General features: G+C 42.4%; 9 protein-coding genes across 15 annotated transcripts in view; 6 read left to right on the top strand and 3 right to left on the bottom strand.

Annotated features, from left to right (window-relative positions):
* The window catches only part of ikbkb (inhibitor of nuclear factor kappa B kinase subunit beta), a 15924-nt gene extending 6916 nt beyond the window's left edge, over nt 1–9008 (bottom strand). The window contains exons 1-8 of the mRNA XM_062381581.1: nt 8871–9008; nt 7376–7494; nt 5839–5933; nt 3313–3433; nt 2549–2618; nt 1092–1180; nt 453–542; nt 237–361 (exon numbers count right to left, since the gene is read on the bottom strand). Of these exons, the coding sequence (XP_062237565.1) occupies nt 237–361; nt 453–542; nt 1092–1180; nt 2549–2618; nt 3313–3433; nt 5839–5933; nt 7376–7477 (692 nt within the window). The 5' untranslated portion in view covers nt 7478–7494; nt 8871–9008. The remainder of the gene's footprint in view (nt 1–236; nt 362–452; nt 543–1091; nt 1181–2548; nt 2619–3312; nt 3434–5838; nt 5934–7375; nt 7495–8870) is intronic.
* A 3442-nt stretch (nt 9009–12450) lies between these two features.
* On the top strand, nt 12451–24500 carry plat (plasminogen activator, tissue). Of its 2 annotated transcripts, none has more exons than XM_062384907.1 (15): nt 12451–12524; nt 17852–17939; nt 18391–18433; nt 18745–18879; nt 19630–19740; nt 20580–20754; nt 21177–21268; nt 21371–21545; nt 21663–21748; nt 22063–22122; nt 22214–22418; nt 22496–22632; nt 22758–22898; nt 23051–23199; nt 23289–24500. In XM_062384907.1, exons 2-15 carry the CDS (start codon nt 17877–17879, stop codon nt 23454–23456), a joined length of 1740 nt encoding a protein of 579 aa, XP_062240891.1. In that variant the 5' UTR covers nt 12451–12524; nt 17852–17876; the 3' UTR covers nt 23457–24500. The 2 variants fall into 2 exon arrangements, with proteins under 2 accessions (XP_062240891.1, XP_062240890.1); XM_062384906.1 differs by having other exon boundaries at nt 18391–18514.
* A 650-nt stretch (nt 24501–25150) lies between these two features.
* On the top strand, nt 25151–33259 carry si:dkeyp-117b11.1 (B-cell linker protein). Of its 3 annotated transcripts, XM_062382206.1 has the most exons (20): nt 25151–25207; nt 25535–25583; nt 28040–28065; nt 28163–28197; nt 28290–28328; nt 28889–28984; nt 29069–29136; nt 29216–29258; nt 29392–29493; nt 29870–29898; nt 30352–30388; nt 30565–30646; nt 30726–30756; nt 30899–30935; nt 31095–31200; nt 31342–31379; nt 31469–31512; nt 31824–31892; nt 32060–32218; nt 32363–33259. In XM_062382206.1, exons 2-20 carry the CDS (start codon nt 25581–25583, stop codon nt 32477–32479), a joined length of 1161 nt encoding a protein of 386 aa, XP_062238190.1. In that variant the 5' UTR covers nt 25151–25207; nt 25535–25580; the 3' UTR covers nt 32480–33259. The 3 variants fall into 3 exon arrangements, with proteins under 3 accessions (XP_062238190.1, XP_062238192.1, XP_062238191.1); XM_062382208.1 differs by lacking the exon at nt 25535–25583 and having other exon boundaries at nt 25191–25207; XM_062382207.1 differs by lacking the exon at nt 25151–25207 and having other exon boundaries at nt 25424–25583; nt 28290–28327; nt 28891–28984.
* A 2137-nt stretch (nt 33260–35396) lies between these two features.
* cltcl1 (clathrin, heavy chain-like 1) lies at nt 35397–59504 on the top strand. 2 transcript variants are annotated; one of them, XM_062381584.1, is made up of 32 exons: nt 35397–36007; nt 41866–42073; nt 43606–43874; nt 44483–44644; nt 44815–44928; nt 45019–45192; nt 45739–45936; nt 46245–46445; nt 46571–46723; nt 47025–47147; nt 47647–47784; nt 47880–48044; nt 48229–48409; nt 48547–48710; nt 48840–48965; nt 49067–49209; nt 49695–49929; nt 50017–50139; nt 50243–50388; nt 50475–50658; nt 50997–51189; nt 51582–51739; nt 51829–51993; nt 52157–52432; nt 53142–53291; nt 53378–53509; nt 53622–53732; nt 54195–54365; nt 54646–54867; nt 55270–55296; nt 57053–57128; nt 57684–59504. In XM_062381584.1, exons 1-32 carry the CDS (start codon nt 35966–35968, stop codon nt 57854–57856), a joined length of 5103 nt encoding a protein of 1700 aa, XP_062237568.1. In that variant the 5' UTR covers nt 35397–35965; the 3' UTR covers nt 57857–59504. The 2 variants fall into 2 exon arrangements, with proteins under 2 accessions (XP_062237568.1, XP_062237569.1); XM_062381585.1 differs by lacking the exon at nt 55270–55296 and having other exon boundaries at nt 35398–36007.
* An 840-nt stretch (nt 59505–60344) lies between these two features.
* Nucleotides 60345–77848, top strand: si:dkey-178e17.1 (tricarboxylate transport protein, mitochondrial). Its single transcript, XM_062381740.1, has 9 exons — nt 60345–60675; nt 69675–69782; nt 70369–70468; nt 73582–73720; nt 74261–74345; nt 74486–74590; nt 75223–75338; nt 75436–75509; nt 76005–77848. Exons 1-9 carry the CDS (start codon nt 60561–60563, stop codon nt 76117–76119), a joined length of 957 nt encoding a protein of 318 aa, XP_062237724.1. The 5' UTR covers nt 60345–60560; the 3' UTR covers nt 76120–77848.
* Nucleotides 77849–80254: 2406 nt separating this feature from the next.
* On the top strand, nt 80255–92888 carry si:dkey-178e17.3 (somatomedin-B and thrombospondin type-1 domain-containing protein). Its single transcript, XM_062381580.1, has 5 exons — nt 80255–80704; nt 87988–88173; nt 88614–88704; nt 90671–90829; nt 91494–92888. Exons 1-5 carry the CDS (start codon nt 80455–80457, stop codon nt 91597–91599), a joined length of 792 nt encoding a protein of 263 aa, XP_062237564.1. The 5' UTR covers nt 80255–80454; the 3' UTR covers nt 91600–92888.
* A 2439-nt stretch (nt 92889–95327) lies between these two features.
* On the bottom strand, nt 95328–98528 carry snap29 (synaptosome associated protein 29). 2 transcript variants are annotated; one of them, XM_062382180.1, is made up of 6 exons: nt 98432–98528; nt 97411–97647; nt 97063–97256; nt 96874–96953; nt 96682–96786; nt 95328–96424 (listed from the first exon to the last, which is right to left on the bottom strand). In XM_062382180.1, exons 2-6 carry the CDS (start codon nt 97645–97647, stop codon nt 96264–96266), a joined length of 777 nt encoding a protein of 258 aa, XP_062238164.1. In that variant the 5' UTR covers nt 98432–98528; the 3' UTR covers nt 95328–96263. The 2 variants fall into 2 exon arrangements, with proteins under 2 accessions (XP_062238164.1, XP_062238163.1); XM_062382179.1 differs by lacking the exon at nt 98432–98528 and adding an exon at nt 98191–98397.
* Nucleotides 98529–99978: 1450 nt separating this feature from the next.
* On the top strand, nt 99979–124644 carry pi4kab (phosphatidylinositol 4-kinase, catalytic, alpha b). 2 transcript variants are annotated; one of them, XM_062381575.1, is made up of 55 exons: nt 99979–100108; nt 101024–101140; nt 101674–101767; nt 102046–102134; nt 102221–102293; nt 102366–102616; nt 102767–102833; nt 103740–103888; nt 103988–104053; nt 104150–104246; nt 104351–104542; nt 104667–104767; nt 104931–105060; nt 105755–105884; nt 105974–106069; nt 106201–106384; nt 106907–107007; nt 107257–107425; nt 107510–107560; nt 111088–111196; nt 111732–111868; nt 111953–112086; nt 112587–112669; nt 112766–112836; nt 112925–113049; nt 113145–113226; nt 113449–113532; nt 113830–113919; nt 114264–114383; nt 115195–115209; nt 115358–115450; nt 115547–115703; nt 115787–115914; nt 116027–116185; nt 116462–116613; nt 116687–116794; nt 116902–117029; nt 117406–117564; nt 117654–117733; nt 118030–118229; nt 118669–118759; nt 119394–119561; nt 119779–119832; nt 119942–120062; nt 120152–120281; nt 121693–121836; nt 121934–122004; nt 122088–122194; nt 122310–122414; nt 122536–122661; nt 122765–122885; nt 123060–123219; nt 123303–123392; nt 123499–123582; nt 123670–124644. In XM_062381575.1, the coding sequence occupies exons 1-55, from the start codon at nt 100010–100012 to the stop codon at nt 123719–123721; spliced, it is 6294 nt and encodes a 2097-aa protein (XP_062237559.1). In that variant the 5' UTR covers nt 99979–100009; the 3' UTR covers nt 123722–124644. The 2 variants fall into 2 exon arrangements, with proteins under 2 accessions (XP_062237559.1, XP_062237562.1); XM_062381578.1 differs by lacking the exon at nt 115195–115209.
* Nucleotides 107892–110786, bottom strand: serpind1 (serpin peptidase inhibitor, clade D (heparin cofactor), member 1). Its single transcript, XM_062381579.1, has 7 exons — nt 110678–110786; nt 110227–110497; nt 109426–110069; nt 109147–109295; nt 108935–109059; nt 108642–108786; nt 107892–108488 (listed from the first exon to the last, which is right to left on the bottom strand). Exons 2-7 carry the CDS (start codon nt 110487–110489, stop codon nt 108297–108299), a joined length of 1518 nt encoding a protein of 505 aa, XP_062237563.1. The 5' UTR covers nt 110490–110497; nt 110678–110786; the 3' UTR covers nt 107892–108296.
* Nucleotides 124645–141214: the final 16570 nt, after the last annotated feature.

Raw genomic sequence — 141214 nt, 5'->3', positions numbered from 1 at the left:
ATAACAATAACACTCCTTTGGAATTAAGCTTATCATTACTTGACATTGAAAAATGTCATTGTTCTGCTTCTTCTTACAAAACATAGACTATAATGACAGCGGTGCAAAAGCAAAAAAGGGAATACGAAATTTGAGATGTGTCAAATGGTGGAACTTTTGAAATGAGTCTCTTTGAAACTAGTTTTGGAAAACATTACTTAATTTCCTTTCTGATTTTTTGAAAAAGGTGGTACTACCAGGGGAAGGGCTGCCAGGTCGGTAAGAAAGGACGATATCCAGTAATGCACTCAAACACCAAGGTCCCAAAGCTCCAGTAGTCCACAGTGACTGTGTACTGCTGCCTATCAATGAGCTCTGGAGCCTGAGACATGGGAAAGAAAAGCTCCAGGTAAAAGGTATTTCTGTGGAGAACACAGTCGGAGAATTAAGTGTAAAACATGTCCGACACTTACCAAGTACTGCAGAGTTCCCACAAATGATGTGCACAGGCTGCTCTGGTCCAGCTCTTTGGCATAGCCAAGATCTATAATCTTGTGGATCAACTGAAATTAGGGGGAAAGTGTAAAGACAAAACAGAATCAACGTCTGTGTGTTGGATTTGCTGTTGCTCTTGTATGCCAGACAAAAAGAAGTCTTCAGGCAAAACAATAAACTTAGTGCAGATAAAGTTTGATTGGTTACATTTCTATAAACAATAAACACAGCACCGTGCATAAACATGGATATATGACCTTTTTAATACGTCTAGCCTCAGTTCTAGAACATTTTTAATTTTCCTGTGTCCTGTTACAGGCTGGAGGCTGACATGATTTATTACATAACAAAATAGAAGGGGGCCCCAAGGAGGAAGGTAGGGACAATGCAGCCTCGTAACTGCAAGCATAAGTTAAGAGATTCAGTTTTCCACAGTAAATATTCAGCGAGGCAACAATCTGCTCAACTGGTGAGTGTTAACATGTGGAAGTGAGAGAGCCAAATCCCCTGCACTTATTCCACATAAGCCACATAGAAGCAAAGCCTTTATATGACCTCTTTGTTGTGGTTTGGGTGTAGTTGTCATAAGAAGATGGTTCACAGGGTCTTTAACTCACTCTCTTCTCTCCCTGCTGCAGCACAATGTTTTCTGGCTTCAGATCTCTGTGGATGATCCGTTTATTGTGGAGGTAGGTCAGAGCCGAAGCTGCGGGAGAGCAGGGGGAAGAGACGAGAGTGGAAAGGAAAAGACGAAGGCAGAGTTAGTGTTACCTGCATTCCACTTACATTCACTTCAATTAATAGAAGAAGTTAACTGAAATATGGACTGAAAAACTGGCAGAAATATAACATTAAGCAAAATATATATAAAGGACATAAATTGTAGTACAGCAATGCCAAAGATATGTTTGAGGTTATTTATAAACAGCATCGCAAATACATAGTTACCTAATTTAGTAGGAAATAGGTAATAGTTATGTGGATGCATAAGTCTGTGCAGTAGTGATTGTGCATGGTGTGGAGCTGCCATATCATGGTCCTGCCTAAACATATGCAAAAATGATCACAAGAAGTCTCAGCTCGTCTCGGCTGTCAGTCACAATGTTTCACCCCATTTTTCTAGCATTGAAATATTAATACTTGAACAAACATGGTTGTGATAAGAACCACCTAAACTGACAGGAACTGTCTTTGAGAAAATGCTTTTTAACATGTACCTTGACATTTACTTTGTTCTTGTCCCATCTACTAACACGGAGGAGGCTAGGTTTATAACCTATACTGCAGCTAGCCACCAGAGGGCGATCCAGATGTTATCTCTTCTTGGAATTTTGCCCATCTTTATATAACGTCTATGGTCTAACTTCTCACTGTACTGCGGTGATGTAAATAGGTATTCCACTCATGAGAGGATACGACTTGTGTGTATACACATACCTAAGTCTTTACTCCAGTGAAACCTAAGTTAAGGGCTAATGGGTTTTGTCTGAATTCATGCAGTAGTGCCACCTCACTTGCGTCAAAGAGTGACTCGTGTGTGTGCTGGCAATGACAGATCAATGAAGCGGAACTCGTCACCTTAGGGCAGCTAAATGTATGGGCGTGTAACTGTGTGTATGAGTGTGTGAGCTTGTGGGTGTGGACGGGCAGTTAATGGGGATCACTCATTATCAGGAAACGTCCACTAGTGGGTAACAGGAAAAGGTGGTTCTGTGTGTGTGTTTGTGTGTGTGTGTCTGTGCACATCTCACTGTACTCTCCACTATAAACATGTGTGAACCCTACCACATGTGTCCTCTCTGCAACCTGTTTATACAGCATGTAATATACAATGTGTTGTTGATGCGAGCGCTTGTACTTGAGTGTCCGATCGTTGACGCAAACCTGAGAGCGCCTGAGCAGATGCGGCGGCGTGACTAAGCGGCTGGTGGTTAATGTTCATTGGTGACATCATAGTAGTGTGACGACCATGATGACCATACTACAGGAAACTAAATCACACTGCCAGCTTATTAAATCAATCTCTCACTCTAACACATGCACAACGTTAAAGATCTAATAAGCTGATACTCACAGATGTCGCGTAACAGAATCAGAACAGAGCCCTCCCTCATTCCACAGCAGTTCTCCGGGAGGTTCAGATACTGCAGGGAACACAACACAGACACTTGATTCTTGTATAATATAAATCCCGGGAGGAAAACGATAAAAGCAGACGATGGCTTAGCAAAGGTTGCATTGATCTGTCTTTTTTTTTTAAGAGTGTTTGAAAAATGTTTGACCTTTTATTTGGCGATAAAACAAACTATTTTCTTGATTTATAAGAGTTGTCAGGAAAACAGCTTTTTTTCCTCCATACAATCATTTTCTTACGATATTCTATATTTAAAAACATATTTCCGCTGCTGGAAACTTGTGACAGTCCTGACAAAAACGGATGGTGCTGTTTTCCAATCTGCCCCCAAATTGTCCGCTTACGTTTTGACCATCCGGGATGCTTTGAAATTTTTATGACACTGTGGTTTGTAATGGTTGGCTTTTTCCTCTTCTGCTGGCAGCTTGTCCCCAACAACGCCTCAGGCTGCACACTCACACAGTTTGTTTAAACCTGCTCTAGATTTCTTTCACCAGAATGAACATCAAGCAATCGCCCGAGTATCTTAAATTCAGTAAAATACAAAACATTATAAGCAGTAGTGACATTTATGTTTTTTAGTTGTGATGTGGCTGAATTTATTTCTTCTCAGAAAAAACAAGTTTTTTTTAATTACATTTTAACTTTTCCAATTGAAGATTGTAGTGATGCGTTTGGTGATGTGGTTTGTTCCAGATTTTTACCTTTCTCAGATCTCCTCCCTGGCAGTACTCCATGGCCAGCAGGGGCAGGTCATTGCCGGACACCAGCTCCTGCATTCCCTCAGGAACCTCTCTGGCTGCAACAACGTTAACATTATCCAACCTGAGAGAGACGAGACGAGCGGACCTCCGTCAACCAGGCTGAACAATGTCTCATCTTGTTAGTCACATGAAAAGAGAAGACATGAAAGAAGACGTAGACAGTATGTTGCTCTTCATTTGACAGTTTTGGAATCGACTTCTATAAATCAACAAAATCCATCAAATTTCATGGTGAATAACTCCCAGATGCACACCTCAGACCCCCCCCCCCCCATCTGACCTGCTGTATTACTTTGTGTGTTTCCAATTTCGTGCTTTTATATAACTGATTGAGACAATGTTTTTCTGATCATCTCTCAGCAACACCCATGTTTAAGCAAAACAGAGACAGTCAAACTGATTCCAGATCCAACGGGGAAAACTGTTTTCAGTGCATTGCAACAACTTCAACCTTCACTAGAATAATGAGTCATCAGTCATTAAAACATTTAGCTATATGGCCATCCACCAAGTCCACATAAGATTAGAAGTGGAACAGTCAGTTTGTGATAGGATCCTTTCTGAGTGCTGTACATTTGATCTCATGAGAAAAATATTCCTCTTATCTTAGTTCTGTTTCTCTGAAGATTCATAAAAACATTTTGGAGAGTGGATAGAGTCACAGTTCAGGAGAGTGGGATTAACTGTGAACCTGCTTGAGGTCGTGGGATAAATAAATTGTTTTTCTTTCTTGGTTTTAGGCTTAAACATTTAGCAGACGCAATTCACTCTCTATAAACACGTCACAACTCCAAAACACTGCGAGAGGGATGTGTTTTTAAGTGTATGTGCATGTTACCATCTTTTCTTAAGTAGCTGTAATAATATAATGGTGGGTTGTCATGTATGTGTCCCCTGCCCTGTGGTTCCTCCACGAGTCGAGCGTGGGTGCACGTGAAAGTTGCGGTTGTGTCAGTCTGAAAACAACACACTTGTTAAATTGGGATTAGAAAAGAAGTGGGTTTAACCTCATTGTTGCACCAACAAATTATACAAAAACAAATATTACATTTCACAGACAATAAAAAACCCAGCATGAGCAACAATTCAACTCCAGTGACCCAACAACAAAAATGAAAGTGCTAATGGACGTCACAGACGTGTGTGGAAATAAAACATACACCAAACCAGAACAAAATGAGGAGGCGGCTCATTAGCCGGTTAGAAATAACCACCAAATGACCAGAATAACCCAGACTCCACGCTGTTCTAACTATTTTATGTCTTGTGTGATTTTTCTTTTCTATTTTGGTGAATAGAAAAAAAATAGTGGTTTCTACTAAAGCGGTGTCACAGACGGGTACAAAAACGACAAATGTCAAACTCAAAAGCACCCAGCTTGTCATGGAATACACAAAAGTGAGTCACAACAAGTCAAACCAAAACTCCTCTTCGTCTCACATGCCAAAACAAGCTTTAAGGCAAAGTATGAAGAAGTTCAGACGGTAAATGGTAACGGGGAAATCACCAATTTCTTCAGGCAAGCTGAAGAAACAAATGTGTCACACATTAAGGTGCATCACTACGGAAAGAGAGACCGGAACCTTCCGTAAACAGAGACCTGCTTGAGTGAAACGCCGTCATCAAATCAAACAATTGGTAAATCTGGTATTTTTTACTCTCTGCAGGTCACAGAACAAATATCTGAAGATTGATGTGAAAGATGTCAACACATACGGCCACTGCCTATAAGTCTCTGTAAGCTTAAAACTGTGACTGACAGAATTAGGCCAACATATTCAGTATAAAACATAACATTCAAGTGTGTTATTGATAATGACATTTTTGTTTTAGGACCCTGCTTGGTTTTCTCCTCCTGGTCGTGTGTGCTGCTGGCTGGGTTTGACCCCCACTGCTGGCTGGGTTTGACCCCCACTTCCTGTTTCCTCCCACCAATCTGCCTTCATAGCAGCTGCTCATCAGGACATTTAACTCCGCTCCTGAAGGCTGCGTAGGACCGGCTGTCCTACCTCTTTGCTAAAATAGTCTCTTAGTCACTCTTTGTCCAAAAGGTTACCAGTCTGACAACTTTGTACGCTTTAACTTTTTGCGGCTAACCAGCTTGTCAACCTGTCTACTCCACCTTCAAGCAGGTCCACACTAATCCCCTAGACTCCACCTGAACCCTCCCCAGATTCACTCTTCCCTCAGCCTGGCTTCTGATCAGCTCGGCTCATTACACACCTCTTGTGAAGCACATGCACATTTTTGTTTTAGATCAATTCATCATTTAAACCGCCTCGTCTTTGTGATCTGTTCTGAGATTTGGGTCTGACCTGTTCCACATGATATCAGTCTGACTCTATAAGAACTACAGTGTTGCTCTAATTATATGGTTCATGTCTGTTCACAGCAAAGGAATATTGGTTCATGTCATGTTTCTAATGTGGTGGATTCTGGATTGATGCAACTTAAAGTGCAACTCACCTCTTCATGATCTGGATCTCCAGACACCATCTCTCTTTGTTTCTCTCGCTCAGCTCCTGGCGGCATTGCTTTAAAGCGATTTGCTCCTCCGTGTCCTGAAATTACACATGTACGCAACGTAAATACAAAATAAATTATATCATTTTGCATGTCCAATTTGGCTGAAAACCCTTGTTTTCTTTTTGATTATAAACAGATAATCGATAAAAGGGTAAGAAGGGAGTACACATGCATCTTGACACCGTAGTTCACAGAGCACCAAACACACTTTGGGCATTTGAAGGCATGTATTCCCGAAAAAGATGAGTAACACAGGTACATCTCATTACCTGGTTCTCATGACATCATTAAGGAAAAGGCATAAAAAACCCACTTCCTATAATGTGACCTATAAACTAATAATAACCCACGATATTGTTTGAAATGTCCTATACAGGAAGTTTAGTCATCACAGCAGTGCCCTCTTCATTTCCCGGATTTTCTTCCTGTGTTTTCCCATTTCCTCCACTACCCAGTCTGGAGTGGCCCCGATGATTAGCACAGTGATAACTTTTGAAATACTGTTAATAGCAGTAGAACAAAATTATATGACAATGTAAACTAAGTGATTTACTAATTGAGTGACTCAATATCAGTTTATGAGCTCAAACACACATTTCAGAAGGACAGGCTGATTCAGCTAAAAGTTATAATGTTGCAAAAAAAGAGCGATCGTCACCAGAGATAGTTTTTATAAAAACCAAACTGGGGATGAGAAATTCTGTTTTTATTTTTGCATATTTTCTAGCTGCCTGGATCAATGAAAGTTCTAAGTTGGCTGTGAGTGTGAGTAACGCCATCAATGATGATTCTTAGAGAGAGGAAGAGGAAGCTCCACTAAGCGGGCGTGTTCATGTTCCCATGGTTCCCCCTGACTCTCATCCTGTGAGTTACAGTCAAATCCTAACAATAGAAACTACTTCTACTGTAGTAATAACAGAACTTCCTGGACTGATGACAAACTGCTTAAAAAAAATATGCAGGTGAAAACCCATTCTTGAATTGAAGCAAATTCTCGAGAACAGAGATTTCAATTGAATATTATGTCATTGTGGTATGTGTATGTTTATGACAGTTTGTCATTTAGAAATTTCTATCGAACCCATACAACACAAACAAGTGATTTGAGTTCTCACCAGAGTTTACACAGTGGAAACTGTTCTCAAGGTTTAGCAATCTGAACTCAATGTAGGGAACATCTGAGCGAGGATTTTCAAGATGCCATTTTAAAGTTACAAGAACTATATGGAAGACAATAAAGACTTTCACTTGTAACGTGCTTTTTATTGCTTGTACTAGTTTTATATAAATAGGTTTACCTGACAAAATGTCTATTTCAACATGGCAAAGATGTTGTTGGCGTCTGCTGGGGAATGCTAAGGCGACTTAATTTATCATTTATCTGAGCACAGTCAATCTATGTTCATTAAACATCGGCTTCTCAGAGGATTTTCCAGTCATCGGTCCACTATCCCTGTACAGCGTGCAGATTGAGTACCTTATTCTGCCATCTTGTGACATTCCCAAAGCCTCCAGTTCCCAGCCGCCCCTTCAGCTCCCAGGACCCACAGCTCTGCTGCTGCAGGGGAACTCGATTCATGGCCTCCTCAGCTGGTCCTACTCCAGCACAGCAGATAAAAATAATACAACTCAGTACACAATCATACTAGTGGCTCTGTGAGGCTCGCACCAGCAATAAATAAATTCAAATACAGTGGATACATGAAAAAATGGGGATGCAACTTTGCCACAGTCCTGAGGATTTATTCTGTGAAATCTGCTGATATTAGCCAATCAGAGAATAGACTATAGGACTGCAGGATGTCGCTATATATGTCATTTAGGCTCTTCACAGTTGGAAGATCACAGGAATAAATAAATCATTAGGAACTAAATTTATATTTGATCCACCTTTGTGCCTCATTTTCAGGGTCTTGGTCTTCGCATCCTGACACGACTTTGACACTTAAAATAATGGAGTCAGCTTTAATGTTGTTTTTAATACTTGTGTTTTTCTCTAAGTTTCTGCTGTATTAAAATAAACTGTTACAGTGGAGTTTTTTTATCTCCACAGTCACCAACGTGCTTCTCATGTGGGGACTGTTGGGTTCCTCTATACATTTTAAGGTCTTGATATTCTATGTTATGATTGGCTCTTAGAATTTAATTGAATACCATTTTTGCTATGGATTTCTGTGAAGTACGTAGTAACCGTGTGTGCCATACAAATACAGTTATAAGTGTTATTGTTATTATTATTAAAGTGCAGAAAATGCCACAAAAGTGTTGCTATAACATTATGTGTTCATCATCACGGACATGGTGGTTTTGTTTTAAAGTCTTATAGACACATGCATACATGGATATATTTCCTCAATTCTACTTCTACAAGATGTTTGTGTGAGTGTGAAATGATCTCTAACGTAAACAAGATGCTATAGACTTAATAAACAATCACTTAAATCAGTTCTCTGTTGCTGCTGTCTGAGTTAAATGGGCTGAAAAGGATTAAAGCAACTTATTAAAAACTGTTTACCATGTGTGTTTAATAGGAATTCTAATATTGCTAACAATATTAGTAGCAATGGTAACAATAGGATGTAATGACTTAATGAATATTAATAATAGCTGATTTATTACAAATAGTTTGTATAGAGCTGATTTAACACCTCATCTTCTATTTAAAAGTTTACAAACAGGATAGTGGTTGTTTATAAAGTGAAGCTAAGCTAAATGTTGTGTGTTGCATCAATCGCCTCTGAACTAAATACAGTTCACACGATGTAAAGAACGAGCATCAATCACACCGCTTCCTCTTCACCTCCGTTACATATTGATCTCGCCGCTGTGAACACAAACCTCCAGTCAATCACTAGAACAGTCGCTTTTCTTTCTGTTGTTGTTTCCTGAGGTTTAACTTCTTGTTTCCCCCCGTTTGTGTTTGAAAGCAGATAAACGCGTCAACAAGGTAAACACCACAAACTAAATCCTACCTTAGACCCCGAAGGTGACGTGTACACCTGAGTTTCTTTAACACGGTGTTTATCCGGCCTCTAAACCGAAAGTTACACTTTGAACATTTGAAAGTTTGGCGACACAAACAGACCCTTCACAAACTTTCCACTTCCTGGTTCTCGTGTTTCCTGTAAACCTGCAGCGAACCGCCCACAGGAGGCAGAGTCCTCCGCGTCACGTCCAGGAGGGGACTACTTTGTGCAGCGGATTAATACAGAGTCCGAAAGATGAGCGTGTGACCGATTCAGATTTATTTATAAAACATGAATCATGTTGTTTTCATTGTTGATTTATGAGCCACCACATAAAAGTACGCACATACATATTGTGCAATTGAAGTCTTAGCAGATACATCCAGCTCCGTGATATATCTGCATATTTGCACTTTTGTTGTTTTATTTTCTCCTCTGCTGTTTATATATATTTATAAATATAAATATACATTATTTCCTATTTTGAAATATATTTCCTATTAATCTATTTTATACTGTTTCTATCTTATTTTATTGTAAAGGTTGTAATTACTGGAGTATTGTTAGAAGAGAGCCTAACCTAACCTAACCTAACCTAACCTAACCTAACCTAACCTAACCTAACCTAACCTAACCTAACTTAACTTAGCTTAGCTTAACTAACTTAACTAAACTAATCTTTACTTTAAGTGTTTGAGTCCACAGAACACTTTTGAATTTACACCCCCCCATAGTCCTTCAGTGTACTTCAGCAGGTCCTGTAGCAAAGTAATTATCAATTTTAATCTCTTGATTTGAAAGTGGAAACATGAGTTTATTGTAATTCTTAAAAATACATTTCAAGTCAGTAACTAAAGTGCTGTAATGGATTAGATGAATTAGTATCTCATGCTATTATTAAGGAGACCTGCAGGTGCCACTATCTTGGGAAAGAATGTACAACATTAATACAGGAAGTTCAGTTTTACAACTTGATTTCTGCTTTCATGACCTCATCTTCATTATTTCCTCACGTAACGTTTTGAAATTGCATCAATTGACTTGAGAAAGCATTCTTGTAATTCTTGCTTAATCATTACCATATTAACGTTTTTCTGTGTTATTCAGATAGTGTACCTCAGATGTTTGCTAACACTTTTCTGTAATCGTAGATCCAGTGGATGTAATGTTTGGAGAGGACTCCTCCCAAAATACCAGAGTGAACCAATGTTGTTTTTTCATTTCATCTGCTTTTCTTGAATCAGGTATAAACAGAACTCATTGTTTATACAACCAGAACCTTGATCTATTTGCTGATGCACATCTGATGATGCTGACGTGAAGTTTCACTGCGTAATAACCTACTCTATCGTATCTGAAGGGTTTCTAAGAAGAAAAAAACCCATTCCTGTTTATTCTAGCAGATGGTCCTGCTTCCTAATCTTTTCCAGTGAGGCTTCGGTACAACAGAAAGAGGGAATCATGGAAGTCATAATGATAGACGTTTGTTGTTCTATTTAGCTTCGTTTAGTCATGTAAACCTAACCTGTGGAACTGGTTTGAATGTTGTCCTTGATTACATATTATTATACAGGAGTTTATGCTCCACTACATTTATCTGTCTCACTTTCGTTTTTTTTAATTCAGATTTTATTCAATCAAACACACTGGTGCTAGTAGCAACAGCTACTAAGGCAATGGATTAACTGACACCATGTTGTTGGTTCCAGATGGTAGTGATCTTTTATCATAGTTATATTATATATCTTCCTAAAATATTCCTTTGTGGCGCATTATCTGCTTGTACTTTTTTGGCGATTGTTAATTTGGGACTTGTTCATTCATTTTTCTTCTAGACTGATGACTATGCTGACCTTTTGGGACTAGTGGGTTGCTAATACAGAATTCTAGTCCCAATAAACATGGCCTACAGTTAACAGCTGGTTACAAAACAATTCTTTGTTTAATTATATATTTCCTTTCCAACTCAACCCTAATCGTTTTTTGAGTGCTGTAAGATAGGGATCTCTGAGTTGTGTCCCTGCCACACAGAATTTCTTGTGTATTCAATATAGTTGTTGATACTTTGTTTATATATCTGGAGCATCTGAGGGCAAAGAACTGAGGAAGTATTCATTCCCACATTAAGACAGCAAACAACAACAGTTTCTGTAATCTTCCACAGAGTTTACAGCTGATTGTCATTCAAAGTGTAAATAATGGGTAAAAGGAGGATAAGTGAAATACTTTCTGCATCATTCAAAACCAAAACAAGGGAGGAAGTGTTCCTTAAATGGTCAGTTGTGTTTAATGAAGTTGTTTGTAAGTGAAAATGGAGAATAAAATCAAGATACTCTGTCAGAGGAGTTGTTTGTGTGTCTGTATATGTGTGTATGTGTGTGTGCGTGCTCTAATCAAAAACAAATGGAAACACAGAGGACAGACGCCAAGTTAACAACCTCCATCTATTACGTACTAAAGTGTTGCATTCTCTGCTGTTTAATGTGGATTTAACAAACAGTAAAAACAATGAACATTAATTATCCAGGGTGTAAAAAAAGACACTTCAGCTCTAACAAAAGCTTGAATGAATCTTGAGGTTGATTAAATGACTGATTTCCTGAGGAAGGGATGGGTTCAATAAAGAGGATAGTGGTTGTGTGACAAATGGTTCCAGGTGCCAAACGGTTAACCACTCAGATATTGAGACTGCCAAAAAGCACAGAGAGTGAAAAACACATAGTAAGTCAGTGTTAATGTCAAAAAACACAAATTAGAGTCACTTTAAAAGCACTAGTAACCCGACTAGAATTATATCACATCAAAATAACTGAAAATAAAGTGCATAATACCATTATGATGTTACTTCACTTAATCTTCCATACATATTTTGGTTAATATGACTTGGTGTGGGGTTATAAATTGTCTAAACCGCCATAAACCCAAACATGCTTTCCTCTGAAGTTTATTAAAGTAGAAACCCAACCAAATATTAATGCAAAGTATAAGAAATAATATTTCATGTGATGTTTCTCCTTCAAAGCAAGACTTAAATGATTAGTCAACTATTAAACCTGTTGTAATAAATGTTCTGTCTGTACTAGTAGTTGGTTTCTGTGTGAAAAGATAAAACTACAAGACTATGTATGGTGGGAGTCAATGGGGGCAAACAACATGTTGCCCTTGGGTCCAGTAAGAGGTTATTCCGGCCCTGGAAACTGCAATAGTTAACTTATATTCAAATAATAACACTGAATTGTACCTTTAGTTATATATTTTTTTACAGGTGCTGACAAAAATATAAATTCAGGTGATGTTGAGTCTGAAATTTGCAACAAGACTTTGAAATCCATACTTGTCATTGATGGAGAATTTTTGCTTTAAGAAAATACGTATTTCCAGTTTCTAGTTAAAAACGTGATTTGCTCGCCCAGCCTCCAGGGAGGTGTTGCGACGGCCTGGCTCCGTATCGGCACCACCCAGCAGGCTGCATCATCATCCGGCCGGTCAGCCACGCTTCCCCCGCTGAGGTCACAGCTGCAGCCCTCCCCCCTGGAGCCCTGCGATAAAAAGTGGAAGCGGAGAGATACCCGGCACAGTCTGAGAGCCTCATCCCAGCGACACCGAGCCGTCTCCCGCAAACACACTGAGAAATAACCGCTCCAGAAGACTTCACCCTCGGTAAGAGCATTTTCCTTTTTGTTTTAAATCGCATGCTGTTGCGTTTAAGATCCATTTAGACGGAGCAACGTGCGGTTTTCTCGAAGAATGACGACTTGAAAAGTGTCATCAGAGCATCATCACTATCTGAGGCTGAAGAGCTTAAAGTTAACACACTTTAACATTTTGCAAAGCTGCAATTTGATGCGTGAAGGAATCTTATACATAAAGTTGTAATGAAATAGAAACAGTAGGAATTGCAATCCTTAGTATGAATAAACCTAATAAATAAAATACCTAGAGTTATAATAGTCGAATCAATGTAAAGGGTAACTTTAACAATATTTTCTCTGATTTAGAAATTTAAATGTTTTATATAATGATAATAAGCCAAATGTGACATAACATGAGAAATACTTCTGCCATTATGAGTAATCTGCATGTGTGACATTTGAGCAGACTTGGTGGATTGAAGCTTGTGAAGTGTGGTGTTATTATAGTATTAATTTCCCCTCATTGCACAGAGATGCGGTTCTCACACACCACACAGCGGATGTGTTGTTGGATTACTTGGTGCTTTCTAATTCGATTATTTGCCGTCTCAACTTTTACTCAGTGTGACTCCAGCGGCTATTTATTTACCTCCCTGCATCCACCTGTTAAATCTATGGTGAGAATATACCAATTCACCTACAGTCCACATTTAATCCCCAAACACTGGACACAGTAAATCAGGTACTTGTTGTTATCAATGTTGCTTACAACACGCGATCATACAGTGCTCTGTGGCTGCTTTTCTGAATGTTACAAGAAAGAACATATTGTGCTGGAACGTCCCTATAAGATACTATGATTCTCAGCATGCGTTTGTGTGTGTGGTATAACTTGTGTTGTGGGGACCTAAATATGTTAACACAACACATCTGCATAGTGAAGGCATTCTTTAAGGTTTAGTTTAGGTTGGGTTTATGTTAAGGGTTAGACAATTAGTCATTATGGTTACGGTAAGAGTCAATGTCCTAGGCATTGTGTGTGTGTGTGTGTGTGTGTGTTTGTGTGTGTGTGTGTGTGTGTGTGTGTGTGTGTGTGTGTACTTGCACCACTCAAGCAAAACTCTGTAGGATCACTGGCAGGCTCTTATCGAGTTAATGAGGTGGATTTACGCACAAGCTTGCATTTCAGGAATTTCTTCTCGCCAGCGTCGGTCAGCAGCGCAGACATTCTCCGTCACTCTGGAGCTCTGTTGCGTTGCATGTTGAGAGATTGTTGAGTGTGTATGCATTCCCTGCAGTGTGGTCACCTGTGTTTGGTGCCTCACACTGATGTTTGTGACTCAGGGGGATCAGTGGTTTTGGTCCTAAAGCCGTAAGTGGAGAGCAGGTCAGACGGGATAGAGCTGGATCAGACTGTGGGAGCGATGGGATGACACTGAATCCTTAATGATTGTGGAGGTTGTGTCTTCTTCTTCTAGTGTTCTCAATTCTTGTTTCAAATCCCCTCAATGCCTCCATCTGTGTCTCTTTATACAGCTGTGTCTCTGCAGCCCTGGAAGCCTGGGTGACTCAGGACGACTCACCCTCTTTCTGCTGATCTCCGGGATTTGATTTCATTTTCCCTCCTCTCCCTCTTTTCATCCTTCTCCTTTTACCTCCTCTCTCGCCCTCTCCATCCTTTCATCTCCTCCCACTTGGTATTTTCAGCTCCATTATCTCCCACTGTTTATTCCCATTTCTAATGTCAGCACCTGCTTCTTTTGGCTTTATGGGTTTCTCCTGATAAGGACAAGGCCTCATATTGTGCAGAGTCGGAAGCTGGAAGGCAACAATGCTTCTCTTTGTTCTGCGGGACTTTACAAAGCCAGATCACAGCTGGTTCACTGCATCGCCCTGAAAACCCCCCCTGTTGAGAGTGTATAAAGTCCTCTAAGTAGCTTACTTATCAACAGGACATCACATGCCAGAACACATCATCAGCAAACATGATGCACACATGAAGGAATAACACCTAAACTGAAGCAACAAAGAAAGAAATACAGGTTTATGGATCCCAGCAGGTCGAACCAGTTCAAAATATGATGTTTAAACTTGCTGCCTGGAAAATGACACTGCAAGAATGATGTGGCAAGAGAAGGGAAACTCTATATCCCACAGTTGGTGAGTTCTCTAAGAAATATTGTTGAGAAACTGACCACAGGTGTTTGCCAGTTACTCACCTGGGTCCCAGTGTGTGAGCAGTCCAGCCTCTTTAGGAACTTTATCAAGAACCAGTTCTGACATTTGCACATGAGACAGGAAGCGAAAGCCCAGCGACGCTTTCAAGTGCAAACAGTGAACCAGAATTTGAACTTCACAGTCAGATGAAACTATGCTCTCTGTTTTAAGACTTTGACATTTTGGCGTTGCGGTTGGAGGACGAGAATGTCTCACCCCAAAACTTTACCGACCCAGCTCGCCATCATCATTACACATCCTCGCTAATGGTCCCCTGAACTCACAGCCAATAAGTCAAAGTGTTTGTCAGCACTTAAACCAGTTCCCAGTTTACACTAATGGGAAACTAACGGCCCTGTCGGAAAGCGCTTTTGTGTTAGGTCTCGACATGTGTTTTTTTGTCTATGTGTCTGCCTTTTTACGTCGGCAGGATCTAAACTGGAATCACTTAATTGGAGCATCTGAAAACCAGCGGCTGACTCACAGTCTGGCTGCTGCTGCTACTCGGCTGAGATTTCCATTTCTTCCATTCATATTTGACCTACTAACTGAAGGAACCACACTCTCCGCATGCTGCAGACTTGGTTACACATGTTTCAACAAATAACAGATTGGGTGTAGCTGATGAATGCTTTAACCCCGGCAGTGCCAGTGGGACAGCGTTGTCCCGATTTCAAGAGAGGCTTGATCATGAACCTCACATCTTCTGTCAGTCAGAATATCAATAGCTCTGGTTCTTCTTCTTGGTCGTGACCCCCTCATGCACATAAAGTTGTATCTCCTTGTCCTTTGTGGACCGAGAAGAGTTCACTGATTAGTATGAGTCTTCCTAACTTTTCTGACCAGAAAAGTTAGGAAGACTTGAGAAAACGTGAATAAAAAAATAGTTTTGCTGTTTGACCTGATCAGTTTTACCGTAACCTTGTTGCTGTTGCCAGTGTCTTAAAAAATCTCTGTTTTGTGATTGGTCGTAATCCAGTTTGACGACTTCATAATCCCAATTTAATGCATGTTTATAGAAAGTCTCCATAATTTTAAGTGAAAACATCTTTACTCAAGCCAATTGTGATAAAAACTCTTTATGGTCATAGATTCTGAGTTGATCAGCTCTAGAAAGTTTGTCCCTCTGTATATAAAATTAAGAGTTTTCCTTTGTTGCATGCTTATGAGATTTTGTTAAATACTAAAGACAGCCCTCAAAAACAGCTTAAGATCAGGCCCATTGCATTGTGGGATTGTTTATGGAGCAGGGATCATTGCACCCCAAAGGGGCCCCTGCGTGTCAGATACCACTGACTGTAAAAAGGGTGGGATGCACATATATTCGTGTCTGATGTGTGTTTGTATGGACGGGGTTCTGTGTGTGCGTGTGTTGATAATTGCACACATTTCTGCCATGCAATGCACGGGCCACTCACTGGCAGTGTCGTAGCAGGAAACACATGTTTTCAGCTGACAGGGCCTCAGAGAGGGGCGACTGAACAGCTGCACAAAGGAAACAAAAAAGAAAACTGGTTGCTCGGTTGTCACCCTGCCAGTGGGGCTCTGTTGGGGGGGGGGGGGGGGGGGGGGGTGAAAGCCGAGCAGACAACAGGGTTCCTATTTGGTTGAGGCAAGGATCGCTATCAAGGGAGCTGCCCTCTTAATGGTGAGTGTGTGAACTCATGTATTTGTCCGTGTTTTCAAGGTGAAGCCCTGAGTGGGAGTCTTTGTTCTAAGGAACAATGAGCAGAATGTACAGTAAAGCTTTGTACAGGGCTGTCCATTAGCTCCACGTCCCTGAGTGTTTTGTGTTAGTGGTCACCAGCCTTGAGGGATTACATCGCTGATATATCAAAACCCCCTTCTGCTTTCTATCAGTCACCACAGAAGGTGAGTCAGTGGAGAACCATCCGGCCTCTAAAAACCTCCCCTAGAATAGAAGTGTTAGTGCAGGCATGTATGCAGACGGCTGTAAGTCATGTTGTTTGCATGCATGTGTCTGTAGACGTTTCCTAGCATTCTTTTTAAACCCGCTTCCTCATTCTGAAGCCATTTTTACATTTCTGCTAAAATCTTCTTTTTTTAATTATCCTCTCTATACTCCTTTTCTCCCTCTCCTTCTTTTGTGACTCACACTAACTCACACTTGACTGAAGACCAACAATAACCTTCATCTACACCTCCTCCTCTCATATAGTGAATCCCATAAAATCGAGAAAAGGAAGGAGTCCGATAGCCACAGCATTTTCTAGAGGTACAAAAGGAAATATGAGTTTAGTGACTTTTTCTTTCGCTCGAGGCTTTTCCTTCTGTTTTATCCGCTTTCCCTTTTAAGTCCTGAGTCACTTTATCCTCCTCCAGCTGCTGCTTTGCTCTGTCGGAGCAGGAGCTTTCTGCTGTTTGTTGCTGCCTTTCATTGCTGCAGGGTTAGTCCAGATTGGGCTGTTTGATGGTGATGGTCAGTGTCTCATTTTTTTGCCATGAAGATAATCTGGTTCCTGTTTACTCCCAGTGGGGAAGACAGAGGTATTTGTGGATTACTGTTATGACATGAATATAAATAAGTTGAAGTAGTGGGCTGGTAGGAGGAATGGGACAAGATGGGAAATCCGGTAAATAATATGTATACAGCACAAACTTGAACTCGGCCATGAGACTGACAAACTTTAAGACACTAGAAATTACCTCCGCTTTCCCCGAAGCACCTCGCCGTGTCCACCCTTTCCTCCCGAATGGGCTTCCTCACTCCAAAGGGATAATTTAGGAGGCAGACATCGGGATGGAGGAAGGAAGTCAAACACAGAAACAGAAGTCGACCGGTCGATCGCGTTCCTGCAATTGTTGGCTCAGTCTTGATGACAAATTCATGACTACGATTTTATTGCACGGAGAGTCAATCAACATTTAAATTCTTTTGCAAATGAATTTCCCAATGTTTTCAACGTGTTTGCATCATTGTCAAGAGATTCCTGGAAATAAATGACCTCATTATTCACAGCAGGATTATTTTACCTTCATATTATTTTATATTGGACATTGCGTGGCTAAGATCTGATTTTAATCAACTTCTTATTTAAATTTTTAAAAAAGTCTTTGCTTATCATGGTATCAGCGCTTTCATTTGTATTTATTATTTTTTTTATTTTCTACTTCCAGTAAAGTGAAGATCACTTGAGGAGGCATGACCAGATCTCTTGGACTACTCATTCTCCTATCTGCTCTCTGCTGCGGCCTGGCGGACAATGTAAGTACAACATATTCATAAAGAGGGTTTCAGCCCATCTACCGCAAGCATTAGTGATTTATTGCAATGCAGTTTTGAGCATTGATATATTGGTGTTGTCTTCCCAAAATGTTAACTTGCAAGACTGAACAGCGATTTTTTAAATGGATCTACATAGTAATGATTAATTATTAAAATATTAATGAAAAAAATTGCTTGTTTAATTGGTTAGACACTCATTACTGTCCTGCAGCCGACTTTCAAATCTTGCATGTGATGTTTTGCTAAACCGTAGAGGCAGCTTAATGTTGGTCCAGATGGATTCATACCAACTCTGTGTGCAGAAAGTTTCCTCTGCAGGTTTATTTACACATTATCCTGAAGAGAAGATCCCTGGCAGCCCTGGATGGAAACCACCTCCATGAAACCATCCTGGGCCGCTCTGAGTTTAACTTTATCTTCTGTGTTGCAGGTGCGGCCGCTCCGCTCTAAGAGAGGGACCCGTTTTTACAGAGGTGAGCCCAACAGGCAGCCGGCCAGACGGACGCTTTTGATTATTCATGTCCAGAAGTCTCCATCTTCCATTGACACCTCCCGTGAGCACCAATCACACGCTCTTTCTTCTCCCATCACACCATCACCACCCTCCCCATCTGCATGTTCCCCTTTTAATTCTCTGTCCTCATCCACGTGTTTGTGCTCCTCTTCTCTGTTTTTTGTATCTTCATGTTTTTAACTTCTATATGTGACAATGATTCAGATTTTCTCTGTGTTTGATTGGCTGTATACTCACTGTTTGTGTTTGTGTATGTGTGTGTGTTCTCAGTGCGTTGTGTGGATAGTGAGACATCAGCAGTGCGTAGTTATGGCGACGCTTGGCTGCAATGGAGGGGACAGCGTGTGGAGTATTGCCGTTGTGCATTGAGAGGACGAGAGCGGTGTCATATTGTGCCCGTCATCAGTGAGTGTGAAATGAACGCACAGATACACAAACACCCGTGGACGGACTGACCCCCCTCGTCACGATCCTCGGTTTTTCGGTTTGTCTGTGGATCTGCTGGCCTGCCCTCACCGACCTCTGTCTTCCATTACAACTTCACTTTACCCTCTAACTTACCGTGAAAAACCTCGGATGATTATTTTTTTGTTGGCCTTCCTCGCTCGTGTTTCCAAATCGCTGTTATTTCAGTGCATCCCAATGAAGATCCGCTTGGTTTCTGAGTGGGTGTAGTTTAGTCTCAAACACTCCTGCCAGACCAGCCCGCATACGCACTTTACCCCTCATTGACGAACTCTATGAAGCACGGTTGCCCCTCCCTCAGACAAATTGCAACCACATTTTCGGTCTGTGAGCTCATACGACGGGGGGGGGGGCTGGGGGGGGATGAGTGGGGTGCGGTTAGTCGGAACGCGAACCTTTAGGAAATGTTGAAATACTAAATGACGAACCGGACCGGTGATAGCATAAAACCAGTTCTGCTCTAGAAAGAAACCCTCTACTGGGTATTATGTCAGGATGAGCACAGATTTACATGGAACTCAAAGTTTCAACATCGCATGTAACACATGAGACCAAACCCACTAATCGAATTCTCTAGAATAAGATGTCATGGCCAATCAATCATATTCTGATAATTCAAATTGTTCATGTACCAAAGAAGTTGTTGATGTAGGACTGACTAACAGGATCCCTGTCTGCTCCCCTTTCCAGACTGCTACGTGTCTCAGTGTTACAATGGAGGAACGTGTAAGGAGGCCGTGTACACGTCCGATTACATTTGCCAGTGTCCTGCAGGCTTCAGTGGGGCTCAGTGTGAGATCAGTAAGTACACAACACGCCACAGGCCACAGAGATTTTTTGTCACTGACTCCACTCAAGGTTTTTCTTAATTGATTAAAAACACTTTAATTGTTAAATATGAATATCATAGATTTTGTTTGCCAAATAGTCTAAAACCCCCAAATTCAGTTTAATATTTAGTTTAATAGTTAAAGTGGGAAATCAACAGAAAAACTGTTGCTAAAAACCTTTAAATAATTTAGTACACATTCACATGTTATTCTTTAAACCAAACAATAAACTCATCCACGTCCATAACAGTGGGTCTGACACTGATTCAAATACTCCATGAACTTGTCAGTGACTCTCGATCAGGTCACAGTTTGACTGCGTGGCTCATACTGAGGTGTCATTGGCCTGCGGCTTGGAGAGAAGAGGGAAAAGAGTATAAACACTGGAAAGACATTCTGGGATATGAATGTTTGTGTTTCTGCGGGCGACTCTTCGAGGCTTCAGGGACACCCCACCCTCCCAGTGGGATAATTACCTGAACCCCAGTGGTCACAGTCAAGTGATTCCAGCGGAAGAGTAATGAGTTGGGATGGTCAGACTCACTAAATATGACGACATTTACAATCATAGTTTAAGTTTGGTCCGTGTTTTCAACCACTAATTGGAAAACTCCACTATAAAGACACAAGTTGTGAATTTAGTGTTATTTAAGAGATAACAATGTTTTTCTTAATTCCCCCAAATATTTTGAACAACCGGCTCCAGATCCAATAAATGTACTTTATTGTGTCGGGTCAGTTGCTAAAATCAGTCTCACATATAAACAAGTGTCTCTATATTCAGTTTAACTTTGTCTCTCCCTCCTACAGACAACAGTGAGAAGTGTGTGGTGGGCCAGGGCGAAGGGTATCGTGGGACATGGAGCATCAGCCACTCGGGAGCAGAGTGCATCAACTGGAACGCCACGTCTCTGAGGGGGAAAAAGTTCACGGCGAGAAAAGTGGACGCCAGCAGTCTTGGACTGGGCAACCACAACTTCTGCAGGTAGGGGACCGGAGGGATCTGTTCAGAGCTGCAGCGTCTTTGGGAATAAACTGCTAATGTCCATTGTGTCCATGCAATTAAATAAAGGAGGGGTTCTGGTAGTTGACCCCACATTTTGAATTGTATTCTGGCATTTAAGTAAATTCTCTTATAATAACTAAATGCTTCTTACATGACTCATAGACTCATCATAGACCAGGCAAAGGTCCAGTGGGTATAAACTATAAAGAGGCAGAAAATCCCAAATCTGGCAAAGAGCAGAACTGGATGATTGGTTATTCTGTCTAATTTTGCAAAAACGTGTTTGAATAATGCATTTTTAAAACTGTAAGGATGTGAGGATGACTTTTTAAACATTTAAGAGGTGAGCCATGAACGTGCAGCATTTCCTCATCGTCCTGGTCTTTGTTTTCCCTTCTCAGGAACCCAGACAACGACAGCAGCCCTTGGTGTTATATCTACAAAGGCACTCAGGTCGTCTGGGAGCTCTGTTCTGTTCCCAAATGTCCAGAAGGTAAAGCTTTACCAGAATCAAAACTAATTAAACACTCAATTATCTGTGTGCCAGCTCGGTTAAACCATTGTTTTCTGTGTGTGTGTGTGTGTTTCGGAGCAGATAAGTACCAGGAATGTACTCTGGGCTCAGGTCAGTCGTACAGAGGCACAGTGTCTGTCACTAAGAGCGGCTCTAGCTGTCTCCCATGGGACTCTCCTGCTGTCAAGCGTAAGCACAACAACGCCTGGCGGTCGGATGCGCTGAAGCTCGGGCTCGGCAGCCACAGCTTCTGCAGGTAGAGATCCAAGCGCGCACAATATCCTAAAACATACATGAGAGTTCCCCCCCACCCCCCTGGCATCTCCACTGCACTCAGGATTTGGTTTCATTTTCCTCTTCCTTTACCCGACAGGAATCCAGACGCTGATGACGGCCCATGGTGTCACACCTACAAGAACATGAGGCTGACCTGGGAGCTGTGCGACATCCCGAAATGCTGTGAGTTTGCATACTTTCATTGTACTTTCATAGCAAGAAGGTTTGCGGCTCAAATCCTGGTTTGGCCTGTTTTCTCTGGGTACTTCCTCCCACAGTCCAACCTCATGCAGATTGGAGTTAGGGTTGATGGGACACTCTAAAGTGACCGTGGGTGTGAATGTGAGAATGAATGGTTATTTGTTTCTGTATCCCTGTGATACCCTGGTGACCTGTCCAGGGTCAACCCTACATATTATACATATCTAATACATTTTAAAAGTGCAGAATGTGTGTTGATGCTAATCGTCTGCCCTTTCTTGTCGCCTCTATTTTAGCAATATCTACCATCACTACTCTCGGCCCGCGGGCCCCGACCAGAAACAACAACAACAGAGGTAAAACATCCTCATCCTCCATCAGTAGGAGTCCATTTCTCCTGATGTGTTTTCAGTTGGTTATTTAACCGTCATCCTGTCCTCCCTGCAGCCACATGTGGCCAGCGTTTAGATAACTCCCTGAACCGCCCGGCGTTCCGCATATTCGGGGGCAGAGAGACCGACATCACGGATCAGCCGTGGCAGGCGGCCATCAACGTCTTCCAGGCCCGCAGCAAACTTCACCTGCACCGATGCGGAGGAGTCCTCATCAACTCGTGTTGGGTCCTGTCTGCTGCGCACTGCTTCGAGGAAAGGTAAGACACATCCTTCACCGTGCACGATTTAAAATGTGTGTCGTGCAACATAAAAACACCTTCCTTGTCTTTTTCAGGGATAAAGCAGAAAAGCTGGAGGTGATTTTGGGGAGAACGTTTCGGAAACAGAACTCGAGCAGTGAGCAGATTTTCCAGGTGGAGAAGTACTGGAGCCATGAGAAGTTTGACAGCGAAACATATGATAATGACATTGGTGAGTGACAATTTTAACTAACCCCCCCCCCCCGGTTAAAACCTAAAACAGTCCCCCAGTCATCATCCCACATTTCCCCCCTCGTGCATTACCCTGACTTTCCTGTGGTCACTCTCCACTTGCAGCTCTCTTGAAGCTGAAGACAGACATCGGCATCTGTGCTATAAACTCCCCGGAGGTTCTTCCCGTGTGTCTGCCCGAGCCGGGGCTGTCGCTGCCCAGCTGGACCGAGTGCGAGATCTCAGGCTACGGGAGAGACCAAGAATGTGAGCAAACCTCTTTTATAATTCACGGGCTCTCACTAAGGTTGCATGTTGACTGACCAGTGGAGGGCAGTGTGAGCCAGCTCTTCCACAGAGCTCAGTTTTCCCGTTTTGAATAGCAGCTGCTGGAGTATTAACTCAAACCCTCTCCACAGTTGCTGCAGAGTACTCCGAGCGTGTGAAGAGAGGTTATGTCCGCCTGTGGCCCAACGAGCGCTGCGTCCCAGATGTGCTGTCTGGACGCCCTGTTACCCCCAACATGTTGTGTGCAGGTGACACCCGAGGCCTGGACGATGCCTGCAAGGTGAGAACGCCCCCGTTTCTCCTCATCACCTTCACATTAGATCAGTGCTGATGACATCACTCACTCTCATCCCCACTCTTATCCCACAGGGAGACTCCGGCGGGCCGCTCGTCTGTCGGAACAACGCCAGGATGACTCTGATGGGTGTGATCAGCTGGGGCGATGGATGCGGCCACAGGGAAAAACCCGGGGTCTACACCCGGGTCACCAATTACATCAGCTGGATCAACGGAATAATGAAAGCCAACCCGGTCTAAAGGAAGAGAGGCTGCAAAGAGGAGGACGTTGGATAACTGTTACCCATGAGCACATGTGGGTAAAGCAGCAGATTTGTTTATCAGTGGGACGATGGACAGGGATGTCCACACGACTCTCTGGACTCTGTGGATCTGAACTCATGGAGATTTTGAAAGCCGCAGGGTCACTCGGACAGAGGTTCCATGCACCGTGTAGCTCCATGTTCTCTGTTCATTGCTGTGATAATATGACAGAATATGTGGAGAGAACAAACTTTTCCTCCTTCGGGGTCCATCTTGTTTTAATCTGTTCATGAGTACAACGTTTTCCTGTGTTTTGAAAGTTCTGCCTCCACCTCACTGGAGGTTTAGATAATGAATGTAACAGGAACGATTGAAAAGTCCTCCCATCTCTGCCTTTCTCTAAGCTGGTTTATACAAAGAAGTCACAGGGACAGACTTCAGATCAGTAGCACTTATAACCCGGAAGAATTCTCCGTCAACAGAGGATGTTTACTTTGCACAGCTCAGTAAGTCACATACGAATGTTTTTGCTTATCTTCTCAAGGTTTTTTGCAAAGATTGTGTCACAGACTTTTTGATAAGAGTTAATGTCACATGTTACTTCGGGGCTCGACTGGTTCCATTCAAACCACAAACATATCTGCTGGTTCAGATTCAGCTTGTTTTGTCTCTTAACACTCTTACGTGGAGGCAGTTCAGATTTGTATCAGATTCTCAGAAAACTATTTCCACCAGATACTTGGGTTGATCCCAGTGTACATATAACATGCATATTGTCTGATTATTGATTTTATATTGAAAAAGACTGGGGACTGTTTGGTTCTGCATTAAACTACTTATTGACTGCAAAGCCTAACGCACACACACACACTTTGTCCTATGATAGATTCTCAAGGGATTTTAGATGTTTTCTTAATATTTATGTTTTTTTTTATATTGCTTTGAAGAAAATTTCATATTTTATGTACTGTCGACTAATAATTTATTGTTATTATAACCACTTTTGTCAACATATTCGTTTTTTCAATAAATAATATTTGGAATAAACCTCGTTGGAGCTTTTTTATTGTTTCCAGTAAAGTGCAGATCATTTGTTTGCTCCTGACAGCTCATATATTTGTTGAGATAAAGCCGATACTAGCAGTTCTTTCAGCACATTCCTGCTTCACCACTGATGAAACTCTTACCTGGAAATTCTGTCAGCACGTTGTTGGTGGAGTTAATCTTTTCTTTATCATAACATTTTTGTTTCAGTAGTCACACATATTCCTCATACTGGAACGTAAGCTTCTTTATATTCCTCCCACATCCCTAAACCAGGAAAAAAGACTGTTAGGCTGCATTGTGTGTTTGCTTTATGCAATATGCATAATGAGTTCACAGTTTAATTCATATCTAATATTAACATTTTGAAAATAAAAATAAACAGAATAGCATAGCTACACTTCAAACTTCAATTAAAGTTTATTTCCTCTGTAAAAACATGTCTAGTTTGTAATATTTTCCATCTAAAGGCAAATAGACTCACTAATAATTAACCATGGGGACAGAAGAGGTTTTCATTCATTGTTGATCTGTAATACATTTAAGGAAACAGATTGGGTTAGTGTCACAGGAACAACAAACCCTCCCTTCATGAGTTTTTATCAAGTTGAATTTTTATTCTAGGCGATGATCCAAATGTGGGGTATGCCTTGGAGGCTGCACTTTGTGGTTCTAAACACATAAAAGAATACACTGGTGACTGAGTGAGTGTAGAATTTAATTCTTAAAATTGTAGAATTTAATTATCTTTATAAACGTCAATGTTGTCTGCAGTAGGTGTTGATGTTGGATTGTTAACAGCGTTGGTTCACGTGGAGCCATGTCTGAGCTGTGCACTGGCTGCAGCTCACTTAAAGGCACAGAGCAGCAGGTGGAGGGTTTTTTTCTGACACAGGTATAGGAAATGCAAATGAGATCAGTCATAGCTGCACTTCACACTCTGTCTCTGTCTCTCTGTCTCTCTTTCTCTCTCTCTCTCTTTCTCTCTCTCTATCACTCGCTTTCAATCTTTAAAACCATTTGCATTAAAGAACGGGCGACAATCTTCATGAGAGCTGTGTCCACAAACTCACGACGATGGTAAGGTGCCATTTCATGTTTGTCTTTGTTGGTTTGACAGTTTTGTAACTCTGTGGTGGAGTGGGATGGAAGTAAGCGCAAGTCAGAGGTTAGTGTTATTATTTCAGAGTTCTGAGTGAGGCGGGGGGGGGGGGGGGGGGGGGAGAGATATTTTAGAAGACACATTGTGAAAGTGGTGATTGTGGGGGAGTTTGAAGGTGAAACTGTGAAAATGACCCCTAGACAAATACATGATAACCTGAGAGTCAACACGCTGACATGCATCAGTCGAGATAAAGTTCTCTGAGAGGTCCAACAACTTTGTTAAGCTTCCTCTTCTGTGCTCATTGTTCAGCAGTTCTCCATTAACCAACTTTATTAGCATTTATTCAAACATGTTCCAGTGTAATTTAAGAGGATTTAGATTTGAATCTGTAGAAAAACCTGATACAGGCGTATTATTCATTTTCTAGTTTTGTGTGAGATTAAGAGTCAAGATGTTTGCAGCCTCCACAAGTTACTTTACTTCTAGTGTAACTTTCTCATTAAGTATCTTCCATCCAGACTCTTTCAGTAAACATGAAAACACTGTTTATGGTTTGGTTCACTCACAGATGGAGCTGTGTTCATTTGTAAATGTATATTTTGGTGATGACCCCTCTGGTGCCAATATTCCCAGCAGTGCATCAGTGTTATATTTCACAGTGAGATCTGAACATAACATTATTTTCACCATTGGGTAACATTCAACCTGCACTTTCTGGTTCCGCCTGATGATTTCTAACTACAGGGGTATTATCACATGGGTTTAGCTGGGTCAAAGTATATGATCAAATATTTTGTTTGGTTAGAGCCAAGAACTTCAGCGACAAATGTTTTATCGCTGGAGGAGATATGCTCACGTTCTGAAAACAAATAACAAAAAAATTAATATATAGAACAATTAGTACTTTTATGGCTCTTGGAATATCTGAGACGTATACAAATGTAGGTTATAGTACAGTAACTTATTCATTTTTATACATATCCTATAAGATATATACTTGTTCCTAAATAAATGCACTATTTCTGTTCGTGAAACATTTGTTGTTTCAATTTTAACACATGCTCAGTGTGTCTTTTTCTTTGTATTAAATTTCCCTTCATGCTCACGCAACTTTTTCCTTTTTCCTCCTGTTGGCTTCCTGATGCTCTGACACTGGGCAGAGACACACAGACACACACAGACACACACAGTCTGCAGGTGGTGCTTGACGGTTTCTCCTCAGACAGACGTTACAGTCAGCAGCATTCAAAACGTCATCGTTGTAACTCGACCCGACTTTAAACTGCAGCTATTTGTGGAGTGGTCAGGTGACACATAGGTCATGAATAGCAGAACACCTCTCACCTGCTTCTCATTTATCAACACTAATCCTTTAGAAACATTTTCGGACATTGTTTTACATGTTGTGTGAGACACAGAGGCTCTGCAGTTCCTCCCTCTCTGCCCCTCAGTCTATATCATTTGCTTCAAACCAACACTTCCTCATGTCTGCTGGGCTGTGTGGGAAAACTGTGCCACTTCCTTATTACACTCAACGTGAGTTTATGTTTATTCATCTCCTCCCTCTGCAACTCGACTCAGTCCCATCCCTGCACGTATAGTTTTAATGTTAAAGAGGGTCGAGTTCAAAATTGCATCGATGTTTTATTAACTGCAGCAAAGTCAGAAGTAGTAGAACTAAGATCATGATAACATTTTAAAGGACAAAACAAGTTTACATGAGAATACTAACACTACACTTTCACTTTTCACATTTATTAGAACAAATAATCATTGGTGGACGAAGTATCCTGATAATTTATCTAAATAAAGGACCACAATGAATACTCTTGTGAACTTGTGAATTTCCACCAGGGACTGTTGGAAATGTTATGATGAGTACAAACAATAAATTGAGAAAGTCAAACAATTCTTTATATATGCAGATATATATAGATGCCTGCCTGTATTTTTAGCAAATGAAGATACCCTTTCGGTATTATTATCATTATAACTGTATTATTGTGTTGTTATACTTAGTTCAATTGTTTCTATGGTTTAATGTTAGGCAAGACTAAACAGACAGTTTTTATGGTTATTGTAGTTCATTTAAATATTTGTGTCTTCTTCTATCCCCTTGTGTGTCTGGATTCATGTTAATTACTTTGATTAATTACATGAATTCATCTGAATCTGCAAAGTAATTAGTAAAATACGAATATCAAAACAATCTGGAAGATGTCAAAAGTACAACTCTTCCCTCTGTACTGCAGCGAGAAGTGTTAAAGCTCTATTGTTATTGTGTTACTTTCCCCCAAGAAGCAGCCACTGACTTAGACTGAATGACCAAACTGATAAAATCCTAGGAGCTGCATGCCGGGCTGGTAATCATTTACTCTGAGTTATCCACCTGTGTTAAATCTCTAAATCTGAGGTCTCTGTTGTTTTTCAGAGCTTCTTTGGGAAACTGAAGAACTTGTAAGTCCAGCTCCCAGCAGGAGAACCTCACTGGTGTATTATTTCATACATGAAATCATATTCTTCTGTAGCATCTGACCTCTCCTCTTTCCCTCAGACACAATGGACCTCCAGTTCCACCCAAAAGAGAAGGTGAGATTGAACTTTGGTGAGAAGGGAGGATGTTTGGATTCTATCTTCACTGGATCTCAGACTAACCACCATTAGTTTATTTTCTGTTTCAGATGACGATGCAGAGTTCGGGTGGCCACAGGACGAGTTTGTGAGTAAAACTGTTTCTGAATCTGTGTCTTTACAGGTTGTAACCTCATATTATTACAGATGCTACATGTGGCATTTTTTAAATCATAATCTAATTCTTATAATATTGTTTCCACATTTCCTCTTGTATGGATTCTTGAATGGACCAAGGAGGTAGGCGATTCCTTTTCAATTTTTTTTAAATAATTGATAATAATGATAGTTTTATAATATACTACACAGAGACACAATGACAAAAATATGCAAAAATGAAAACCAGCAACAAAAAAAAGAAGTAAAACAATTAGAAAAATGCACTGAAAACCAAAAACATTTTAAAACTGGATACATTTGTGTGGAAGAGGGATGAAGGGTCTACTGTCTCAATATCCATTCATTAGCTCAGTTGCTTATAACATTAGGCATTTTATCCTTTTATTTTGTTTCTAAATTAATCATCATACATTTTTTCCACTGCTATGTTGGTTATTTTGAGCTTTATCAGATTTCCGGAACAAAACAAACATCATCGTCACTATGCATGTAACTTTGAAGTTATTTCATATTCCTATGCTCTCATGGCAGGATGATGAGGAGGGTAACATGTATGAAGCACCTCCCTGTGAACGTCCGCCTGTGAAAGTCCAACAGAGACAAGAGGAGGAGGATGTTTATCTGGGTAACAGCATTTCTTATTACATATCACATATTACAACTAGGTTTAACAGTTCAAAACCCTGTTCAGCATATTTACTTTGTACAGACAGGACGTCCAAGCCTGCTGTTCAACAGAGGAAGGCTGCTCCTCCACCCAGGCCGGGAAAACCCTCGGTAACTTATCTCAGCAGCCGTCAAAGAGGTTGAAGATGTTGCCTTCCTTTTAACTGACCATCTCCCCTCTGTTCTCCAGGTACCTCCACAGCGTCCTGACAGTTTCTCCAACACCAGGAAACGTCTGTTATTAATCTGTGTCATTTACAACTACACAAACTGCTGATTCTGTTCATTGACTGTGTTGTATAAACCACCTCACTTGATCTCTTCAATCCACTCTCACTCAATACAAGTACACCTGTTCCCCTCCAGCGCCGGAGATAGACAGAAACGATAAGCCAGGGAGAGCCAAGATGCCTCATCCACAAGCCCGCTCTGTTCCTGCTCCATCTCCTGAACTCAACTCAGAGGAAGGTGAAGTGAACACCTCCACCTACAAAACTGAACCTTTCACAGAAGTAATTCACCAGCCTGTAAATGACTCTTGACTGAGAGGATGGTAAAAGTCTCAGTATTCATTTTATTAGCTATTTGTGAAATGAACCACATGAAAGATCTTACGTCTGTTGTTACTGCTCATCTGTTGCATTGTGGTGCACATCATTTTCTAAAAGACACAAGCAACATCACTTAATTTGATATGATAGAACAGGAGAAGTTTAGGGTTACACATCATTCAATTTATTCAACTTATGCATTTTGATCTCCTTTTATCATTGTTATAAGACCTTTCCACACCACTAGAGGTCACAATACAGATCCCTGTCAGTGTTTTCTCTCTGCATTCCAGATGTTTACCTGGATCCTAATGAAGAGCAGGTGAGTTTAAATTGCAACCTTCAATCTCCTTCTTTTTTATTTTGCAAGAGCCACATGATTTGTCTTTGTGTCAGGTACCACGCACGGCGAATTAACGGCTACGACAGTTAGAATAAAACTGTCCACGCACGTTTTTTGCTGAAGATTCCTAGTGATCGACCTTAACACCTTAACAAAATATTAAATCTTAAATAAATCAATAGTGACAAAAGACTGAAAATTGAAGAAGAGGTGATCTGCGTTTATCGGTAGAGTAATGTCAACTGTAACCGGCATATGAGTGGATGTTGCTGTAAATGAGCCGGTCACTGTCAACCATCAGACAGCTAATGTCAGTCAAACTAAACGTGATTAGAAATGCTTACTCAACTTTTGCTTACTCAACTTTTGTATTGATAAATATGCTCCTATGAATTATCGAGATTTGACAGTATTTGTCATTTTGTGTTTCAGGAGGACGATGACGACCTGTACTTAGAGCCAGCAGCGGGTCAGTTGAGTCCTGCTTCACTAGATCTTTCTCAGAGATGTTAAGTGAAAACACGCTTCATGAACAGTGATGGTTATTTGAACAACTTTAGAATGTTCAAATGAAAAGACCAGCAGGTTTGACTTTCGGATAATGGAAAGCATGATTTGAAAAAGCATGATTTCCTTTCTCCTCAGCTTGTGCTCCGGCCCCACGTGGGCCGAAGATGATGATGACTCCATCTCCCATGACAGCGCATGTACCGTCTTCCATACCCACGTGAGTAAAAGCTGCTTTCAGCCAAGCTTACCAGCATCTGACGATATGAAATGGAAATGAAGTTTCTCTCTATCTGCAGGATGAAGCCTCCTGTTCCCAGAGCAAAGCCTGTGAGTGTGTCTATTCATCTGAGTGCCAGTCCAATCAGCTCCTAATGCTGAGCTCTTTCCTAATTTAAACACAAACTGTCACGATAAACACTGAGTTAGAAGGTTTGCATTTATTAATCTAATATTTATTTCTCCCTTTCAGAATTTGGTCTCATCCTTAATGAACGATGCCAAACCAGGTACAGAGCAGCTTCTTTCCAAATGTCAGAACAAACCAAGAAATGATGTTATGATGATGATGATGATGATGATGATGATGATGATGATGATGATGATGATGATGATGATGATGATGATGATGATGATGATGATGATGATTGCCTATCTCTTCTTTATAGCCCCTTCACTTGAGCTGAGACGAATCCCGTTTCCAAACAAACCCCCTCAACCAACTCCCGGTGTTAAACCCCCTCTTCCGGTCTCCACGAAGGAAGCTAAACCCAGGTAAGAGGTGCCTGATGCAGAGAAGCTGGACAGGTTTGTAAGTCCAATGAAAGTTGTTCCCACTTGCAAGTGCACGCGTATATCAGAATGAATTACAGTGTATGATACATGTGATGTATCGTCTTGTTGCCTTCACTCTAGCACTGCAAACCATCCTACTGCAGGAACCAAGCCTGTGGGTAAGCTCACATGTTGCGGTCATTTGCATAAACTGTATGTATTTCTTCTGTTTCTTGTCTTATATGTGCCTGTTTCCAATTTTCTGCAGCTTCTTTCGGTGGTATGAGGGCAACCAAGCCGTCTGACAATGAGGTAAGGTGTCTATGTGTTTTCATGCACACGTTCGGATGTTTGTTTCTAATATTCGATTTTTCCAGGAAAAAACAGAATATTCAAATATTTACTATTGAGAAGTACTAATATGCATATCTTGTAACGAAGGGCCATAACATCACTGCTTTTCAGGAGGTCTTTTCTGTTGTATGACCATTTAAAAGTTAGGAAGGGATGTAAAAAGTTAAATATTTACCTCAAAGTAGTAAAGTATAGCATATAAGCATTTGAAAACGCATCGTAAGAGCAATGTACATATTTGCTTTCCACCACTGTTTGTCACATCCTAGGACCAAGAATGGTTTGCTGGAGACTGCAACAGAAAGACAGCTGAGGAGCTCTTACAGACAGTCAACAAGGTAAACCAGATATTTAATGCTTCACTTCATAGTCGTGTTAACAGCCAATGATGTTCATTCTCATAACGTTTCCCGAAAGATTTTCCTCCAGTCCTTTTTATTCCCTTCTCCTGGTCTCAGTTCTGCTCTGATTGTCCTGTTTGTCCTTTGTTTTGTCCGTGTTGCAGGACGGTGCCTTCCTCATCCGACACAGCTCGGCCCAGAACGCCCGGCAGCCGTACACCCTCGCTGTGCTCTACCAGCAGAAGGTGTACAACATTCCCATCCGCTTCCTGGAGGAGACACAAGGCTACGCCCTGGGCAAGGAGGGCAAGAGGAATGAAGAGGTGAGAGCAAATAAGGCCGGAGGGAAGGAGACAGGGAAGAGGAAAACAAAGAGAACAGGAATCCGAAGGGATTGAAACTTAATCAGAATTACAGGCCTTTCATTTGTTAACCTCTCTCCCCTCATCTATATTTCTCTCCCACAGACATTCCCCACTCTCGACGAGATGATTTCTCACCACAGCAATAACCAACTGCTTCTGATCGACAGCAAGAGTCAGGCCAAGCACACGGCGATTTTAACCCAACCTGCACGCCCTTAAAACCACTACAGCCTCCTGTGTTGTGTTCATGTTGAGATAAATGCACAGTGTGAAAGTTTCCAACTTGGAAATGCAACAAGCTCATTGTGTTTCAGTCATAATAGTAAAATAACAACTCAGTCGTGCAGCTGAAGTAGACAATGCACTGTAATATTAGCGGAGATGCTGTAACTCACGGCCCTCAGCTCCCACATGACCTGAGCATTATCCAACAACATGAACCTCAAACATCATCAAGTGGCCAAGTGTGATATTTGTCTGTTTTGCACCATGACTCATGATTTAAGCAACAATTGCACAAGGTTAACGGCTGATTACTGCGAAGGAAAATGAGTCACTGTTTAACTGAAACAATGGTTATGTCAGGGGGATGATAACTGTCATAGAAACAGTGTATTTCTGCATGCTACACATAAATGTCCCAGTTATAATCTTCACCATTGCTTTGAGCCTCTTACTCATTTCCATGTGACAAACCATTGAGATAAGGTCTTGTACGAATCGGTGATTTTATTGTAATCCTGTTTGGTTTGTATATGTTCCCTGTGATCTTTAATACGCTGTATATCCTGTGTGTCTTTTTGGTGAAATAATGTAGATGTTGTGCAACATATATATTTATTATTCTGCTGTAGTTTTCCCATGTTTACTGTTGTTGACCAGTAAAAGTGAATTAACCTGGGGGGAAAAAGGCCCACTGTATGTTTTGGGTTTCATTTAAAGGGTTAAGTGTTAGTGCTTGATAATGTTCCCTAGGAATAAACACAAATGTCCACTGGAGTCTGACTTCAACTTGTTATGAATCCTTAATCCTGTGTGTGTGTCTGTGTGTGTCTGTGTGTGTGTGTGTGTATGAGCTGTCTTTCACTGGCCAAAGACCACACACTGGTGGTTACATCTGCTTCCTGTCGGGGTGGGCTCACCTCCTCTGTGGCCAAACCATACATCTTGGACCTGCCAGAGGACCCGATGGCAGAATTATTAACACATGCAAAAAACAAATTAGCTTGAATCAGGACAAAAAAGAAATAATGGACGAAATCCAACCTTTAAAAACTCACAACACCAAAGTACGGCTGTGAAGTGTTTAAAAATCAAAGAACAATTACAGTATTTTGTCTGGTGACTAGTGACCCCATCCAAGAAATAAACAAATGAACGGAGCTCTGTCTGATTATATCATGCAGCAGAACCCAATCCTCTCGAGCTGAAGGTGCGGAGGCCTGTGAGAGCTGCTGTATTTGCATAGTGGTGTAAATGAGTAGTAAATAACGTCCTGGAGCCAGTGTAATGTGGCAGGTGGGTGTGGGGCATGTTGTTGCTCCGTTACAGGATTACTGCTACGATGACAAACTGATGCATCCTCAGGATCCTGACCCCAACAACACAACATGTGAATTGTAATGTACAGCAGCAGCCTAACTCGCATATATTGGAGGACCATTAAATATAGCAGTGCAGTTTTGAATTTGGTCACTGATTCTTTTATTTTCAACTTAGATATTGCATTTTGATTTGGGTTTAAGCCTAACTTTCACAGTGTGAGCAGAGAGAACAGGAAGGGAGGGGAGGAGGATGAAGTGCGACAAAGTTCAAACAAGTTTAATTAAATTACTGTGTTGTTTGCTTTTTTATAACATTTTCCTTTTATGTGAGGGGAGAGAGAGAGACAGCAGAGCAGGGGAGAGAGAGAGAGAGAGAGGATCACAAGCAGAAAATGGCAGATGCAGAAAAAAACTCAATTTAGATATACGGGATTAACGTGCGAGCTATAGGTGAATACCCCCATGGTTGGTGTGTTATACCCCTACAGTCCACCAGGATGCCCCCGGATTAAATATTCTCATTCATCATCAGAATTAACTTTATCTTTCAAGTACGTGTACTCATCCAAGGAATTTGACTTACATAGAAAAAGCCATATACGGAAATTACAAAATGATTCACATCTAAAGCTGGAAGTTGTGTTGTGCATTAATGACTTTTCACCCTTGATGTTACAACTGTCTGTAGCTCATTCCATTGTGATCATTAATGTCGACAGAGCACTTTATTTATTTCCCTTTTTTAGACTAATTTCCAGTAATCAAACTGTATTGTGAAAGGAAGATACTCGGGGAACAGAAGCTCCTTGTGTTCAGGCCACATCCTGTGTATCATGCTGACTCACATCTGCAGTGTCTGTAGACCATTGCCAATTAAAACAAGGCATTTAACAGACAAATAATAATCTGACAGTTCATAATTTAAACGACTGTGATTTTTAAATACACGCAACATTGAATTTTTTCTTTTTAATATTTGTATATATTAAACGGATGGTTCACCCTAAAATTTAAATTCACTCATTATGTTATCACCTCTATGGCGATAGAAGGATGGGTGAAGTGTTTGAGTCCACAAAACTCTTTAGGATCTTCAGGGGTAAACAGCGTTGAAGTCAAATCCAACTGGGGAAATGTCCGGCTGAGGATAACAGAGGAGATTTAGGTATAAGTGACACCACAGGAGCAGTATGGAGGCATTTTATGTTTGGTCAGCATTTAATTGAATTGTGTGGGATTTGGCTGCAATGCTATGAAATTCCTGTTTTGTTGACCCCCCAACATCATCTGCATAGTGGCGAGTAGATAATGAGTGAATTTTCATATTTGGGTGAACTATCCCTTTCAGCACAATGCAGGTGTATAATCATATTAAGTTTTAAATTTAAGTGACTGGTGTAAGTGTATATTAATAAAGGCATGATAGTAATGATGATGATGATGATGATGATGATGATGATGATGATGATGATGATAGAAGACCATGAATGAGACCCGGCATGAATCAAAAGGTGCAGTGTCAGCTTCTGGTACTCAGCTCAATGTCAACTGCACAACACACTTGTGGAAACGTGTGTGTGCCTGCATGTGCGTTTGTGTGTGTGTGTGCCCGCGTGTTTGCGTGTGTGCAGAGATCGAGGAAAGGTGGGGCGCTTGTCACGAGCCCGGATTTCGAAGTTGGTGGAGAGGAAGGGGGGAGGGGGCTTCTGCGGCGGAGGGGTACAAGCTGCACACCCGACCTTTCTGACAGGTCTCAAGCGGGGAATCAAACCTCCACACGCGAACTGCTTCTCGGCGACTTCCCAGGCTGACAATCCCCCGGCTCGGTCTGTTTTCCCATCGCAGCCGCGTGCGTCCTCGGAGGAGGAAGCTGGTCGCGGGGCTCGGCACTAGTGGGAGTGGACTAGTTTCCTTGGCGGAGGCGCGGAGTTGTTTTGCTCCAGGACTGGTGTAGGGGGGCTGCTGAATGGGAGCAGTCGCCGGATTCGAGTGGTATCAACGCAGGCTGCCGCGACCACCCACCACTGCCCATCGCCGCTGACTCCAGGGGACGTGTCCGGGGCGCAGAGCAGAACGAGACCACCGCCGCCAGTTCCTCCTGTCGTCCCCCCCTCTCCCCTCTCCTTCCTCCGGATCCTCGGGACCGACGAACCCCGCAGACATGGCTCAGATCCTGCCGATACGCTTCCAGGAGCATCTGCAGGTAACCGCGGATTCAAGCTGAAAAAGAGAAAAGCTAAAAAAAAACATGTGGCTTTTTAACATCGGCTCGTTTCGTGTCCACGCTGCTCCGTGCTCGCACCCGGCACATGTCGCATTGAACCCGGCTGCGGAGCTCTCCTGCTGCAGGGAGGTGCTCGATATAGCCACAGGCCTCGTTCCGCTCCTGCCGGGCAGATGATGACTTGTAAAAAATCGAGATGGTACAACTGCTCCACTGCGGACTGTAGTGTGTGTGTGTGTCTGTATGTGTGTGTGTGTTACTCACTGTGTGTGTGTGTGTGTGTAGGGAGGGGGGGGGGGATATGCCGCAGTTTTCATGTGGAAAACCGCCGCTGTCATTTTCAATCCGCGCCGGTGCAAACTGCGGCGTTTTGACACAGCTGTTCACTGGTTTCTGTCCAGCCCTCCTCCACTGGGGCTGTAACATGGAGGTGTCATGTCCTCGCAACAACAACAACATGTCTGCTAATGTCCAGTTTCTGCACTGGCCTGACAAAATACCTGCTTCGGCCACGATCCCTGTTAGAGACGGTGTGTGACAGGAAGTGGAGACATTTGTCTGATCACTGACAAATGACAGATAAGTTCAGAAAACTGTACCACTGCAACATCATCTGTATTTATATATATTTAAATATGATCTTGAAAGCTATTTACAGGACATTTATTAGGTAATTTATCAGCCATACACACACACACTCATTCAAACAGTGCATCTTTGTGCAGCACCTTCTCTGAGGTCGGTCAAACAACCATCAGGGGCGATTTGTGGACTCAGTGTCTTGCCCAAGGACACTTCAACACACAGAAATGGGGGAGACTGGGATCGAACTGCAGACCCTCTTTGCTGGCAGACGACCCACAGCCGTCAAACCCGCTCATTGAATCTAGCTATATATGTCCATCAATGTTTCCCTTTGATTCAGTGAGTATCCTAGCTCTGCTTATTGGTATTTTCATGCCAGAGCAACATCCGTGCAGCCTCAAAATGATCCACATCAACATGTAAGGGTGTAAGAGGCTCTGTTCATAGTGTCTTTAGTAAACACAAAATGTCCTTTACCATCTGTGGGGTGAATAAACAGCAAACAAGCAGCCTCTTATTGAGTCCTCTGTGGAGCAACTATTTCCACTACGCTCTGCTTCTTTCCTCTGCTGGTTTGGACTTTGCCAGTCCTTGTCCCACAGCAGCCCCAGTGCCCGGCGTCTTGCAACCAGAAGAGAAACTTTGTGACGCACCCCTCCGCCTCCCTTGGTCTGTAGCCTGTTGTTATGGTAACAGCAGGCAGTGAAATGGCCTTTCACTAGGAAAGAGCCCCTACCCCCCCTCTGTGCTCCCTTCCTCTGGCCAGTAGCCCCACTTTCGTTAGCCAAAGACCCTTTATTCACCAAAAACCCCCCAGTGCTGGCCAAGAGTCTCTGCAGGCCACCAGGCCCTGTCCTCACTGGCGGGACTCATGCTGTGTTGCTCCCTGATGGAGGGCAGCGCAGTACCTGGAACTGTCTGGGTCATTGGGATAAATTGCTTTGAACAGTGCATTCCTCTCCCTCCTACATCTCTTCAGTAAACCCCTCTGCCTCGAGACAGTGATATGCAGCAGACCGCTTTGCCTTCCTCCTCCAGCGTGAAATCCCAGCTCTGCCCCGGTCGTATCCCCCCGTGAATCTAGGTGGCTCCAGCAGAGTCAAAAATGCTTGGAATTTGCAAACCCAGGTCTTTGGGCCTCAAGTTGTTTAGCTTTTTTTCTTTATTGGCTTGGTATTTACAGCTCAGTGCCTGCAGACTGGGCCTGGGTTCAGGGATGTAACATGGACTCTAGCTGCACAGTGAGGCACCAGCCTGTTGAAACACATAACGGTTCTTTAATGCTACTCTGGTGTTTGATGTTGATGTGGAGGATGAGGCCTGGATCAGAACTAGTGTTCTAAATGTGAGACGCATTAGTATTCATTTTTACATCCAATACTAGTAGCTGTGGTCATTAACCTCGTGGTTAATTAGCTCGAATACTACTCTGAAGTATTCCTTGCTTTGGTTGTTTATATATTGTTTTTCAGACATGCAGCTAAATATGAGGATGCAGATATCTACATTTGTAGCTGTGGACATTCTCCAGAGCTCTTCCTGCCAGGCCCCTAGTTAAGACTCTGGATAATGTCAGAGTGAGCCCATGTGAGAATACAGCAGGATACTAGCAGGATACATAAGTGAGAGGGTTGATGACATTTCAAACACATGACGGGACCAATACTGAAAAAAACTAGTAGAATAAATGCTGATGTGTCGACGACACTGACAAAGATGTCAACCTTGAGATTTTAGAGCTTTTGACGATACGGGCCGACGTCAGTGTAAATTTTCTGTAAATACATCATCTCTGCAGCTGGATTTATGTGTCACATCCTGTCTCTTGCAAGCTGCATCACCCCTCACCTTTATGTTCCAGTTATGTTGTTGTAAACCATCTGACTTTCTCCTGACTTTGTGCCTGAAAACAGTTTGATTGATGAGCCAGGGTCCAGGTTGTCATGTCAATATGTGTGATTAATTCCCCCAAACTGTATTAAAGTAGTAGAGGATGGCACGTTATATAATGAACAAGCTAAAGTGAAAGTCATTTGCAGCTGATGTTGGTCCTCTGCCGGCTGACAGTGCAGCGGCCTATGTTCTCTAGCAGCTTGTGCAAGTGCAAAAATGTCCTGCAGCTTGGAGGCGCCTGACCATCGTCCTGTCGAGTTGAGTTAGGAGAGTCCAACCTGCTGCTCTGCGGCTGTTTGATGCGTCCTGGTGTGCTGCTGGATCTGATCTGATGAAACGATGCCACCACGTGAGACCAGCAGCTGTGAAAAACAGATGAGCTAAGCAGGCCCCATTTAAACTCAGCAAATCCAATCTGTAGAGGAAGAAGGGTTGGCAGAAGACTCTATCTCCGTCTAGAAGAACACATCTGTGAGTGCAGCAGTGGCTGATAGGGGCCGGGCGTGTGCATCTGTGTTCCGTCACCAAAACGGTGGAGCATCGCGTCCACCGAGTCTATGACTCACCCAATACCGTCAGCGCTGTATCATCAGTGAAGTTCATCTGCTGCTGTGGTTATTGTGATATTAATGCTGTGTTAGTTGGGGAGGAATCCTCCAGGAATCTGTATGTGTGTGTGTGTGTGTGAAGATGATCTACTAGAGGCCGTTTATGGGTCAGTGGAGACAGTAGATGTAGCTGAGGTGTGATTTTAGTCTGGAATGTTCCTCTAAGAAGGAGTGCGGAGGGGGATGTTCTCTTCTGGTGAGTCAGTCGCACCACCCTGAGTTGTAAATTGCCAAAGGCCCATGTTACTGGAACTGCACCGTGCAGGCCTCCCTCTCCTCCGTCACTCTTCATTTCTAATAAAAGGTACATTTATCACCCTGGCGTCTCTACTTCACACCGGTTCCCTCCTAACAACGGCTCTCTCTGTTTTTATCAGGATGCTGGAGTCTTGAGCTCCTCCTTTTCACTCCCATGCTTATCTTCTCCCTCACTATCTTTATTGTATTCATGCCCTCCCCCAGATCGTTCTGGCAGTCGAAAGGAGATGCAACATATGGCTCCAATCCTCCCTCAGGTCTTCTCTGTGGCCTTGTCGAGAAGCCTTAATATTGCACGTCCCCATAACTGCACAGAAACCTACTGAACATTGAGCTGTGGTGTGGAGTTATGGTATTATATGATACATATTGTTGGAGAAAAGCAAGTCTTCATATTTGAAGGCCTGGGAGCACAGTGTTTGGTGTATTCCTTTGGTATGTTGTAAAATAAACTCATCGAGTGTTGAATAAAAGGAATGAAGAAGTTTTTAATTTGAATATTACACAATCTTACTATTATGGTATTTTGGTAACATTTTAAAGTTGAGAAATAATGATGCAGGAATTAGGTTCTTAAGGGTTGGGTGGTAGTTCTCTATTGGATTTGGCTGAAAGTGACTCTTCACATGCACTTAGATTTGATCCACTCAAATGTATAAAAAGCACTTGCTCGAACGTGCCGTCTCTCTCTCTCTCTCTCTCTCTCTCTCTCTCTCTCTCTCTCTCTCTCTCTCTCTCTCTCTCTCTCTCTCTCTCTCTCTCTCTCTCGCTCTCTCTCTCTCTCGCTCTCTCTCTCTCTCTCTCTGTCTCTCTGTCTCTCTCTCTGTCTCTGTGTTCGCCCCAGGCTGCTGACTTACTCCTTCCTGTTGTGTAGTTGACCTTATTGAAATGGCTCAGCTGTCATGATTTGTTGTCCTGCTCTACCAGCCAACTGCGAGATACTATAGTCCTTGTGATGAGTGTAAGGATTCCTTTCCGCTTGCCTCAGACTGCATAATGCAGGCAGCTCAGTCACCGGAGGGAGAGAGAGAGAGAGAGCTTGTTTTGGTCTATCCTCTCAGTTCATAGCTAGTTGGACAATGTGCACAATAATTCCTCTGTTTGGCAGCTGCTAACCGAGGTGCAGCGTTTCATGTGTGTTACTTGAACCGAGAGTTGACATCAGCTCAGTCATTCAGAAAATAAATATGCTGAGTAATTAATCAGATTTCCCTACGCTGCTGTATTGAAGAAACTAGGATTTATACTTGGTTTCAGTGGATGAGGATTTAGTGTTGTCTCAGACTGGTTTAGGCTGAATAATTAAGTGTTAATTTTCTAATGGCAGCTCATGTAGATGGCTGAATGCATTGGAAGGATTTAATCACAGGCTTAGCTTAAATTAATTAATGCTGTTCTTTTTCAGTATAATAGAGTTTTAATGGTGATTACCGCTTTACGGTGGCCCCGAGGGTCCAAACAACATTTCACTAAACACAACATTTCAGATAACATCATAGGAAGGACACACACTTCTTGTTTGTGATTGGACAGAACCCAAGTCCCTGGTGACAGTTCAATGCCATTTCCTGTTTCTGTTCCATGCTCTTTATTATTTGTGACTTTCCTGTGAACTATTTTGTCCCTGTCAGGATCCTGTAGGAATGATCAATAGTTTTTGGTTTTGATCTGTTCCTCTGAACTTAACCTCCTCCAGTGCAGGTTAGGGGTCGTTCAGCACAAGTTACCATTATGATTTAGTAGCTTGGCATGAAGTGAACCAGCTTTGGAAAATTTGGAACCACAGTTAAAGCTGAAGTAACGACAAATCCTGCTTGTTGTAAAGGGCCTTGAACAGATGTTTGGTTATAGATATTAACAGAAACAATCTCAGGTTGTCCCTCTGGCTTACACCAATCCATGTTGTGTTTTGACCCTCAGGGCCACCGTTCTAGTGGCATTACAAGTAGAGCATTTTTCTTAAAATGCTTCATAAAATTCAGCTCATTAGAAGCTATAATAAGAGGGTAAAATAAAGTTCTGTTGGGTTAACACGCTGTTGTCCGCAGTGTGCCCACGTCTGTTCCCTGGCTTCATGTAGCACCAGACCTACTGTCTGGGTCACCACCTCCAAGAATTTCCCTGGAAAATTGTAGCAGACCTGCGACTATTTTGATCAAAACACTGTTCTACTCTCCTTGTTGCTACTTTTCCCCCACGCAAGGCAAATGTCAGCTGCTGCCATGTATGTTTTCCTGACTTTTCTTTTGGTTGAGAGGGAGGCATGACTTCTTAAAAATCTGTCTAGCTTCTAGTAGTTTAACTTTTAGTATAAAAGTAGAAAACTGTCGGCACACTGCAATGGAGAAGTCTTCTGTGTTTTGTTCATTTAACATGTTTTTATTCAATATCAATTAAAAGATTCAAGTCCTCTTATTCAACTCCCCTATGTAACAAAAAGTAAAGTTCCCTGAGTTGTCAAGATTCTAACTTTTACTTTATTCGTATTTACAGTTGCAGAACCTGGGCGTGAACCCAGCCAACATCGGCTTCAGCTATCTGACCATGGAGTCGGACAAGTTCATCTGCATCCGAGAGAAGGTGGGCGAGCAGAACCAGGTGGTGATCGTGGACATGTCCGACCCCACCAACCCAATCAGGAGACCCATTTCTGCCGACAGTGCCATCATGAACCCGGCCAGCAAGGTCATCGCCCTGAAAGGTAATGTATGAGATGACCCGCAACACACTCAGGCAGCCACGCCTCTGGTTATTTAATAGAAAAATGCTGAGTCGTTGTGAGGAAAAACAGTTTGCTGGTATTGCTAGTGGCCCAACGCCAACCGCAGAGCTTATTATTGTTGTCTCGGTTCCCAGAATAAAGTCTGCACTGTTTGTTTGTCTCTAGTTTTAACAGATTTAACCATATACCAAGAGTGCCATGGGAATGCCACGGTCTTGCAATGACTAATGCTCTGTCAATGCCATAAATATGTAGAGTGCACTTATTTCTATTGCCTTAATGTACTAAATTGGCTGTGTAAATTGATTTTCTGCCTTTTAATCTTGCCCCCGGAGCACAAACAAGAGCGCTGATCAGGATGATTTGCCTGTAATGCCACCCCCCCCCTTGAGGATACTATGCCCCTGTTTGCCCTTTCCCTGTGGTCTATCTTTGTCTTGGTTCAGATTGACACTTTGCTTTTTCTCCCTTTGCTGTCTGTCCTGTCTCAGACGGTGAGTTGCTTTCTGTCTGTCTACCCGTCTGGCACTCTGTTGTGATGATACAGTACCCATGTCTCTCTCATAAAAGCTTCCCACACCCGCCTCTCAAGTACTCAGCGCTATTTCGACCCTTAATCAATAAAAAAAAACAGAAAACTGTTGAGAAATGGCTTCTTCTGCCAGTAGACTGCATCAGATTCACATACCTCACAGAATCACACCTCACCTGCAGGCACATACACCAACCTACTTTTATGAGAGCCCCACATGTGTTAGCATGACTTTTTGTATGCTGGTAGAGTGTATGTGTTGTATGCGTCATCAGCTAATACACAGTGGGTTTGGCACTGTGTGTCGTTGCACGCCTGTGTGAGCGTGTGCCAGCAGCCACATCAACGCTCCAATCTTTCCCTGCTGCTTATAAACGATGCCATTAACGTATCATTATAGCAGTTTGTGCTGACGGCGGTTTGTACAGCAGCTCCAGTGATCACCTGAATCATGCATTCCTTCACGTTTTAATCTATTTTGTTTCTATGTAACTTTACTGTTAAATGGAGGTCGTTACTGGTCAAATTTAAAATATTCTGGAGAACAGAGACAGTAATGGCTCAGCTAAACCCACATTATCTACAGATGTGTTCAGTAAGTCATTATGATCTTCATAAAGCTGTAGTCTAATTTCAGTAGCCAGAGGATATTGCCAGGTTACTGTTTTCACAGATTTCTACTTCCTTGCCCTCTAAAACACCTTTTAACCTGAATGACGACAGGACAAACCACCTCAGTCCTCTAGTGGACCATAAATATACATGTTACTTAGAGGTTCCCACTGATTGGAGGTTAAAGGTTCAGTGTGTAGAATTTAGAGACATCTAGTGGTGAAGTTACATGTTGCAGCTTAATACCCCTCATCTCAACCTGTGGTAGCCTTCAGTTCTCATTCAAAACTCCAAAGTGTTTGTCCTGTCTCCCCCTCTGAGCTGCTGCCTGGCTGTCTCACTTCTTCCCTGTGCGTCATCCCCTCAGCTGCCAAGACACTGCAGATCTTCAACATCGAGATGAAGAGTAAGGTGAAGGCTCACACGATGACGGAGGAGGTCATGTTCTGGAAGTGGATATCAGTAAACACGGTTGCACTGGTGACGGATACGGCCGTCTATCACTGGAGCATGGAGGGGGATTCCCAACCAACCAAAGTATTCGATCGGCACGCCAGTCTGGCAGGATGTCAGATCATCAACTACAGAACTGACGAGCAACAGAAGTGGCTTCTGCTGATAGGGATCTCTGCACAGGTAAGAGCATGTTTACTGTACAGTGAAAAGCACAGGAAAGAAGAATATCTGATCCAACTCTCTCTGATCCTTTGTTTACATGCTCATAACACAAAAGGTCCCCACGTCCTCTCGGAACACATCCTTCCCTCTTCACACTAACTCTGCATTCCACAGTGGATAGATGCAGAAATACCAGCCTTCCATTTTAATGTGTATATGGAAAAAAATAATCTATTAGACCTATTAAATGATGTGAGCCAACTTCTGGCCACATTTAACTTACTATATGAACTCATCGAGAATTTGTCGGATCACCCCCTTTGTCTGAATGATCCACACCAAAATTGAATGAGTTCTCTCTTTTTCCATGTCCAATCCTTCCACCAAGTTTCATAGAAAGCTGTTCTGTAGTTTGTGTAATCCTTCTAACAGACAGAGGCTAAAACATAACCTCCTTAGCGAAAGGTACTAGAGCTTGGGTGTGAGTTTGCTTCATTCAAAACCTGAGTAGTGAAGTGAAGGAAAAGGAGCTAGAATCATCTTTGATCTTTGATTATTTTATGGTGATGCTACAGACTGCCGTTCAACAAATTATCTTATTCCTGTTTTTTCTCTTTTTCCTGCAGCAAAACCGTGTAGTTGGAGCGATGCAGCTGTATTCTGTTGACAGGAAGGTGTCTCAGCCCATCGAAGGCCACGCTGCTGCCTTCGGGGAGTTCAAAGTGGAGGGAAATACCAAACTCTCCACCCTTTTCTGTTTTGCTGTACGCTCCCCTGGTGGGGGAAAGGTGAGGGCCCCGGGGTTGATTGCCCAGATTGGACTCACAATGTTATCAAAGTGTATTTAGTCTAGCCTCTTGCACAAAAAGACAGCATTCATGAAATGGCTTTATATGTACTCTCCTCTGCTGTTCATCATTCCTCATAATGCTTTACTGTGGTTGTTTGCTTCCTCCAGTTGCACATCATTGAAGTTGGTCAACCAGCTACAGGAAACCAGCCCTTTGCTAAGAAGGCAGTGGACGTGTTCTTCCCTCCAGAAGCTCAGACAGACTTTCCAGTAGCGATGCAGGTGAGGAAACAGCCCTGGTTCTCGTCGACTCTGGATAAACTAAGTGTGACCGCTGAACACTTAAATTCTCTCTCTCATCTTTCTCCTCAGATTGGCAGTAAGCATGGTGTCATATATTTGATCACTAAGTACGGTTACATCCACCTGTATGACCTGGAGTCTGGAGTGTGTATCTACATGAACCGAATCAGTGCAGAGACCATCTTTGTCACTGCTCCTTATGAAACCACCTCAGGAATAATCGGGGTCAACAAGAAGGGACAGGTAAGAAACTAGCACACAATTGGCAATTATTTTCTCAGAGTTTCTATTTGCACACAGGTAAAAATAGCCACAAAGCCATTTGGCTGCATGCACAAGTATGTAATGTGGAAACACCCAATTGAACGCCCAACACAAACACAACCAAATAAATATGACAAAAATAAGAATATAAACGTAACTAAAATAAATAAAATGTGAACAGGAATGCAGATCTGTTCCACATTGTTTATTCTGTAAAATAAAAGTTATGATATTGGCAAACATAAATGCTGATTCTGCTGTTTTTTATTTGCCTACAGATACATTTTTCAGGCTTGTGTAAATAGCCACCTTGGCTCTCCACCCTGTGTGCATTGACATTTTGTTTGTTATTGACACCGGTGTGCAAATAGTCTCTTCTATTACTATACAAACAATGTGGTGTAAGTAGCCACATTGGCGTTTCGTCCTAGGTGAACGTTTTGTACAAGCTTCCTTTAATGGCGTATTTACCTATGTACATAATATTTATATGTTCATGTATGTATCTATTTTTTCTCTTTCAAGGTCTTGTCGGTCTGCGTCGAGGAGGAAAACATTGTGAACTATGCCACGAACGTCCTTCAGAACCCGGATCTTGCCCTGAGGATGGCTGTGAGGTCAAACCTCGCTGGGGCTGAGGAGCTGTTTGGCCGGAAGTTCAACACTTTGTTTGCCCAGGGAACATATTCAGAGGCTGCGAAGGTTGCTGCATCAGCACCAAAGGTACGGCTGTGTCTACTGCTACAGAAAAGTGGTTGTTCATGCTGATTCGGCACACATTTTACATTTGTACTTAACATATCACAATATAGTATATCATTTGCCCTCAGTTTGACTCTGTGGTGTAACAAATTAAACACAATAACTCAACAAACAATAAAGGATCTACTAAATATCCTGTCATTTCAGCATGTTAATACATTAGTTCATATAAAAAGGTTCAATGGAATTATCTTATCATTTGTTCTGCTACTATATTTGTATCCTTCACCCATAATTCCAACTTTCTTCACTGTCTTTCCTTCCCTCAGGGAATCTTGAGGACGGCAGAGACCATCCGTAAATTTCAGAGTGTCCCGGCCCAGCCAGGTCAGGCCTCTCCACTGTTGCAGTACTTTGGTATTCTTCTGGACCAGGGCCAGCTGAACAAGTTTGAGTCTCTTGAACTGTGCAGGCCTGTCCTGCAGCAGGGCCGCAAGCAACTGCTGGAGAAATGGTTGAAGGAGGACAAGGTAGGACTGGAGTATTTATAAGAACAGGGCAGCTTTAATACCCTGGGCTTATCTGTAGATGTAAAAAATAGCTCACACAATCATCATTAACATTGTTGTTAACTGTGATCACACATTTACTGTAGCTGGAGTGCTCAGAGGAGCTGGGAGACCTGGTGAAGGCCTCTGACCCCACACTCGCTCTCAGTGTGTACCTCAGAGCTAACATCCCCAGCAAGGTCATCCAGTGCTTTGCAGAGACTGGCCAGTTCCAGAAGATAGTGCTGTATGCCAAAAAGGTGATCAGAGAACTCACTGTCCTTTCTATTCCAATTTAGTTGGATATTTACGATAAAAGAGATACATATTTATTCATTGCCTGTATACTGGAAAAAACCCACACACTGTTTGGTCAGAGAAAGAAAATAGTTAAAAGTAACATCAGATTAGGTTAGAACCATCGTTGAAATGAGATGATGTAGTATATTTTTGTTAATTTCTATATATCATATTGAGTACATAAGATAATACTAGTTGTCTATAAGTTTGTTTGTATGTGCTGAATTGAGAATTGTATTTTTTTTAACTATGCTGTTGTAGGTGGGCTACACCCCAGACTGGGTGTTTTTACTGAGAAATGTGATGCGTGTTAATCCAGACCAGGGACTTCAGTTTGCCCAGATGCTGGTCCAGGATGAGGAGCCGCTGGCCAACATCAACCAGGTACAACTCACAGTGGCATTACCACATTTACTCAGTGGAGGCATACAGTATTGCTTTTACACTTTCCCTCTACACCTTCATCCTCACACATGCACGCAAACACACAAAGAGCCCAGTGTGGGAGCCTCCATCTGTGTTATTCCAGATGTGCCAGCAATGCCAGGAATTCACTGAGTCAGTGCCCCCCCCCCCCCCCCCCCTTGAAAAGTCGCGTCATCGCTCTGGTCAGTTCAAGTCTCACTTAGAGAGACCCTGATGACTAGATGCTTCTCCAAATGTAGACCCCCGCCCTTTTCTGTTGTGGCAGCTACAGATGTTGTTAAATATGAAAAACTGAAACATGTGGTTTCCAGGCCCCTGGTGCTTGATAGTGTGCGACTCTAATCTCACTTTGCATGCTAACTCAAATTATGGTTCACAGATGGCTGGAAATCAAAAAATGTTTCTAACTGAATTCTTTTCCTTCCATTTCTCTTTTTTTCCTTTTGCCCTTTGGTAGATTGTAGATGTTTTCATGGAGGGCAACCTGATCCAGCAGTGCACTTCCTTCCTTTTGGATGCGTTAAAGAACAACCGCCCGGCTGAAGGACACCTACAGACACGTCTGCTTGAAATGAACCTCATACACGCCCCCCAGGTGAACTGTCAGGCCTGCTCTCCTGATTACAAAAAGCAACTTCACCTTACTTTACTTTAATTTGTGTTTTCACGTGTGTCGCGAACTCTTTTCAGGTGGCAGATGCGATCCTGGGGAACCAGATGTTCACGCACTACGACCGTCCCCATGTCGCTCAGTTGTGTGAGAAGGCAGGTCTTCTGCAGAGGGCCCTTGAACACTACACCGACCTGTATGATATCAAACGAGCTGTGGTGCACACGCATCTGCTCAACCCTGAGGTACGCCCGAAGACGTTTGGTCACGCTCGTGAATACCACTCTCCTGGGAGCAGACACTCGTTCCTCTTTGTTTTGAGGATACATGAAAATGCCTGAACCCATTTCTTGTGACCTCCTCGCTGTTCAGCCTACCGTCTCACTGTCTCCCCCATCTTCTCTTTTCTTATTCGGACTCTGGTTTTAGTGGCTGGTGAACTTCTTTGGCTCTTTGTCAGTGGAAGACTCGTTGGAGTGTCTGAGGGCCATGCTGTCGGCTAACATCAGGCAGAACCTGCAGTTGTGTGTCCAGGTAGCATCTAAGTATCACGAGCAGCTGGGAACTCTGGCATTAGTGGAGCTCTTTGAATCCTTCAAGAGTTATGAAGGTAGGTGTGTCACACACGGGCCGGGGGGGTAATGCAGACCTGGATCATGTTGGATTAAAGCAAGATAATGTGTCAAATAGGATTTACTTGGTAATGAATGAAGCTGACTGTTTCACCCACTTCCTTTTCTATTCCAGGATTGTTTTACTTCCTTGGGTCGATTGTGAATTTCAGCCAGGAGCCTGATGTCCACTTTAAGTACATCCAGGCCGCCTGTAAAACGGGTCAAATCAAAGAAGTGGAGAGAATATGTAGAGAGAGCAACTGCTATGACCCAGAGAGGGTTAAAAACTTCCTCAAGGTAAAATTACCCCACAAAGCGTATTAATGATTGTTCTTTATCATCCAGCAATTCTTTTCTGACACATTGTAAAACCCATTCCATGCAATGTGTTAACACAAATGGAACTTGTTTTTCTTTTCTTTGTAGGAGGCCAAACTAACAGACCAGCTTCCGCTTATCATTGTGTGTGATCGCTTTGACTTCGTCCATGATCTCGTGCTTTACCTCTACCGCAACAATCTACAGAAATACATCGAAATCTATGTACAGAAGGTAAGACCCAAAAAAGAACTGGTTTATACCTAATCCAAGTGTCTCGTTGTTTAGTCTTCATAAGACCCTTTTATTTAAGGAATGTGTTGAACTTTTTTCAGGTGAACCCCAGTCGTTTACCAGTGGTGATAGGTGGGCTGCTGGATGTCGACTGTGCTGAGGATGTCATTAAGAACCTGATCATGGTGGTCAGAGGGCAGTTCTCCACTGATGAGCTGGTAGAGGAAGTGGAGAAGAGAAACAGGTAAGATTATGGATAAAAATCGTTCTCTTGCATAGTTTTTTCTCTGTGAATGAATAAAACATCTTAATAATACTTGCATATAAATAAATATGAACAAAAATACAGACCCCTGTTAGTTTTTATGCTCCTTGTATGATTGGCACTTAATAGATTTATATTTGTATCTTATCATGTGCTTTCAATGTATATTTTTTTGGGGACTATTTTCTTAACTCATTCCTCATGGATTTTCAATTGAGACAGATTATCTGCTCCACATTCTAGGTATTTCTAGTAAAAATCATTCATCAAACATGTGAATCTGAGAAAGTGTAAATATGAATAGTTTGGGTACTGATGACACAACACTGACATCTAGTGTTTCAAACCATCAGTCTAGAAATGACAATCAAGCTTATTAGCAGAAAGTTAATGTCACTATAATACTTACAAGTTAAAATCTTCTAAATTAATTTTCAAAACACTGTTTTCACTTGTCTTTTCAGGTTAAAGCTCCTGTTGCCCTGGCTGGAGTCCCGTATCCACGATGGCTGCGAGGAGCCGGCCACTCACAACGCCCTCGCTAAGATCTACATCGACAGCAACAACACACCTGAACGTTTCCTGAAGGAGAATCCGTTCTACGACAGCGCTGTCGTGGGTCGATACTGTGAGAAGAGAGACCCCCATCTGGCCTGTGTGGCTTATGAGAGAGGACAGTGTGACTTGGACCTCATCAAAGTGTGTGGATCGCAGTGTATAGCATGTAAATGATCAGTCTAATATTGATAAATAGATTATCATTTACCTTGTATGATCTATACTCAGGTTTGCAATGAGAACTCGTTATTCAAGAGTGAGGCTCGATATCTGGTCCGACGGAAAGATCCCGAGCTGTGGGCGACCGTGTTGGAAGAAGACAACCCCTTCAGAAGACAACTCATTGATCAGGTCTGGTTTCACCCGGCTCCCCACCTGAGGGGATGCACACTGTACATCAGGGGTGTTTTCTATATGTTTATATTTGTTTTCTCCTTCTTTGATTTGAATCTAGGTGGTGCAGACAGCGCTGTCAGAGACACAGGACCCAGAGGAAGTGTCTGTCACCGTCAAGGCTTTCATGACGGCCGACCTGCCCAACGAACTGATTGAGCTGCTGGAGAAGATTGTTCTTGATAACTCTGTCTTCAGCGAGCACAGGTACAGACTTGCTGCTTGTTAGGCATCACAGTAATTTACCCATAATACCTCTCCTGCTTTTTAAGAATCTCAGTTTTTTCTCCCAGGAACCTCCAGAACCTGCTGATTTTGACAGCCATCAAGGCCGACCGCACTCGGGTGATGGAGTACATCAACAAGCTGGACAACTATGACGCTCCGGACATCGCCAATATCGCCATCAGCAACGAGCTCTTTGAGGAAGCATTTGCCATTTTCAAGAAGTTTGACGTCAACACCTCAGCCATTCAGGTGAAGGAAATAACACATTGGAAGTACTATGTTCTTCAGTTAATAGTATTTGCTCGTCTGAGCCGAGTTCTGATCAACTTGATGTGTTCAATAATTGTTTAATGTTTATCGTTTTTCTCAGTCAAGTTGAATTTTGTGTTTCATTTTCCTCTTTTTTCTCTTATCTTGATATTTCAAAAGTTAAGTGTATAAACATTGAGAATCTGCATTGACAATTAATGCCGCAGGTTTTATAAGTGAATCATGCTCCTGGTTATTAACCCTGATGTTTTACCTTCTTGTTAGTAGCCATATGTTAGATAATACAATGCAGCTCTTTTCTTTCCTTGTGTCTCTAGGTCCTGATAGAGCACATAGGGAACTTGGATCGTGCCTATGAGTTTGCTGAGAAGTGTAACGAGCCTGCGGTGTGGAGCCAGTTAGCCAGAGCTCAGCTGCAGAGAGACCTGGTCAAGGAGGCTATTGACTCGTATATTAAAGCCGTGGACCCGTCAGCTTACATGGAGGTGGTCAACGCAGCCAGCAAGAACAGTAAGCCTTCACTTCGCTGCCAAACTCAGCTCATACAACGTCAGTCATCGATGATCTAAGCAAAGGGTTTTCAACCAGTTGTCCGCGGCCCCCTGGTGGTCCGCGACGGCATTGCAGGGGGTCCGCGAAATTCGCTTTGATATTTCAACACATTTCCAGATTACTCTTGAATAACGTGAAAAAAATTTAAAATAAGAAAAATATGTCTAAAATAATATAAAGGTAATGAGGGGAACCTTGAAACTGGATTGGGTCTAGAAACTGCCAGTAGTTTTCCCCTGTGCATGTGTGTTAAAGGTAGATGTAGGAGAGAAGTTGAGTTTGGTAGAAAAACTCTCAGGAGGTCTTGGAGATGTAGTTTGTATGATGGGAATTTTTATTTCATTTTGCAGATAACTGGGAGGACCTGGTTAAATTCCTTCAGATGGCTCGAAAGAAAGCGAGAGAGTCGTACGTGGAGACGGAGCTGATCTTCGCTTTAGCCAAGACCAACCGTCTGGCCGACATTGAGGAGTTTGTCAGTGGGCCCAACAATGCTCACATCCAGCAGGTAAGAGAAACAGCACAGGTGCAGTGTTCTTGTCCACGATGTTCACCTGCACTAAGTTGAAGTGCTCATTTCTCTTTCTGTTTCTCCAGGTGGGCGATAGATGTTACGAGGAGGGCATGTACGATGCAGCCAAGCTCTTGTACAACAACGTGTCCAACTTCGCTCGACTTGCATCGACACTCGTCCACCTCGGGGAGTATCAGGCGGCTGTGGACAGCGCGAGGAAAGCCAACAGCACACGGACATGGAAGGAGGTAACTGCCACAAGTTTATCATCAGTTCATCTTTTACCAGTCTGTGTGTTATTTGTCTTTTTCCTTATAGAAGCTGCATTATAACTCACATTGTAAGATACATTTTACTGAAGTTTATCTCAGTTTAATGTTTACCTCTCCTCCCTTTCCCTGCGACCTTCAGGTTTGCTTTGCCTGTGTTGACGGCGAGGAGTTTCGGCTGGCACAGATCTGCGGCCTCCATATAGTGATCCACGCTGACGAGCTGGAGGATCTGATCAGCTACTACCAGGACCGGGGCTACTTCGAGGAGCTCATCGCTCTGCTGGAGGCCGCGCTGGGACTGGAGAGGGCTCACATGGGCATGTTCACCGAGCTCGCCATCCTCTACTCCAAGTTCAAACCTCAGAAGATGAGGGAGCACCTGGAGCTGTTCTGGTCCAGAGTCAACATCCCGAAGGTAAATTATGTCTGTACGATTACGTGCGTGTGTCTTAAATCCAATTGTTCCATTGTAATAAGTCAAAGAGTCGATCACACACAAGGAGGCTGCTCTTCGGCGATTAACTCTTTTGATTTATTACCCTGTATAGATTCCTACCTCTCATCAGCAGCCTGTAGGGAAACTAATACTGTGCACTGACTGTTTTGTTTCTTTGCTGGCTGACACGGCATTGAAATATTACTGTTATCTTTTGAGAATCACAGCTTAGATTTTAGTGTTTTCAATTTAAATAAAGGATTAAACATTCCTCTGTCAAGTTGCCCTCTTGCCCCTTATAAAACCAAACTGTAGATTTAAGGAAATATTTCTTAGATCTACAGAATTCTTAAAATCTTTGCATAGAAGTCTTCATAAATATTTGTCACCTTGAAAGTGCCTAGACTTATTGCTTACATGCTTGTTGGAATGCTTCAATTGATGAATTAACATTATTTCTCAATTTGGCCAAACCAGGAATAAAATAGAAATGTTTGACAGTTTCTGAAGCAGAGACAGTTTTTTTTTGTTTTTAAGCCATCTATGATAAAAAGGTTTTCATCTTGTGAATAGGCAACCTAACAAAAAATTTGGAAAACCACCTGGAAAACCACCTGTCACAATGTCATTCCTTGAAACGTTGAATCTTGAATGTGGCCCTGTGTTAAATATGTATTTCACTTCGCAGGTCCTTCGGGCAGCGGAGCAGTCTCACTTATGGGCAGAGCTGGTGTTCCTGTATGACAAGTACGAGGAGTTCGACAACGCTGTCCTCACAATGATGTCTCATCCTACAGATGCATGGAAAGAAGTGCTGTTCAAAGACATCGTTGCTAAGGTAAAGAGCAGTGTTTGTGACTCGGCCATTTATTTTCCTTTTTAAACTTTTAAATAACCTTACATTTCTCCTTGTTTTGTCCTCAGGTTGCCAACGTGGAGTTGTATTATAAATCTCTGTCCTTCTACCTGGAATTCAAACCTCTTCTCCTGAACGACCTGCTGATCATTCTGTCTCCACGGTTGGACCACAGCCGAGCGGTCAACTTCTTCAGCAAGGTAACAGTGACGTCAAATTTAATGAATAACGCCCTCTCTATTTTCCCTCTTACAGATTGTGCACAGTGTCAAACACTTCTGACATGCCATTGATTGTTTTTCCTTTGAGCAGATGAACCAGCTGAAGTTGGTGAAGCCTTACCTGAGATCTGTCCAGAGTCAGAACAACAGGTCCGTCAACGAAGCTCTCAACAACCAGCTGACAGAGGAGGAAGACTACCAGGTCTCTCAACCATTCTAAATTCTTTAGAAAGTAGACATCATATTGTTGTAGCTTGGGATCACTGCTCCTTAATGATCGTCCAATTTCCATGTCTACTTATCTGTCCGTCCTATCTTTACCTATTTGAAGATGCATTAGACAGATGTTCACATTATTTCATAAAACAGAAAACATTGACAACATGCAGAGTTGATTTGACTCTATAGAACAATCTTTTTTGTCATATTTGTTTTGGAAACTTGGATTATATTTAATCTGATGTGGTTTATATTTGTACATAGCAATGTTTGAGTGATGTTTGTTGTATAAAGCATTTGAGGGGCACTTTTGAAATAGTGTAATATGTGTAACAGTAATAAATATACAAAGATTCTGTGATTCACCATTGATATCCAGTTACAAGTAACTAACTGGTTCAGTTTTCTCTGGCGTTTGCTGTAATATTGTACCTGTTATCCACAGGGTCTGAGAGCATCAATCGACGCCTACGACGACTTTGACACCATCGGCCTGGCTCAGAGGTTAGAGAAACACGAGCTGATTGAGTTCCGACGTATCGCTGCCTACCTGTACAAGGGCAACAACCGCTGGAGACAGAGTGTGGAGCTCTGCAAGAAGGACAAACTCTACAAGGTGAGATAATTCACAGGCATTCGCTAATAGATCAAAAAGAGGTCCTCTTAGACAGAGAAAATGTTTTATTTCCTGCAAGTACCCCCGTTCCCCTATAGATGGCACTGTTTGTCTATACTTCAGAAACACTATCTGTATTTGGAGATAGATATATGAACCATCTAGCATCAAGTACAAACCAATAACATTTTCAGTCTGCAATTTCCACACAAAAATGTATATATGAGGCCTCAAACTTTTATATTTCCCATAATGAGTCGTGTAAATGTGTCTTTCCCAGGATGCCATGCTGTACGCTGCAGAGTCGAAGGACGCTGAGCTGGCGGAGACCCTGCTGCAGTGGTTCCTGGAGGAGGGCAGGAAGGAGTGCTTCGCCGCCTGCCTCTTCGCCTCCTACGACCTGCTTCACCCCGACGTGGTGCTGGAGGTCGCCTGGAGGAACAACATCATGGACTTCGCCATGCCGTACTTCATCCAGGTCATGAGAGAGTACCTCACAAAGGTTAGTACTCCACTGAAGAGCAGGAGAAGAGCTCCTGTTATTTGCTGTTCATTTTAGTTTCTCTTCAAATATAAAAGTAGGGTTGATTACTTTATATATTACAGGAGAAAGAAGTTTGAAACTCTGCTTTTTTATTTTTCTTACATTGTTAAATTTCCTGTATAAACCTGTGAGAGATGGAAAACAGTCTGGAGAGATATTGAAAACAGGTCATACCAACAATTTAAAATATCACACATATGATGAGACAAGGAGGTAGAGAGAAATGCACTTTTTACATGATGGTCGATATGTGTAATGTATATTTACCAGTGAACCACCTCTGGTCATCGTGATTTCCCTTAATGCTGACCTGTAGACACGTGAGGTCACTTGAGGTCATCTCTCTGGGTTCTTTTCCAGGTTGATGAGTTTGCTGCGCAGGTGACGGTCTCTGGCCCACTTTTTATTTCTCCTGTGTGTCCTGTCTGTTTGTTTTTGTTGTAACTTATCTCTTAGGTTTCCTATGTAGGAACCTAGCATGGACTGTAGACTGAGTATGGCCTAACTAGCTCTGGTCCTGCAGAGCTGCACTAATGTGTGTGTGTGTGTGTGTGTGTGTGTGTGTCGGCTTTTGTTCCATATGCTGGAGTCCTTCTTTCCTCTCTGGGGAAATGGGACAGTTTATCTCGTAGAGACAAAATACTTTATTACTAGAATCAATGGTCAAACAAGCAGATTTTGTAATTAAGCACATAAGAAGAAACTGAAATAAGGCCATACTGATATTGTTTTATATTCTAACCTAACACCCCTTTGTATTATATGCATCTGGTGTTTCAAATATGAATTTCACAAATATTAGTTCATCCAATGCTCTATATAATATTTATATATATATATATACATCATGTACAGAAAAGTGCTTACCATGGGCCGTTCAATGTTTCCTCTCTTCTCCCCAAACTTGTTTCAGCATCTTCTGAAATTATTACCCGATAGAACTTCTACATCTTTTCCAAATCTACACTAATTTTGAAACCTTTTGCATTCAGCTTCATCCTTAGTTGAAGCTCAACGCTTGAATATTTCTTTACACTAACAATGATTTCTAGGAAAACCTGCACCGCAATCAACACACTGCGTAAATACTGGATGCCTGCATGAGCTGTAACCTGCGAGCTTCTAAGCTGTAGCTTTATTTTAGTAGCAGAACGAGACACACGTGGATTTCTTTTATTGCAGCCATGAATGGGATGCATGTGGAAACTGTGATTATAGTGAGATTAAACTGTTAACTGTGAATGGCTGGAAATGTAGCATCAGCACATAGGCATGTATAGCTTTTTCTTCTACTTAATACACAATGTACTAGTTCTTTTAACCTTCAATCCCACTACAATTAATAATCTATTACTACTGCTGCTCAAACCATTTAAAAATGACATATTTAACCTACAGTTCTGTTCTCTTCTCATGAATGAGAAACCACAGACTTTGTTGTGTATAGTTTTTATTTGAAACTGTTTACTACTTAATGGCAAAACATCTGTCAATGATGATGTCTATTATCAATCTGATCAAGTATCTAGAAGGAGAAATTGTAAAGGTTTTCTACTGTCATTTCTCAGTGCTTTGAGCCGCTTCATTTGTCTGTATTGAGGAATTCTTTATATTCATGGTTAGAAATCACAAGGGTTTTATTTGTGAATTTTGTGAATGGACCCTTTAAATGTTGACATTTGTACTGGAAGCTGTATTAGAAATTCTCACCTAACCTGCATGGCATCTTCTCTTAGGTAACCGTAGCTGCACTGTGAGGAGTTGTGTGTAGTTGTGTCTTTGTTTAACTAATCCTATTTATCTAGAGTTTTTTTGCGGCATTATAGTTAATGGTCTGATATAGTATATCAAATAATAAATTCACATTTCAATATAACTGCACTGTGATCATCACATTGAAGGTATCCAGTAAATTACTTGATATATATATTTTTTTTAACAGCTGGCCGCTAGCAATAGTTTTGTGTCAAGGATTGGAACATTTCCAAAATTTGGTTGAATTTTACTTTTAAAGCCTGCAACTGTTTCTGCAGGATACCTACAGTGTATGAAATCAGACTCTTTTATTCTGTCAGCCTAGGCGAGTGTGTGTGTCTGTGAGTGAACAGCATCTGATCGATGCTCTTTTCTTTGTTGCCCCCAGGTGGACAAGCTGGAGGAGACAGAAAGCCAAAGGCAGACGGAGGAGGAGGTGACGGAGCCTCAGCCGATAGTGTTCGGTAGGTTAACAGAAGGAAATCCCCCTGAAGGACAGACAGCGGTGGCTCCTGAATGACAGGAGGACACATTCTGCTGTTGAAATCAAGATTTAAGGATATTTTCATAAAAGGATGATTAGTTTATCCGCAACATCTTAAATCTGTGTCACACTATAGACATAATTACGATTAATTTAACGATACAATACATCAGAAATAAAAATAAGTAAAGAGACATTTCTATTGTTTTTCTGAATTACTGTCACATATTTGTCTATAACCAGTTAAAGACTGTGGACTAACAGTATGTGCTGGACTAAAGGCTGATTGGTTGCTATAAAATGTGGTTGGATGTCATTGGTTGTTATTTAATCTTCTGTTTAATTTAATTGGATTTAGATTTAAGTTAAATGTAATTCAAGTTCATTTTATCTGTTAAAAGATCAATTCTGTCAAGTCTAATATCGAGGTGTTAGTGAAAAATGGTAAAATACGTTACATTGAATGAGAGCTAGTTGTAAGAAGTGTATTTGATGTCACATGTGACCCTGTGTTTGTGTTTGTTTGTATGATCAGGCCAGCAGCTGATGTTGACTGGTGCTGCTGCTCCAGTGGCGCCGCAGCCAGCATACTCAGGCTATGGCTACCCTGCCAACGCAGCAGGCTTCCCTCCTCAGGCCGCCGCCGCCACCGCTGCTGCTGCTGCCGCCGGCTATCCTGCACAGCCTGCTTATGGCTTCAACATGTAGAGGCCTGACCCTGCCTCCCTCCCCCCCGCTTCCCTCTGTCTCCACCACACACACTCACACAACACAGACCTGAACCAGACTGAACCGTGCTGCTCTGAGTCTCAACCGGCCAAATGATGGCTCAGAGAAAACCTCCCCAAAACTTATCTGGGCCTTCATTTCCCAACGAGACTCCTCCCAACTTGAAACTGCAATAGAAACCCTTCACATGGACTCTCACTTCAGAAGCTCTGCATCGAGGCTCGTGGACCCTCCCCTCCACTCCCTCCCCCCCCACCCTACCGCCCTCTACTGTCCACTAGGATGTTACAACTGCATCACTGATCTCCAGCGCATGACGTCCCCTCTCAGCTCCCAGAGGAATTAACATACTGAAGATAACAATAGTGACACCAGACCACTCTGTCCTGATGCTGTTCCATGTAGACGTAACTGACCATAAAGCAGCTTTTTTTCCTTTATTTGAAACTCTTTATTTCTATAGATTCAGCACTGATGAGGAAAAGACTAATTGAGGAGTGGAGGGGCACGTGCGTGTGTGTGCACGTCTCCCCCTCCCTCCTGAAGCACTGCTACGGCCTTATTTACTCTGGAGAAGGTGGCAAAAAAAAACAAAACAGGCTCATTTGTTCATGTTTGATTTCACAACTGTCTCATGCTCTGATTAGAAAGACAGTTACTGTGCAATAGTTTGATTGTCCTTTCACAACAGGTACAACGTGTTTGCTGTATACGGACTAAGAACACTTGTTTATGAGGTTTACGGTACTGTCCGTGTTTGTGTGTGTGTGCGGGAGCACTACTGTATATGTGTGTGTGTAGCCTCTGGCGCCTTTAGAGGGATACATCACCAAACCTAGAGGCACTCCATGAAATGTCCACTCCCTTTGCAACAGCAAACGTTTCGCTGGCTCAGAGCAGTTGATCTCGTCGATGACTATTTTGTTTTTTTGGGACTCTGATACCGGACACCTCGAGCTTCAGGGCCACTGAGACAAAAAGAAAGAAAGCAGGTGAAATTATAATAAGAATTATAATATAATAATAATAAAAAATGCTATATGCTGTAGTCTGTGCATGTGCTGCCAAACTATAATGCTGCAACCAGGAGCACAATTTCCATGTTACACTCAAGTATATCAAGTATTAACTAATGTTGTGTCATAAACTAAGTGATGTTCGAGGAAGGTTGCTCACCTAACTAAAAACTCCGACAGACTCGAGATGAGAACACGGGGGGGAGGGGACGTTAGCTCACATCCTGGTGCCAGTTGTTTCAAAGAATAATCATTATTGTACTGAAAAGTGTATAATTTAAAAGATATAACTAATCAAAAAAGTCAAATATTATGGATTACCATATGTATTGTCTATAGTGTGTTGTTGTAGTCTTAAAGAAAAAGAAAGCATAATGATTTTTGTAAGAAAAAGGACAAAATGCAAAAACAGCAGGTTAATAAATGGCTAAATCTTAAGGTAAGGCTGCTGGACGTGGTGATGGTGTGCTCGACTGTGAAGCTCCGGTTCCGCTGTGGCGTCAACTTGGGATTGATCGACATGGAGAGGAGAAGCCTGAGCTGCACACGAGCACTCCCTTTATCTGCACAAGTCATGAATACAGAAAGAGGAATAAAGTTTACACACAGTGGTGGTGGTGGTGGATTTTTACCTCCCAGTACGGAGGTTATGGTTTCATCTCAATCTCTTGTTTTTCAACACGATTAGGGACAAAAAATAGCGACTGGATTTTCCACAGAATTTAATTCAATGGGTTACATAGAAGAAAGAGGCAGTGTAAAAGAGATTTTAAGGTTTTCATCTCTTCCTCTTGGATTTCCTTAAAACTTGGTTGAAGGATGGAGCTTGGGCCGAGAATATTTGGATCAGTACACACAACTTTTATCACATTATTTAACAAAAGGGTTTCTTTCAACAACGTGCAGTCTTATAACACTGTGATGATGGTTTATGATAAAAGAGATTCTTTGCTGCACCTCCTGTGCCGGACACGTGTTGGTGACCTTTCTGTCCAGACCTGATGGATGGAATGGTTTCCAGTCTCTTTGATGGGAGAGGGTGGGGTTTGGACCTTTTTACCAACTGCTGCAGGGGGAACGCTCCCGGTTTCTTGACTTAAGATCAACCAACACAAGGAAATCCGGTTTTTATTCAGTTTCACTTGAAGGTTTTTTACTATTAGTACTGACAGAGATAAACTGTGCCCCACCCTAATTCTGCTGGGAAACTGAATTGGCCAATCCCCTCTCATAAAAACACCCAGTATGACACACACATACACACACATGCCTCTCTGTGGTTTTTATTTAAAATGTTCTCGCTTTACGCACACGTCTCCTCTCCAGGTTCCAGGCGGAACCAGGATTGAGCGCCCCGCCTCTCTTTCGCACTACCTTCGTGATAGCGGCGAAACCAAAGCTACAAGTAACGGCCATTGGATTACACAGAGGAGCCCAACTTCCCTGACAGTCCCAGTATCCGCCCACTGTCAACACACACACACACATACACACACATCCGCCGGAGTCGCCGGACGCACCAGAGGAGATCACCTGCATCCACAGAGGCGCGTCCCGGCAGCCGTCCGCCCATGTGTTGCGCGCAACAAAGAACCAAGCTTCCCACCTGAAGATACAGCTCCTCAGCCTCCTGCACATCTCACTGGGAGCTGTGTTTTGCGGTGGTCATGCAGGACAGACGCACATTCACCAGCGCCTTCTCCACACCGCGGTGTCTGGCCGCTGCTGCGCCGGCGGCGGGGAAGTCGAAATTAACGCACCCGGGGAAAGCGATCCTGGCTGGTGAGTTCCTCCTAGTGACGTGTCTCACCGAGCAAAAGTCCCAATTAGACTAAATGTGGTTTGTTTTATGAGTTATAATGAAGCGTAAGTTTGAAGAATAGCGTTATTGTTTTGAAGATAGTTTGGTTGAGATGCTGCAAAGATGAGAGCTGTGGACATTCTTTTTTTTGAGTTAAGGTAAAAATCTTCAACATGTAGAAAATAGGCCAAATGGGTACATGAAATATTTTTGACAGTTAAAGCTGTTAAAATAAGGGAACAGTAACCGACTGCTTCAAACAGGCTATTCACATCATACAATGTTTGTTTGAGTCGTTTTTGTTCCGTAGCAAGAAGCACAGTAATGAGATCGTTCCTCCCGACTGATACGTTTCAGTTTACGCTTTTGGAGCTGGAGATAACGCAGATGCACAGATAAAAAAGCACCTTGAGATGTTATGGTTTCCACCTTCTCTGCCAACGTCTGCCTCTTGCCCTCAGACCTGGTCGACCCTGTGACCCCTGACTCTGCTGCAAAAGAGAAATGGTCTTGAGAACATTTTATCCCTGTCCCTGTGTCCTCTCATGGTCAGATCTTATACCTGCTGCTGCACTGATGTGATTAGATTCACCGTCATCTAAAGATGCCCCCCCCCCCCCCCCATCCCCCAGTGCACTTTACTTAATGCTGCAGAGGGATGCAGCCAGCGGTGCAGCACACACTGAAACAATGACTTGAGGCGTCCCTGCTGGGTTTCTGGTATAAAACCCCTTTTATTGTTGTTGATCATATCCCATCAGTCTTGGCAAATAATTTCCCCCACAATTTTCAACTTTTATATTTTCCTGAGCACTTCAAGAACGTCCTGTTCAAAACCTGACAAAATCCATCTGCCAATATGAAAGAAAGGCTCTTATGAGAGACCTGGTGGTTCGCTGGTGTTTTCACATCCGTCACGGTTGTTCCTTCAATCTGTAAACAATGTATTTGTAGTTTTGTTTTTTCCTGAGAGAGAAGTAGAAAGTATTCATCCATTCTTTCATTTCAATGCGGCGTAGGGCTGTAGCTAATAACTGTAAAAAGATTTGCTTCGTCTATTGATTAAATTTGAAATAATGGGTAAACCATGTATTAAAATAAAATGTCCAATATATCGTTAAATACCTAAATGCACAAGCCCTCACAAAATGATATATTATACACAACATATAATTTAGTCAACAAGATTCCTTTTACTGATGACTATTTAATCAGTCATCGTAACAGATCAATTAATTTACTGATTGGTTCAGTGCTGCTTGTTTTTAACCACGCCTGTGATTCATCAGTTTATCCCCGCTAAGACTCAGACCCCCCCCCCCCCCATCTTTCCTGTTGCTCGGCTGTTGCTCAGACCTGTCGACCCCCTCATGTGATGATGATGATGAGGATGCAGCAGCGGCGCATGTTGATGAAGACGCTCTCTGTGTTCCTCCTGTATTAAGGCTCCATGCTGGGGTTTGGCAGCACACTCCGGCTCTGGCAACTGTCACACGCTGAATATTTCATCCCTGTGAATGAATTCCTTTTGATTGAAGTTTCAAAAACAACCACTTAGCCAACTTATACATTTTTATTATATTGATTATAGTTTTTTTAATTTAACAATTGATCATTTTGGCTTAGTAACCTCCAAACATTTTTGAAAACCAACCAAATATTTAATTTGATATCTTGCATGACAAATAAAAGCATCATATCAAACTGGAACCACCAAACGTTAAGTATTTTAACTATGAATCAATTATGAATTAACAGTTATATTTCTGACCTGTTCATATAAAACCAAGTGACGTTTTCTAAATTCAATTTAAAGATTTGGTCAAAGCTGCTGTCGGGTAATGTAAAAAGGTTTATGCACATTTACACTGCTCCATTTAATTCAGATTCAGATAATGTATAATTTCCACCAGGGATAAGAAGCATATACGACACAATCATTTTAAAACCATAGCGACAGTAATACCTATCAAGTGAAATATAAACAGGGTCAATATGCATCATGAAGGCGTCTGATCTACACATTTTGTGAGACAACAACAAAATAATTGTTCTTTTGTATTTCACATCTAGCCATTTGTAATTTATTCTTAACATTGACCACAAAAGCAACTGAATAAATTTAAATAGGTCTCCATTCCTGACTCATGTCGCCCTGTCAGCTGCCGAGAACTGGAAGCGTGGCACTGTTGAGACCTCCCCCCCTCAGTCCTGTGCAGCCTGATTGACTGGATATGGCCCGGTATTGCTCCCTGTGGCGTTTAGCTCGTCTCAGACCTGTCTGTCCTGTTTTGCAGCAGCAGCATGATTACACCCTCTCTGTCTCAACTCCCTGCACCCGCTGACTCCTCCCGGCCTCGCAGTCGGGAGAAACCATCGATTCATCACTGTCTCTCAAAGGTTTTGGAAACGAGAGTGTGTCCGAGCATCACCGGGGTGACTCAGCGATAGATATACTGCCTCTGTGAGTCGGAACTGACGTATCGTCCATTAAAACACCACGGCTGATCGTTTACCTCGGCCTGAATATCAATTCTACTCTACTATTTCAGCTGCATGTGGTGCATCATAAAAACAGTGGACACCTCTGGTGGTTTTCATGACGCGCTGAGGCCACTTCAGATTTATCTGTTATGGTTTGCAGTGTGTTTATGTGGAGAGAGCAGAGCACTCTTACAAGCCCGAAGGCTGCCAGTAGACAAAGCAAGAAGTAGAAGGTCAGAGCTTAATGGATTAGAGACCCCTCATAGATGGCGGTCAGGGAGGAGAGATGCACGCTGCACGTTTTTGCAAAGCTTTCAGAGGCCGGTGAGCTCATTCTGCTGCCATTGGTTAGTCTCTCCACAGACTCTGGTGATGGCTGAGGCTGAGACACGGAGAGAGGGAGAGTTTTGTCTCTGTGAGGCCTGAGGGTGAGAGGCTGGTCTAAGTGGCTCTCTGCTCCTGCTTTGCTTGGTGTTGCACATTCATACACTGCTGTGGCTCTCACACACGACCCCCTCTGCTCAGGAGCCAGCAGAGCCGGAGCAGCAGAGGGACGGACAGAGAGAGAAATTTCCCTTTTAATCTCGATTTCATGATAGATTGGATTTTCCTCAGACACAGACGAGTGTTATGGCACTTTTCCTGTTCTCTTTTCTTCCTCCCTCTCCAGCCTCGGGGCAGCCAGTTAGGTTTTGTGAGTAGCTGTCTCTTCTCCGCCTCGCAGGCCTCGTCAAACTACGGCTTACTCCCCGGTTCCCTGCGTCACAGGCGACACGTACAGTCCACTCCCATACACTGTTTCTGCTTCCTGCAGACCCTGAGCACCAGGAGGACTGATCATAAATCACTGTGCACTTGCCAACCCCCAAACTGCCCCCGATGGAACAGCCTTTCAGCTGGATGTCAGTGTTATGCAGCCACTGACACACAAACAAACAGCAACATAGATATTAGAGCGGTAATGTAAAACACAACGGGCCTATATGATAGTCAGATTCATATTCTCAGTCTATTTCACTGTTTTATAACAGCCTCACACTGCTGTTTCTGCATAAAATTGTATTTGCCCCTGAGTTTAATTAGGTTTTGTTTGAGAAAATCAATCACTGTGAACATGCAGTTGCTCTAACGCCTTTTGTCAAAGTTATGTAACAACAGCAGGCTAATTTATTTTCAAGTAATTACCCCGACTTAGAAGTGAAAGCTCGTCGCCTAGCATCAATCTTCTAAAGACCTCGATAAGCTTATTTTTCAATCAACTTCTTATTATGAGAACGGGGGCCTATAGTGCCTATAGTGTTTATTTGTTGTTGAGCTTTTTCACTGAAAACAGTTGCTGCGATAGCGACGCAACCAAAACTGTGAAAGTTTCCAAATGAAAACAATGAGGTGAAACAGGGATGAAACGCTCTGTGGAGCTGAGAGGAGCTGAGTCAGGGGAGGTTTCTGTGGACTCGTCATATAGACTCTCCACTTCCTCCCAATAGCAAGAAGTGATGTCAAAACATCCTGGACATTAATGCTGCCATCTTGTGCCAATTGGGGGATGGAGGGATGGAGGGATGCGTCCGGGAAAGGAAGCTGTAGCCGCAAGGTCCTACCTGATACACATGCTCCACCAATCACGAGTCAGTCTAAATTGTCAATCATTACGTTTCACTGCCCAATTATTTCACCAAATGATAAATGTAAACAAAACTCACAAAATAAAAACATGTACAAACATCAGTGAATTAGAACTGCTACTGTTAATGAGACAGAAACACTTGTCCCAGCTGCTAACATGGAGGAGGTAGGGTTTAGGACCTATACTCCAGCCAGCCTCCAGGTGGCGATCAAGATGCTTTAGTTTAACTTTCGGGCTGCAGTTATACCATCCTCCTTTTATATATGACCTCTAATGCCCCTTTCACAAACAGATAGTTAAGTGATCTATTAATATAAGAGTATTGATTATTTAAGTTATTGATTATTACTACAAATTCTCTGTTTATTTATTATTTGTTATGATGGTGATTTTAGTTTTTGATGTCGTAGCAGTTCTTGTATCTGCATGAACAAGCTACATTATCAGAAAGCGAACTCGATGCTCACACTGTCGTTACTCTGTCGTAACTGACTGATCATTAATCAATGGGAAATCAATCAGCAGATTAAGTAAGTTATCTAATTATAGAAGATGAATTCCCACTGGTCTCATTCCCAGTCTGCATCAATACACACTGTCAAAACAACAGTGATGTTGCCATCCTCTAATGTAAATCAGTACAATGTGTGTGCTGCAGGGTCGTGAGCAGTTAAAACAGTTTCCATGTAAAATTAATCAACATCCCTTCTGTAATTAAGCACCGGTGCAGCATCGGGGAGTCGTGCTCAGGACAGAGGAAGCCTAAAAGGCCAGACGTTAGATGAATTATTCTTTTCATGTTTCGCACGAGGGAAACAGAAATACTACGGGATATTAATATGACCCATCATGTTTGAAGTATATCAGTCCTCTGGCTATACCCTGTTCATATGGACTGGAGATATGGACACAACATCTTCTCCTCAGTATCCAGAGAATTCACAGAGAGCGATAATAATCCAGCTAAATAAGGCACATCTGGATGAATAATAGATGCCTTCTTTTGAAAAACTGCTTAATTTGCAGCATCGCAAACACATATGGAGATTGTCACTGTTTTACAGTTTGAATTGAACTCGGTGGAAAGTAGAATCACTCAAATAGAAACTTAATTTAACCGCAACATCCCTTAAAAAATCCACAGCCGCTTAATGAGGCAGCAGCCGGAAGCGTTTGTCTTCTCTGTGAATCGGAAATGTTTGTTTCAAAACAACCTGAACTGCTTGTTTGTTTAGAATCTGCCACATTCAGAGACCTGGGTGTCGGCTCTTCCCCGGAAAAGAGAAGGTTCTTATTAGACCAGATGTGCTGGGTCCTCATTAGAGTCACAGAAGCAGGCAGGACAGGATTTCAGCAGGTGCCCCCCCCTGTCAGCTGGCTGTCTGCCCGCTCACACGCCGTCCTCTGGGGCTGTGAACTTGTTTGTTTGCATCTCGCATTCATGAATATGTGTGTGCACATAGGGTGTAGGCCCTACTGGGAAAGTTAATCAAGCATTTTTATAATTGATTAACCTTTAAGGCCTTGTAAAGACCAAATGCTACACATTAGCTAATTCGTTTTTAATTGTCAGGATTTTCTTTTCGCCTTTTCTTTAAAACATATTTAGGGTTTGGTCTGATGGAAGGCAGGAGATGTGTGAGATGTTTGGAAGTCATTCTTGGACATAGTTGTAAAATCTTCATTAATGAATAAAGAGAAGAGTTGAGACATATTTGTAAACTCTGGCTTCTTGCTCACCTCCACATGCTGCTCAAACACGGTATGAAAACCAAGTTATATGTCAGATTGTCAGTCCTGGCATTTTTCACCATTTCCTGACATCTATTAGACCAAATTGCTTCATTAAATAAGAACAAATTTAAACAATAATAAAACCAATTTAGTTGAACCCCTAAAGTGAACACCGCTGTCCACATATTGGTCTGGTGCTTGTTTTATTTTGAAATCCCTTAGTCCCAGTTCATGAGTGTTTGGGGAAATAAATGTTCCTGTTATAATATGTGAAGTCACCATGCGTGTGCACAATGTGAGGTCAATAAAGAAACGTGTTCTTTTCAGTGTGATGTGGAGCTAATCCCAAAACAAACACCCTCGTTAGGAATTTTAATGCGTCAGATCCAAAGCAATGCTCCTGTAACATGGGAGCAAATCCTGATATTATCCTGATATAATTGTCAGGTGTCCACATACTTTTGGCCAGGCGGTGTAGCAGCAATATGAGCTGAACTGCAGCTGTGGAGTCAGAGGGGTGTTGATTAAATTATTAATTTAGTTTAACCAGAGAGTGAGAGTTATGCTGTTAAGCTGCACGTCTACTTAGTCAGTATGTGTGTGATTTATTAAACTGCTGCTTCACTCGTAGAACATTCAAGTGTTTTAGTCTGTAGAAACACTGCAGCATTTTTCACGGCCTCTGAATTCCAATATCACTCCATTGCCATTTCATTTCTCCCCAGGTTGTATTAAGTGTCAGAGACCTATGTGGATGAATTGATTTCACGACACGGCGCAGAGAAGTTTAGTCGGGGGATGAGGAGAGAGGAAGGAAGGAGCTGTTGAGAGAAAATGAACAAGAGGAGAGGAGAGCCAACCTGTGGAGATAAAGATTAATGACAGGTTCTGCTCGTGGAACCTGCGCAGCAGCACAGCGCAGCAGCACAGAAGTAATTTAGGTTGTCTTGTGTAAACGTGTGTGTGTCGGCTGTGAAATGGACTAGAAGACAAACAAGCTGCTTCTCCTCCACGGGCGCTGTGTGTCTGATGAGGATTGATCATGTGTCTGCTGCCTGGGACTGGCCGCTGCCCGCTCTCCTCGTGCAGCTCCGTCTGAGCTGAGACCTGATGAATGAGGTCTGTTGTTTCTTCTCTGAAACACCGTCACCGACCCACTGATGTGGCTCTGGAAGGAGGCATGTGACTCCTGTGACGTCTCAGCTGGAAAACATTTACTTACGTGTCCACTGGGATTAGGAGAATTACTGCTCATTGGCCTTGGTGTGTGTGTGTGTGTGTGTGTGTGTGTGTGTGTGTGTGTGTGTGTGTGTGTGTGTGTGTGTGTGTGTGTGTGTGTGTGTGTGTGTGTGTGTGTGTGTGTGTGTGTGTGTGTGTGTGTGTGTGTGTGTGTGTGTGTGTGTGTGTGTGTGTGTGTGTGTGTGTGTGTGTGTGTGTGTGTGTGTTTTTGTTATCACATGGATGAGTCAAGATTCAATGCTAGATATTCCAGGATTATAAATCCTAGCTACTATGCCAAAGTTGGAAATAGCCAAATTAGAATTTTATTATCAGACTCCTGTTAATTCTCAAATTGATTTTCACATATACAAAAAAAATTGTTTGGTGAATAACAAACACAGTAATTGGAAAGTAAGTAAATATAAAAACTAAAAAGAGCAACTGATAAATCAATATGAAAACATTTTAATAATACTAAATTAAAATATTTGTGGAAATGCACTCACAGAAGACAAAATGGAGATAAAAAGCAATGAGTCAGAAACCTTTTTAGTTTTATAGACAAATAAAATGTGGGTAATGCAGAAAAGGCTTCAAGCTAATATCAGGAAGATGCACATACTGTTTTGTAGCATGCCATTCGCTGGTGACCTGCAGCACCAAGTCAACTGGGATTGGGTCCTGCCTCTTGCGGCCATCAAAGGATAAGCTGTATAGATAATGAATGGATGGAAACCTTTGGTAGTTAGTTCTACAGTGACGCCCACTTACAGTCCTCTCCCGTGTGCTCTGGGTTAAATATATGTTTTTATCTTGGGTAGAGACGATGCTGCGAGGAGCCATGGTGAGAAAAAGTCATGGTGGCTTCAGGGACCGAAGAGATGTGTCAAACTGCAGAGCTAAATGTGGTTTATGCATATGGGTACTGCAACTTTTCTTTATTTCATTTACAGAAATGACTCCTTGAGGAGTTAGATTTCTGCACTTCCATAATGCAATTTTACATGAGAAGTGTTGATTTTGAATGGAAAATAGTCAAACATCTTAATTCCTGTTATTGAGAGAAGATATTCAAAAAACGTCTCTAAAAACAAACATAACACTTTTAAAAGAATTATTAAAAGCCAATATGTGCAGGAATATGCTCCTCTTAATTAACTAGACAAATTGTATTAGATTTGTCAGAGTAAACACGTGACACGATATGTGTGTGTGTGTGTCTGCAGTGCACAGTATGCTTGTGTGCATGTGTGTGTCTGTGTCATTGAGTTAATGGAGGGTCTTGGCCCGGGTAATGGAGCCCCTCCCTGCAGGCTGAGCGGATAATTGAATTAATGTCAGCCCTCTCTCCATCCCTCCTCCCTCCATCATGACTCATCGGTGTTTTGCATCAGCTTTGCTCTTGGACACTTGTCATCGTCCACTGTGGCGGGTTTCGAGCAGAACCCCTCCAGCAATCAGTCGCACGTTCATCCATTGATTTGATCTCTTGCTTTTCTCTCTGCAAACAAATGTATGGTGCAGAAATTAGTCCGGCATTTAAGAGAGAGCGAGATTTCCTCCCACGACCTTTTGTTGAGTTGACTTTCCGCTCGTTCCTCAGACAGCCCAGTCACTGGGCAGCTTAGTTGAATCATCTTCGCCCAGATCGTTACTCTTCCTCCCGCAGCAGCAGTGCTTTAAATGTTTATGGAGGGAAAGCCATTTGTGGAGTCACTGTAATGATCCATGACGGGATGGTACCTCCTTGTAATTCATAAAGGGGCCCGGGCGTCGGCTTGGCGAGGCTGCAGCCTGGCAGACATGGCGGTGCTTAGTTTAGAGAGTATATCAGCAACGCTTCCAGACCAGTGAGATCTCCTTTTTAATTGGTTCCAGTTTTATTTATGACTCTTTCTTTATTTTGTTTTTCAGGTGGACTTGCAGGTGGTATAGAAATCTGCATCACCTTCCCAACTGAGTACGTCAAGACCCAGTTACAACTGGATGAGAAGGCCAATCCACCGAAATATAGAGGAGTAGGTGAGTCAACCTGAACCTACCTAGCAACCTTCTTACTCACCTACCTACTCTACCTTCATACCTACCAAACCATCTACCTTTCTATTTACCTATCCATCTATCTAGCTATCCATCCGTTCATTCATTCATCCATCGTTCATCCTGTATCTCTCAGGAGCTTATTATCTCATTACCCATCATCGCCAGCTACATTAGGGATTCTGGCAGGCTGTCACTGTGCTTGTTTATATGATTATAGGAATTAGAACTGACCAATGCACACAGGCACATTCACCACACTCACACACACACACACACACACACTTTGAGGATTGCAAACTGAGGTAATGAGCGCTCGAGACAGCTGTTGCTTTTCTTGTGCAGTTGTGCGTTTTACTCGTGAGCACAACATTGATTCCTGGACGTCTCTGAGAGCCAGATGCAAGTTCATAGAAAAATCTTTCACTTTTTGCAGGATAACTTATGCAGGAAAATAAGATATATTTATATAGAATAAGAAATTTATACAATAAAGAAAATTGTACAATAACATCTAGTCATGTAGAAATATACTGTCTATAATGTGTGTGTGTGTTTGTTCCTGCAGGTGACTGTGTGAAGCAGACGGTTCAGAGTCATGGTGTCAAAGGACTTTACAGAGGACTCAGCTCACTGGTCTATGGCTCCATACCCAAATCTGCTGTCAGGTAATTACAAGAACTGAGAGGATATCCATCCATCCATCCATCCATCCATGTATATACATTTAAAGATTTTAAAACAAGCATCTTATCATTAAGGTGCTAAAGGTAAAATGTGATTTCTAAATTAGATTTCAGGCTTGATTCATCTTAGTTTCCATGATTAGAAATGAGCGAATGAAGTAAAACCACATCACAATGAAGATTTAAACATATTTCTCTCTATCCAGCGACATTAGGTCTCATGTCTTTCTAGAATGTTTGACCTTTAATATAAACAGTAGCAGAGCCGGCTGAGCCTCTGTGATCTTCTACCTGGAACCATTACCTCTCACACTCCAGTTATTCTAGTCCATTACCCACAATGCAAGGCATAAATGCCACACTAGTCTTCGGTATAATTATGTTATTCTTTCACAGCACTGACATTTAATATCCAGACATGTGTGCACATTACACACCTTTATTATCACTGTTTCATTCTGTCATTTCTTCCAGTCGTACCTCTCTCTCTCTCTCGCTCTCTCTCTTACTCTCTCTCTCTCACTCTCTCTCTCATGGTGTGTATGCGCTTGTGTGTGTTAGTGTGTGTGTAACTAAGTCTGTGTTTGTGTTATGCTGGAGGATACAGACTGTCTGAAAGAATGGAGAGACAGGCTCAGCCAGGCGAGGAGAAAAGATGCCACTCAAAATCAGGCAGGGTCTCAGTAGGGCTACACAGAGGGAGACTTGTTGGTGCTGGGTGTGTGTGTGTGTGTGTGTGTGTGTGTGTGTGTGTGTGTGTGTGTGTGTGTGTGTGTGTGTGTGTGTGTGTGTGTGTGTGTGTGTGTGTGTGTGTCAGTCAATCAGCCTTCAGCACCTTTTCCAGAGGGAATCTGAATGTGGTTCTCTGCTCTATGGAGTTTTCTCTCTGGGAATATGACATGGAGAAGGTTTAGTCATGTTATGCTCATGTAGTGGCTCCATTGCTCGTAAACATGTTAAAAATCTTTAATCTGTTTATTGGCAAACATACGATATGTCTGTCAACCGGTTTTATTGCAAATTGTTTTTGAAGAAAACAACTTGATTTATGAAGAGAAAATGCTTTTTCAGTTTTTCTATAATTTGTATCATCTCCTGCATCCTCATGTTTTTTTTCCTATCCTGTGAAAATGAACAAGCGAATACAATGTGAAACCTGTCAGAGACGCTGGAAGCTGTTCCGCAGTTTGTTTTGATTAATGGAGATAACCATGACACACGTTTCTATCGACCACCGCTTCTTTCGAGTCATTTATTCTATCCGTTCGTTACTTACCTTCTCTGTCCCCTTCCCCTCCCCCCGTCCTAACGCTCTTCTGACACCCCAACCTTCTTTCTCTCCCACATCCCATTAGCTGATTGCCTGTGCACCATCATGTGCCAAGAAATCTACTGGAGGGTTGTCAGGGAGCTACAAGAGGAACGGACAAGAGAGCCTTTGACCTTTTCCTCCCCTTGTCCCTTCATCCTTATCTCCATCCCTCTCTCCTGTGGGCTCAGCCTCCTTTAGTTCTTCCTTCTTTCTTTTCGTCTTGTGCTTCACCTGCTGACGTGGAGAGGTTCTCCTCAGCAGACCTGACCTTGTAGAAAGACCCACTAATGAAGATTGGGCGGCGCTCTGCTGTCCAGAATGACTCATGTCTGACTGGTGACTGTCGGCCAAAACACCAGGTGTCATATTCTGTGAAGTTCCAGTGCACTTTTTCAATGAATGGGGGAAATATGGAGAGTGAATTGGCAAAGGAGCAGAGGTGACAGAGGTTTTTCTCCTCACCAGCTTTAAATGAATAGTGTTTGTTTCACAGGGTTAGTTATTAAGTGATCTGCCATCTCTGTGCAGCGTGAGCATGATTTACTGAAGTTCTTTACTCCATTTAAAGCTTAACATTTGTCTGTAGTCAGCGAGTGGTGTGCGTAAACACACAGAGCGATGGATTTATTCTCATGTGCTGTTAGTTTCTGCTTGACATGCGGGAGTCGGTTAATTGTGTGGCGCCTGTCTTTCAAAAAATAAACAGTGTGAGAAGGGAGACAGGAGCAGATGTTGAAGGTTAATGAGCAGAAGAAAATCTTTCTGTGGAATAGAGAGGAGCAGATGGTGGAGAAGAGTCAAATCCAACGAGCCGAGTGTAAGAGATTCATTCTGCTCAGACGATGGCAGGTAAACTGTTCGAGAAAAAATGGGATAAGACAAAACATTCACCTTGAGCGTCTGTCCTCCTGTCGTCCCTTCGCTGAATGCACCGGGCGGCACGGAGCCGTCTCCACAATTCACTTCCATCCCTTCTATAAATAACCTTTCTTGTAAAGGACTCGCTGGCACAACATTTTCTGATTGCAGTGATACGTAAACCTCCTCTCTCTCTTTCTCTCTCTCTCTCTCTCTCTCTCTCTCTCTCTCTCTCTCTCTCTCTCTCTCTCTCTCTCTCTCTCTCTCTCTCTCTCTCTCTATCCCTCTCCCCCCGCTCTCTGTCTCTGGGCTGGGGTCCATGGCAGCCATTGCAGGTTACACCTTGGTCACTGAGTCCTTATTAAGGATGCACTATAATTGTTGCATCTTTAATAAGGAAGTCGGAAGGACATAACGATAAAGAACATTCTGCACTAGCAGAAGTTTGTCCCCATTAAAATCTGAGTGAGAAAAGACATTTTGTGCATCCGCGTCCTCAGTCTTCTGCAGCGTAATTATATGTATGTGACTTGAGGCCTTTTTTTGTATTGAAAATGTCTTTATAAGAGGAACCTACTCATACAATGTCAGCAGCTATTTGTATTGTTTATCCCTGCCTGTGTTATTTAGCACACACGAAAGTGAAGCTAGTCTTGGATGATAAAAACTGCATCAATCCAATCACAGAGGGGTTTCATAAATCAGTGTTACGTATATTAAATCAATCGCCACCAAAAACGTTTTTCAAATTTTTACGCTCATGTCAGTGTTTAAGACTGATGTAAACAATATGTGCCTTGAAGAGTCCGATACATCTCTTTATCAGACTGTGACTGTTAATCTAATTTCAAACGCTTCCCTCTCTAGTAAATGAAATTAACAGAATTTCCCCACAGTTAAACTCTGACTCTGCTCTGGTCCTCAGGTTCGGGGTGTTCGAGTTCCTCAGTAACCATGCGAAGGATGAGTCCGGTCGCCTGGACAGCACCAAAGGCCTGCTGTGTGGGCTCGGAGCCGGGGTGCTGGAGGCCATCCTGGTCGTCTGTCCCATGGAAACTGTCAAGGTATATAACTAACTGATCTGTGGTCAGATTTCTGATGGGGAAGTGTCCCCTCAAGCTTAAATGCACATGAAACAGCAGCACACTGTGATTTGTGTGTCTTCTAATTTCCGGACTATCCCGTTTTATGCACTAAAGAAATAAACATAACAATGATATTGTTTTTCCAAGCCAGAATTACAACATCCTTCATCTGCTCCTTTCTGAGCCAGGACATTACAGTAATAATAATCCTCTACACAGAATAAGTCAGAAGACATCAAAATACTCCAAAGAGAAAACTGTTTAAAGTATATATGTTTGGCCTTGAAAGCAAATACTCAACCACAGTAGATATGAATTAAACTTCTCATTCATAACACCGTCTTTCTGAAAACGTTAATGAAAGAATCTATAGACCTTGTATAGCCCCTGAACTATGTCTCCCTGAAGAAAGCCAGACATCACATTTGTGTTGTTTTCACCAGCTTGTGTGTCTCTCCTCTCTGTAGCATCATTTCTGTCTGATGATCATCCAGTTCCCTTCATTTCTTATCTCCCAAGGTTAAATTCATTCACGACCAGACTTCAGCCAACCCAAAATACAGGGGATTCTTCCACGGAGTCCGAGAGATCATCAGAGTGCAGGGTAAAGACTGCATGTAGTTCACCTAACCTCTGCTGGTCAGACAAGGGCGGTGTCGCCCAAACCACACTGTTCAGTCCATGGTGTTGTTGACTGATTGAAAAAAGCCTGCTGACTTTATCCTTGTTTATTTGCCTGGACAGGAATAAGAGGAACGTATCAGGGTCTCACTGCCACGGTCCTCAAGCAAGGCTCCAACCAGGCCATTCGCTTCTATGTGATGACCTCCCTCAAAAACTGGTACAAAGGTCAGTGTCTTCCTGGGTGTTGACGCCAAAACCGACCTTGAAGAGTAAACAATTTCCAATACTGCTTAAGATGTCTTAATTAGACCCTAATGATGAAGATATTTAACTGAGGCTTGATATTTTCCAATTTAATTCTAAACCTTATCATAAATACTCATAAATAAAAACGAAACAAATGTACAACCAACTATATAGAGGTTAAATTAAGAAAATAAGCAGCTTTCTTTTCACGAAAAATATAAAAACTAAATACATATTTTCTACATTTTTTGTTTTCATATTTTCTTGTCTGTGAAAGGTTCATATCAGACAAAATAATCGCTCTACCAATATATCAGAAGGATTATAAGATTAAGACGTGTACTCATTTGTTTGTTATCACAAAAAGGTACTCGAGGAAATGTTGTTTTAGTCAACCTTTTGAAATATATAGTGACTATGGATTATATAAAGATGCAGTGTAATATGAGGATTAGTATATAAGGATTGTATAGAAGTGGAACATAGTAGTCCGAAGTGTAGTCAGAGATCTCCTGCAGGGTTTTACCAGCCATCCACCCTGTATAAAACCATAGGACTGATTTAGAACCAAAGCATCGAGCGACCACCTGACTCTCATGTCCCTTCTCCAGGTGATAACCCCAACAAAACCATCAACCCCCTGTTGACTGGAGCCTTTGGAGCCACAGCAGGAGCAGCCAGTGTGTTTGGGAACACGCCGCTAGATGTCATCAAGACTCGGATGCAGGTACACAAAGTTAACGGTTCTTCCTTGTATGTTTGGCTGGTGTCCTCGTTTGAACTCAAGTCAACATCTGACAGCGTCTCTGGTTTTCTCTCCGAAGGGTCTTGAAGCACATAAATATAAAAGCACGTGGGACTGTGCCGTGAAGATCCTGAGACACGAGGGCTTGGCAGCGTGAGTACGCCTCCACTTTGTTTAGTCTGGAGTCACAGCAGGTTTCTCCCTTTAATCCTTTGAAACACAACAGGCCTCTGTTGCTTTCTCAGCTTACAAGTTCTACTGTGAACGCTGCGTGTGAAGCACCCAGTGGCCTTAACTCATCCTTTGTTTCAAACATCTGTCCTGACTTTATAATAAAAACACACTTAATGTCAATTAGATCCATTCCTTTTTCCCCTCGGTAACCTCATGGTCCATCCAATGTGGAGAATTTGTGTCAGAATTTTACTGTTAGGGCACAAGAACTTTTCTATTGGCCTTTTGAGACACTTTTGGTGAAGCAGTCATATGTGCTCATGCTATTTCTTTGATAGATTCTAAAAAAAATACTTTAATCTCAAAGTTTATTTTCATGCATACATTTTTTGGGGGGGAAATATAGTTTTTGTTTTATGTCAATAAATAAACACTGATATTATCATATATTCACTACTCCCTGTCTGTCTGCAGTTTTTATAAAGGGACGGTTCCTCGTCTGGGCCGCGTGTGTCTGGACGTGGCCATCGTATTCATCATCTATGAGGAGGTGGTGAAGGCCCTGAACACGGTCTGGAAGACGGACTGAGCTGCCGGACATGCAGAAAGGCCTTCCGGGCACGAGACACAGATCCAAGTTCAGCAGACGTCTCCTGTATCATACCACCAGCTGCTGAGGGGCTGAGACGGGGGGTGAACTTGGATCAGTGTCTCGTGCTGACCGGGAGGCTGAGGAGTCACAGGAGGCTGCAGACAAGAAAGAAGATGAGACAGAGGCTCAATGTCGCTCACATCTGGACAGCTGCAGATCAAACCAAGGGTCAACTTTACAAAGTGGGATAATGAATTCAGTCAAATAACTTTGAAAAAGGTGCTTCACATCATTCCTTCACGGCTACTTTTAATTAAGAAATTTAAAATTGGTTTCCTGATGTTTACTGGGAGGACACAGGTGTCCTTCTGGATTGTCTTGAGTTATTGTTGCTCTCTGTTTTAAACCCAGTGGAGCCCGACTGCAGCTCATGTAAACTCTGGTAACTTCCATAACTAAGCCTTTAACAGAACGATTTTACATTTATAATATTCCAATTATTTTTATAAAGCCTGGATTCTTATTTAGTTAAATACCAGCGTTATAGTTTTCTTATAATATATATTATATATTTAATTAATGTGCCAAATGCCAAACCTGGTATACTGTGAAGGTGTGTTCAGAGTGAGAACACATCTCGAAGTCTAATGATCTTAACCAGAAAAGAGAAAATATTATAATGATTCATATTGTCAAATTCTTTATAAATGTATTTATGGAAAGTTAAAGGATGCAGATTGTTCAGAGACTTTTTGAAAGATTTACTCTTTATCAGCTCTGGGTGTTGAGGTGTTTTTCAGTAATTAGGGAAATATTTTGCTGATGTATTTAACTGAGTGTAAATGACCCAGCAACACTGAGTCATACACTCAGTAACTTCAGACGTTAACTCCAGCTCAGTGGAATCATCCGTTTATATACGAACACCAGTTTCCCAAAGCTGGATTTTATTAATATTCTGAATACATTAGAAGCAGTTTTCCCTATTCCAGTGATTCCCACCCTAGGGATTGGGACTCCTCCAAGATAATTAATTGCAAAGGAAAAAAGAAAAATATGTTTCTGCTAATATTACATTCATTATTTTCAGTCATGCAAGTCAGCAATGCTGGTTTCAACTTTAAAGGGATCTCCCACCAAAAAGGTTGATAATCACATTCTGTTCAAATCCATTGCCAGTTCATCTGTTTTTTTTTTCATGTCTCACTTTTGTGCCTTTTGCGCGTCTGTTTGTTGGCAAATGTTACTTCAGAGATCTCCTTGTGTAAGAGTGACCTGTTACACTATAGACATTTTACATTTCTGTAGCTCAATTGAGTTTACATACATCTGTTATTTATTGTTTTTACAATAAGGCATTTTATCCCACTTTGTTCCGTCACTAGTGATGTGAATACAGTTCAAATATATGTGTCTTACAATAATGATTGTATTAAAACACTGATGGATTATATTCCCATGTTGCTGAAATAATCACATTTACTGTATTTCTTTGTTTGGCTAAATAAAAAGTCCTTGTGTTCCAAACAGACGAAAAATCTGTTATAGTTGTTGAAGATAAATATATTTCATGTATGTGTGTATATGTGTGTTTGGTTCTTTAGGAGGAATCTCGTGCAATAAACACCGTCTTTAGTCTGTGCTTAATGTAAAGTCCTTTGATGTGGGTCTGGATTTCAAACCTCATTAAAAAGGTATATGGAAGATAAGAAAGTATGAAGCCCGGATGTTGTTTTTACCCTCCCTCCCTCTCTGCCTCATCTGATGTTCTGTCCCTCTGCTACAACGGGTCATATTGGGGCAAACCATGGAGGGGAGGTAGGGGAAGAATTGGACAGGGAAGTCATTGTTCAAGATTTGGCTCATTTAGAGGGAATCAACTATCATTTCTCTCTCTCTCTCTCTCTCTCTCTCTCTCTTTCTCACTCCATCTCATAGTCTCTTATTCACTCACACACACATTCACCAATTAATGAAGATTCAAATGTCCAGTTCTATTTCTAAACCTCTCGCAGAAGTGTATGTTAAACTGAACAATCATCTTGAAACAACCAGCACCAAGATGTTCAGCCTCTGGTGTAATGTTCAGTTATTTGAAATGATCTCAGAGACGTAAAATGGTTTCAAAACTTTGTCAACAACATGAAGCCAGAGTATCTTGCAGGGATATGTAAGTTGAAATTGATATAAATATAAGAATAAAATAACATTAAAATGGAAAATACCCAAGTAAAGTGTCTAAGAAACTTATTTTTATTTACAGGTGGGAGTGTGAAGGTGTTGGACGCTGGAGCATCAGTGAACCACACAGCAGAATTACGGTCCATACTGGAATGACAGCATGAACTGGTGAGACTCAAAGAGCAAATACATGATTAGAACTCCATTTTAAACACTAGGGGGAGCTGTTGCCAGAGACACAAATAATCTGTGATCCTCACCCTCCTTCATCCTGCGGCACACGCACTTCAGTGATGAGAGACGCCTCCTCTCTCCCCTCATATCTGTACAAAAGGTCTTTATGAGGAGGGTCAGAGCCCCCGCTCGCCTCCCTTCATCCTAACATCATCACCCCCCCCCCCATCTCTCCTCTCTGCTGTTGAGGACAAGATTGTTTCAAAAGAGAGACAGAAAAGAAAAATACCTCTCATCATCTAAAGACTCATACAACAGCTCGGGCTGAAACTCATAAAACTTGTTCTGCTAGTGTACGTCAGTGGCTCTGAACCATTGAGACTTAAGGAATCATGACAATCCAGATGTGATCAAAAATTATAATCATAGTCTAAAAAGGAGCCTTGTGAGTCAGTTACAGTCTAATAGGTTGGACGCCATAGAGCACTTCCATATTGTTATAGAATTGCTGAGCAATTTAAATTGACCATTTTACCAAAAAATAAGTTTTGATACTGAAAATGTAAAGTCAACTTACTCTTGTGGTGTTTCCTTTTTTTTCTTGGAAAGACTTTTGCCTGGTAATTGAACAACTCTCACATTTTGCAAACAGGGTTTTCTGGTCATAGATGTGTATTTGTTCTATCAAAATAAAATACCAAACTTTTCCAAACTGATCAGTAAAACACTGGATCTTTATTTCTGCCTTTCGGTATAATTGAGATAAAGTGATGTTTCATATGGCTACACTTAGATGAGGGAGATTCTCCTTGTGGGAGTCCACCTCTCACATCGAAGCTTATTAAATCAATGTGAATGTAAATAAAAAAACTTTTTCCTTATTGTTAGGATCTCGAAGAGGTTGAAATTTAAAAAAGATCCCTGTTACCCCACTGGATGTTTGGGGGATGGGGGGTGCATTTAATATGAAACGCTTTTACAGCAACTTTTGATATCCAAACTTTGTCAAAACTGTGTGATTTCCCCACTTTTCTGGACATAAATGGTCTCGTGCCTCTCTCGTGCTGCTGCTCTTCTACAGTAGCCTGTCTCCCATCGCTCAGTTTCTCCTCCACAGCCTCCATTCAGCCGGAGCCGGTGAAGTGGAAGTAATCTCATTGTTCTCCAGTCTTTCTCTCGACAGGCTGACTTCTGCGGGATCAGTGGAGATGGGTTTGATGCTGCAGCTCAACAGGGACCACTCCACTTCTCTACAAGCGGCTGCGGACTGGAACCGTGATCCAGTAAATCTCTCTTTTATTTAATCATATTTATAAAGTGGCCGCGCCGCTGTCCTTGGTGCTGAATGCGTTTTTCTGATAGGGAGCTCGAACTGATCTGACTGGTTTTAGATGTAACTTTGCATCGCTGCTTGAAGATGTTTGAGTGAATACAACTGACACGCACTTGTCTTTTCACTTTTCACAACAGCAGTTTTGGGATTCCTGGAATTAGTTTGTCGTCCCAGCTTTGGTGCAACACTGCGAGTCAATAAAAATATCTATATATGTGTATGTTTTGCATATATTAGTGGTCCAACACATTGTTAGGATATATACTACTTACGTCTGTGCTTTTTTGGGACATATTTCGCAAAAAAGCCAAAGAGAGAGACAGAGAGAGCGAGAGAGAGAGAGAGAGGTTGTACTGTAAGTCTTTCCCAATAACCAACAGTAGCTCCAAGGGGCGGTGTCCGACAGAGGAGGAGAGCTGGTGCACACACAAACTCCACTTTTACGCATCAGTTGTTCAAGCGCAGCGGTCATCTCATTCCTCTCCTCGTCAATGGGACCATGTTGCACTTGGATTCTATATAGAAAAACCACCATCTGTGTCGTGATAATATCATTTATTTTCAAGCACGACCAAAAGTGAAGAACACACCAGCAGCAGAGTGCGTGCACGTGGAACCAAGTAGACCCAGAGAAGTTTTCCGTCATGGGAGCGCGTGGATGGAGCTCGGCGCGTCTTGGCTTCGTCGTTTGTGGATATTTGGCGTTTTTCTGCGCAGAGATTGTTCCGCGGGCTGAGGCGGGCTGCGGGGAGAGGGAGAGCCCGAACTGCTGCACCGGCCGGAATAACGAATGCTCCGAGTACAGCAAGAGAAAAACGGTGTGCTACTGTGATACCTACTGTCAGAAGACCGGAGACTGCTGCGAGGACTACCAGCGGGTGTGCCAAATATCTGGTAAGTTGCTTGTTCTATGAAATCTGACGTCAAATGACTTCATGTAACTTCTAATATAGTTAACACATGTAGTGTAGAGAATGTGTTTCCTCTCCAGAGATACTTGTTGTTCCTTGTTGTACAGTTAGAGACAGAGATGGCTGGCAGTGAGGTGACACAGAGACAGTGAGACATACTACACATAGCTGTCTCCAGTGCCCCCATTACGGCTGTTTGTTTTAAGTGGGAAGCCAGAGATGATTAGGAGGGGAATCCGCTGTCTTCGTGGTGCAGTGTTTCCCAACAGCAGGTTGTGTTTATGTGTTTTCAAGTTTGTAGGCTTGACCCTTGGCCTTCACATCAAAGCTACAAATTGCACAACCCCTGAGATGGCTGGAAAGTGGAGTGAGTGACCACAACAAAGAACAAACGAACTATAAGCACCTCCTTGAGTCTTGAAATTAAAGTTGTTCTCAGACTCCTAAAATGTGAGTGAAGGTAACCTCTTCCCTCATCATCCCCGGCTGCTGCTATATAAGGACAAATGAGGGAGCGGACACCATGGAAACCAGACTGCCAAAGATGGTCAGGATTTGAGCCGAGTTGTGTGTCTGAGATGAAACACACAGGGAAACAGTCATAGCTGTAACCGAGGCTGCTCTTATACAGCACACTGAAGCATCTCAAGTTCATGTGTGAGGTACACTCAGGGTGGGACCCTCACCTTAAGTGCACACTAACAAGCACCTGCAGGGAGCATGCGACGAGTTAAAGAGCTTTTAAAAGCACACTGTTTACCTGGATGTGTGTTGGAGACGTGAAAAGGCTTAAATCAATCTCATGTGTACAAAATACTGCGATGGAAGTACTAGTACACTTTTTTAAACCTCGCTGTTTACGGCAACACCATCTGAACCACCTGCTAATTACCAAATGAACAAACTTGTATACTTCACATTATAACTAGTCTCATGTAGCATATGGCTTTATCACGTCAACATATGAATACTTTTTCACAACTTGAGACATAACCTTTATTTAGGTAAAACTCAGTAGAACTTCAGTAAAAAACATATCTGTATGTTGAAGGGAATATAGAGCCCCAACTTCTGTGTTTTTGTATTTGTAGAGACAATGAATCCATCGAATGAAGCATCATTGGACTTTTCTAATCAATCCACAGTTTTCATCTGGATTGCTTAATGTTAGACAGAAGAAAAGTTTGTCTGGAGTTTTGATTAAATGTGACATCTTGACCAGAAAGCTAAAACAAACTAAAAAGCAATAATCGCTCTTCAGGTGTGCAGAGAATACAGAATATTGCACAAACACAAAGTTGTGTTTATGCTGTCTTGAAGCGAAGTTTCTCAGTATAACACACTCTCCATTGCTCTCATGTTGCCCTCAGTCAAAGAAATATGTAGAGTTAGCGTTCATCGTCCAGCTGAGTGGACTCCAGGTATCACATTATCCATCCCATGTGTCTGCCAAGTTGGAAACTGAACAGATTAATCACAGGAAAAGACCTCGGGTCAGTGTTGAGTCATCACTGCACAGTGCAGCAGCAGCTGGTCCCTCAGAGGTCAGCTCACGGCTGCCATGTGCACCGGTTCGACCCCGTGCCAGATCAGGACCGCCTCGCTCCGATGTGATACAGCTCGGAAGAGAAAACCAGAGTCACATGATGGTGTCATGCAGTCGTTACAGGTTGAACAGTGTTTTCCAGACAACTTTGGTATCTGTGAACCAAGAAATATCTTTAAGGAAGGTTATGTGTTCTTGTCTTGGAACGAGACCGTGACCTTTGAACCCTGTGTGGTCCAGTGAGCAGCGAGCACCTTGACCTCTGGAGCATCTGCACAGTGTAAACACCGCCTGCGTCTTGTGGCTCGACTCCATCAAAACACCCTGATATTTTCTCACGCACATTTACACGGAGACTTTATCTGAGGCTCTGTAACGCATCAAGGAGTCTGTCTGTGTGCCGTCCCTCACTGTCTGTAATTAACACGTGTCAGCTGAAGCCGAGCAAAGAGCGCGGAGTGGGTGACATCAGAGGAGAGACAGAGAACACAGCAGCAGACTGTTTGTACCACTTGGACCCAAACTCTCGAAGCTCTTCAGCGAGCGATACCGTTCTCTCCGGAGATGTTGCTCTGATGAAGCATACGGCAGGAATGTGTTGCTGTGAGTAAACAGTGCGGAGGATGTTCCTGTGTGACACGAGTCAGATGTTGTTGCCGTTACGGGCTGTGAGGAGTCGACTTAAAACAAGTAGAGTTTGGGGTGGAATGTTTAGAGGAAGAAATAATCCTCCCTACAACACACTGCAAGTCTGGCAAAGCTCAGTGGATATGTGGAATCGTCAACAATGGGCAAATGTTACTTTCTCAAGGAAAATAAATTTAAATATCTTAGTTCAGATGTTTGTGGAAACATGTTCTAAAGGTTTTTTGATGCATTGGAAACTACAGGAATGAATAATGGAGTTACAGGGCTGTGCTGACTTTCAGGTAAACAGTCAAGTTAAATCTGATTATCATCTATAACAATAAATATATTTCACCCCTGTTCGTTGGTTTGTTGGATTGTAAACAAGATTCCAACTTTGTGGAAGGATTCAGTATAGGTCAGGAAAGAATCCAGTAAATTTTTAATATTGTGACGTTATGATAATTCATGGAAATTGATGATAAAACCACAATTGTACAATTTGGTGCAGATCAAAATAAAGGTATAAGGGTAAAACCAAATATGTAAATCTTAATGCCTGGCTTGGGAAGGTTAATTATTTGACTGTGTATTTTTTGCCAAAATTATTAAACAAAAAAAATCTGATTCTTAAACTTCCTTGCTGAGCAGAAAGTTTTTAAAACTAAACACTCACAAGCACATTCTGTATGTGTGGACAAATACATTGTTGAGAAGATGTTTATTTCTGTACTGAGAGAAGCCTTCCTACATATTTGTGTTGCAGCTTCAACAACAGATGTGAGACACTTTTTTTTGGGACCTAAATTATTCTGGGCTTTTGCTTTCTTTTTCTCATTAGCTACAGGGTCACTCAGGGTAGCCAAGCGGCATTCTGGGAAATAAAGTAAATGACTGTCTGAGGCAGAAGTGGAGGAGGAGGCAGGTTAAGAGGATGAACCAAAAGCACCACAAGGCACCTCTTGGGTTTAGAGCGCTGGATGTCACTAATGAATAACACTTTACTACTTTCTTATCACATCATTTTCGTCTCTGCGTCACACAGAGTCTGTAATTCCTCGTTCCTCTTCACGAACTCCTCTCCTCTCCTCGCCGCCGGTGGAGTCTGGTAATTCTCATTTCGGCAGGATGACATATTGTAGCCTCTGCCTCAGATACACAAGGGGTTTGCCCATCAGTCATCCGTCTCCCCTGCTGGCTCCTCTGCTTCGCTTCCTTTCCTCCAGGGCAAAGTATGTTGTCATACCTCCATGTTTGCTTCTGTCCATCCAGCTTCACTCCCTCCTTCTCCTCCTCGCTTCCCACATGTTCTTTAACCTTGGCCGCTATGAATAGTGGATGTTTTTGCCAAGCTTGGCTGCAGCGTCCCAGCTGCTGGAGACAGCTTACCGTCATGTTTCTGCAGGTAGGAGCCAGTGTTCAGGATGGATGCATTAGTTTGTGTACCATGTCTGCGGCTATAATCCTTATAATGAAGTGTCAGGAAGCCATGTGATGCAAACGTCACCTTCGGTCTTGTTATTTCAAAAGAAAACCTGACCCAGCTGTGTTTGGAATGAATCCTTTTAATGAGTTGGTTTTGTTGGCTCCTCTTTTCAAGGTGTCTACAGGAAACATTTATGCGCTAACCCGTTATTAGGGCTCAGTCCAGTGTCCTTCACCCCTATTAACAGGCTTATTGTGTTGCCGAACATTATAGGGCTTGTCTGATGGGACCGCGGCCCAGCACATCCCTTTGGGAGGGAGACTGTGGAGGTTTGGAGGTGCAGTGGTCCTCCAGAGCTGCTCGACATCTGGGTCCCATCAGAGAGGAGGTGGGGGGGCTGAGGCGGTGGCCCGAGGAGGGGGAGGGAAAGTGGAAAGCTGGTCCACAAAAAAAAAAGGAGACAGATGGAGGAGAAAGAACAAGGGAGAGAGTGGGACAAAGTGATAAAGGGAGAAGGAGATAAAGCAAATTGGGCGGGCAGGGCTGATACCTCTTTTGTCTCGAAACCCTAAAATGGAAGCAGGATTCAAGGAGAGGGAGAGGAAAAGCAAAGGAATGCAAATGCTAAGAAGCAAGATAGTGCACCATTATCTGACTGTAACAAGTGTGAGAGGAGACTGGCTGACAAGTTGGGAGATAAAAGAGCTGATGCTGGGTACACATTCAGGACCACAGTGTTTCAGAATATGTGGTGTTTGTCTGAAGCTCTGCCAGCTGCCACGGAAATTAGCAACATTCCCACAAACTCTGTCCAAGCAAAGTCTCAACTGTTTCAATGGGATCCCTGCATTGGTAGTAAGTAGCTGGTTGACAAAAAAAACTTCAGGACCTTTAAATTCAGTGAAATACGTTTATTTTAAACTCAAAACAAATGGTGCATCCAACATTGACTTTATATATTTCAATTACATATTAAAGCTCCAAAGAATCACAGTGTAAGTTACAAAGTTAAACTTACATATAAATATATACATTAAACACCAAGTTCATTTGATCAAATCCCTCAAGTTATTAGATCTGTTTACTCTACTAAATAAAAAAATTGTAATAAAGTTACTTGGAACTTTAATATGTAATTGAAATACTTCAAGTCACCGTTTTATCATTTTAATGTTCTGACTTTACCCTGTGCTTCACAAGATTAGAGCAGACACACGTTGACAGATAAAACTGTCTCCTTCAAGATAAAACGTTTTCAAACACTTTGTAAAAGTATCAGCGCATTGAAAAAAAAGGAAAAGCTAAACTTGCTGACAACGAGCGCCGTTTGTTTCCTGTATGAGGGTCAGAGGTCAGAGGTGGTGGCGTACTTTCCAGTTGGGGACTTTCTCTTCAACAATGGAAACAGAGGACACTGTGAGCTGTGGGTCAGGCTGTGTCAGGCTGTCAGCAGGGTTATCATGTGCTCGGTGGGACTGTCGCTGCAGTGGTACCAGAGAGAGAGAGAGAGAGAGAGAGAGAGAGGGAGAGCTGTGGACCACCAGCGTTTGGTAATTAACTTGTGACCTCTGGTGGCTTGGGGGGGCCGACAGGCTGAGACTTCCAGACCGAGCCTGAGTCCTGTTTGCATGTATGTCTGCGTCGAAACAGCAACATAGAAACTGGTCCTGTGAACGTCAGAGGATGTAGGAGCGGGAAGGAAAGGCGAGGAGACAGGGGCAAGGACAAAAAGAGGAGGCGTGGGGGAGGAGGAGGAGGAGGAGGAGGAGGAGGAGGAGGAGGAGGAAGTTGATACGGTTGTGGGGTTTTGATGCGATCACGCCCTTCAGTGTTCTCTCAAGAAACTCTACACAGAGAAACGTGCACGTCTGTTGGTTTTAGGGCGATGACTGAGGATGGAACAAGTCCAAGTGGGTGGGTTTATCTGACAGGACTTGTTTTCGATATGTGTGTGCGAGTGTGTGTGTGTGTGTGAGTGTGTGTGTGTGTGTGTGTGGTGATCTGGGAAAAGCGAGTGTCAGGTGGGCAGCACTAATGTGCAGGAATGCAGAGATTCCACAGTGGCTTTGTGGATCGGCTGTGTCACTGAGACAGCCGCCCCCCCCCCCCCCCTCCGAAACCCCAACAGGACCATGGGAATGAACTAAACAGGCGGTACCTTGAAAGCTCCCTCTCGCTCTCTGTTTTTCTCTCTCACACAAACACACACACACACACACACACGTACTTATACACTTGCAGCATTGTACAGTGTGGGTGGGAGAACGTTATAAAGACTCATCGGATTACATTCAGTTGTTGTGTACAGTATTCACCATCGTCTCCTTTTGTCTAACCTCACAAAGAAAACCCGAGCGCTCCAAACTGTGGGCACTTGCTCTCATCAAATTATGAAGCACCACTCGGCTAATTTCCTGAAAAACCATCTTGTGTTCTACATGTTTTTGTTTGCTTGTGTCTATTTGTGTGTGAGTACCCGAGAGCCTTTCCCCTTCTTTGTTTTTCCGTTCATGAAAGCTAGACTTCCTCCCCAAAACAAGGCCGTTAAATGTTTGTCACTATTAAATGTGTGTGTGTGCGTCGGACCAGGCCTGATTGCAGCTGGAGACTCGTGGCTTTGATCAGAGGAGCCATCGGACTAATACAGCTTCCTCTTGGCCTGATGTAATTGCCATGTAATGCCCAGTGAACAGGGGGAGCCTGATTGCCCCTGCTGCTGCGGCTGCTGCTGCTGCTGTGTTTATGTGTTATGTTGTATTTGTGTGTGCATGTGTGTTGAAGTGTGGGTCAGAGGGAAACACAGGATGCAAAATAAGACCCCTATTTAAATGGCCCCCTCCGCTCATCTGACTTGGGTCGCAGACTTCCTGAGTCTGGGGTTTGGACTGGTCTGAGATTAGTCGATGGTAATGAGCCGGCCCCTCTGCACCCACGTACCTGAGTAAACGCTCCGTGCAGTGTCATGCGGGCCTGTGTCTGGGTGTGTGTTGCAGCTCACACTCTCAGTCATGCAGTAAGACATGGCAGGACCGATTAGGGAATGAATTATCTGCAGCAAGGCAGCACTCATTCCTCAGCATTAAAGATGTGTAATGCTATCACAGCTGGAGCTTGTCAGTGTCACAAAATAGGTTTCTTTCTCGTTTGCACTTTACATTAAACTTTAAACTTAATTTAACGTTGAATAAACATTTAACTGCAATCACACTCAGTAGAACTCAACCGTCAAGGCCCAACAGTTCCTTTGGATTCCATCAAGCTGCACCAGATAACACACATTCAAAGATATCAGTTCCCTGTATATTCGTGATTTCATCTACATCCATGAATTATTAACCAAAATGCCAAATTCGCCTCTTGACAAAAAAAAATCCTTGATCCGCCCCAGATCGGGATTGACACCAAACTTAAATGGGTTCTGTCTCGACCCCCCGTATCCCACCAACTCTCGTGGTATTCCATCCTTTACTGTTTTCATTATCCTGTGAAGTAACAGATAGACAAACAAACAAACACAGACCAAAACATTCAACCACACTTTAACCAAAAACAAGAAGAAGAGGGTTTAGATGATTTATTTATTTTATTTCACTCCTTATTTCATGTTTCTGCTGCTGTTTATCAAATAAAACCCTGAGATGATCTGTGTATTTTCCTGCTTCCCTAGCAGCCATTGACTGTGTGGTGGGATCATGGGGTCCCTGGTCAGCATGCACGTCTCCGTGTGGAGTCGGCAGCACAGAGAGGAGTCGCCAGGTTTCTGTTCCCCCCAGAAATGGAGGCACGCCCTGTCCAGACCTCAAGCAGCGTCGAGGATGCTTCGGGAACAACGCCATATGCAGCACTGCCAAAGGTCAGAACATGACTTTACTATGTGTCCACAGGTGTTCAGACTCGCACCGACTCCTGCTCTGAAGGCTGTCACATTTCACTTTGGTATTTCAGTATTCTCTGGGATACGTCTCTCTCTCTCCCTCCGGTTTCACTCTAAGCAACACATATCTCCACAAGCCTTATCTCCAGCTGCACTGTTTCAAACGCCTCCGTTATGCTCTTTATGTTGGGATTGGCACCAAACTTAAACTGGTGATAAAACACCAGAACACAAATGAACACTTACATGGAAAGACTTCCGTTGAACACAGAGTTCCATTGCACTTCACATCACTTTAATGAACTAATAAACGATTACAAAATTAGTATTTTTTTAGTCCTATTTGTGCAACTAGATGCTGCTTCCACACAGTGTGCTTATATGACTTCCACCTCTCCATCCCCACACCTGACTTTCAGAGGTGGCAAAGATCCTGCCTGACTCTTTCAAGAGGAGCTTCAAAGACCCGTGGAGACGACCACACATGCTGATGAAGGAGGAGAAGGCCAGGTAAGGCCTCCATTATCAGTCTGCAAACAAACACACAGCTCCGCTCGCCACTGACCCGGCTCAACTGGATTTCCTCCGTACAACCGGCTTTCATGTTCAATCAGTGCAGAGAGGAAGTCATTGCAGCTGAACTGCATCAAGTGTTGAATGATCCGTCTGCACTGAGACTGGGATTCTGATTCTTACAGCAGTGATTTTATATGAGAAAACTCTCTGATTTTCAGATAACTGTTTTTCTTTGACTCCAGCCCTGAGCTCCGAGACTGCAGGTTGAAGCTGCTCTGTTTCGAGCCTCATATCAGTGTTTCCCTGGTTTTCAATGTCACTTTAAATCCCCAAAAGATTAGAGAGGACCATGGCTAAGGTTGCCATAGCGAGCATCACCTTGAAAGTGTTGTGACTATGTAACATGATCACCGTCTGTGAGGATTTGCATCATGCGCTGACCTTTACTGATAAGGCAGCTTTAATCCGTGTGAAGGTAAGACCGTCCTGCGCAGACGTCGTCTTTGACCTGCTCTGATTGCTGATGTGCTCACAGATGGAAAAATCAAACAGCCAGGAACAGAATCCTGGCAGGTTCCCTGACGGCCCTCGTCTTTTTTACACTGATTAAATTGGACATCGAAACCTGTGTTTTGACTGAAGCACAAAGCATCAGGGGATTGGACGCACATTACTCATAAATGTTAGAAAGGATATGGTTGATACAGAGTTCAGGTTTCACACAGACACCTGGTGCTTTGACAGGTCACCTGTGTTCTCATGTGTTTACACGAGATTAAATGATGATCGTACACTTGTCATCATTATCTCTGTGAAATTATCCGGATGAGTAATATTTTCAGAAGTTATCCTGTAGTTCTTAATAGAAAGACCTGTTCTAATTCCTGGAAGACATTACATCTATCAGGGATTAAGGCCTTAAGGTTTTTATCATGACAGGACTGTAGTTTAGTGGTATGCATGAAAATGTATAGCTTTTGAAGTTGGTTAGGTTTTACAGCATAAATAAGTCTAATAAAGAGAAGGGGAAAGGGGAAATTCCACTGCAGTGGCTGTGTGTGTGTGTGTGTGTGTGTGTGTGAACGTGTTCTTCATGTGTATAGATCGTCATTAAACTTGTTATTACAGTATAATTTCCAAAAAGATACCAAATACTTATGCTAATGAAAAACTTCCAACAGAATCCATTAAGCATAAAATATACATTTAAGGTATCTTAGATATCTTAACTCGACCTTGTCCACTTTGATCATTCACTGCTTTGTATTCACAATCACTCCAAATCAGATCTGACTAAAGACAATGCACGATATTAAAAAATATATATTTCAACGTTCCTGGTGGGCAATGTCTCCGGGATTCTTTCTGAGAATGTTTTCTTTGATGGTACATCCAACAGGGTCACAGTGTTTTGTCACAGCTGACTGAATCACAGACAAAATAAATAGTGCAGGAGGTTAAAGTGTCTGCCAGAGAACACAGTGATCAGCAAAACAAGACTTTATTATTGTTCCCAGTGCACAGACTGAGCTGTGTTGATGTCAGGGAACAACAGGCAACTCTGCTGGATCATCTTCAAATGGAGCAGCATCTCTTATCAGCAACTTTTATTTGTCTCTCGTCTGCTTATAATGAAGCCGAGCTGGAGGAGGAGGAGGAGGAGGAGGAGGAGGAGGAGGAGGAGGAGGAGGAGGAGGAGGAGGAGGCCTGTGTCAGTCTCACTTTATTTTGACGGATGCAGACGTGAGTGAATGATTAAAGTTCAAAACTCAAACTCAGAGGGAAACCAAGGCCCATAGTGCACTCATCCCACAGATCTGGTAATGAAGGATGAATATTTGTTCTGGATCCATCCCCAGGATCCCAGCTACACATTGTAGGGTCCTAGCTCTATTTCCTACCAAATAGTAGCTGAGGATATATGACATTATTTGTGTCCTTCTTCTCTCTGTGCTTGCAGTTACTGTGTGTACCTGCGGGTGAAGCAGACCAGTGCAGCATGTAAACTCAAACTGTGGAGTGCTCAGCTGGTGAGAGAGAGGCTGATCTGCGCTGAGTGTCAGAGCGATGCCATGTCGAAGTCGGACCGCTGCGGAGGTGACGGCCGGGAGAGCACCAGGTAAACCCAGCAAGAGCCTGAAGATATGTTCACCCACTGAGTTCAACTCAGTTCAGAAGCCCATGAGTTCAAACTAATTATTAAATGTTTTAGGTGTGTGCGAATAGTAAAAGTTACAGAGTGCTGAATGTCTATGGGATCAAATAGAAAGGACACAACTTCCAGAACCTTTGTCAATATGTAATTTACAGCCCAAATCTGAGTCAGACAGATCATCAATCTGTGACAAATTTAAACAGAGCTGCTAACATGCTAACCGACCCCATAGATAGACAATCACACATTGAGCTTAACTAAAGTCAGCATGTGCAGAGTCATAAAAAAAACATTGTTTGGGTATTTATACAGATATTCTAAAGGCAAAATATTTATACCTAATAAAACAAATAAATAATGTAAAATGTAAAAAATATCAATTGTCTGTAAAATAGAAATCCTCTGATACAGTAAAGCCACTGTGTGTATAACTTTGGGTGAAAGCAACAACTTTGTGCTTTTAGTGTTTCCCAACATAAAAATCCTTCTGAATAATATGAAACCTGCGATAATCACTTCAAACTCTCACAGAAAGTGGATTGTTATGCATCAAATGAAGAAACACTTAATGCATACAGTGTAGTGTAATGAACGAGTCACGTGTCTGATGCAGTGGTTTCATTCCCAGGACGTTCTGGGCAGCAGCTTCAGTCCCAGGATGTCACGGCTCCTGGGTCCGGGAGTCGTCTTCAGAGGGCTGCCGCTGTCCTCCCTACTCCGTGCTCTTTGTGTGAGCCGACGTTCGAACCCCGGACATCCGTGTGCAGGGACGACATTCCCCTCGACGCCCCCTACTCACTGTGGAGCGCCCTGCCAGCCAAGCCACACCCCTTCAATCCAGGTCCTTGGATGGGTAGCTCAAGGAGATCAACAGCATCCTGCCACTTTTTTGTCTTTTTCACCTCATACTCTGTACTGTATAAACTATTACTATAAGCACACAGAAATCGTTTTGCATTTAACTTCAGATTTCCCCGCCACATTATGTACTTTCTCTCCTATAAAGCACAGCAACATCTAAATACCTTTTTACCTCTCAATCTTTGCTATCTACCTCCATCAATGCAAGTGCATTTTGTTAATGCATAATGTATAAATATATAAATATATTATTTTGCTTTATACATTTTCTACTTTTGATTGTTTATGTGTAATGTATATGTGTCTATATAGCTACACTTGTTGTATCCAACAGTTTAAACACCAAACACCCAGTTTAAGCCCCGATTCACAGGGCCCTCAATCACCTGCTGGCTAGAGATGCTGAAAACTGGTTCAAATCTTATCCATCGCTAGAATCCTTAAGCCAATATGTATGTGTATTTTTACCGTTTTGTCCCTGTGGTCATTTCTTTTTTAACAAAACATTAATGCCAGCAAGTCAAGGTGAATATCAGGTATTGATTCTCAGGTGCTTCGATTTTGTGTCTCTGTCTCCCATCGAGCTTCCTCGTTCACGTCTGCCTCTTCTCACGGCGAGTCACCGATGTTTTTCAGGGTTTAGAAAGTGACTCACCCCTGAAATCAGTCCCATCTGTTTAGACCTAATATTGTTGGAGAGGAAAAAAGAGCCATTGAAGAGAATTTCACTATGGTTCTCTCTGTCCTCGGTGGCCAAGACTGAAAGGAAAGGCTTCGTCAATGTTTTTCTCTGTGTCACTCTCACTTCGCGAGGGAGTTCAATCCAATTAGAGTATCTTCCAATACAAGTATCCCTTATTTTGATAATCAGCAAAGTGTCCTCCCACCTCCTCGCACTGTTCCTCCTTTTCTTCTCTCCTCTGACTACATGTTTTCTCTCAAAGAAACTGTCAAAATTCCCCAACATCTCTTGTTCGCCTGGTTTTATACGAGGACTCGTGTAGCACCAGTAAAACTCTCTCCTCCCTGCAACTCTCCGACTTTCTCTCCCTTGTCTGTGCCTATGTTTGTGTGTTTATTTATTATAAAGCAAGCGATGATTTTATTAGTGCAGCGCAGTATACTCTGTACACTGTCCATCAGTAAGAAAATAAACAACTATACTGTCACCCCTTCTCCCTCCCTTGTCATATTTTTCTAACGTGGGTGTTTCAGTGCATCACGGCACTTCTATCCATCAATAAAACAGATTTTCTTTACACAGAACGAGCATTTCTGACTTCTCCCCTCTGCAATTACCACCATGAGCGCAGCGCTGCTCCGTTTGATCAGTGTTTACATGCAGCGGCTCACAGTTTAACAGGAGAGAACACACACAACTCATGCCCATCCACACATTTCTCTTGCATTCCTGGCATTCTAACCTCTGGTGTAAATGGGATGACGACAAGCAAAATGTCGGCTAATGTGTATAATCATGCATTTCAGCCACATTCTCCTGCAATTTGGGGTTTGCTCTCGTTATGTAAGTGTCAGATATGATGTGTGGACGGACGAAACAAGTGGCTGAGACGCTGGACGGCTCAAATCATGTCAGAGTACTTCTTTCTCTTGTGTTTAACCAAGAGGGTAAAGAGGATGAGTGAGGTAAAGAGACATTAGGGAAACATTTGAGGGCTGAATGTTACACGTGTCATTAAGAATTCATTACAGGACACATTTCTGTCCGAGAATTGAAAATAAACATAGAAAAACACCAGAGACTTGACCACTGAACTGGAATCTGATCATGTCATGGATAACATGCACATCGGCCTCAGATATATGAAAGCAAGAGGTCCAAGATCGATAAATGGGTGCTTTTATTTTAGCCTTTGAGAAACTCATACCTGTGGCTTCTTTCTTGCGTTTCCGAGGCACTTGAACTTCACCTCCTCCATAATCTCTCCAGCCGCCCTCCCTTCTTTCTCTGCCCTCCTCATCCCTCCCTCCTGCCTCTCTGCCAGCTCCCTACCAAACTCCCCTCCGTCAGCACAACTCTTTATTTTCTCTTACTACAACAGTGGCAATAGAGTGCTGTCAGCCTGACAGTCCATCCCCTCTGAGGCAGGCTCAGAGGGGAGCTCTGCCTCTGCTGCTAACCCGCTTTCCAAAGGGCAGGAAGGCCCGTCTCTAGCCCAGTGCCTGATGGGCTCCGACAGCAGTGTGTTCTGGGATTACGCCCGCTGAAAGGGGGGGCATTCCAGCACCGACGGCCTTTGTCACAGCACGGCCACTGTTTGCTTTTGACAAGACAGCTGTTCAAAGCCCTCACGGCCCCCATGGCTGGCGTGAAGGGAAAGAATCCAGAGGTGACTTCCGTTTATCGGTGGTGTTGGTGGATGTGTGGCAGCACCTCTACCTGAGTTCTATTCTCCGGCACGCTAATCTGCAGCCAGAGTTCCATCATCTTCAACAGTCACATTGCGAAGGCTCTACTGAATTCATGGAAACATGTCACTGCTGTGAAAAAACAAGGTCCAACCTTAAGAAACACATTTAAGACATTTCGGCCCTGCATCTACAAAAGTAATGCCTCCAAGTTTGTTATTGATTATAAAAAGGAAATTGAAACATGCTCCAACACAGAAATCTCAAAGAAAGTTTAAGTAACTGCAGCAAAAAACGTCTTAGATTCATATTCCTGCATGTTTGATGTTTTGTTCCTCACTCATTCAGCTAGGTCTTAAAGTACAGATAAAACATATTGATACAAATACAGTAAATAGTTACAAATATGCCAGAGGTGTCACAAATATGTGTTTTTTGGTCCAGACATGCAGGGGCCTCCCTCAGCTCAGGGCCCTGGACATCCCAGTATCCCCATTTTCTCCTATGCAGCGGCCCCAGTGGTGTGTATGTGTGCGCTTTTGGGGATGTGTGTACTGTAATTAGCAAGTCATCCTAATGAAGGCTTGTTGTCTGTGTGGAAGCAGCTGGTCCTACACCGAGGAATGATAATGAATAGACACTTGGACATGAGGACCTGAGCATCACATAGCAACACAGCTGGTGCACAACAGGCCCAGTGGAGGAAAAACACACACAACCTGAGAGGATCATAGGCGCATTCAGACAGAATCATGCGTCATTATAAAGACAAATATATGATTCCCAGTGGAATAACCAATAACAGTAAAGTATGATAATCTTATAAAAGGCTTAAGAAGATAAAAAGATAAGGTGTCTCTGTTTCGGATCCCTTCCAGGAAATAGTCGGTTACGTTCAGTCCTTAGGGATAAAAATGTATTATTCTATAATTCATTCTTTTAAAATTCACCCAGCTCATGTATTTCATGGCTTTTAATTCCAATGCAAACCAATAGCTGTGATACATTTGAGGTGATAAACGGTAACTCTGGTGTATTGCTAGAGGTTCAGGCCAATTCAGCCCTACAATTGTGGCGCCACCTTGTGGTGCTTTTGACTTCCTTCCCCACTACGAACCAGACTAAACTTTAGTGACACCTGACGATTCCCCTTACAATACTTATATTAAGTATGTTGATTTAATTAAAATTCACAATTCACATGATAAATGAAACACCGTGACCCTAAAGCCTCATTTATTTTTTTATTCTTCATAGTTTTATCCGAATATATGTTCATGTAGTTCATCAACTGTGACCTTTTACCCTGGGTACAATTTATATGTATGTATATTCCATCAGTTTCTACAGCTTTTAAATTAAAGCTAACTCTTCAGGCTATATACTCAATTCAATATATAACATTCTGCAGGATTTATTGTGATATAGAGTATATCAATTCAAACATTTTATATAAAGCTATTGAAAGCACGTGGACATGACAATAACTCAAACATAAAAACCTAAATCATACTAAAGTATTTAAAAAGAGAAACTAACTAGATGTAGCAGTGGAGACAGAATAATGGCACAGCACCAACAGCTATTCTAATGGACATACATGTGACCTGTAAGGCAAAGGTGAACGAGCAAGTCTTGCAAAGCATTTTTCTACAAATGTGGAGGCAGGTCCAGGATGTGAATCATACACACACGTCCTGATCAACCTGACACTCTTATGTGAAGAGTCAGCTGACAACACTGAGACAGAAAGGCAGTGGAGCTTAGTGGAGATGAATCAGATTTTGCCAGCACACAGACGCTGCTTAACATCCAATAAACACATGAGAGTATTCCCTTCATATCAAAGAAGAAAATGAATAACATTTTAAGATTGATTCAAGGAGGCATGTGCCAGTGTGCACAGGACAAACATTAAAGAATAAAATCTGTGGTGGGAGGAACTAGTCAATCTTAGATTCATGAACAAATCCAAAAAGAAAAAAGGGAATGTCACTCAAGAAGAGATTGATGTGAACAAAAATATGTCCAGTTATTTACCTGCTAGTTACATATTCCAGTACATTAAAAAAGACTGAATCAAAGAACAAGTGTGTTCAACACAGGCCAGGATGGGAAAGCGAGGATGCTGTATTGTTCTTGTCGCTGTAGGGTGAGTCTGAGTGCTTCATTTAAGGTTTTTAATCTGTTGGTTCGTGTTGATGATCTTGCTGTCCATCTTGTCCACTTTATTAAGTAGGGAATCAATGGAGTCGTCCTGGTCCTCAATCTCACTCTGTAGTCCAAGCCCAAGGTTCTTTAGTCTTCTCAAGCCATCGGACATATCATCTAAGTCATTAACAGAAGAACATCTGAGTCTAGTTACACTGTAGGACACAAAACATTTCACACCTGACCGAGAAAATTCACTTATACAGTGCTATGATTTTACATTTGACAGCATAAACCATTTTAATTGGGTGTAAGGCAAACTATAGTAAATAAAACACTATCATATAAAAATGAGAAATACATCTTCCCCTGTTCCATAAACAATGTTCTATATAACAAAAGACAAAGAAAATGAAAAACAGAAACGTTTTTACCTAAATTGTTGTCGAGGGTCTTGTGTGCCTCCCTAAGTATTCTATTCTGAGGGAGACCATTCTGTTGAGATGAGCTGGCATCTACTGATGCCGCAGCTCCGAATCCTGCAACACATCAATTCAAATGGGTAGTAGCCAGTTTGTGGTGGGGGGTTATGCCATTGTTGACGTTCATGTGTAAACATCTCTTACCTCCTGTATTTCTAAGGTTAGGGTGGCTGGCTTGATACCTTTCATCAACGTCTCTGCTGCCGGACAAGGCATTCTCTAATCTGAAAACGAAAAAGTTAGATAAGCATTGTTTAACGCATTAAGGACAGTCAATGACAAGTAAGTGGAAATATGAAAACCAGTTTATCTGCCATGGCTATGGAACCTTACTTTACACTGGGCTGATAGGCAATAGGCTGCTCAGGTGGGGGCTTTGTCTCTGGCTTAGCCTTGAAGTAATTGACGAGGCCACCCCATACACTCTTTATACTGCTAATGTGCGTCTGGCTAGTTTTCAGGTCCTGATCCATGTTGTCCAACATCTTGTTTGTCCTCTTCAGAGCCTCACCCTGTCGCATCATCTCCTACAGAGCCCAAACCAGTGAGGTAGAGAGGATAGAGAGGAGAGAAAGGGTATAGTGAGAGATATTATGGAAACTTTTGTTGATTGTTAACCTCTCAGAGACTAAATGACTCTTTGTGTTTGCTGCTGCAGAAAAGCAGATTAGCTCAACATACCTCTGCAGTTTCCACACCCATCTTCTCAGATTCGTGGATGAGGCCAAGGGAGCGGTAACTGCTGTCCACAGCAGACTGAGCTGTACGCATCACTTCCTGTTGGAGGTATCGCTGCCTCCTCTCTGGTTCACTCAACCCACTGTCACTGGGTTCATCATCGAAGCCGCGTCTTTTAGGCTTAAAGTCTTCGTCATCGTCGTCATCTGCAAACGGGTTGTGAGTTTTAGGGTACGCCATCTGTGGAGGAGCAACAAGAATTTATGTATAAAAATAAGAACGTTTAACTATTCAACAACACTAACAGGAGAGTGACTAAAAAGAATTTCATCTGGGCACCAAATTTATAGAATTTATAACAGGAATTACTATTATGTGGTAATTTTTTGGCAAAACAATTGATCAATAATGAAAAAACACAACATAAGAAATCATATTTGAGGTTCCTGGACAATTACATCCGGTAACATTTCACATTGAGTAGATTAAGTTCCTTGAAAAGGAAAACCTCAGTTACTCTGCTATGAAAGATTTATAAACGTAGGATTTGAATCGGAGCATTATAAACAACAATAGTAGAACTTTTAACAACCTAAGTAAATCACCTGATTCCTTCTTCCGCCACAACTTGTTTGATTTGACAGATACAAGCCCAACTTTGAGAGGAGGTCGATAACGTTAGCTTCGGACTGTTAGCTTATGCTAGCTAAAAGAAAACGACTTTTAAACAATAAAGACATCTTATCACGACATTTGACACTAATCGTTTACAAACACACTTACCGTTAACGTTACCGTAAAGTACCTGTAGCTGTACGAAAGTTATATTGTGACATGTCAAGCGTTAAACATAGTGAAGGGGTGTTGGCTTGCTAGCCAGCTAACGAGGATCGACAGCCCCCAAATAACAACAACCTTAAACAGACCCCAGGCGGCGCTGTGCCAGGACACGGTGTCTCCTCCTGGTAGAACAGATGAAAAATGAGATTAAACAATAAAACTATGAGGCTGTTAACAGACAAACCTTTGGACGTCAGAGCCGCAGACGTTGTTGCTGCTCAGATGACTGAGCGTCTTCCGGTCACGTTGGGTGACGTCAGCTCAACATTGGTCAACATTACGTGGTCACGTGGCGCATTTGTGTCTTAGTTTCTTTTTTTTGGACTAATATAACTAGTTGCAGTTTCTGAAGCAATATTCAGAATTCTTTTTACTATCTGACCCAATTTGGATAAAATATATGTCTGTATTATTAAGGTGAAAGGGATCTATTCGGAGATCTATAATAAAAAATAACCCTAGTGATGTTTTTACTAGTGTGTGATCATCTGAAATTGTATAACCTATAAGGGGACCTTTATATTTCAAGGTTCAGTGTGTAGAACTTAGTGATATCTAGTGTTGAGGTTGTTTGTATCAGCTGAATACCTCTCCCCCCTCCCTCCCATTCCAAACATGAAAGAGAACCTGTGGTAGAATTCAGTTGTAATAAAAACTCAAAAAGGTGTTTAGTTTGTACAGTTTGGACTACTGTAAAAAAAAACATGGCCGCCTCCGTAGAGAGGACCCGCTCTAGTGTAAATATAAAGTATTTAAATATAAAGAGCCAATTCTAGGGTAGAGGAAACAACAATTCGTATAATTTAGATGAAACACACTAGTGAAAACCATAGTGAAAACATCACTAGGTACTATTCAGAATAATAAGAATAAGAACACATTTGAAGTAACATAAGAACATGTTAAAATGGCATTTAAAAGAAAAGGAAATAGAAAAGAAATACAACAAATTTTCTGCAAATTTTGGTAATAATAATTTATAATATATACTAATAATAATAATAATAATAATAGTAATTACAATTGCAATAGGTTCTCACTGTCTGTCAGAGCCTGTCAGTGCTCGGGCCCTTAAAAACAAAATAAAATAAATAAAATAAATAAAATAAATAAAATAAATAAAATAAATAAAATAAATAAAATAAATAAAATAAATAAAATAAATAAAAAGTCCGCTTCTGCACAGGATGTGCGCAGTTCACTTCTGCGTAGGATGTATATAAAATAAAAAAAATTAATTGAATTAAAAAAAAAAGTACAATAACAAAAAGCCAATTCATTTTTGCCTAAAAAAAAATAGGGCCTCACTGTCTGCTAGTGCCTGTCAGTTATAACAGTATGAATTTATATCAGTATATAGTTATGACAGTTTAAAGTGATAACAGTATAAACTTTATACTGTTATCACTTTATAGTATAGCAGTATGAAGTTACAACAGTATAAAGTTATAACAGGTGAGCGTTATAACAGTATAAAGTTAAAACAGTGTAAAGTTATAACAGTATGAAGTTAAAACTGTATAAAGTTATAACGGTTTAGAGTTATAACAGTATAAAGTTAAAACAGTGTAAAGTCATAAAAGTATCAAGTTATAACAGTATAAAGTTATAATAGCAGTGGCGCTCCAATCTGTTTACAGTCTGTGGGTCTGGTACCGCTCCGCTAATAGGCGAACACATTTGTCCCTGCCGGGTTTCCGTACTGCGGCGCTGCTCGCTCGCTTCCTCTCCGTGAGTCTATCCGTCTGATGTTCGGGTAAACATGTCGGTAATGGGAGGTGGAACCAGGGGCTTCTACTTCAACACAGTCCTGTCGCTGGCCCGCTCTCTGGCCGCCCACCGTCCCGCTCCGGTCGAGAAGGTGAGGCGGGAGAAAAACCCGAGTTTAGCGCCTTTAGCACGTATGTCTGTTAATTAGCTAACGTTGAGCAACAGTTCATTCACGGGTGTAGCTGCGCTTCCGCTCCAGCGATGGTTGTGTTGTGTCTGTTGTGATCAGCGACATGACAGGAGAGTGTTAGTCGGTGTGTTACCAGTGTGTGTGTTCACTGGGACAGGAGAAGAAGAAGGAGGAAGAGATGCAGGGGAAAGTGTGAGTGAGTGTGAGCGAGTGAGTGAGAGAGAGAGAGAGAGTGTGTGTGTCTCAGCACTGCAGTCAAACAGGTTTACAAAGTGAAGAGCCACACAGAGTTGACACGTAACATGTGTCACTAACCTGCTGGTTTAACAGCTGGAGATGGAACCCAGGAAAGACCCTTGAGTTTGGGATTAGAGCTGTGGTGGAAATGCACTAATCTGTTTTCATATCGAAGGGGGAGTAACAGATAAACAGGGAGCTATGGATGCACTCATCGAGACACTGTCACACAGAGTATTGTTGTTTTAAGAAGCAGGAGGTGGTATGTGGAGATGAACATTTAGATTGTGTATCATACTTAACACTATCTTTAGTTGCACATTTTGTATCTTTGGTAGGTCTATCGCCTAATATGTGTGTGTGTATGTGTGTGATTGTGTTTGCATGTATGGAGGGTATCTGTGTTTAAACTGAGATATGTATGACCACATGAATTTCCCCTTGTGGGATAATAAAGTTAACTTTTTGACCAGGGGCCAATGTACATCAATGTGTAATGCATGGGAAAAGCAATTTACTGATACGGCTTCAAGCAAATATTATAACTCAGAATTGGTGCTGACAACGCCTCCTCTATTTGATTGCTATCTTTCCCATCCCTGTAATTTCCCTTGAATATATATATTTTTCCTTTTTCAGGTCCAGAAGCTGCAATGCATGTGTCCACAGGAAGTCCGCGGTGTGTTCACCCTAGACGTGCGCCGCAGAGACGCTGTCATTGCGCTGGCTGTGTTTCTGGTGGAGTCTGGCTTGCAGGTGAGTGGTGGTGGTCAGTAGATGAATGTTGAATTGTCGCAGTGGCTGAGTTTCATCATCAAGTTAAACATCAGGCTGTCCCCGTAGTGACTGGACACTATGGTAGATTTAAAATCCAGACACATTTTACATTTTGTTCCACAGGGATGTTACAGGATAACACATTTAGAAACGATTAGTCGTACTTCATTAGCGCTATCAGTCCACTTTTCTTTCAGCCTCTCACAGGACTCCACACACACCATATCACCATGATAAGCTTATTCTCTCTATTGCCATAATCTGATCAAGCTGGCGATTAGGCCTGCAGCTCAAATTGAAAGCCTCTTACCTCATCACACTGAGACACGCTGGGAAAGCTTCCCTGCCTTCTGATTATTCTGAGATGGAAGCTTCAATATTCAACGTTAATGCAGTGTTTCATATATTTTCTTGTCCCAACAATACCATACATCTGAGTTATCACTGCCTGTCCGACAAACAAAAGTGCTGTTCTTTGCCAACAATTGCTGTTGTTTGCTTTTCTCCGGCAGCACAAAGACATTCTTGTTTCGTACTTGCTGAGCCTGTTGAGAGGTTTACCACGGGTCCAATGGATCGAGGAGAGCCTGGGAAAGAAAGGAAAGGGTACGAACAATCCTCTTACAGTTTGTTCTTTACTGGTCGCCCTTATTTAGTACTATGGATATTGTGTTGATCCATCTATTGATGTATAAATTGCTGTTTTTGCACTGTAGGTTCTTACAAGAGCCAAATTATATTGGCCAGATATGGCATTGGGACAACATACTGTTTGGCCATTCCGATGATTTATTGCCTCTTCAGTTTTTGGAGGAATCTGTTTGATTCTTTTTCTTGCAGCGCACTTATGTGGAATTTATATTGTATTTTTTTGTGTTTTTCAGAACTTCTCCCGGTTTCGGAAACCTTCAGCTTCTGTCTCGTGACTCTTTTGGCAGATGTGGCTCAAAGGGACCCAGATTCCCGACATGAGGTCAGTATCAAAATCTGGTGGGATCCACTGAATTAGGTGCGTTTGAGTTATGTCTTAATTTGTTGTCTCTACTGTTTCCCGACCAGATCTTAAACACTATAATGGAGGTTATACAGGCCCTGCAGGAGATGTGCAAAACGCCTGATAATCAGGACAAAGGTACATTTACACACATACACACATAAGTCCTTCGATAGTGACAAAGCTTCATGAATGCTCTCTCGTCTCTAGTTTACCTTTGCAGATACATTGTTCCCAGCCTGCTCGGCATGGCTCGAGCATTCGGCCGCTACAGCAACACAGACGAAGCCCTTTTGTCAAAGCTGTTTCCCAAAGATTACCCGCAGACCCGCTGCGTCCCAGAGGAAACGGAGGGAGTGCGGCGCAGATCCTTCAATGACTTTCGGTCCATCCTCCCATCCTCGCTGCTGACCGTGTGCCAGAGTGACACAATGCGCAGACGCACCGGGAGCAACCAGGAGGTGTGGTGATGGAGCAAGCTGCATGTTTTGTGGTTCACGGAACTTCATATGAATCTTTTTATTTTCTCACATGCTTTGTGTAATTTTCCAGGAATTTGCTATGTTTTGTCAGTGGGTTAAAGAGACGTTGTGTACTGTCTTGTCTCATAGGTGTGTACAGACCCAGGAGGCCACTCCCCCTGCTCTCCTACAACCCCTGGCCCACATTATTTTGAAGGTAAAACTCCTTAAACACAGGATGCCTTGATTAAATATGTGTTTGTCCATGAACCTGGATTCTGTCAACAAATGTATATGTACTTATACCCCACAACATATCTCACATACTCTACATACCTACTAAGTACATACTACAGTAATACACACAATGAAGGTGTTTATCTCATTGCCTTGAAGTGATCTCTCTTTTCACTTTGAATGGGCACTCACATAGTTGTCTTATCATCAAGGCACTGACTCATCTGTGGTGCTAAAGGCTGTGTGTGTGTCTTATGTAACAGGACATTGAAACATTATCAGAACAAGCTTTATAGCCAACTCCATATACTATTCGTCAGTCCCTTCTCAATCCAGATTAAATGTACAGTACTTTTACCTTGCGTTAGAAACCTCCTGTATTCCCCTGATATTGCTGTTTGTGATAATCCATCCATCAATTTACTTTCTTTGGATTTCTGTTCAAATCTCATTTGAAAGTCCTTTTTATCTTTCCTCAAGTTTCAGTGTATAAGATCTAGTTGAACAGGATCTATTGGCCGAAATTGAATATAAAATAATGCTAGTGATGTGTTCTCATGTGTTTCATCTAAATTGTTTTTACCCCTGAATCAGCTTTTTATATTTAAATACATTTCCCTTGATTGAATGAAAATAAGCATTTCAAGTTCACTTACCTTTGACTGCAAGAACAATTTCCCCAACCTGAAACAATATCTTCATCGTTTTCGGTGATTGATGTTTTTTTTCTTGTGCCATCTATCTGCACTGATGATCTGCATTCATAGAGGGAGACATCCATTATAGAGACAAATATTTATATGACAATAATCTCAGTAGACTACAGTAAAGTATATATCTGTATTTTGATCTAATATTTATATCCCCCAAATCTCTGTCACTCCAGCCGCCTACCTCCCAGACAGCAAAGAAGTGGACCCTGACCACTTCTTTTCCACAGTCAGCTCCAGTTTTTCAATGTCTCCTCTCTTCATGGGGGAAGAAGAAAGTGAGGTGGAGGTTTCTTTGGATCTTCTCCAGCAGCTCCTCGACGTGGTACAGTCATAGTAGATACCGCTTCGATTGTCTCCCATTCTCTGTATGTATTTTTCCAACTTGTGTGTGTGTGTGTGTGTGTGTGTCGTCCATTTACAGGTGAAGAAATGTGTTTCGGACTCTTTTTTGAAAACCCTGGATGAGACTGTGGCAGAAGTTGTAGAGGTAACTATAGTATTTAATCCGCGTCTGCACACAAAAAGTGATGATGTCATTATCCGTCAAATAACTGTCTTGATCTCTCTCTTGTTTGTGATGAAGTCTAATCCCGGAATCAACCTCTATTACAAAACCTTCAGTGACCCTCTGTACGTGTGCGTGTTCAAAATGCTGCGCGACACACTATACTACATGCCAGGTAAAGCCTTGTAAAGTGCTCATTTATCAAATATTAAAGCAAAACTTTTTGGATTCCTATTGCTGTGTTTTGTCAGATGCTCATTGTGTCGTCATGTTTCTCAGCCTTGCAGTCGGCATTCGTACGTGAAGTGCACGACTTTGTCCTGGAGCAATTTAGCAGCAGTCAATCGGAGCTGCAGCGGGTACTTCACGATGCGGGGGGGTTGCCCGGGGAACAGAGCCATCTCAAGCTTCGTTGCCAAGCCAACGCCGCCTGCGTGGACCTCATGGTGTGGGCCGTCAAAGACGAGCAAGGTGATGGGTTGTAGCCCAGAGTGAAGAGAGCAGAGTTTTCAGATGTTGTTACCAGATGCATACCGGACGTGTTTATTTGGACGGCTGATGCCAACTTTCCTTTCTGCCGACTTTTTGTTTTTAGGTGCAGAGAATTTGTGCACCAAACTCTCAGAGAAACTACAGTCGAAAACCTCCAGTAAAGTCATCATCGCTCACATGCCCCTGCTCATCTGCTGCCTACAGGTAGAATACTATAAGACAGAGCGGAATTTTAAAAATAGAGGGATGTTTCAAAGGATACTAGATTGTTTGCTGTCAGAACGTTAGATGTCTGGCTATTGAAGCTGATGAATGTGCTCTGTTTTTTCAAGTTTTAACTTTTCTTTCATGTTCTCCTCTGTCTTAGGGCCTGGGTCGTCTGTGTGAGAGGTTTCCAGTTGTTGCTCATTCTGCCACAACCTCTCTCAGGGATTTCCTGGTGGTTCCTTCCCCTGTTCTTATAAAACTCTACAAGTATCACAGCCAATTCAACACAGGTACAGACGCCTTCAAATCTATTACTGGACTGAGATTCAACCGCCTACGTGATTTGGTTCTAAAATGTACCATGAGTCATATTAGAGACTCTGAAGAGTTTAGATACTCCTGTTGGCGTCACCAGCAAACACGATTCAGTCTGAAAATGGCTATAGAATGGTTGACTCTTAGACATCTAATATTAATTTGTACATAATTCCCGACTTTAATAGAAGGAAAAGCTTCTCCTAAAAATTATAATGATTTCACAGTACGTCCTGCATGAACGAAGAATCACAAGAGCAGCACAAGTTATGAAAGCCAACAATAAATGGGACTAGATGCTGTGGCACATGCCGTAGTGACAATGAACATTAACGACAGTGACATTGTTATGTCCGGCTCTCATACATTATTGATCTGAGCAGAGTGTTTATTGATGAGCATCTGCAGATACAGATGATTGGAAACATAATTCAGCTGAATGATTTTTCTGGGCCACCTTGCACAGTGCTTTTTCATAGATCCGCTGCTAGTTAAGCAGTTAAATTATAAAAGATGTCACTCTCTTTAGGTATGGTTCTATATTTATCCTTTTTCTGCGCAGGATCATATTTTGTAGAGTGGTTTTTGATTATATATTTTTTCAAATGTTTGTTTTGAATTCTGTCTTGTGTTGAAGTTTCTGTCTCTGCTGTTTTTCCCTTTTCTAAGGCACTGGAGAAATTAGGATAAACGTGGTCAATGAGCATTCTCAGTCCACCTTCAGCATCCTGTCTAACAGGAAGGACCAGCCGTCTATGTATGAGCAGCTCAGAGACATTTCCATTGACAACATCTGCAGGTCAGATACAAACACCCAGCACAGCTGTAAGGAAATATTCTCATGTATTTCTATTTAAACTTTAAATGTATATCTTTTATGTCTCTCAGATGTCTGAAAGCTGGACTGACAATGGACCAAGTAATAGCAGAGGCCTTTTTAGCCAGTCTGTCCAATCGTCTGTACATTTCACAAGAAAATGACAAGTGAGCAACATTTATAGTTTACACAAAAAAAAAGGGCATTTTTGTGCTGTGTAGTCAGCCAGAATAGTTTCTGGCTCTAGACACCGATGAGCAGCCACTCTAAAAATACTAAAAACTTGCATGTCTGCCAGGGACGCTCATCTTATCCCAGATCACACCATTCGAGGACTGGGCCACATTGCGGTGGCTCTGAGAGACACTCCTAAAGTCATGGAGTACATCCTGCAAATCCTGCAACAGAAGTTCTGCCAGCCTCCATCACCGCTGGATGTGCTCATCATCGACCAGCTCGGTTGTATGGTCATCACAGGAAATGTAAGAACTATGATGTCACATTTAAAGAGCACATTGCCTCTATTCCTTTATGTATTGATGGGTGAAAAGGGACGTGAGGGAAACAATAACTACTAGTGATTGTTTAAATCATCTTTGGTTTAAATAGGAGCAAATTAAAACTTAACCCAGATCGGCCGACATGCTGTAATTACTGAAAGCTGCTGTTTTCTTGCTCAGTGCATTAAGAATAGGTTCCGGTGTTCCAGTTGACACACCATTGAACAGTAATGGGTTGTTTTGACAGCCAGTGTGCTCCGAGTGTGAAAGGCTACAATTCAGGGCTGGAAATAGATCTGACCATATGTCGCAGATACAGATCACTTACAAAATGCATGGTTCAGCCCTGACACAGATCTTGCACTTTTAATCATGTTATACCTAATAATTGGATTTTTCATTTTCGAGAAGAAGTAAATATTGTATATAGTAAATAACCATTTATCATTTTATCTTTAATTATATTGGTTCTTACTTCTAGTGTTTCATTTGTCTTTCTCATAGCAATACATCTACCAGGAGGTGTGGAACCTGTTCCAGCAGATCAGTGTGCAGGCCAGTTCAGTTGTTTACTCTGCTACTAAAGACAGAGATCACGGCTACAGGTCAGTATCTGCTCCTGTCCTGTTTACCATTTACACTAAGGGACTGCTTTGGCTTAAAAAAGAGAAAATGTAGTCTGGAGGATGTTTAAAAATGTGGCTCTTTGCTCACTGCTACTAAGTGGTCAGCCGTACTTGACTCTAATAGTCTAGTCCCCTTGTTTACATTGCAGTAGCCTCTTCTGTTATATATTGTACATTCATGTCTGCACATAATACAACTTTTAGTATACACCATCCTTCTCCCATCAGGCACTGCTCTCTGGCTGTGATAAATGCTCTGGCAAACATTGCAGCCAACCTGCAGGGGGAGATGCTGGTGGACGAGCTAATGGTGAACCTTTTAGAGCTGTTTGTCCAACTGGGCCTGGAGGGGAAGAGAGCCAGTGAGAGGGCCTCAGACAAGGGACCAGCTCTGAAGGTACGTGCTGACATGCACAAACAACTAAACGAAACTGATAACGGCGATGTCGACACATTGGTAATGGCTCTTTATCTCCCACAGGCATCAAGTAGTGCTGGAAATCTTGGAGTCCTTATCCCAGTGATTGCTGTGGTGAGTAATGAGAAGATTCCGCTGCACATTTCTTACTGATGAATCCAAGCTGTTAGTTAGCTTTTAACTCCATGACCAAATATTTACCCTGTCAGCTGCAGTCCAGATATCTGTGTCAATAGTTCACTACTGATTTTTTTTTTTTTTAAGTCTATTCTTTTCCCAATAGATACATTTTGAGCCAATTTAGTTGAATAACACACCTACAACAAAGAGCAATTCATATTTTTCATGTGTTGAATAAAATAATAAGATAAGTTTTTCTTTATTTAAAGACTCCCTTTTCCCCTTTTAAATATCATGTAGTCAGTCACAGAAATGATGTCCCTCGTATAGTTGTGTTCTTTTTTATTTTATCTCCTTTGTTGATAATAAAATTCATCCATGGTCTTTCTGCACATATTACAGTACAGCATGAGGATAATGCCAGTGACGTAGTTGAGTTGAGCACATTCCTCCTCTAAGAGATAAAACATTAACTGGCAGATAACCACTGTCATTGAGTCATTCTGACAAACCTGAAAGAATACGTTTAAATGTTCAAGAGAGACCAACTTCACATAAAGACTCATTACCTGTTGAATTTCACATATTATGACAATTGGAAAAATTGACAAATAAAAACAAATCCTCAGCTTTTTTAATCTGTAATATTTCTGAGGTTCATTAAAACTTTGTCGGAAGTTTTAAACAAAGACGTATTTTTGTGGTGAATGGTTTAGCGCTTTGTTCAAATTTAGATCTGTGAGGGATTGACCACCCGGCCAATGAACACGAGGCAGTCTGTGCGGTGCTCGTAGATCAGGAAGAGGAAGGGATGATCCACAGTGAAGCGGATCTGAGAGGAGAGGGGCATGAAGCCCACCTGGGTCAGAGCAGCAGCTTCGGTCCCCTCCTCGTTCACAGTGATGGTTCCTTGGTGTTTCAGCTGCGGAGGGAGATCACAAGCATTATGAAATAGAAGCTGGTATTGATCGCAGTTGATAAGGTGTCCAGGTTACTGAAGGACGCACAGACTCTTTGATTTTAGGATTGGGTGGTTATGTCTCAGTAAAATCCTCACTCATTTCGTCTTACTCACCCAGTTCATGGCGATCTTTTCAGAGGTCATTCCAGTGAAATCTCCAGTGTCCTGGAACAAGTCAGTGAGGCCCATCTCCTTCAAATTCACAATCAAGTCATAGTTCTGCTCCAGTTTGAAGCGAGGTATCACAACCTCACGGGTTCTGCAGGGAGACGGAGAAAAAACGTACATTTAGTCTAGATCTTAACCCTTCCAAACCAGTAGCTGTAAGAGAAAAAGGGCCTTGTAATCATTTACTAAAAGTGGTCCTCCTCCGCTTTTCATTAGATGACCGAAAGAACGCTGCTGACCTGTTTGTCATGTTTTTGAGCCACTTGTTGACAACGGTGGGGGAGACCTCCTGCTCCAAGGTCCGCATGCCAGTGATCTTTCGAGGCAAAGCGATGAGCATGCTGATCTCCCCTGTGTATGGGAGCTGGAAATGAGACGGTTGTTATTAATCAGCTCGTTTATGGATCAGTATATTCACATTAATACTTCAAATCAATGTGAGGCCACCGACCTGAAGGATGTCACACTCCAGTTCGTGGTCAGCAGCAGCCAGATAGTTCCCCTTGTTGCTCATCATCGGCACACGTACATGTGTCTTTTCGTTGATTCTAAAGTTGCGATAGTGAGTCATTTCTTTTGGGAATTTCTGCTCCCATGTACCTGTTTACACACACACAAAACGTCATGTGATTACTTTGTGACAGCAGTGCTGAAATCATACTTCTGCAATACTAAAATCTTGTACATAATTTGAGAGTAGGTGCAGAACAGTGTGTCTTTAGTTGCCCACCTTTGAAGTACAGGTAGTTGAGCAGCATCAGCACCATGTTTGGGTCCACACTCTTCAGTGGTTCCCTGATCAGCCCTTTGGTCGTCTTCTGGATGCGGCGGTTGGCCTTGTCCAGAAACGCAGGGTCCCTGAAGTCCACCGACTGTGGCTCTGCGAAATAATAAGCTTTTGTCTCTGCGCGGAAAGTGTCTTTGATTTGGACATCCTTCTTTACGTAGACATCGTTCACTGAGCGCAGCGTGTAACCAAAGTTCCTCCTGAAGAGCCTGTGTGTAAGCTTCCTGAAGAGCTTGTGCACTGTTGTGTTGTCGTAGTGGTGGCTGGCGTTGACAAACTCGGCAAATCCCAGAGCTTTGTAGATCTGATCGTGAGTCCCCGGTCCCGCCCCTAAAGACATCATGCCCATGGCGATGGAGATGCCAGCGGGCGCCAGCAGGATGTTGTCGCTCTGGTTGACGTCGTTACGAAGACTTCGATAGAGATTAAAACCGAAATGGGCATTGACGATGTTGAGGCGCTGGAGGCGAGAGTGACCGTGGAACAGCCGCAGGAGTCTCGCACGACGAATCTTTGGGTCGGAGGGTTCTGCGAAAATATCAATGTCTGGGGCCGGTGTGGCGATGTCATCTATCTCATCCCCTTCACTGCCGAATATCAGAAATACTTCATTCAAACATACAACCACATACTTAGCTATACAGTACATTACATAGTAGTATGGGTTAGGGTACCTTTAAAGTTATTTTCTCTACATTAATTTTGTGATGAAACCTCACAGAAGTAAAAACCTGTTCAACGTACATGTAGTCATCACTGCCCGCTTCCAGGATCTTATCAAAGTCAATATAATCTTCATCCTCAAAACCATCAAAAACAAGGTCATTGGTGACCGTGTTTTCTTTGTGGAACTCCAGGGGAATGGCCTCTATATTCACTGTCCCGTCTGGTTCCAAGCCTCTGGGCTCCAGCAGTGGGTCGCTGAAGTGAGAGCTGAGGTCTTTGACATCAGCCAGGGACGGAGTGACCAACAGACAGGCCGCTGAGATGACAGTGATGACCCACATCCTGAGGGCTGAAGCACACAAGCAATGGACATTTAACTTTAACTTGGTTAATTGTCTGATCAGCATTTGGTAGAATTTACCAAATTACATTTTTTATAAATCTGTAGGAATTAATTAACCTCTTCACTGGGTAAAAATTCTAAATAGTTCCTTTGATAATAAGTAGTAGTTTTAGGAAAAAGTCTTACCGTCGCTGTGTGCTGGTGCTAAGTGCTGTGTTGCTTCTGTTTGTGGGACTAAGAGCAAAGAATTGAATACAAAACTGAACTTTGATGTCGGCTCCTCCTGAACAAATAGACCAGATCAAACAGACCAAAAAGTCCTGTGACTGACTTAAACTTTGAACTCTTCACAGTTCAGCTCTTTAGAATATTTAATATTAATTAAAAGCTCATCTTCTGGTATGTAATGTTTTCAGTTGTTTGTTCCTATTTTTTGTGTGTCTTCATTTTGGCCAAAGGAGAAAGGTGTGGATTTCCTCCATAGCTTTCTCTTGGAATTATTTTACCTGAATATGATAATTTGTGTGATGAACATTATTATCACTTCATATTTTTCCTGTTCTTTCCCTGTGTCACTGTTTCTGTCAAACTCTCAGTTGACCAGACGACTTCCGCCAATCAAAGAGGCCAAGCCCCGCCTCCAAAAGCTGTTCAGGGACTTCTGGTTGTACTCGGTGGTCATGGGTTTTGCTGTTGAAGGATCGGGTGAGCAAAGGATCTGTTTCCTGTGTACAGAGAAGAAAGTTCTGTTCACTCTATTCCATAAAATGAGTGGGAGCCGTTATTTAAAGTCGCATTCTCTGATTTTAGATTTTGGGCAGCAGTTTCACCCAATTACAACATCTCTTGTTCTGAAACTCAGCTGTGACTTGAGCCAGGTTTCAAAACATCGAGCGTCACGCTGCTTTCATTTGTGGGTCATAGATCCTCAGACTTGTTTGCTTAGCTTATATCTACGGAAGAGATGCAAGCTCAAGTAATTAGGGAGAATTATTTCTTTATCCATCTTGTCAAATGGATAAATGTAAACATTTTTTCTATTTGGAAAAAACATCTTTGTTATTAAAGATTTGTTTTAATTTATATCATCACTATCAACCCAAATATATTCAAACTTATATAGGAATGTTCCTTCATTGGTGTAAACAACCTGTTCAAATTAGGGAGAGTAGCTCACAGTCATACCATCAGTATCATCAGTGTTATTAAAACATTTCTGCAAATATTTACGTCTTTTCAGGGCTCTGGCCAGAGGAGTGGTATGAGGGTGTGTGTGAGATTGCCACCAAGTCTCCTCTTCTCACCTTCCCCAGTGGAGAACCTCTTCGCTCCGAACTGCAGTACAACTCGGCTCTGAAGAATGACACAGTAACACAGGTACAGTGTTTACAATGAAAATGCTTTTTCTTGCATTAAGGTCGTGAAAAGATACGGTAAAACTTTTCAATTCTTGTCCTCCAGGCGGAGTTAAGCGATCTGCGGACAACTATCAGCAATCTCCTGGACCCGACTCCCGAAGTATCTGCCCTCATTAACAAGCTAGACTTCGCCATGTCCACGTACCTGCTCTCAGTCTACAGATTAGAATACATGAGGTCAGCAGACCCAGCATTTCATTTCTTGTCTTTTGATACTACTGCCATTATTTCCTAAAGGACACTCACTAGTTTTATGTCTCAAAGTTTATTCAGAGCATGTATGGACACTGAGATGGTGCAATAATCCCTCTGGTTTATAAAAGCTTTAAGAAATATTTCTTCAATGCTATTTCAATGGAGGGGGTGAAATACACTGGCGAAATTCTATGGAAAAATATATAAAAATGTATCTTTGGGAACTGGATCTATTCATTTTCTTCTGCTAAAGTAATTGTAAATATGGAAGACACCTACTTGATTTGACTAACTCGTAACTGGTTTCAGCCTAAGATCTAGATAGATGTGTTGGATTGTTTGGCCTTGGTGTAGGCATGTGTTGTAGTTGCCAGTTGCTAGTTTTAAAATATATATAAATATATATATAAACATTTCTGAAACCATCCTTCCATAAAATTAGGTCAGATTGTAATACATCCTGATCTTTTGCCCACGTTCAGGATGCTGCGCTCCAACGATCCCGACAGGTTCCAGGTCATGTTTCGATACTTTGAGGACAAAGCCATCCAGAAAGACAAATCTGGTGAGGTCTTTATCCCTGAAACCTCGGCCTCTTCCTTCCTGCAAATTGCGTTATTCAAACAAAAACACTAATTCAAACATCTTCATATGTTCACAGGCATGATGCAGTGCACTATCTGTGTCGGTGATAAGGTATTTGAAGTCTTCCTCCAGATGATGGCTGAGAAGGTAGGTAACATGGATTCTCTGGACATTTTACTGATCACATATATTTTGTTCTGAATCAAGAGACAAAGTTTATTTATCATGTTTGCAGCCAAAGACCAAAATGCATGAGGAGGAATTAGAGCGACATGCTCAATTCTTGTTGATCAACTTTAACCACACTCACAAGAGGATCCGCAGAGTGGCAGACAAGTACCTCTCTGGATTGGCTGAAACGTGAGTTGTAATCATTCACTCACCTTATGTGCTTCCATTAGTTTTCAGCTTTTTAAAAATTTTAAACAACTTTTGTATCCTTCTATCTCAACCAGATTCCCCCATCTGCTGTGGAGTGGTCGTGTATTAAAGACCATGTTGGATATTTTGCAGACACTGTCTCTGTCACTAAGTGCTGTAAGTAGCCGAAGGGGGCTACTGTTGTTGTTCAACCCCTGTGATGAACAACAATAAGTGGCAAAAAATCTGTTGTCATTAATGTCACACTGTGTTTTGCAGTGGAAGAAAAGCAGGTCTTGATAAGTTTTGCTTAAAGAAGTTGTTTTTAAATCCTTTGAAGGTGTTTTTATAGGAAACTACATGCCTCAGTTGCAAGAAATTCCTTATTTGTCTGTCCAGGACATTCACAAGGACCAGCCATACTACGACATTCCAGACACCCCCTACAGGATCACTGTCCCTGACACGTACGAAGCCCGGGAGGTGAGTTTGAGTTGTTATCACATGTATGTCCACTAGAGGGCAGCACAGCATCGCTTATAAACACAGTAGTGATCTTGTTCATGCGTAGTCTGAACATTTTCTTCACTGAGTGGAATTGATCCTTTCAATTAAATTATAATGTTGGAGATTTGAATTAAACTGTGTAGCAGATATTTTATGTTAATCACCAATTAACTTACTAAATTCAATAATCATTTTTTGCAAGGATGCATTTCATTTCATTTACTCCATCAGCGCTTCATTCTATAACGCTGTATCCTTGTCATCTCCTCTCAGAGTATAGTGAAGGACTTTGCTGCACGCTGTGGTGAGATCCTGAAAGAGGCGATGAAATGGGCCCCGTCAGTCACAAAGTCCCACCTACAGGTCACTTCTGTTACCTTCATGTTAAAGAGATGCCTGATACAGATTTAATTAGAAAAACACATTTGAGCTTTTATTTGCTTAGAATTATATTATTTATTAAAATTATAATAAAGTATAGCTAAGAAAATTATTTTCTGAAAGTTGAGATATTTAATTAGTAAACATCTACTTTTCATTAGAGCAACTCTTCCTCAGTAATCAAAATCTATAATATAAACTGTATAATTTAAGTTAATTGAAATATTTTGACTTTACACATGATATCTGCCAATGTTTTAGTTTATTAATGTTTTCCCCTTTATCCCTTCCTGACACTTCCTCCCTGAATGTTACGTGTAATGCAGGAGTACCTGAACAAGCATCAGAACTGGGTGTCGGGGCTGTCGCAGCACACTGGGCTCGCCATGGCCACAGAGAGCATTCTGCACTTTGCAGGCTACAACAGACAGAGCACCACGCTAGGCGTGAGTCACAGACACACTTGCTAACACATGTACATGTTCAGTTCAGCTCAGTTACTGTCTTGTAAATGTCAGATTTACCTCAGGTCAGGGACAGACAAACAGACATGTTCCAAATGTCTTAACCCTACTGCTCAGCACATGTTAAGCACATTATAAGACTGCAGAACAAAAGTGCATCCATCACTGTAACGACACTGTATTATTAGAAACACTTTTCTGTTTGTTTTGTTTATATTTTTGTAGTCTTGTAGAAGGGAAATCCTACATTTTTCAGAGCACTGACGGTACTTGGAACATAAAGCAAACTTTAAACTTAAACTTTTAGGCTGGTGGTAGGTTGTTGATATGATGCTTATTAATATTTATCCATAATTTATTGGCTTTTAAACATGAGTAAATGTGCTTTTTAGCTGCTTTGTCAACGCGGTTTTGTTGACCAGAGGTGTTTTGTATATGTCGTGCACATATGCGCTTATTGTGTAGCACTGTAAACTCCAGGGTTAGTTGTTTACAGTACTGTACGTCCCTGTGTGCATGGTTCCAAGTCTGTGTGACATTGTTTTGCTTGCTATGCATTTTGTGTGTGTGCTTGGGCTCGCACTCTGCTATATCTGTCTTTTCATTTGCTTCATTTGTTGTATTTTGTCTCTATTAAACTGCACCGAACTACCTACCTGGTTGCTTGGCTGGTTTACGGATTTGCTGGTTACCTGGTTACTTACCTGCATTGGACGGGTGGGTTGGTTGGCTCTTTGCCCATTTGGCTTACTGGTTGTGCTGGGGCTGTCCTCCACCATGTGGCCAACCGTAGGCTGCTTTCCCTCAGGTTGGTCTGAACATTTAATATAGACTCAGGGCTCAGACATGATAACTTCCAGTATATCCAGACGTGTTACAGTACAGCTACGTATATCTTACCCTCCTCGCCGTGACTAGTTAACCCTTAATGGCTCCAAAACTGTGTTTGGTACCAGACCACCCAACTGACAGAGCGACCAGCCTGTGTGAAGAAGGACTACTCCAACTTCATGGCATCACTCAACCTGCGCAACCGTTACACAGGAGAGGTGTCTCTTAATTTTTACAAATATAAAGATGATGTGACTTTCCGGGACTCTCTGTTTACAGGATGATTCACACTGTTTTGTTTCTTTGCGTCCTAGGTGGCTGGTATGATCCAGTTCTCAGAGGCAACTCACAGTCAGTCAGACCTCAACAAGCTGATGATCCTTCAGTTGACATCTGCTCTGGACAGAAAAGACCCAGAGGCTTTCACCCAGACCATGTTCAAGATGGCCGCCCTGCTAATATCTACCCAGAGTGAGCAGCTCTGCCTCATTCAACAGTAGTGGAAGTTTTGTTTTGGAAACAGTTCAGTCATGATACAAACTGTTTTCTTCCAGACTGCGATCCTCAGCTCCTGCACCATCTGTGTTGGTCTCCTCTGAAGATGTTTACAGAGCATGGGATGGAATCTGCGATTGCCTGCTGGGAATGGCTCCTGGCTGCACACAACGGGGTGGAAGTGCCAGTGTGTATATTTATCATTTTTCATAAAACGCATATGAACTATTTCTTAAGTAAAGTGTGTCTTTGTGTTTTAGAATAGATTAGTTCTTATCTTCTGCTTTCCTTCTGCCCAGTTCATGCGTGAGATGGCTGGAGCTTGGCAGATGACAGTAGAGTTGAAGATGGGTTTGTTTTCGGAGGCTAAAGTAGAAGCTGGCCCTCTGGCTGTTTCAGAGGAGAGTCAACCTGCACCCTGTGCACCTGACGTCATCCCTCACTTTCTCTGGATAGAGGTCAGTGACACTATGCTGTTTTGATTTACTGGCCTCTCTTTTCTCAACTTATGTAACTCTCACATGAAACTGATTAAAGGAAGATATTGTAGAATCATTTGAAAATTTGACTTGTGTATTTTCTTTAGCATTTGTATGTAGCTTAAAGAGTTCACCAATACCAGATTCTATTATTTTAATGTACTTTTCATAAAATGGACTTGAACTAGTTATTTTAAGGGCATAACATCTGGAAACTGTTAAATCTTTAATCCCTCTTTTCGTCTCGCTCTCTAGTTTGTGGTGCAGAGGTTTGAGATAGCCAAGTACAGCAGTGCGGACCAAGTGGAGATTTTCACTGCTATTCTGCAGAGATCTCTGTCTCTGACTGTCGGAGGACCCAAAAGCAGTCTGAACCGACATGTTGCTGCCATTGGACCAAGATTCAGGTAGCGTGTCTCCACTGATGTAAAAATGAAATGCTGCAATATGTAGGTGTGTCATCACTTCCCTTTATTTCAGACTTCTGACACTAGGACTGACTCTTCTGCATGCTGATGTTGTGACGAATGCCACCATCAGAAATGTGCTCCGAGAGAAGATCTACTCCACAGCTTTCGACTATTTCAGGTAGAAAAATTTAAAATTCAAATTAGTTGGCCTACACTTAACTTAGTGTGATTTAAATCTCTCTGTCTCTCTCTGTCCACTTATGTCCCATCTCTTTCTTTGTGTAGTGTCACTCCCAAGTTTCCCACTCAGACAGATAAGAGGCTGAGAGAAGACATCAGTATAATGATCAAGTTCTACGCCAGCCTGCAGAGTGACAAGAAGTATCTCGCTGCCAGCCAGCTGGTACCTACAGGTACAGCAGAGAGAAATCTGTGGCCTAAACTTTCAGTATTAATAAATGAATGAGCAGACTAATAAATCACAAGATACTAATGTTGAATGTTGAAGCTGTTAATATATAATTTGTGAGAAAATGTTTAGAGTTTATTACATTGTCCTTTTTCCGTACCCGTGAGGCAAGTTAGTGGTTACACCTCTCAATAATGGAGGGGGCAACAATATTCTTTCATACAAATTCATTCCTCTGAAATCTTCTTTGTCAAGAAAAAAGCTTGTTTCCCAGCTTTGTCTCACTTAAAACAACACCTGTGATAATGGCATCTGGGTTTTTAAGAGATTTTCATATTTTGGGGATAAAAGAATGAATTAATACCATTTCTCTTTAATAGATCCTCAAGACATGTCTGTGAACAGCCTGTCTGTGGTGGCAGTGGCAGATAGCCGGAGCAGTCTCGATGCAGCGGTGGGCCAGAGGCAGCAGGCGGCTCAGGGATGGATCAACACCTACCCTCTGTCCTCTGGGATGTCCACCATATCCAAAAAATCAGGTAAAAGGTGTAGACATATTGCTTACAAATAAATTTCACCTGTCGAGATGTGTTGCTGATACACACGTCTTGCTCCTGTTCTGTTTCAGGCCTGTCCAAAAAAAGCAACAGAGGCTCGCAGCTGCACAAATACTATATGAAACGCAGGACTCTACTTCTAGCTCTACTGGTATTAACCTCCTTTCAACTGTTGATGTGCACATATGTGTGATAATGAAGAAATAATGTATAGTTCTGGTGTTGTGTTGTATTGATAAATTAAATGGGGTTGGGATTTGGATAACAGCCTGCTTTACTTTTTGCTGCAGTAGAGTTAGCCAAGGTTAGACACGTTAATTTCCTTTATTACAGTGGCTTTAAGTTCAATAAGTCTTGGCCAGATCATTAAAACCTCCTTGTACCACTACTTTTAGATCATGTCACCTAAATTGAACCGTGTCTGAGTTTAACCATGTTTCTCTCCAGGCCAGCGAGATCGAGCGGCTGACAACATGGTACAACCCGTTATCCACTCAGGAGCTCGCCATTGCTACTGAACAGTCGGTGGAGACCAGCATTGCTAACTGGAGATCCAAATACATCAGTCTGACGGAGAAACAGTGGAAGGACAACGTGAACCTGGCGTGGAGCATCGCACCTTACCTCGCCCTGCAGCTGCCTGCTCGGTACACACGGAAGAAAGATGCATTAACGTCAGATTCTGTCTGACAAATTTGAAAATATGACTTACTCCAATAATAGCATCTTCATAGTATTTGATCTATGTGAGTATAATTTAACGATCCTCAAACAACAGCCCTGGCAGAGAATTCAGGTTTGCACATGTGACATCCCCTATTTCATGAGTTACTATTTCTAGCTAAAATTAAATACTTTCACCATGCTAATTAAATGTTTGATATCACCTCATTACTTAAAATGCACAAATGTCTTAGATTTGTTGGAGGCCTGTAGCTTCAGTGTTGTTGAATGAAGATTAATGCAATTTGCATCTATGAAGCACCAATTTGACACATACACATCAGACCAGCATCTAGTTTTATTATATAACAAGGGTGATTTATCTGAAAAGGAAAAAAGTAATCCCCCCTTTTGTGTTTTCAGATTTAAAAACACAGAGGCTATCGTCTCGGAGGTGACTCGACTGGTGCGAATGGATCCAGCCGCTGTGTGTGATGTTCCTGAAGCAGTCAAGGTGAGGTCCTTAGTTATACACTACAGCTGTCACTTCGCTTTTACTTTTTCTGTACTCACTCTTATATACTTTTAAGATCTGTTGTAAAACTCTTTCAACGCCTCATTTTGCTATTGAATAACAATTGATGAACCATTTAAAGCCATAACTAGAGATTCACTCACTCAATCTTTTTCTCAAATAACTTTTGAACTTCACTATTCTGCTTTCCAGCTGCTATCTACCGGTACTTAAAAGATTGTTGTGTTATTGAAGTTATGAAGTCATCTTTTCCCTCCTGTTTGCTCTAGTTGTTTTCATTTAGTTCTGCTTGACTGAACTCCTAATGAGCCTCCTACCTGCCTGGAGAAGGAGCTGGGGAGGCTCAGCTCAGCCTTCCCCAAAGGCCACCATGATTTAGCAGATAATCCTCCCTGACATCTCAAAGTTGTTTATTCTAGTCACTTTAAAAAGTATTAAACTTTCCACTGCAGTGAAGTGAACACACCATCATTATTGGGGTTTTCTTTTATATTTAATGTAGAAATAAAAGATCCTGAGACATGCTGTACAGGGGAGAACATATTTAAGCACTCATGTTGAAAAATCATTAGCCCACATTTACATATTTCTTTCTGTTATTCATTTTTTCCAGTTCCTGGTGACCTGGCACACCATCGATGCCGACTCTCCAGAGCTCAGTCATATCCTGTCCTGGGCCGCTGCTGATCCCCCGACTGGTCTCTCCTACTTCTCCTCCATGTACCCTCCTCACCCGCTCACCGCCCAGTACGGGGTCAAAGTGCTCCGCTCCTTTCCCCCAGTATGAACCCATACACACAGCAAGTTGGACAAATTCTCTCAGTTCCATTCAGGAATTTATAATTCACACTAATGTGAACACAGCCCTGAGAAAATCAGTTGAAACTGTGCCTGATAAGCTGTAGAGATTCTCAAAGTGTCTGCAATATATCACTTGTATATATTGACATGATTATAAATTGTTTCTTGCTTGTAAAACATTTTTCCAATGTTTCTAGGATGCCATTTTATTTTACATTCCTCAAATCGTCCAAGCTCTTCGTTACGACAAGGTAAAGTATCTGATTCCTCTGTCAGTAACTGCGTTTAAAGCTCTAATAACATCAGATCAACTATTACAGCCTCCATCATCTCTCTTCTCCCCCCTGCATCCTGGTGTAGATGGGTTATGTGAGAGAGTACATCCTGTGGGCCGCTCAGAAGTCACAGCTGCTGGCTCACCAGTTCATCTGGAACATGAAGACCAACATATACCTGGACGAGGAAGCAAACCAGAAAGATCGTAAGATTTCTCTGATTCCGTCTCTCTTGCTCGCACGTGCACAGACATGAACCTAATAATGTACGGAGCTCTGATCTCCCTCCCTACAGCTGACATCGGTGAGCTGTTGGAAGAGATGGTGGAGGAGATCACAGGCTCGCTGTCTGGTCAAGCCAAAGAATTCTACCAGCGAGAGTTTGACTTCTTCAATAAGATCACCAACGTGTCGGCAATTATCAAGTATGAACACAACTTTTTAAGTAACCCTAGTGTTGAGCATGTTTGGAACACATATGCACCTTTATCACATACTGTATATAATACGTGTACACTACAGATACCACATATATCCCACCTTCCAAACAGCATCTTCACTCCAACCAACTGATCCCTGAAACATCTAAAACTACAACTGCACTCAGTAGAGCTCATATCTGCTAAGGACCAACAAGAATGTCAAAATACTGTACAGTTCCTGGATACGCCCCTTTATCTGGACCAATGATCGCATCTTTCCAACAAGTTGTTTAGATCTGTTCAATAGTTTTTTTTGCGTAATCCATGCTGACAAAACAAAACAAACCAAGTCCCCTCTACAACCAGCCTCATTGTCCTGTTATCACTACATAACATAGCATCTGTTAACCCCATTGATTTATTACTCCAGCCAAGAAGGTTATGTTTTCTCCCCTGTCTGTTTGTCTGTTGGTTGGTTTGTTTGTTTGTTTTTTTGATTGTTTGTAAGCAAGATTACACACAATCACAAGGATGGGACCTGGGTCAGGGAAGAAAGAGCACATTCAGTTTTGATGCAGATTCAGATCAGGTGGAGGATTTCAGAAAGGAATTCATGAATCAGTGCAGACCGTGGGGCCTTGGTGGAGGTCCTAATCTCAACTCTAGTTTGGCTTTGGTCTTCTTTAGTTTCTCTTAATATTCTCTCACTATTATTATCTTTGCTCCTCATCTTTCTTTTCTCTTCTGTCTAATTAATAAAAGTAAGATATAATGAAAAATTGATGCCACAACAAACTTTGTCAAAAGGACTTTTTTCTTTTGATTCCTCGGTTACGGAGTAACACAACACTCTGGTTAATCCTTAAGATGTTATTGAAGTGATAATCAGTTTACCCCTGAGCCTTCATGTTTTGATCTTTACCTGCCTCGCAGCACCTTGAGCTGCTCCCACAATCCCAGTGTTGTTAATTTATTAGGCCATTAGTTGCAGTACTGTCTCTCTGATTATGCACCGGCCTGGAAGACGCTGTGTGCTGTGTTCCTGCTGCCCCTGATTACCTGTCCGCCCGTGTGTACACTCTGCAGCTGATGAGTCGTTTTCTGACAGCTCCCATTATTGCTCGCACGTACAGGGAGCGGTTTGTCAGCCCACTAGAGGCTGACAGAAATCCCCTCTGCCCTCATTACAGCTCTAATTGTTACATGTCAGGGGAGAGACCTCTGCTGTCCCCTGGCTTCCACTCTCAATCACTTTGCACCCCAATGAGTTACCTCTGTGAATAACAGCAGAGCCTGACTGTCACTTGTGGTCTGGAATCATTCAGTGAGATACCCATGCATTCTCCTCTGAGTAGCATCAGCCATAGATGTGTGGAAACACTGTGTTCATGTTGTTTTTGTTTGTCTACATCAGACCTTTTCCCAAAGGGGAGGAGAGGAAGAGAGCTTGCCTGGAATCCATGTCACAAATCAAAGTCCAACAGGGCTGTTATCTTCCCAGCAATCCTGAGGCCATAGTTTTGGATATCGACTACAATTCTGGGACCCCCATGCAGAGGTGGGCCTCACAATCTACTACTGTAATGCTGCTAACAGTCCCCAGATTCACAAACAGCTTCACTGAACCTCTTCTATCTGCTCGTGTCACTGTTTAGTGCTGCCAAAGCTCCCTACTTGGCCAAATTCAAAGTCAGGAGGTGTGGAGTCAGTGAGCTGGAAAAAGAAGGTAAAGAAAGTCACTGTCAAAGGAACCAAACTGAAGCTGCTTCTCAAACTGTGCACAGACAAATCATAACATCCTCCCCTCAGGTCTGATGTGTTGCTCCGATTCTGTGGACGATGCTAAGAGTGAGGAAGAGGCCAAGAGAATTATTTGGCAGGCAGCCATCTTTAAAGTGGGAGACGACTGCAGACAGGTCTCCATTTCACACCTTTTACCCATCACTATACCATCTCACATTAATTTCATGGTATCCTAATGTGGCTGATGTATTTTAGCTTGAATTTCAACCTAGTGGTTTGTGTTGACAGGACATGCTGGCTCTCCAGATCATCAGTCTGTTTAAGAACATCTTCCAGCTGGTGGGCCTAGACCTCTACGTGTTTCCTTACAGAGTGGTGGCCACGGCCCCTGGAGTAAGTTCATATAAAACCTCTCCTCTCCTCCTCTGTAGAACAGGCTCCACTATGATGATATAACTTTCCCCCGGAACTCAATCCATTTCTCATTCCTCCTGTTTCTGATGTTCCACCACAGTGTGGCGTGATCGAGTGCATCCCAGACTGCAAGTCTCGAGATCAGCTGGGCCGACAGACAGACTTCGGCATGTACGACTATTTCATTAACCAGTATGGAGATGAATCCACGCTAGCTTTCCAGAAGGTAAACACAGAAGTTCCCGTCATCAGTCCTTTATACCTGTAAATCGATTCCTTATTTCTCAGCGTTAACTGATATTCCTATTCTGATAATCCTCTTCTTTCAGGCAAGATACAACTTCATCCGCAGCACGGCAGCTTACAGCCTACTGCTGTTCCTGCTGCAGATAAAAGACAGACACAATGGCAACATCATGCTGGACAGCCAGGGCCACCTCATCCACATCGGTGTGTAGTGTGTGCGTGAACTGAAGTTGATGTGTATGTGTGGCCCTGGTTTGAATGTAGGGCTGCACCACACTTTGTTTTGTTTGTGTAGCTCTTATCGTCATAGGCCTCTTGACATGACTCCTGAATAGAATAATGAAATAATAATAATAATTCTGGTGTCCCCTCCTCCAGACTTTGGGTTCATGTTCGAAAGTTCCCCCGGCGGAAACCTGGGCTGGGAGCCGGACATCAAACTAACCGATGAGATGGTGATGATCATGGGTGGCAAGATGGAGGCGACGCCCTTCAAGTGGTTCATGGAGATGTGTGTGAGAGGCTACCTGGCTGTGAGGTGAGCATGTAAATGTTTTGTAGGAAGTTATCTCTTTACATTAAAGACAACACGCGCTGATAAAAGTTCCTCCGGTGAATCAGACCCTACATGGATGGAATCGTCTCCTTAGTTAACCTCATGCTGGACACGGGACTTCCCTGCTTCAGAGGACAGACCATCAAACTGCTCAAGTGAGTCAGGCCTTGGGAAGCGAGTGCACGTGTGTGACAGTTTGAATTTGTCATCTGTTGGAAGGTTTTTAGTTCTCTGCTCATCGTCTCTTTCGCCACCATCTAGGCAGCGATTCAACCCGGGTCTGAGTGAGAAAGACGCAGCTTCCTTCATCATTAAAGTCATTCAGAACTGCTTCCTCAGCAACAGGTCAGCAGAGTTTATACAAGCTCCTCTTATGAGATCGTTTATCTGGGTTTTCTGACACTCACCTGATTGCTCTTTTCTGTCTTACAGGAGTAAAACTTACGACATGATCCAGTTTTACCAAAATCAGATCCCATATTAAGCACGTGTGCCTCAGCATGTGCATTTAGTGTCAGGTACATGGTTTGTGCATGAGTTTGTGCCTTTTGTTAATAATGTTCACCCCCGATGAATGTGGCTCATGGTTTCTGCTGATTGTTGGATGTTTGGCTTCTCGTTTCCTCTCAAAACACTTTTCAAGTCTCTTCTGTTATTTATTACGTTATGTTGAAAATCAATGTTGTTTTCAATTACTACACTATTGCACTAGCATCTTGACTTCCGTGCACTTCTGGAAAAAACTCATGGTAATCTGCACGTTCATTATATATTCGTTATCAGAATTTGTGCCGATTTTGAAATAATTAGAAAATGTTTGTGAATGTGAACTCTGGAAGATTTTAGATGGGGTTTGAAATGTAATCGGATACTTGAAGTAGCCGAAGTAGTAGGTTTCAGTTCTGACCAGCGTGGCCTATTCTGTCATCTCGTACTTGACTGTACTACCGTGCTCCTCTTTTGTTTTTGTCACGGACCAGTCAGGAGTCATTTGATCTGTGGCATGGTACTTGTCTCGCAACACCGGGGCTGTGTTTTGTATATTTAGCATTGCCAAAGGGGTGGGGGGGGAGAAAAGCGCACATGAGGACAACTTCTCTATGGTTTGTGGACGGTTGAAGGCACAGCTTGAATGTCGGGCAGTTGCATGAAGTTCAGTGTTAACTCCCATGTGGCCTGTGACCAATGTGACTTTTTGGTGGAAGTGGTTTTTTAGTAATCCAAAGTGCTGTGCCCCATGTCCATACGTTTAGCTTGAGCCTTTATGTAATGTTACTGATTGTAAAGACTATGCCTCTCTTTGTATATTTATATCTGTGGCCCATTTTCTGTCTCTTTTTCTGTCTTCATGCCTTTTGAATGAAAACACATAAGATATGATATCAAATAAAGATCTATTAACTTAAACGTCTTGTTCTTGATGCTGATGGTTTATTCTAAAGTGTGTTCTTTTCTGGAGACAGTTACATTGAATGATATTTAGTATGAACATAAGACTAGAATAAATAAAAGAATGTAGAGGTAAGAAATTTAAATAATGCTGGTGAGGGGTTTTCATGAAGCCTCTATGTAGGAATGCCCTCTGATCGAGACTCTGTCTATGCTGTATTTTATATTCACTCCCACCAGAGGGCAGCACATAATCACATTTGTTTTGTCACTGCCCAGCCGTGATTCTTGTGACTCCAAATCAGACACGACCACAGTCTTTATCCTTGTGTTGAGGATGACTCACTGTGGGTGAGACTTGAAAAATACTTTAGTAGAACCAGGAAGCATCTGAAACAAAGCTCGGACATTACAGGAGTCAGATGGACTTTGCTCCTGGGCCTTGAGGCACACAGCACTCACACAAACACATTAATTAACACTTTGTTAACGTGGCCAAGATCCATTCATCTCCCGCATGCCACGTTTCCTATTTTCAAGGTTCTCCCAGATGATCCATTGATCCTGTTTGACCATTGGTACGTCTCTTCTCTCTCAAACTCCTCCATCATGTGTGTGATGTTGCTTCTGGGATGAGCCGGAGTCTGACGCTCCCATGTTGGATCAAACACATGTGAGGAACATCCTGAGACCGGTCAACTTCCTCCTCGTTGCCGCATGTAGTGACAAAGTTGGAATAACCGTATCTTCAGATTCCGGTGAGGGTTGTCACCACTCTTACTTTGCTGCATTTTAATTTTTCCACATGAATTGCTTCAAGTGATTCCAATTTACTTCTCCTTTAAAGTTCAACAGGACAAAGGAATTGCGAGGCCACTGTCTCACGTGTGTACCCATTACTCTTTCCAGCTATTCAAATTTGTTGAACGGGGGGGGGGGGGGTATCCAGTGTTTAATGCCACATATGAGCAATGTAGTGACGGTTTCCTTTTTGAGTTCTTCAAATTACTTCTTCGGCCCACTGGCGTTTCTGTGCCAGCTGGGAACAGATGTTTTGTCAATATGAAATCTTTGATCCATGACTTCACCTATTTTTTATTCACCAAAAATAAAGATGCTTCTGCACTTGCTGGACTTGATCTTCATTCTGGTTTGATAAAGTTTTTCCAGCAGTCTCCCGCTGCATGAGACAGTTGTCCTCAGTGATGACACAAACCGACATCCAGGCTCTGATAATAAGCTCCATTGCCATCATATGGTGAAGGCCGATGAGGAGATGGATCCCTTTGCCTTGATCTCTACCTCCAGTGGGTTTCGAGCTGTGGTGAAGTCTGATGTTGTAACATAAAACTTGCTCACCCTAGAATAAGTGTTTTATTTATGGTTTTATTGATGTATCGGGAAATGAGGATGTGGTCCATGGGCGTTTGTGATGTCGAGGAACAACACATGCAGATCCTTCCTTCTCAGTAGGGTGGATCTGATGTCTTGTGACACTGCCTGCTTCTGTGGGACAGCGTGACGTGATCTCCAGGCCTTGACTCTTCCCAGCTGATACACTGGTGGCTTCAAGGAAAAGCCTCCAGATGTATTTGAAGAAAAAGCTGCTGATGGTTGTTTACGGCTGCATCCCGCTCCTCAATTTGGTTAATATTTCATGGCAGATGTCCGGAGGGGAAAATATCTTGATGTATTTTTGATGAGATCAGATCAATGACTGTCATGGCTACTCCCTGTGGTCCTGCAGGTGTACTCATCTAATCCCCTCAGCCTCACACACAGGTTGTGTGTGTGTGCGCGCACAACTGGCTGGACGTGTCTGTTTTGACTAAGTAACACAGTTTCTGCAAAGTTTATGTTTTCTCTTGCATCACCTCTGATTTTGCAGTGTTTTATGAGTTCTCTTCTCTTAATGGGCACATATCTGTCCCTCTGATTCCTGCAATTAACACAAGTAATCTTTTTGCTTGATAGGTTTATTTCCCTTTTCACAAACGCCACAATAAAAAACAACCCTGCTGTGAATAATGATCAAATAGAAAAACACAATAGGAAATAATTTACCACTACATTTTTCCAGGGAGTTTACCCGACTCCGAGGTAACAAGAGAGCTGCGGAAAAGTAAAGACTGTTCTGGATTTCACATGACACACACACACACACACACACACACACACACACACACACACACACACACACACAAACATACACTGTAATTCCCCATCTCCTTAGTCATCACATGTGTTAAAGTGCCGGGCGTCTTGTGACACATGCATGCTTCCTGAACTGCGCCATGCCCTGTATGCCAGCCATGTGCTCGGCAATAATTAACTCTTCTCCGAGCTGTTCCAGCCATTAAAGCAGTAAGGAGTGACGCTGAGTAGAAAGGGCCACTTGTCCCAAGGCCGGGGCAGACAGTCAGGCCTATTGATGAGATGCTCCAGCTAATCAGGAATAGTGGCTGTGATGCCCTGAATAGCAGCGTTGATGGGGAAGGGGAAACCAGTGGCACACAAAAGTCAGGCTGTCCTTTCCGTCACCGCTGCCACAATCTGGGATTCTTTTTTTTAATGTTCACATCTTTGAGGCATCGGCTAAATCTGGATCCTGACTGTCAGCTGTTTGGTTTTAGGAGACACCTGCATAACAACATTGCCATTTGGAATGTGGCTGTAATATGAGAGTGAGAGTTTTTAAATAAATGTTTTAGCTCAGGGGAATAATTTAACAGTTCTCTCCCTCAATGTCTCAGAGTCAGTTTAAGGATGATCTTAGTATGTTTCTGTGGGTTATATGAAACATGTTGAACCATATTAATATGGAAGAATTGACATTTATGGGGACATGAGTTGCCACTTATCTAAAACATCTAACTTCTCCAATGATGGATCGCTGATCTAATGAATGAACAAAGTGTATGTTGCATATGAATCACTAATGTCATCGCTACTATAGAATAAGCTCCTGTGAAGCTTTCCCACTGTACAGTATGTGACGGATAAATGCACATACTTTGAAAATCAGCTCCAGTTGGACTTCCCTCATTGATCCACTGGAAATAGGGCGAACAAAGCAACAAGCTGCAGTCTTAAAACACTTATAACTTTCAAATGAACTTTTCTCAAACAGAATGTAACACAACTTTCAGACTGTTTGGTTTGACAGGCCAATTGAATGGCAACTGAGGGTCATTTACCTTCTGTAAGAAGAGTTGCCGGTTCATTTCCCTCCCAACGGTGCAGTTTCATTTGTAGTCTCTACAGTTTGTGTGTGGCTGCAGGGGAGGGGCAGGGTCATTCTGTCCTGTGCAGTTTGCCACTGTTGATCGGCTGTGTTATAAGAGGGTGTGAGGACTTAAGGGAGGCGTCAGAGCCTCAGGCTGAACCAACACGGTGGCTGTTTACCTGCGAGCTTAAAGCAGATGGGCAACAAACCCTTACTCGCAAACTCACAAGCAAACCAATATACTGTTCATCCGATGAAACTGGTCTGTATCTGCATCACAAATCAACGTCATATAAAAAGCTCCTCCGTGTCCCCCTCTGAAGAAAGGACTCTCCCAGAATTCTCCAAGGACATGTCAAAGCGCACACTGGGGCCCAAACTCCTCTCTCTCTCTTTCTCTCTGTCTTTTTTCTCCCTGTTTCTCGGTGCCCACGTGTTGTGCGCTCTTGGTCCGGGGCTGCTGAATGGGCCCCAGTGTTTCGCCCTCTCCTTATCGTGTGACCTTTGATCTGTTTGGACAGCGTGACCAACACAGGCTGCAGAGCAGGAGGGAGCCGAGGGATCGAGCTGGAAGAGGCCCGGCCCCATTTAGATTGTAAAAGGCCCCGAATGACACCTTGAGAATACAAAAAAGTAACAAGCATCAAATATATATCATATGTATATATATATATTTATAAGGTATTATATGTAGTACTCTTTCAGGGCTTCACTGGGTCCTGGATAACCTACACTGACTCCCATATCAGGAAAACTCTATTGTCAGCAGATTTTTCTTTCTGTGCAGTATCATAGCATCACTTGTTTGCATTTAGAAAAAAGTTGCAGTGTGGGTTAAAAATAGATATTCAGCCTTTGCCCCCTGTCCTCCTTCCTCCCTCTTCTGTCCCCTCGTCACCCTCTTTCCTCTGCTGCCTCTCCTGACGTCCTCACCCACCTCTGCTTCTCTCCCTTCTCTTACTCTTTACTTGTTGTCATTGCATTGAAATGAGTGCATTTTACCCATGACTGTCCAGATTCATCTAAAATGTATTTATAAGTTTACTAAACATACTTTTGTCCGTCTAATACTTGCTTTGTACACATTTGTAAGTTTTCTTGATGATACGTTATCCCTTCTAAAATATTTTATTTTTATTTGTCAACAATAAACCCTTAGCAAACAGGGCTTTAATGTGCATTAATAGATCTGCACAGTGTATCGGTTGTGGACTGTGGCGTGAAATGATGCAGTGACTTGTGTTTGCCAGCAGAGGGCTGAAGCGTCAGCAAACCGCAGGACGCTCAGGACCAGTGAGTCTCAAACAGGCCGCATGAGGAGAAGTGAAAAGGAGCAAAGCTTCTCCGAAATTCTGTTTTACTTTATTGGTCTGTGTATTTTTTTGACTTTTCAATTCTACATCTCATTCATCTTCTATATTCAAATAATAACTCAACACTTCTGTTTGCAGTGTCACCACTTCCAAGTCATTTTCTTCATTAATCACACATCACTTTTCCTCTGTGTGACTGAAGCTGATTTATCAAACTCTGTCTCAATGGAAACCAGGCGACGACAAAAAGCCTCTGCCACTCTCAACCGCCATGACCGCTGTTTCCACGGATACCAATTCAGATGCCCGGTGGTGACCTCTGACCCGAGGGGAGGCTGGTGAATGTAGCTGAAAGGGGCGGCTGGGCCGGGGCATCTGGGGTATCATCTGGCGCCTAACAAAGCCCTTCGCCAGCTGGGGAGGAGGGCAGGAGAGAGAGAGAGGGAGCTGGAGGAAGGGGCACGGAGGAGAGGGGAGTGGGGAGAAAGAGAGAGAGAGGGCGCCCTTTTCTTCTTGCCCTCTTCAGAGAGAGTAGCCATTGAAGCTGTGCATCTCATTAGAGTCTGTGCACCCCTCTCTCCCACCCCTCCCGCTCTCTGGAGCAGGACCCATGCAGGCAGCTGCCTGTCCTGCTCTGGCCATTCAACCTCAAGTGCAGTCCACTGCAGGAGAGAGAGAAAAAAACAGCAGACGAGCAGAGAGAAGGCTGGGGGGTGACGGGGGGGTGGAAGAGGCCTTGGACATATGCCACCATCACTGAGATGGGAGTGAAGAGAAAGACGTTATTCTACTGTTAAAGCTGAAAATGCTCTGTTTTTATTTCATTTGAACATTTGATCCAAGGTTGATTGTAAACAAAACACTGCTGATGAGAAATGTGATGAAGCTGCAACAGCAGCATGAAAAACATTGTTCTTTTGTGTATTATTTGAAAAAGATGCAACTGCGCCCAAGAGTGACGTGACGTCAGCTCGGAGCCAGACAAGGCCCGTCCGCGTGTGGATGCACAGAAGGATCAACATGCAAACAGCTGCCGGGTGGCAACATGCGTAATCACAGACAGCAAACAATGACACACACACCCATTCACCTCCCGGAGCCCCTCTGGTGTCCCTGCACCCCGAAGGACATTGTGAACACGCATGGGGCTCTCTGAGGGTCATGGTCATGCAATAAGTGTGTCTGTGTGTGAGTGTGTGTGTGTGTGTGTGTGTGTAAAGCTGGAGAGCACAGCAGGACTGCTGTCAAACAGCAGATCTGCCATGGGGTGCACCAGGTGGGGGATCTGTAATAGGCAAGGAGAATAATTGACTAATTCTGGGGGCAGGGCTTAAACTGGTGGGTGCTAATAAGATAAAATCGCTGCAGGATCTGCAGAGTGGGAGCTAATTATTTAGAGGAATGTAACATGTTGCACAAACACACACAAACACACACAAACACACACACACACACACATTTTTGGGATGTAAACATTTAGTAAGGCATGAGGTCAGAAGACCTGTATCAAACACCTGAAGAAGTACAGCCTGACCCCGTCCTGCCTCTCTTCATCACGCTTTACAGTTTGGATTTCTAAATTCAAGGGTACAGAGATGGAGCCCCTTTGCCCCCCCACCTCTCTCTCTCTCTCTCTCTCTCTCTCTCTCTCTCTCTCTCTCTCTCTCTCTCTCTCTCTCTCTCTCTTTCTGTCATATCTACTGATGAATGAGGGTTTGCGTGTGGATTTTAATTACTGCTCTGTGGAGGTGGGGATTGGCCATGCATTAAATTGGAATGAGACACATTTTTCCCCTCAGCAGGGGAGGGAGGAGAAACTGGTTACCGTATATTAATTGAACCAACGAGTGGAGCCAACTTGTGATAGAACTGTGAGGAGCCAACAGAAAAAGGTGCCTTGAGTTTAGGTTTTAACATGCAGGAAAACTATGTAGGAGTTACAAAGGTTTACTGAAATGTAAATGTAAAAGGACCTAATCTGGTCGTTTTATTATTCTGTTAAAATCATTGGAAATGGTGAGTTATTTCACAAGTTAGAGACCTGGTGGCTTTTCTCTCTTTGGGATACGGGAGTTTATTTATCTGTTGCAACCGTTAGGAGTCGTGGAGGCAGAGCCATGAAAGAGTCTCAGCAAGGGCACACCCGATTATGATGAAGGTCTATCTGTGTCAATTACCTCTGATTAAAAAGGACGTTACATAGGTCAAATTCCATTTTGCAGTCTGTCAGTGCAGCTTGGCAGCATCAAAGAAAATTGAGCTTTGAATCCATTCACACACACACACAGGGGGCGGCTCTTATAGCAGGCGTGGTGTTCACTGGACCAGTGAAAGAGAAGGAGGTCTATTTTATTTCAATTTGAAGAAGTGAAACAAGTCTTTCTTTATCCCAAACAGCACATAAAGCCACTGATTTTATGGTAAACTATAGAACATCTAAAGGTTTAGGACCAAGACGCTACATCTGAATTATTGATGAAATGTATATTCTGTGTAAGGGTCATTTAATGTGCTGAGACACCATGATCGAATGCCTTCCGCAGGAGGAGGGAACATAACAAAGTTCAGTAATGGATGTCCTAGTTGTGGGTAAATCAGGATGAAGTGCCCTGAAGCGTGCCTCTATATGTGGCAGTGTGGGAGCAAGCGCCCTCCTGGGTGCCACTTCCACAGGAAGAGACCGGGATGGTTCCCCGATAAGTGAGAAAACGTGATGAAGAGGCATTTAAATGAAGACGACGAAGAGCAGCGTCCTGTGAGTTTCCAGTGTAATGGTGTGAGCTGCAGGTTCTGTATGGGAGTGAAATCAAAATGGGGAGAAAGCATTTAGGACGCTTGATTGTGAACTGTGGAATTGAAAGTGCAATGAGGACAGATGATGAGTGATGCAGTGATGATGCCATGATCAGCGGCCTGTAAGGTGCTCTGTGTGGGACACAATATAAGATGTGCTTAGAATGGAAAACAATTTGCCTTATGGTTGAAATTCATGTATCATTGTATCTTGCTGCAGCTGCTTGCTGGTCTGGTACTTTTAGGATGTTATACCATAATTACTGCTTTTAGTGGCAAAACATTTCTGAATCCAGTCAAGTGAGAACAAGATGGGCTTTAGAATAAGATGGAGAGGATATACAGTATCTATTAGAAGTCTGTTCGTCTTTATAGTGAAACACATTTTCAGTTTTTCCTCTTGTCTTGCACTCTTCGTCCAGCGCTTCCCACTTACTGGTGAGGACTGGATTATGAGGTTGCGTTGCCCAAATTTTGCAGGAAATGTTGAGATGAGTCAAAGTCGGTTTGTTATTTCAGAAATGTTCTGGTCCCAGAAACAGTTTAGCTGTGTGGTGTAGTGACCGTTACCTTAAATAGAGTTTAAAAAGTGTATTTGTGTAAGATTGTTTCATTCCACACATGCATTAACTCAACAATCCCCCCCCAAAAAGGAAGATGCTCTCTCCCCCCTGCAGACCCTTGTTTGTCTCGTAAAGCGGTTCCTAAATCAGTGTCATCCTGCTCGTAGTCTACAGCCTCCTGAGAAATCCACTCAGCTGTAATGTTGAGGGGAGTGAACACACTGTAACAATACACTCATACAACTGTGGGCCTGCGAAACAACGGCTGAATTTCCATATTGATTTGTATTTCCCAGTTGAATTACTGTTTCACGATACGCTGCAACATGAACCGGAACCAAAATAAAGAAACACCGACTGATTGGACCTGTGGACAAATCATCTGTATTTTAAATTTAACTTTACTTAAGGCTTCGATGCGTTTAGTGACCTGCAGTGAGGAAATGAAAGATGAAAGATATGCATGTTTTTTTATAGTCTGATTCCTATATTTTCCTGGAATTAATCTTAAATCACTTTTCGGTACACAAATCTTAAATAAATCATGATGAAACATTTTAGCTGCTTCCAGCTTATTGATTGAGTCCGAATTGAACTGTGTTTGACTTTTGACCAAAATGTGACTCCTGTAAATAATATATTTGTGGTGTGAAAGCAGATGAAGTAAAGATTTGAAGTGCACATCTTATGGCAAGGTAACGATCTGACAGAGCTGCATGTAAGACCCAACGAGACTCAGGTTTTCTGTCAATTATCCACTGTCTCTGGATAAGACCATGACCTGAAGTGTCTCCCAGTCAGAGGTCTCTGCTTCCACTTCCTCTCAGGCTTCTTACAGAGGATGCATAACGTGGTCTTGTGTTCAGGGAGCAGGAGGAGGAGGAGGAGGAGCACATCAGCGGCCGACTCTGGGGCAAATTCAGTCCTCACATGGTTTTGATTGGAGGTTGCGGGGGTCAACACATGGTCATCTGCAGTCAGCTGAGCCGCTCTCCGATAACAGGCCAGACGGGCAAAGGACAGGAAAAGCATGACCTGGCAAACAACACAACCCCCCCCCCCCCCCCCCCCCCCCCACCACCCCTGCGACAGAGATCTTTGTCTCTGGGTCCTTGTTGTTTTTCTCCTTTTATTCTCTCACATGTTCTGAGTCTCCTTCACAGTGCGACACGCTCCTCTCAACCCAACGCTCAGAGGAGCTTCTCCTTTCTGAATGACTGATTTGTTGTTGCAGCATTGATTTGTGTAGCATTGCTTTTTTTCTCCCGTCATTTTTCGTTATTTGATTATTTCCCTCCTTCATGCTGCCAGTGTGACTCCTCGGATGCTGGTGCAGATAACTGATATCCTGTAAAAAAACAAAAAAAAATACATTTAGAAAACTAGCTTAAGTATATTTTGACGAGTTTTTCTTTACGTCTCAGGTCACATGACAGTGGACGAATAAAACTCCAGGGAAACCGTTTCACCAGTAATGTCCTGAACATTTATCACAGTGAATTTATTAGAGGTTTTTTATCTTTTGGTTGCTGTTTACCTACATGGCTTTTAAAATCAATTCATATGTCAATTTAAATTTCATACACTTTTCAAACTACATCTACTGATTTTTAATTGAAAACAATTATGCTTAAATCTCCTGAATTACCATAATTTCTCCCTCTGGCATGTTTTAAAATATATCTGTCAGATCAACTAACGCATTAAATTGTATAATCCCATCATAATATTTTTGAAATAACTGTGATGGAAAACAGTTCCCAGTTTTTAAACTTTCACTTTAATCTTGTTTAAGTCATTTGCTCCATTAACTTTCTTATCCCATCACTGCAGCACTAATCCTCAGATTAGAAAAGGAATATACAGACACTGAGCAGTTTATTCTAACCTCCATTTCTCCATTCAATCCAATCCCTTTCCTTTCTCTATGCGACTGCTTGTCCCTCTCTTTTCCCTTCCTCTCCACTTCTTCTTTCTCTCCCTCCCTCCCTCTTTCCCTCCTTCTCCTGCTCTGTCTGTTAATGGAGTGTTGGCAGAGAGCCAGGGGAAGCCTTGCTCCGTAGAGGTCTTCCCTGCTTGGCAGAGCTCCCAGTGTGTGTGTGTGTGTGTGTGTGTGTGTGTGTGTGTATGGCGCAGAGCTCATAATCACCGCCATTCAGCACCTCGCCAGAGTGTGTCCATGTTTACACGAGAGAGGTCAGGGAGCAGGCAACAACTCTCTCTCTCTCTCACTCTCTCTCTGTCTCTCTATTTCACTTCAAATACTTGCACACACACACACACACCAACAAACACACACACACACACACGCAAACCTGTGCACAAATAGAGAATAAATCAAGGATGGAACATGGCATGAGCTCAAAATGCGTTACGTGCAATAGAGAACTTTACTCTTTCCGTCCAGGTTCTGGTCAAATAATCAGTCAAATGATATATTTTATACCAAGATCATGAAAAGGACACATAGGTTTGATTGGTTGTGGGTTTCTTTGGTTTCCTCTTAAATCAAAACGTGAGACACAGTCATATCTACACTGTAAATCAGTGAGGTATCAAATCACTCTACAGGATAATCAGTTATTCTAACTGGGATTAATTTGTCCTCGGGCCATTGATCCAAATCGTAATGATGACACAGACGTCGCCAGGTTAATTGTTGACATTTAGAAAGTATCCTGAGGCTGACAGATGAGCGCTGCGCTCTGCCAACTCACTAACTCTCTGTCTGTCTGAGATCTGACTATATGTTTGATCTACGCCCTAATCAAAGCCTTTCTTTATGAAAGACCTGGGGCGCAGCTACAAAGTTGTCTGTCGAAAAACACAACTGGTCACAGGATCATGATACAGGTTTTGTCCCAGTGCAGCTTTGCCCCACTGGGCTCGTAGCCGTGCACTTGACGAGGGATTATCAGCATCGTTTATGGTGCAATCACTTTCCGCCTTGATGGACGAGATGATTCAGATCATTTGTGGCTATGAACAGTTTTGCCTCATCAACGGTTGATACACACATGTAGAAATAACTGGTTTTCTATGCCATCTGCTTTTTTCCTCGTTCTCTCGTTGTGTCTGTTTTCCCCTCTGTAATCTGTTATTCTTTTTTCTTTCTCTCTCTAATAGCTACCTTGTGCACTTCCCCCCCGAGGGCCTGCGAGCCATTCCCTTTATATTTGCATGCTAGAAGTGGGTGTGCGAGCAGTTCAACTGTCTCTTTGAATCTCAAATAGCCCTGGGATACACCAGTCATCACTGGATGGCCATTCGGCTCCTCGGAGGAAATATGGAAACACCTTCAACTGTGACACCAACTACCTTTGGGGCTGTCCAAACACAATTACCATTTCACTTTGTTAAACATTTTAATATTCACACCACTGGTAATGGCCTTTTTTTGTGTGTTATCGTGAACTGCTGCAGGACCAGCGGGGCCTCCAGGTTCCCTGCCAGGAACTGCTTGTGTACAATGTGCGTCTAGGTGTTTGCATGTGCCTTTACATCTACATGCAGGCAAACACAGAACGTTACAACACTCATCAGTGCCAGATACAAGGAGAATAGGGAACGATAACAAAACAGAGAGAAAGACAAATATTCTTACCCTCCAGGAGGCACATTAGTGGATAAAAACAAGGTCCTCAAGCGAGCGGATGATGTTCAATAGGCTGGCTGTGGGTTTTTATTGTTGTTGTCATGTCATTTAACATAATTTATTAATAGCAAATCACATTTGGCTTGATTTAGTGACACATGCTACGAGGGGACAGCTCCTGCTGGGACACAATTAGCTCAGGCGGAGTAATATGTGACCCATGAATTGAACTCCAGTTAGTCGGCTGTTCTCTCAAACGTTCTGTACTCTGTTTCCCAGAAGAGCGTATAACTGCCACCCCCCCCTCCCAAAAATAAACAAGCAAACAAGAAAAACATGGGTTAGAAAGATGGAGAATATGAGATGATAAAAGATACCAGTTAGGCTTATTGGAGAATTTTCTGAATTTATGTAGATATTTGTTGTAAGTTATTTATAATCATTTTGTCTTCCTGCTGAATCAGTTAAAAATGCAGTAGTATTCATATCCACAGCATGTTGTAATTTACAGAATTGTCCTTTGGTGTGCATTTGCTGTAAACAGTGGATTATTGATTCATCAAGGTTCAGAGGATTCCACCTGTTTCTCTCTCCTCTGTCATGTGGATTCATCATTTATACTTTCTTCAAGGAGGATTCGCTTTCTCCCGCGTCTTTCTGTTTGTTGGGTTGTTTGTTTGTACGCAAAAACTACTGAAAAATGTGGATCTGGTGAATCTAAATGTGTTTTCATGAGGGGACTGTTGGGCCTTAGTCGAGACTTTACATGCTACTAATTGGAATTCAGGTATTTCGGTACATCTGTGTTTATTGTTTCGACTTATAAATAGAAATAAAAATGAGTTGAATAGTCTTCACGATGATCATCTTATAATCGATCCTCAGCCTCCCACCTCCTTATCCCCGTACACTGGTGGAAGACTCATCAGCAATCTGCTTATACCAACTGGGTCATTTGCACCTAATGAGATCAAAGGAGGGTGATCCAATACTTTGAGCTCAGGATCACACCAGCAGCACTTTCTATATTTACATATACAAGCATAGGAAATAAAAATTCCCCAGTGCAGTAACAGCTTGTGCTGCATTTTTTTTTTTACACTTTACGATATAAAATACAAATGTGGTGAAGGTAGGAAGTTATCATGATAAAAATGTTAATGCATAATTAACAGTAAATAGAAAGTGTGGCCATTGAAGAGCAGGTTGGAGATAAGGCCCCGAACACCAGTCCCTCCCTTTCCCTCTACTGTTTTCCCACAAACTGCTGCATTGAGCTTCTTAGAGCTGGTTTAGTAATTCTCCAAGCAGATTAGGATGCCTACTGCATGCTTGCAGGGGATTGGGCACACAAGAGTGCAACAATACAGTAAGACAGATTACCTATCCGCAGTGGCACACGGCCGAGCACACCTCCAACGGAGACACGTTTTTTTCCTCACACAGTCTTATATTCACAGGCACAGGTGATGCAACTCCCAGATATGCATCACATACATACTGTACATTGTGCTCACAATAGGCAAATGCATAGGGAGTGCACATACCAACATAAACACCCACATGCATACCACGCCAGCACCCGAGCATTTGATCCTGATCATCTGGTGTTGATCTCTTCTGTATGTACAAGGGTCACAATACCCTCTTAACAATACATGGTATTATCTACAAAAATATTTATATGAGCGTTCACATGTATGTAAATACAAGGCTTGTTTCCCCCCCATGCTGGAGATAATCTGCTCTCGTGTGTAACGTTCATTTAAAGCTGCTTCACTTACTCCTGTCCTGTGTTTGTTTGGGATATTTGTGAACCTCAGAGTTTCCTGAGCAGGTAAAAGCAGCGGCCACACACAGAGTTATATACAGCACAATCTGACAACCAGCACTTATTCAAATCAAGAAAGGAGTGTTGCTGCAATGCATGCTGGTCCTGCACAGAAAGGGAAAAAATGGTTTGTGTTATTTCTCCCCTAATGGTTGAATTTATGTTCAGAACCGACAGAATACAAGCAAATAGCAAAATGAATCAGACATTTGGACATTATTGGATTGCTTTAGATTTTCACTGTTTACATGTTTCTTTATGTGTTTACTAAATCATCACATTTGTGAGTGAAAACAGAAACAAAGCAGGTATGTTTTATTTATTCTTCTCTTCATCTGTAGGTTATTGTTATGGAAGCATCAACTTCAGAAGCTTTATTGTCCTCAATAAATGCAGTTATAATATGATAATGTCCAAAGGTTGATACTTTTAAAGATACTTTCTTTGGTGACAGTTTTAAGTCAAAATGCTTATAAATTATTTTCTATGCACTGCCAGGATTAACATTTGTAATAAATTATCTATTAACATTGTTATTTTTAGCTTTTCGTATATACATTTCTTTATATACCCGAATCTTAAAATACACAAAATACTCGATATATGTATGGTTGTATTTCTAAAAGTCTAAATTCCCACAAAAAAAAGAAAAAGGACAAGAAGGAAATGTCTTCTGGTACAACATTCTTTTCTATATCATGGCCACAAGCATTTATTTGAACCGTGTGAGACATGAAAACCCGAATGAAAATGTCCAATGTGATCCATCCCATGCATCTCCTCTGCTGAGGGAGCAGTAACCCCAGAGCAGTTGGTTATGTTTCTCTGCCTTATTCCCAGGACTGTTGTTTCCTACCAGACTCACAACAACACAGTTTTCTGCATTGAAAAAAAAAATCAAATTGGAGTTTTCTGTAGAATAGCACAACACACTGTATATATTTATTGACTGCACCATGTTCACACAAGTCAGGCACACACACACAAACAAAAACACACACACAGACACACACACACACACACACACACAAACACACACATACACAGACACACACACAAAGAGGGCTGGTGTTGTACTACTGGTGGAAGCTCTATCTATATGTCCACATGGAGCAGGTCTGACCCAGTCTAAGGGCCTTGAGTCCCAGAGGGCCAGTGGGGGTCTCGGGGCCCCAGCGGTTGAGAATAGCTAGGTGATCTATATTCATTGGCCAGCTTTGGAGAGGCCTGCTGTCATGGCCTCCCCAACCCCCCCATTGCAGACCAGACCATAGACCTGCGCGTGCATGTGTGTGTGCGTGTGCGTGCCCCTCATGGCACTAATGCAGTCTGACAAAGATGAATGGAGCTGGACCACACCGTTTTCAGCAATGAGGGGTCCAGAGAGCAGGAGGGTGTTATCTGCATAAAAAGGCAAAGAGAGAAGAACATTTAGGTGAGGAGAGAGGATATAAGGAGAGAGGAGACACTGCGGGGATGAGGAGAGAGAGAGAGAGGGTAGGAAATAGATAACATGAGGGAAAAGGAGGGATTGGAGGGGGGAGGATGCAGGTGACGGGCCCAGAGAGAGAATAGGGGAGGGGGCAGGAGGAGGAGGAGGGGAGGTAGGATCCACTCATCATTGGCACTGCATCTGTTTTGGAGGTGAGGATGGGGGAGGTCGTTATTAAAAGAGGTAAGAATGGAAGAAACTGAAGGAAGGGGGAAGAAAGTAAAAGGGGTGAAGGAGCGATGGAGAAAGGGCCTTGCAGGAGAAGAAGAGGAATGGAATGAGGAGAGAGGATGAGCGGGGAAGAGTGGTTTGAGAAATGGGGGCTGGACCCATTAATGTTAATCAAAGTGCTCTGACAGATCCTAATGAAGGTTTCATAAAAAGGGTTATTCATGATTTCTCCTCGTGCTCTCGCTGCCACGAATCCGAGCTATAGAGTCGCCAGAGTCAACGGGTTCCTGTTGGGTTTATACTCAACAAGACTGATCTCTCTATTATTGTGTTTCTACAGAAAGGATTGGTGTTTGAAAATTAATACAAAAACAAGACGAGTAGGACAGAATGTGATGACTCTCTGAGCCGTTGATTGTTTCAGGGTCGTTTAAAAAAATCTAATCACAACTGAAACCTTTGTTTACTTCAGGGATCTGAGTGACCTTTCAAAATAAAAGCCTTCTTCAATATGTGATTCTATGTCTCTTTTTAAAAGTCACTTGAAAAGAAATTGACTCGGTTGAGTGACTCTCAAGCTCAAGGTAAAAATATGATGCAGAGAGTTTAAAAGGAAAAGTGATGGTGTATAATTCATGTGGGGGAATTACGTGAGGGAATGGAGGCTTGTTTGTTCAAACGTTGTCAAGGAAATCTGATGAAAAGTTCTAGGGTCAACATGGAGGTCATTAGGTGTTGATTTCAATAGCGCCATCGCACAATAGGCGATCTGATTGCAAGCTAGAATGGAGAGTGCCATCAAGGTCCCTCTCAATTCAATTCATCTGCAAAAAATTGCAAACACTCTGAATATGCCTCCTCGTTTCTTTCTTCAAGATCCATGAAATTATTCTTTGAGAAAAATTTAGAAAACCACTTGCAATCTTAAAGAAGATGAACGTTTCAAATCCTGGACCTGCACCTAAATGGCAAAATGTACTGGTTTTCTTTCTTGGCCAGTGTCCCACCATTTCACCAAGTTTCATGGAAACCTTTTCAGTATGTTTTATCCAGCTGACAAACAAACAAACAACAGTGAAGGTAATGAGGACGATGTGATGACACCAACCAACTCAAACTCAGCCTGATGAACTGAAGCAAAGACCCACCGGACTGGAGTTTGGTGTCATCGTTGGAACTGATTCATTAACACACACACACACACGCACACACACACACACACACACACACACACACACACACACACACACACACACACACACACACACACACACACACACACACACACACACACACACACACACACACACACACACACACACACACACACACACACACACACACACACATGGACATGGATGGGATATAAACTTGCCCGAATCTAGATCTATTTTTAAATGATATGACTCATGATCAGTGGAGGTGATCATCCAGCAGGCTGTGATGTTGATGAGTGATGAGAGGAACGTCTGCACTGTACAGCACAGCACTGAGTGTGTGTTGGTGTTTCCCGGCGTCTGGTGGATCAGTCCTCAGTCATGTGTGTGCCCCACACTCGTCCCGGTCATGATAATGGTTGTTTTGCCGTGGACGTGTACATGCTC

This window comes from Platichthys flesus, chromosome 3 (genome assembly GCF_949316205.1).
Source record: "Platichthys flesus chromosome 3, fPlaFle2.1, whole genome shotgun sequence".
NCBI classification, from domain to species: domain Eukaryota; kingdom Metazoa; phylum Chordata; class Actinopteri; order Pleuronectiformes; family Pleuronectidae; genus Platichthys; species Platichthys flesus.
Note: the sequence above shows the minus strand (reverse complement) of the source record. Positions and strands in the feature narration are given on the sequence as shown.

Excerpts from the sequence above, each read along its gene's own strand:
- si:dkey-178e17.3 (XM_062381580.1), top strand. The coding sequence starts at position 80,455 with ATGGGAGCGCGTGGATGGAGCTCGGCGCGTCTTGGCTTCGTCGTTTGT. Across the intron at positions 80,705-87,987 it reads GCGGGTGTGCCAAATATCTG|CAGCCATTGACTGTGTGGTG; the intron begins GTAAGTTGCTTG and ends CTGCTTCCCTAG. Across the intron at positions 90,830-91,493 it reads GACGGCCGGGAGAGCACCAG|GACGTTCTGGGCAGCAGCTT; the intron begins GTAAACCCAGCA and ends TTTCATTCCCAG.
- plat (XM_062384906.1), top strand. The coding sequence starts at position 17,877 with ATGACCAGATCTCTTGGACTACTCATTCTCCTATCTGCTCTCTGCTGC. Across the intron at positions 18,515-18,744 it reads ATCTTCCATTGACACCTCCC|TGCGTTGTGTGGATAGTGAG; the intron begins GTGAGCACCAAT and ends GTGTGTTCTCAG. Across the intron at positions 21,269-21,370 it reads TGTTCCCAAATGTCCAGAAG|ATAAGTACCAGGAATGTACT; the intron begins GTAAAGCTTTAC and ends GTTTCGGAGCAG.
- serpind1 (XM_062381579.1), bottom strand. The coding sequence starts at position 110,489 with ATGTGGGTCATCACTGTCATCTCAGCGGCCTGTCTGTTGGTCACTCCG. Across the intron at positions 110,070-110,226 it reads GCGGGCAGTGATGACTACAT|TGAAGGGGATGAGATAGATG; the intron begins GTACGTTGAACA and ends GATATTCGGCAG. Across the intron at positions 109,060-109,146 it reads TGGAGTGTGACATCCTTCAG|CTCCCATACACAGGGGAGAT; the intron begins GTCGGTGGCCTC and ends TCTCATTTCCAG.
- pi4kab (XM_062381575.1), top strand. The coding sequence starts at position 100,010 with ATGTCGGTAATGGGAGGTGGAACCAGGGGCTTCTACTTCAACACAGTC. Across the intron at positions 104,247-104,350 it reads CACACTATACTACATGCCAG|CCTTGCAGTCGGCATTCGTA; the intron begins GTAAAGCCTTGT and ends CATGTTTCTCAG. Across the intron at positions 122,886-123,059 it reads GGGCCACCTCATCCACATCG|ACTTTGGGTTCATGTTCGAA; the intron begins GTGTGTAGTGTG and ends CCCCTCCTCCAG.
- si:dkeyp-117b11.1 (XM_062382206.1), top strand. Across the intron at positions 29,137-29,215 it reads CCAGGCCGGGAAAACCCTCG|GTACCTCCACAGCGTCCTGA; the intron begins GTAACTTATCTC and ends TCTGTTCTCCAG. Across the intron at positions 29,259-29,391 it reads TTTCTCCAACACCAGGAAAC|CGCCGGAGATAGACAGAAAC; the intron begins GTCTGTTATTAA and ends GTTCCCCTCCAG.
- cltcl1 (XM_062381584.1), top strand. The coding sequence starts at position 35,966 with ATGGCTCAGATCCTGCCGATACGCTTCCAGGAGCATCTGCAG. Across the intron at positions 45,937-46,244 it reads TTGCTGCATCAGCACCAAAG|GGAATCTTGAGGACGGCAGA; the intron begins GTACGGCTGTGT and ends TCCTTCCCTCAG. Across the intron at positions 51,994-52,156 it reads GCACACGGACATGGAAGGAG|GTTTGCTTTGCCTGTGTTGA; the intron begins GTAACTGCCACA and ends TGCGACCTTCAG.
- si:dkey-178e17.1 (XM_062381740.1), top strand. The coding sequence starts at position 60,561 with ATGCAGGACAGACGCACATTCACCAGCGCCTTCTCCACACCGCGGTGT. Across the intron at positions 60,676-69,674 it reads GGGGAAAGCGATCCTGGCTG|GTGGACTTGCAGGTGGTATA; the intron begins GTGAGTTCCTCC and ends TTTGTTTTTCAG. Across the intron at positions 75,339-75,435 it reads TCATCAAGACTCGGATGCAG|GGTCTTGAAGCACATAAATA; the intron begins GTACACAAAGTT and ends TTCTCTCCGAAG.
- snap29 (XM_062382180.1), bottom strand. The coding sequence starts at position 97,647 with ATGGCGTACCCTAAAACTCACAACCCGTTTGCAGATGACGACGATGAC. Across the intron at positions 97,257-97,410 it reads TGGGTGTGGAAACTGCAGAG|GAGATGATGCGACAGGGTGA; the intron begins GTATGTTGAGCT and ends TGGGCTCTGTAG. Across the intron at positions 96,787-96,873 it reads TAACCTTAGAAATACAGGAG|GATTCGGAGCTGCGGCATCA; the intron begins GTAAGAGATGTT and ends GATGTGTTGCAG.